The 144,179-nt window shown below is 39.7% G+C and overlaps 1 protein-coding gene across 11 annotated transcripts; it reads right to left on the minus strand.

Annotated features, from left to right (window-relative positions):
- Positions 1-3,887: 3,887 nt before the first annotated feature.
- Positions 3,888-95,187, minus strand: EFR3A (EFR3 homolog A). Of its 11 annotated transcripts, XM_054814952.1 has the most exons (27): positions 94,979-95,031; positions 93,957-94,178; positions 92,167-92,358; positions 89,624-89,677; positions 83,868-83,957; positions 70,741-70,817; positions 68,839-68,966; positions 66,977-67,127; positions 58,128-58,249; positions 54,339-54,488; positions 46,809-46,946; positions 41,710-41,788; positions 40,654-40,789; positions 38,376-38,540; positions 31,671-31,785; positions 29,497-29,548; positions 26,174-26,346; positions 24,603-24,678; positions 21,205-21,366; positions 19,857-19,988; positions 19,388-19,455; positions 18,060-18,187; positions 13,251-13,339; positions 9,760-9,808; positions 8,793-8,896; positions 8,122-8,171; positions 3,888-6,888 (listed from the first exon to the last, which is right to left on the minus strand). In XM_054814952.1, exons 5-27 carry the CDS (start codon positions 83,878-83,880, stop codon positions 6,783-6,785), a joined length of 2,463 nt encoding a protein of 820 aa, XP_054670927.1. In that variant the 5' UTR covers positions 83,881-83,957; positions 89,624-89,677; positions 92,167-92,358; positions 93,957-94,178; positions 94,979-95,031; the 3' UTR covers positions 3,888-6,782. The 11 variants fall into 11 exon arrangements, with proteins under 11 accessions (XP_054670927.1, XP_054670932.1, XP_054670934.1 ...); XM_054814957.1 differs by lacking the exons at positions 92,167-92,358; positions 93,957-94,178 and having other exon boundaries at positions 3,888-5,070; positions 6,794-6,888; positions 94,979-95,187; XM_054814959.1 differs by lacking the exons at positions 92,167-92,358; positions 93,957-94,178 and adding an exon at positions 83,094-83,160 and having other exon boundaries at positions 94,979-95,186.
- Between the last annotated feature and the right edge of the window lie 48,992 nt (positions 95,188-144,179).

The following is a 144,179-nucleotide window of genomic DNA, read 5'->3' on the forward strand; positions in this document are numbered from 1 at the left end:
TGAGAGACCACCTGGGTGGTCAAAGTCCCCCAGCAGGACAAGAGCCTGTGAGCACGATGCCTCCTGTAGCTGGGGTAAGAAGGCTTCGTCAGTAGGCTCCCCTTGATCAGGTGGCCTGCACCAAGCAACAGGTTCCCTTTGTTGCCTCAGCATCTAATTCTTACCCATAAGCTTTCAACCTGCTCATGGCTATTCTTCAGAAACACCTCTTCACACTCTATCCATTTCTTGACGTAGAGGGCAACCCGTCCACCCCTTCTTTCTCACCTGTCCCTTCTGAACAGCCTGTAGACATCAATGACAGTGGGACCGAGTGCACTCTCAGTAGATCTGCAGATGACACCAAGCTGACTGGTGTGGTTGACACACCAGAGGGATGGGATGCCATCCAGAGGGACCTGGACAAGCTGGAGAAGTGGACCAGCTGAACCTCGTGAGGTTCAACAAGGCCAAGTGCAAGGTCCTGCATATGGGTCAGGGCAATCCCAAGCACAACTACAGGCTGGGTGGAGAATGGATTGAAAGCAGCCCTGAGGAGAAGGACTTGGGGGTATTGGTGGATGAGAAGCTCAACGTGACCCGGCAATGTGTACTTGCAGCCCAGAAAGCCAACCGTGTTCTGGGCTGCATCAAAAGAGGCGTGACCAGCACGTTGAGGGAGGTGATCCTGCCCCTCTACTCTGCTTGTGTGAGACCCCACCTGGAGTACTGCGTCCAGCTCTGATCAGAGGGCTGGAGCACCTCTCCTATGAAGACAGACTGAGAGAGTTTGGGTTCAGCTTGGAGAAGACTCCAGGGAGACCTTATTGTGGCCTTCCAGTATGTGAAATGGGGCCTACAAGAAATCTGGAGAGGGACTGTTTATCAGGGAGCGTAGTGATAGGACAAGGGGTAATGGGTTTAACCTAAAAGAGTTCAGACTAGATGTAAGGAAGAATTATTTTAGGATGAGGGTGGTGAAACACTGGTGGTAGATGCCCCATCCCTAGAAACATTCAAGGTCAGGTTGAACAGGGCTCTGAGCAACCTGACCTAGTTGAAGATGTCCCTGCCCATGGCAGGGGGGTTGAACTAGATGACCTTAAAGGTCCCTTCCAACCCAAACCATTCTATGATTTTATGATTCACTAACATTTCTTAGAACAAAAAACGTTGCTACGAACTTACTAGTGATTCAGCTGCTCCGAAAGGAAGGTCTGGATTTCTTCTCTATAATCCTGTTCTACAGGGTTGAATTTTGTCACAAAAGTGTATCATTACATATACACATCCCAATGCTGGATACAGAAACGCTACCCATGTTCTTCCAAATCATGAAGTAGTCAACTAAACTGTATCGTTTGATCTCCTTGTGCAAACTGAACATTGTGAGAACAGCAGGTGAAAATGCCAGTGAATGTTCTTGGATGAGCAATTAATATTCTATAAACCTCTGGCTGGTTGTAATCCCCCTTTAGTATTTTTCCTACATTAAGATTCCAAAGGATTAGGGCAGTACAAAACCCAAACAAACCAACCAACCAACCAACCAACAAACCCAAACCAAAAACCAAAACCCAAACAAAAAACCCAAATCAAAACCAAACCCCAAAGGTATTCAGTCACATGAATCCCATTGCCTGCAGTGGCTACACCATTAGCACTAGTGAAGAAAATAGAACATAAAGACCTTTTCTTTAAAGGAAGGCCGAGAGGATAGCTAAGAGATGTGAGAAATTTCATCTGCATACAAGATTTTAATTAACTTTATCCCCCCCCCATTACACTGTATAGAAAGAGAGCATTTCGGTACTTAAGTAAAATGCTACAAATCTCCAAAATGCCCATTTTTGTCCAGTGCTGAGGACAAGATCTGCATTACGCTGACATGTTTACTTGTTTCAGAATTGGAAATTCTATCAGCCTTATATCATAGCGATGAAAAATAATTTTATATTTCACAGCATTTATAAATACAAACGATAATGAAAAGGTCAGATAGCTAATTAGCTGGAATGGAAAAAATTGGTCTTTAAACAAGTGAATTAAGTGTGTTGCTGCTTAATAATACCATGAGCTCATTTATCTGATGGATGGTAACTGCTGCTGCTCTGAAGCCTGCATTTAAAATACACACTTAAAAAAAAAAATCCCTTTCTGCTAATTATTAAAAACTAGTATTACATTCATCGCTATGCAAATAACGTATGCATATATTCACTCAGAGATATGCTGAATTTTCTGATTGCAGGGATAGAGATGGATCATCTGAATCAATCAAGTAACAGAGAAATTACAATATAAATAAGCTGTTATTCAGGCAATGTTTTCATTACTTCCTTCAGGCTTTTTTCCAGTATCTCTTATTTCAGAATGAATCTAACACCGAAGTTGTTCCATAATTACTACCATATGAATTGTGTTGATAAAGAATTCTTAATCTAGCAATGATTAGCTGTATTTATTCATTCTCAGAGATCAGTGCTAAAATAATGAAAAAAAATGATAAGCAGAACAAGATGAGACATTTAGCCTTTTTTTTCTTCTCTCATTCTCACAGAAGCTTTTATTTTTCAAAGATTTGAAGCATAGCTGGCCAAAATGTAGTTGTTTCCCCAAAGTGAACAACTAATCTATTAATTACTCATCTAAAACTATTTCCTCCTTCATGAGATACTGATTTATTTATTTTAACTTTTTAAGCACTTATTATTTGCCTGTAAACTGATAAAGTATTAAAGATTTGGGAACATGATTTCATAAACACCTTGAGGTAATTTAGGAAGAAATGAGCTCTGAAAACCAGCACTGTTCAGGTGTACTGGTCATCTTGATCACAGTATCGTTAAAACTGGGAGCAATGGATGACTTAAGTCTTGCAAACAACGGCAATACTGTGAAGAAGCAAAAACTTCCAGACAGAAACTCCCCCAGAACACAGAAAGTAGCTCTCAACAGGTCACCTTTGTTTTGTCTCACAACTGCAGTGGCTGCTGCTTTTGTCCCTCCTTGTCTGGTCTTATGTGGTAGGGTGACAGAACCTCTTATTCACCTCTCTGCCTTCTCTTTAGGTAAGATTTAAAATAATCTCCCAAGCGTGGCTACTATTTTCTCCTCGGATTGTTTTGAGCTATCCACCGTCAAAACCCTGCTCAGACCAACCTGAGCAACAGAAAACGCTGATGACCACACATCTTAGTAGCAGGTTCTGAGATCCACGATAAGGCATAGATTATAGAAAGAAGACACCTACCCTCTAAAACATCCTAAACGTACACAAAGTTTTAACATCTGCAAAAATTAGGAACAGAGGAGCAAGGGGGAAAAAAGGCGATGATACAATCCTTTATATATTAGGACATATCTCATGTGAGGCAGAGAGGGTTCCAACGTCCTCAAAATAAACAAAAAGAATTGTTCTTCCCGATTCTCTCAGGGTGTACTATGAAAACCATTTAAATAAATGAATGCTACCAAAAAAAGAGAGTAACAAACAGCCCCATTAGATGGCATCGCTGTTTGAAAGAAGCTACTCGTGGGTGAGCTGTATACAGATCTTCACACACACTGACAACTTTATTCTTTGAAATGGATACTACAAACCCAATATGTTCCTTAACCAGGCCAGCAGACCTGAAGAGCATCACTTATTTATCTTCCTGAAGCTTGTCTGCTATTAGGAAAGGGTTTTTATATCGTTGCATTCTCAGCTTTTGGTGGTCTTGGTAATAGTAAGGGTTTAATCATAAATAGAAGTAGTAGTTTAATAATGCTGCAATGCTATAACATTTGCAAAAAAAGAAGTTTTTACAATAAGGTCTATTTTAAATGCAAAAAAAATTATGGTATTGATTTTTAATTGTGAACAATAAAAATTAACTGACGCTTCAGAAGAGATTAATTTTAAATTTTGGTTTATTTTATTGCTTAAATATAGATTGCACAGTGTGTTCTTACATTTATTGAAACTGATTCATTACGTACAGTACAGAATATATGACCATCAGAATAACAGACAAATTAGCCCTACTCTGATTTTGGACAACAGGCTATTTCTACCTTTTAAAAATAACAAGGATTTAATTTACTTTAAAGTGACCACTACCAAAAGCTATACTTTTTCAAAATGACACAATGGGAAAGAAAACCCAAAGCAAAAAGCTGGAATACATTTAAACAGCTGGATACCAATTTATAAACATTGTGATAGTACTCAATGTGTTGCAGATAACACAGGGCCAGTATGCACATGGAGCTTTGAAGTTCTGCAACTTGTCTCAAAACCACAAAGAGATAAGTGAAACAAAGCAGCTTTATACTGTACAACAGCATTCTTAATTCATTTGGTTTCACTCACTAGCTACATATTACAATAGCTACCAAAACAAATCATTTTACAGTCACTCCCATCTCCCAGCTGTCCAGAAAGGCCAGAGTGAACCAATTACCAACTTACAGACTCCCTGAATTTCCAGAAAGGAAGAAATTAAGTATCATGTGAACACACAGAGTGTTACAAGCTCTTCACTCCCTGCACGATACCTGCACAACACCTGCATTTCCCAAACAAAGCTCATTTGAACACTGAAAACGTTCAAAATCATCAGCATAAATGAAAAATACTTCATAAACAGAACAGAAAATGAAATGCTGAATCTAGTTATTTTCACATGCAGCATTCATGCAACAGAATTCAATCACAGAAACAATCCTGTATTTACAGCACAGTCTCCATACTGCAAGAGTGCAAACAGAAGTACATTCTTTATTTCTTAGATTTCTTATTTTCTTTTTGTACAAAAGTGCACAGTGTTATTCTTAAAAAATGACAGAGTGGATAAGTGGTTTACATCGTATCCCTATGTTAGATTTACTATTTAAAAAATGCTGAAAAACTATTATGTCTTACCTTAAAAAAAAACCAAACCCAAAACCAAGTGAAAACTAAAAGCTAGAGTGATAACGAGTCCTATTTATGTGTAGACTGTGGTCTGATCAGGCTGATACGCTGCAGCAGTAAAAATCACAACGGAATGCTGTAGATAAGGGGCTGTTTCGTCATCCACTAACAGCTGTGATTGCACTGTTAAACTGAAAAGAAGGTCTCAATTACCTTTTGAGTTTTTTGAATGCTTTCTGAAAGTCTCAGCATGTTGTCTCATAGGTTTAAGTAGCTGATATTTCTCTGATGTTATGTCATATCAGGCTTTTAAAAGTAGTCCAGCAGAATACTGATCTACAGTTCAAAAAACTTAAAATCTGTTATACAGTGGCTTTGCAAATGCTCAACAGTCAGCAAACTAGCTGGCCTGATAACCATTCAGATCTTACAATTATGCAATCATAGATTAATTTAGATTGGGATTTCTGAAGGTCATCTAAATGAAGCTCCTGCTCAAAGCAAGGCAAATGGCAGTCAGATCACTTTGTTCATGGCCTGATCACTGTTTAAACTGCTGGGTAACTTAACGTCTTACATTTATTATAGATCTTTGAGAACACTCATTCATGTTTATGCTGCTTCAGTCAAATTCAGATAGATTAAGGGACTTCAAACTTACTATTCATGGCATCAATGAAAACTGGTTTTTCTTTTTGCCTGCAGAATTTAGTGAGTCATAAAGACGGTATTGACAATTATCATCAAAAGCTCAGTGATTTACTGTATCTGTTTTACTTTATTTACATTTGAATAGTATACTCAGATACATAAACCTATGAAAGTTACCACATTTTCCTTATTTCTAGAAAGGTTTGAGAAATGAAACAAAAATGAACACAGAGATGCATCTCTAAAAATGCTTTTGCTTGAAAATATATGTAATAAATTCTTGGTCTTTAAATGGTTTAATCCAGTTTTCTTTCAATTTCTAAAATATCATTAAAAAGCTGTAATAAACTACAGAGAAATACCTCATAGAATATATTTGTAATTTCTGTATTTATGATTTAAAATGCCCTCAGTTTATTTTCTGCTATACTAAATATATCTCTCATGTATTTATACTAAAGCAGACAGTAAAATACTACTGCATTTTCAAAAGTACAGTTTGTAAACCATACACCTTAAGACATGAAAAATATTGCACAGTTCCGTGCTTCAAGAGGGGGTTTCTCCTCTCTTACGCAAAGCAGTTAACTTTTAGCAAGAAACACAGGACATATACTGGGCATATATATCTAAAAAGCATGTTATGTGATGCATCAAAAAAATACTTAACAAGTGTCCATTAATTCATTTACTGTACTTGAACACATGTAAGGTATTGTTTTTTTCCGTATATTCCAAAATAAACAAGTTGGCTAGCTATGAGAGCATGAACAAAAGGGAGCGAAGGTAGCGCTCCTCTGGGTACAGTTATTAAGATGAAGCAAGCCAAAAGCATTCTATTTAGATATATAATTGAGGTGGAGGGAGAAAAAAGAAAAAGAAAAAAAATGCAAGCTTTAACACGTTCTTCAGTTACAATGTCTAAAATTAATGGAATTTACAGAAATACAAATTCCTAGCGTAACTGAAATATTCATCTGTACGGCAAGACAAGTTTTAAATTTGACTTTTACATGTATTCAAATATGAAAATGAAGAAACATGATATATGAAAAACCTAACTTCAAGTATATTACAGAAGAAAACAACTCAGGACAGTCTCATGAGTTTGGCTAGAGTAATCTGTATTTGGCTCATGTTCATCATTATTTTAAAGTTAGTTTAGATAAATAAACAATAAAATTTGAAAACTCATCTTGTTCTTTCTATTGTACTCTACTCTAAATAATGTCCAGCAGACTTCAGAAGACACTTAATACACACAAAGATCTGGAAACTTCATCTCATAGACCGGAACAGATTGGTAATGAGCATGTCCAGCAGTAATGGTCATCGTTCCTGAGGGGCTAGGTGGAGGACTGTGTGAGAAGAACAATCAATATATATAATTTATAATTATAAAGACTGCTTTTTTATAAGTTGATATACAAATAGCTGAGAAAGAAGAGTAAACTACCCTCCCCCCTCACAACCAGTATTTTATCCTATTTCTGAAATTCTAATGAAATTATCATGCCTTGTTTCTAGGTTGCTTTTTTTTTTTTGTACTCTGGTCTAAACCAACTTCACTGATGTTACAGAACTATGAAAATGTATTTTATTACTAACAAATACTATTCATACTGCACAATGGATATGCACAACATTCTATAATAATGTCATGTACTATTTTGGATGTTCATTTTCTTATTACTTTCTCAAACAGATACAGCAATGGGAAGACAGCAGCATTCTTCAATACTACTGATATACACAGAAATAATATAAGAATGTAAGTGTATTATGACACGGTCTCCACTATCTAGAAGTTTCAAACTGGTAACAAAAAAATCAAAGTGACTGTTTTAGATTAAGTCTACTCATTTTCAGTATACTGGTTGTGGCTGGCATAGAGTTAATTTTCTCCATAGTAGCTGGTAAGGGGCTATGTTTCGGATTTGTGCTGAGAACAGTGTTGATAACACAGGGATGTTTTAGTTACTGCTGAGCAGTGCTCACACAGAGCCAAGGCCTTTTCTGCTCCTCACCCCACCAGTGAGTAGGCTGGGGGTGCACAAGGAGTTGGGAGGGGACAGAGCCGGGACAGCTCACTCCAAGTGACCAAAGGGATATTCCATACCATATGACGTCATGATCAGCAATAATAGCTTTAGGGAAGATGGAAGAAGGGGGGTACTTTTGGAGTGATTGTGTTTGTCTTCCCAAGTCACCGTTAGGTGTGATGGAGCCCTGCTTTCCTGGAGATGGCTGAACACCTGCCTGCCAATGGGAAGCGGGGAATGAATTCCTTGTCTTGCTTTGCTTGTGTGCGTGGCTCTTGCTTTACCTGTTATACTGTCTTTATCTAAACCCACAAGTTTTCTCACTTTTACCCTTCCAATTCTCTCCCCCATCCCACTGAGGTGGAGTTAGCCAGCAGCTGTGTGGGGCTTAAATCCCTACCACATTTAAACTACAACATTCAGATAAGTAAATTATTTTCTGCCTACTACATGTGTTTAAGAACTTTATGACACGACCACCTGAAAGTAGTGACAATTACTCTATAACTCATCTTTCATTCATCGTATTCTTCTTGCATAAAGCCTTACCGAATGGTGAGTTCCAGTATCTGTGCAAGTCTATCGTGAAGCAAGTTTGCCTAGGAAAAAAATTAAAATTGAATTATTAACTACTATATATTGAACCGAGCTGAAACGAATGTGCCAGGCCATACTCAGTGAGTGTGTTTCACACCACGACATAGCAAATCGAGGAAGCATTTCCTATCTTATTTTCTTTTCTCACTGCTGCAAGGATTCTGAGCCCTGAAGAGGCATCTGGGATTGAGTGAGCCTGTCTTGGAGTGCAAAGAATTATATAGCAAATTTTGCTGTTGCAGATAGGAGTTTAACAAACCTGAAATATATTTAGTTATTCAAAATATATAATGGAGTAAATACTGCTCCACTTATCCCAGGATGAAACAGGAATGGACCTCAAATCTAGATTTCAAAGACAGTAAGGAAAACATTAAGATGAAGAGGGTATGAGATTTCCATTCCTTTTCAAATGGTCTGGGAACAATCAAAAGCACAATTTAAATAACTGGAATTTCCCAACACTGATAATAGTGGAGACAATAGGTGAAGACAAAGAACTGAACTTCTGTAGAAGTAACAGCAGCAGTAACATCATAACATAAATCACCTTCAGCCATCATATCCCCATTAATGCTTATACTAGTATCCTCAGTGCTGTAAAGTATTTTGCAGAAACTCACTTTGGTTTCACATTGTGCTGCGATTTCTTCAAATGGTGCTTTTTGGAACTTTTCAATCACAAGACGCCTTTTTTCTTTTTCCTGTTCTTCAAGTCCATTGTTATCTTAAAAAAAAAAAAGATGAATGTAATCTTTGTGTATCGAGTAAAAGGGATATAAACCTTCAAACATGCACTGCAGAAGCAAACAAGCACTGCAACTGCTCTGTCATTGCTTCTAAAGCAAAATGCAGATTTAATTTTAGGAAGCTGGTTTAAGGACCCCAATTTTGCCCCTTTCTTAGTATGTGCTTTAATTTTTAATCCAGGCTTCCTTTTGCTTTATTGTCTGGACTCAAGACTGCACTTACCACTCATTGCACACAAATTCAGCTTCAAGAGAAAAGAAGGGAGTGTCCTCCCTCCCAGTATCATGCAGACAGGTGGGCAGAACTTTCTATGAGAATTTGGGAAAAGCAAGTTCAACCTCCATAGGCTGAGTGAAACTATAACCAGCTGGAACTTTCCACCATCTAATGAATTTAAGTACCTCAGTGATTAGGCAGGTTTGGAAAACTGTCAGACTTAATTATTGTTTAAAATGTCAGTGTCTATTGTTTAAAACATTAATGTCTAATCCATACTTTTGACAGGATTTTGGTGGAATGGACAGCATTAATTAGTAATTATTATAGTGATATGAAATAAGGAAACTTTCCGTTATTTATAGCTTAGCCTATAAGGGCAAATTGAATAGATGACATGCATTTTCAGATGCTTTTCATTCAGTCACATCAGCCTCCAAAAAAGAATTCACTAAAATCATCAAGATACCATTTCAGAAATTTAGAACTAAATAACTGAAGTTTTAAATAAATTTACTACCTGAAGAGAAACAAATGTAATATTTTACTTATGTTATTCTGGCAGCATCTTTTTCTCTAGCAATTCCACAGTAATCTAAAATTATGCTGTATAATAAATCTTACCAATTGCTTTCTTCAAAGCTTCAAATGTGATTTCTTCAGTAGTATCAACCTGAACACAAATAAACAAAAAACACCTTAAACCTCACATATAACAAGCTTCTAAAAAAATAAGGAATGTAATAAATACAGAAGGCCAAAATGGCCACAGAACTTTTCTGCCTTACAAGTTTCTAATAGCTTTATCTGCAGTTTCTGGGACAGCTGACAGATCACTAAAACACGTTTTTAAGCCACTGCAATTAGTGAGGAATTTTTTATCAAATGAGATCAAAGAAAACTTTCCAAAGTCTGGTCAAGATGCTCTATGGCAATACTACTTCGGAAAAGGACTTGAATTCTGGCAGAACACTCCTTTGGGTCAGGAATATGCTGTGGTGTTTCTATACTGCTAAGCCTCAGTACTGGTTCTTAGACAGCGGTTGCAAATAATTACAACTGCTCCCTGAGACTAGCTGAGCTACCAGCAACATGATACGAAAATAAGAGATGGCAGTGGAGGGTAGAGTGGAAAATGGTTATTGCTTTAGGCTAACTTCATACCAGTATGGGCTCCAAATAATTTGCTGTTTATGTCATAAACGTGGGAGCTAAAGGGCTCTTTATAACAAGCTATGTCTGATGCACTGAGAAAATTTGTTCAGTTAGTTGCAGATGTACTTCATTAGGAATTGCTTGGGTCTGCAAAATTACCAAAGATGCATGAACATTTATTTCTCTGAAGAGCTCCAGCTCATGAATCTTTGTGTTTCAATTCTTTATAGACCTACAGTTTCTGTATCAGTAAGTATATTTACAGTGAAACCACTATGATAATATTAGGGGAGAATGCTTACATGGCAGAACAGCGTTCATGTGAATGCAACAACATGGTTGCTTGGCTTGGACTGCCTTATTTCAATCCTTCAAAACTAACTACATGCAAACAGGCAGCACTTTTATTTTTCCTTATAAACACTGATGTTTAGAATGGTCTAATGATTTAAGATAAAAGACCTGTAAGGTAGCAAAACGTTATTTCACTCATTCCAGAAGATTTTTAATTGTTTCAGTTATTTAATTAATTGACTTGACCTACTGTACATGGAAAAGCCAGAAGAAGTAGCTGTTTCCTTTTTACATCAGTGTTATTTCAGGAAATGGAGCTGTGATACTTGTCTAACAGACTTTACTACGTTAGCATTGTATTCTCTACCTCTAAATATATAAAAGGTTAATAAACAGCAAAACACCTTTTATGTCAAATATTTGTGGATATGGCTAGAGATAAAAAGTATTCAAGTTTTGAAATAATCACCTTTTATACGAGTCATAGTTGGTAAATATTACTTGTTTACAGCAGCCTTTCAGATTTCTAATTAACATCCATAGTAGTTGCTGATACTTAGCCAGCATTACATTTGGTTATTAATACCACAGAAGCACTAGCTGCTTTTACAAGTGCTTTCATCTTATAAATGGAGATAACTACGGAATAAACCATCTTCCTGAACAGGATTCACTAACAGACTTGCAACAACAAAAAACTTTGATTGTGCTGACAAAAGAATTGCATTTGTATTGTATAGAATAATAGATATTTTATGGAGAAACAGTCTTCCACCTCAGACAGTGTAGAAATGATACCATACATGATTAATCCTAAAACTTCCATTAATTAAGTAGCTTATTCTCTCAATCATAAAGCCTTAAGCTTTTCTTTCAGTTTAATTCTGCTGATAGTTATGGATCATGTTAGATTTACTAATCCATGTAGCAAGAGAACCAGATTTAATATCCTCATGGAATTCAGGGAAGTGGTTGAGTCACCATCCCTGGAGGTATTTAAAAGATGCATAGATGTGGAGCGTAGGGACATGGTTTAGTGGTAGACTTGGCAGTGCTGGGTTAATGGTTGGACTCTATGATCTTAAGGGTCTTTCCCAACCTAAATAATTCTATTATTCTATGAAAGCTTTTCAGTTGTTCATTATTTAGGTATCAAGACCAATTTGCAGTGATCAAATTGGAAATACTGGTTTTCCCTTTGCATTGTAAACAAACACTGTAAAGAAACTAAAGGAGCAATAGTTTGTTTCATGTGCTTCTGATCAATAAAAATTCTTGTTTTTAAGAGAGACAAACAGTAACTCATTATCCAAGACACTATACCAGATTATACTGAGAACCCATGCACATATTTTGATTTATCTACAACTGCTATATCCTGTTCAAAAAAGTCAATATATCAACGTTCAATGTAACATCAGCATAATGATTTGAAATCTGAAATGGAAACTTCTCTCCTTTAATTCTGCTTTCAAAAGATATGTTTAATCACATATAATATATAAGATTAAAAAATGATACTAATGGCAAACACCTCCATTCCTATTAGGAGCATTTACTTTCTTCAGAAAGCTAAAGATTATCACAATCTGGCTTATTTTTCAAACACTTCTCTCTCCTTTCTCCTAAACTTGTATCCAGTTTACCTGTATCTTTGTTAAAGCACAATAGCAAGAAGTGAACACAGAACATCATCTGAGGTATCATCAAGCACAAAGCAGAAGGGAATAACAGTAATGATGTAAAACATAAATAACTCCTGTCAGTAAATTCTAAAGTGAGGCTTGCTCCTTTGCAATGGCTTAATATTGCATTTTTAACTAACATTCAGTTCACACTGTCCCCACATTCTGTTTCACGTCCCTAGCCAGTTTGTGCTTTAAGGTGCTGAAGGTAGGATTCATTTGCATGTACAAACACCTCAATTTCTACAGCTGATCTCCATCGCAGTCAGCAGAAATCTGGGTAATAAAAATTACCAGAATCTTGGAAAAGATTCAGTAGAAATGGAAATTTATTTTAGGAAATACTTCAAATGAAGTGTCAAAAGATGTGGGATAATTTTAATTACAATGCAGTCTTCCTAAGGGATAATTAGTATCAGCTCCTGTACCCTCCATAAGAACTTTTTGTTGCTACCTTATTCTTCCTGTGTCCTTAAAGCACTGTGTGTCAAACTCTTCTGGAAGGGAAAAGTGATACTGTAACACCGTGGGTGTATGTAGCCTGCCTAGTCTTCACCTGCCCCTCTCCCACTAGTCAGGTATCTCTCAGCCCTGTGTTGATGAACAAGACTCTCAGATACTTCAAATGATGCAGGGATACAGATGCAGGATTTTTATTTGATCCCTCAAAATGCAAAGGAAATATTTTGGAATCTTTAATCATAAAATATTAGTTGTATATATGTATTGCTACCTCATATTCTGCAAAAACGTAAAAACTATAGTGACAAAATACATTTTTATACAGCAAGCTCAGTATCAGTGTCTTTGACAACACATTTCTACAAATACAGGAATTAAAAAAAAAAAATCAAAACCCTAAAGCGTGGAACATTTCTAGAACAATCAGATATTAGATTTTCTGGGAAAACTTCATTTGCATGCCCTTCTTGCTCCCCTCCCCCACAGATGCTGCTTTAAAATATTCTGTGATTTGCATACCTTATCCTCTGTGTGGTTGCCAGGCAGAATATCCACCTGAATAGATACCGTGTCCACAATACTCTTCCTCCTGGAGAGTCTGTCCTCATCTAGGAAAAAAACAACTTATCTCACTTTTTGTATAACAGTTGAAACATGAGCAATTAAATTTTACACAGCAGATGCAGATTTGTTTCTATATGCCTATTTATCACAAGATCATCTAGTTTATCATTTGAATTGTTGTGAAAAATGATCAGTTACTGCTCTAAACTAGAACAAAAATAACCTTTTTATTGTCCCTTCCCCCCCTCTTCCCAGATCTTGCCAACTTTCCCTTGAAAGCCCAGAATTTTAAAAAATGAGATGAGAACTTATTCAGATACATAATAAATAACATAGTGCATGATGATATATTGCTGCAGAATAATTTACAAAAGCCTGAATTTATTTTTTTGGTTGTGAAACTGAAATATTAAGGTCTTAATTTGAAGGCATTCTGAAACAGAAAAGGGTTTCTTGGAAGACGACTCATTGACAGAAGAAATAAAGATTTCTGAATGGAAATGAACAACAATACTTCCTTATTCTTGTTGCTACAAGTACCATATTCAGCGAGGCTAAAAATCTACTTGGTGAAAAAATTCTCTCAATTTCTAATTTCCTAGAAATATTTTAGCATGTCCAGCTGGCCTAAAAAGTTGTCAGAAGCCGACCAACTGTGCTGATACTAAAAGCAGCACAACAATTTCATTAATGCATGAGCAGATTATGATCAAATGATCCATCAGTTGATGGATTTTCTATTTGCAACTGCATTCCTGAGACAATACACCAATAATCTTTTCTCATTTTTGACACTTCATATATTAACATAAGATTAAAAAAAAAAAAGTGAAAATGCATTTACAGACATGTCATGAGGATCCTCTGACAAATGGAGACTTGAATAGCCTTGCTTCTATGTATCTCATTTACAAAACCACCAAATGCCACATAACATTTCAGATTTTAGCTGAGATCAAGCCATTTGGACCTGGATATAATTATTTGATGACTTGCACTGCACTTAGAAGCACCTACAGGCACTTCATACTAAGATAAGATCAACTGAGAAACTCCCCCACTACAAGGTAATTTATGCTGGTTCTGCAACCTTTGTTTAAACCACTTCTAGCAAAGTGCTTTTGCAGAGCAAATATTGAGCATGAACAAACAGAATTCATTCCAGCGGAGCTGAACATACTCAGCTTTTAAAAATCAAGAAATAACTTTCAGAAGTCATATAATGAAAGGCCATTTTAAGATCAAAAGTCAGTGAAAGAACAAGATTAGTGAAAAACGCCTGAATTCCAACTATCTTTGCCAGGTTCTCAGAGTCCCTGAGCATTTGAAGTGGCATTTTGAAGGATTTATGTAATTTTTAATCCCTGATGGCTCGCTGGTACAAGACCTAATACATACAGAGCCTGAGGAAAGGGCCTTAGTCCGCAAGAATAAACATGACAAAACTACATCTTTGCTGCCATCTTGCTGCTCTCTCTATAATTGACATGCAAACACCACAAGATACATTTTTGGGAGTACTTTGGGTAGAATTCATTTTTGTAATTGATGTCTCACTATAGTTGCCTAATAAAAATGTCCGTTCATCTCTAATTTCAACATATTAAGTGGGTAAAAAAATGTGAAAATTGCAATTTTTTCTGTTATATGATATAAAGCTCATCTCTACACACACACAAAGGAGCCCAGAGGCTTGAGGCCAGTGGTGGAGCCCCAATACCTGCTGCCCTAGTCCCTGCCAGGCCTGTCCCAGGAGTCTTGGTCCCACAGTCCGGGAGTGGCACCCACCCCATGGGAGAGGCGCCCACCCCATGGGAGCAGCTCTCTGGGTCACCTCCTGGACCGAGCCGGGATCAGTGACGGGGGTACAGGACACATTGTGGGATGCAGGGGAATAGCACCTTGGGATTGCACAAGGCATAGCATGGGACAGTTAGGGGAGGAATCAAGGGTGTCAAAAAGGACTGAGATGGTTTGAGAAGGAGCATGCAAGGAAAAATAGACGGATAAGGGGATAAAGGCATCAATCCTATGTAAACTTGTTGCTGATCTGTACGCAGATCTGGCCATGTCCTGAGCCTCATCAGTGCAGCCTGTCCTGTCTTCTCATTAAATTCCATTTTTATTCTCCTGGGTTAGGGACTCTATTATTTGTGCAGGTGTGTGCATGGGGGTCTGAGCTGAGCAACCAGAGTCAGACCACGAGTCAGAGGGCCAGTGTGTTTGGAGTGAGCAAAGGTGCACAGCATCAGTGCGTGATCGTGAGGGAGTATCGAGCTGGACCAGCAGACAAGTAGGGCAAGTGGCCTGCGAGCTGGGGGTGTCCGTGTGTGTCTGGCTCTCTGTGTGTCTCTCAAGGGGAGGGACCAGGAGGCCCAGGTCAACTGCCAGAAAGACCCTGGAGCCTGGGGGGTTGACCCATGTGTGCATGCACGTGTGCATTACTGTGCACAAGGGGGATCTGTACCAGCAGCTGGACTGGGGCCGTGGGCCTTGGGAATCACATGCCAGTGACTGGGGAGACTGGGAACCAGGACACAGCTGGTGGGTAGAGTGTCTAAGCCCAGCTACTGGTGGGATGTGCACAGAACATATGTATGCACGTATACGTGTCACTCTAATGGGCCTTGATCCTGAACAGTCAGTGAGTAAGATGAATCATTGTTCTGTGAACAGCTGTGAACTCCTTCCAACTTTCTACCAAGTTCTTGTAATTTCACTCAAAGAGGTAATTAGTACTATCACAAAAATGGTACCTATAGCCCTATTACCTGCTCAGGAAAAGGGAAAAGGAAGCTACCATAGTGTAGAATTCCAAATCAAGCGTAAACATAAAGGCAAACCTTGCAGCAGCTAACATTGCTACAGGTATATCAAGGAGATAAACAAAAAAAAAGCAGAAGGAAACACTAAGTAAAACAATTTCTGGCCTAAAGATCTAAAGGCCTGCTAAAAGCGTTTTGTTTGGTTTTTTTTTTTTCACTGTGCACATCCTATACACACACCACAGCTAGCAGGACAGCAGGCTGACCTACAACTCATTTTTACCTTTTGACTTGTGTCTGCATTTATGAGGTTTTTTGCCTGATGGAAATAGAGTTAAATTAAAAAAAAATAATATCTATAGACAAAAAAATGATTAAATGTACATTTAAATTACCAGCTTCCCTCCTATACCACAAATAAGGAATAGAACAAGGCACAAATATTTGCAAATATTAGTGTTTTTCAAATCGATAAGAAGTACCAAAAACTGAAACAGAGACATGGTGATGATTTTATGTCTATAAGTCTTTGTTAAGCATTACATTGTTAGTATTCAGAAATACTAAAAATAATTAGGATAAAATCTTTACTGGCTTTTTGTGTTCAACCTAACTTTCGTAGGAACATACAAAAAATGGATTCATCTTTTACAAAAATTATTGATATATTTTGAAAGACTATATTCTAGTATTATAATAGCAGAAATTAAACATTTAAGTTAAAATGAAAAGTTTTAGAATTCCAAAATATTAACTTTGGTCCTGATTTAGTTAAATGAAAAACTTGGAAGCTCAGTATCTCATAGGATCGGAGATTAACAATCCTAATCAGATATAACAACAGACATGAAACCAGTTTTGGTTACTACTCTTTGCAAAAGACTGCAACACAAAAAGCCCCCATTCATCTGATTCACATACTCTAAGATTGAGCATTAAATATGGTCGTTTCCCATCACCTGAAGAGGCAGTTAATCACATACTTGCAGTTAAACCCGCTTAACCTTGTCAGAACTTATGTATCTTCCTGTGTAGGAATGCAAGAAAACTCTAGCAAGGTCATTTGGGTATAAATACATCTCATTTTCTACAAGAGACTTAACATAAATTTCTTTCTATGTGTGAGCTGCAAAACACAGGAATCATATTTTCCTGCTAGGAACTTTTATTTCTCAAAAAGGTCATGCTTCAGACTGGAAAGTCCCATACTCTATAACAATAATAACCAGTTATGTACAGCCACAAAACATGCACTGGTAGTAAAACAAATGCTTCAAACTTTTTTTTTTTTCATAAATTGCTCAATTGGCTGTTGAAAATATATTAAAAGCAGAAAATACACAACATCACACACTAAGCTAGTCATTCACACACTATTCATACATCCTGGGTAGCATGAACTCCCACAAATCTTCTTCAGGCATACTTTATTTTCATTGTGTTACCTGACACTAAGCTAGAATAGGTATCTAATGGAGGAAAAAAAAAACATTCTTGACTAAATTAACAGCTGGTCACTGAAAATTTGACTAAAGCCAATAACTCAAGTCACTATAAGGCCAGATGGCAAAAGGATGGGAGATGTTCCATCCAGTGTTTACATAAAAAGGATAAAATATGCTGACTTGTGTAATCCTTCCTCACCTGCTAATTCAAACTAATACAGAAAAAACCATTAATAATCACCACTACTGATCTTAGGTATTCTTTTAAAAGCAAGACTTCCTTAAAAAGAGTTGAAGTGAGTTCAAGAACTTTCTGGCCCACCTCCTGAATTTAAGGAAAAGAAAAATCTTAAAAGGACACAAAGTTGAAACTCCTTTAGCAATACAGTAGCTAAAGAGAAAAAAACCACAAAAACATCTTGAGAAAACAAAATTATACCATGATTAAATTTTGTTGCCAAGTAGCCACATTACATTTAATTGGCGCAAAACACATCAAAAAAAGAATTCTTAGTAACTGGTATTTAGTAGTTTTGCCACTAATCACCACTTACCTGTTACCTGGGGTACATATGGAACCGACAATCTTTCCACACTGTATCCACTGCCTCCTAATGATTCTGCAATCTTGTTTGTCAGGAAAAATAAATTTTTTTCATGCTTCTCTAAGGATTTTGGAAGACTGTTAAAATATGTATTTGAAGTTATTATCTACCAACAGAGATTTGTTCATTAAGTAAAATATTTTTCCAATGCCTGCAAGCAACCAAAAAGGGTCAATGCTAATAATATGATGGAAATAAAACTTGCTTACTTTTTTTAGGAATGAATGTATACCCCAAAATGAGTCCATCGAATACCTCCTGCAATATTTTAAGTTACCTTAACACTTCTTGGTTATCTGAAATACGGTTCCTCACCTATTCTGCTACATCTTGAGAGAATATGGTCTCTGTTAGAAAAACACTGCAAAGTAACAGTATTTACCATTTGCCAGCAATGTGCCCTTGTGACAAAAAAGGCTAAGGGTATCCTGGGCTGCCTTAGGATGAGCACTGCCAGCAGGTGGAGAGAAGGGTGATCCTTCCCCTCTGCTAAGCACTGATAAGGCCACACCTGGAGTACTGTGCCAAGTGCTGGGCTCTCCAGGACAGGAGAGAGACAGACACACTGTACAGAGTCCAACAAAGGGCCACTAAGGTGGATTAAGGGACCGGAGCATCTCTCCAGTGAAGAAAGACTGAGAGAGCTGGACTGTTCAACATGGAGGAAAGAAGGTGGATCTTAACAATGCGTACAGCCACCTTAAGGGAGGGAGGGTGGAAAGACAATAGAGTCAGGCTCCTTTCAGTGGTGCCCAGTGACAGGACCAGAGGCAATGGGCACAAACTGACACACAAGAGGTTCCCTCTGAACATTAGGAACACTTTTTTTACTGTGAGGGTGACTGAGCACTGCCACAGGTTGCCCAGAGAGGTTGTGGAGTCTCCAAGCTTGGAGATATTCCAAAGCCATCTGGATGTGGTCCTGGACAGCCTGCTGTAGGTGACCCAGCTTGAGTAGGGAGGTTGGACCAGATGACCTCCAGAGGTCCCTTCCAACCTCAACTACTCTGTGATTCCGTGAAAATGCATTTTGCTGTGTTAGCACTTACACCAAGCATCATATTGTGCAGACGTGCCTCTGACTACAATAAAAAAAGTCTGAAAAACATGTTTTTTTCATATATGCTTTTAATGCTTAGTTTTCTTCTGCCTATCCTGTACACTATTAAACCTCTAAATTCTTTTTCACATACGCAACATATTTCAATGATGTGTGATTTTTTAACAGTAAAATAGGTACTTCACTGTTCATTAATTCACATTTTGTATCTACTTACTTGCTTTTGTCTTTGAAAATTGTTTCTGGTAGAAAATAAGATGCTTCCAGACTCCTGGTTTCGATAACCTGAAAAAAAACCCCAAGACAAATAGTACAAATGGAGTAATTCCATAGCTGTTTTCTCCAATGACTAAATTTCTTAAAGAGGTTCTACTATAGCAGATTACCAATCCTTCACTAACATCTACCTTTGCACAAATGAGGCCTTTAGAATTTCTTTTAACCAGAGAGATTAAACTCACCCTTTAGACTAAAAATCTGGTTCTCAAGGTCTTGAGAGAAGAATATTTTGTGCATAAGTTTAAGAGTCAGCAAGTAATGCCACCAGAGACCGAAGACTAAGAGCAGTATTGGTGGACAGAAACAGAGATGATCAAGACCACAAGCAATTAACTGAAGTTATTTACCCGTTTTACAGTAGAACGTGTACTGTCCTAAATGACTGAAATTACTTAATTCTGTGTTACCTTGCTGACATGCTGACAAAAGGCAGGAACCGCAATCATCTGACTCAGAAAGTTTAGATACGCTGCAACCAATGCCATGACACCACAACGATTAAACATTGGCAGATTATCCTCATTGATGATGGCAATATCCTGAAATATAAAGGATAGCATTATACTCTCCAAAGTTAACAGGCTGTTCCAAAGTCAAACTTATTAGTCGTAATGCTAGCTGACATGATGACGACTATCTGGTATTACTTAGCATTTAATACCTCTCATCTTAAAATCCTAGTCTTTTAGCTCACTCCTGAATTAGTTATATATTGATCTGAAGTTAGCTTGAAGGTTCAACCCTCGTGAAGAGAAATAAGTCTACTCAACTCAAACTTCCGTCTCTCAGAAAGAGAGGACAAATTACTGACTGGTAGTCTCTTGTCCTTACCACCTGCTGATCATAATTTTTTTTCAGGAAAGTTAGAAACAGTAGTTTAATAATAAAAAAATCACTCTTGTGAGTCACAGATACAGTACCATAAAGGGAATTATTTAATGCTTATTAGCATTTCTATGTTTATTTAGATTGTATTATTTTTGTTCTAGTAAAACACATAATGACATTTTCATCAAGTAAGGATTTGGTTCAGTGACATATTTTAAAATTAATGATGCACTCTGCATTTCAGAGGTTTCATAATGCAGGTGCAAATTAGGGAATAAGGCTAATGATAGAGAGTGAACTGGGAATACAGGACAGAATTTAATCAAATTTCCATGGCACATGCTAGCACTATTTTTTTTGAATGCTTAAAATTCAACACAGATAAACCTACTAAGTTACGCAGTTTCACTGAGGACTATATGCAAGTATGAAATAACGTTTGATCTTGTAAAGGAAATGTGAAGGAATAAAGCCTGTCAACACACTGACAGAATTTTAGTCTAAGGTAAGATTAAATAGCCTGGTTTGACAAATATTTCCAACCAACCAATTAACCATAAGCTTTCTTCCAATGTGAGGACAGTCCATATATTTTGTGCAGAACACTGATACAAGATCACAGGTTGTAAGAATACCTTGTCAATCTGCTAATAAATATATCAGTGATTCTAGGGAATGTTTCCACAAATTTCTACCTCTGCTATATTTCCTGAAGAAAACATACTGTAGAAGTTTGTAACAAATCTGATTAGCTGAAGCTTCCCTATTAATAAGTGTTATGTATATGGTGCACTTCCTTAATGGATCAATTGAATTAGGACTGAATGATGCAATTTCCAATTTGAAGATAAATATGGAAACAATTGTATCTCCAATTACAAATATAAATTGTCAATCAATGAACCCAACACTGATTCAGACTCATACCTGCAAAGCAATAGCTAACCGAATGAGATCAATAACCACTTCTTCATTGGCTAGTTCAATTGTGATAAGAGCTAGAGATGTAAACAGCAGTTCAAAGTTTTTTTGGACATTGTCTTCTTCTTTACAGCCTAAGTAGATGTGTCTGTATAACTGCTGACCATGCTAAAAAAGACATAAAAGGGACAATGAGTATTAAAATCACAGAATAATTTAGGTTAGAAAGGATATTCTAAGGTCCTCCAGTCCAACTCCCTACTCCAAGCAGAGCCAACTTCGATGTTAGATGATTTTAGATAGAGAATTACAAAAACCCAAACCACTAAGATACATGTACGCACATACATACACATAAACAAGTACATGATGAATCAAGACGACCATCAGTTTAATATTCTAACAGCAGCTTCTTTATGAGTATAGCACTGTTCTATTTTATGTAGAAGTGTATAGATATGGAAGATGATACAGAGAATTGCACATGAATACTGCGCTGTGTGTCAGAAACTGGCATTCATTTCCTATTGAAATATTCAGAAAAAAAATTGACCCTTTATGAAAAGGAGAAAATAAAAAGCAGATCTTGAAACATTCTCAACAATGTTCAAGTGACTGAGGAGCTTCAAGGGTTATCCTTGTGAAGACATCAAATTTGTTCATTAAGCAAGTCTCCTTGAATAGCAAACTGAGAAAAAATTCTTCTAGAGGGTGTTACAGCAGATGCGTTAGGGCTCATTTACTACCGTGCACAGGGAGGCTCTAGCTGTAGTGAAGAACATCGGTTATCTAATGAAAGACCCTCAACTTCAAAAGTGACTTTCCTTTCCTCAGAACTCTGTGTTTAACCAAATCTTTGTAAAGAAACTATTATTTCAACACACACACACACACAAAAAAAAAAAGACAGGAAGGCAAGTTAAGAAGCAGGTTTTCCAACACAGGACTCTGTATCACCCCAGCATTCTTAATCTGTAGAGGCTACAGGTCTGTATCAGTTGACACAGTTAATTTTCAAGATCTACGGACTAATGCTTTACCTCTGGAAGTAGTAGTTCAGCTTTAGAAGGAGAAATACAACTAAATTTTAACATCTGTTTTTCAAGCAGGACATATTCACTTAAATAAAAATGATAATGTTGGTCTTATTATAACTTTTAAAATTAAATATATAGTTGTTCAAATATATGTTTTATTTAGAAAAGAGGGAAGCAGACCTATTAGCAAAGCACAGAAGCTACTATGAAATAAGCACTGTAAAGGTTAGCTGTTTAAAGACACAGTACGTTTGGAAAATAAGTATATTTGGAAAATAAAAGTAATGAAATTATTCATCCCACTGATAAAGAACTGCAATTAAATATGAAAATAAATTATGTGCCTTTTCTTGACACGTAGTACCTTTCTAGAAGATTGCAAAATGCAAGAAGTTCAGTATTTCCCTTTCTTTAAAGGATAGAATAAACGTCCTGGCTTTGAGAAGGTAAACTAAGATGAAAAGAACCTTGTGTCTATGTCTGGTTTAATTCCACCTAATTTTAGGTGCTGAAATTCCCAAGTATGATAAACAATTGCCTTAGGATTCCCATCTAACATCAAACAAGTCTAGACAGTCATTCAGATCTTAATGGACTTCTGGAGGTGCTTCACCCCTCTGCTTTGAATACTGTAAGAATCTAGGAAGAGCAAGACGGCTAACATACACATCTAAACTAGGTGAGCAACATTAGGTTTACGATACACACCTGAAACAGTATCACATGCATAATTATTGAATGACTTCATTCCCCAGGGTTAACATAGTCTTTTAGAAGACTGTATAATCTTTTCTTGACTGGATAAGAGTCTCTTTTCCTCTCCTGCCCTCTTTTTCAGGTGAGAGTGTTAACAATTCATAGAACCATGGAATGGTTTGGTTTGGAAGGGACCTCAAAGATCATCTAGTTGCAACTCCCTGCCATGGGCAGGGACACCCTCCACTAGACCATGTTGACGAAAGCCCCATCCAACCTGGCCTTGAACACTTCCAGGGAGGGGGCATCCACAGCTTCTCTGGGCAACCTGTTCCAGTGCCTCACCACCCTCACAGGGAAGAATTTCTTCCTAATATCTAATCTAAGTCTACCCTCCTTCAGCTTAAGGCCATTACCCCTTGTCCTATCACTACACTCCCTGATAAACAGTCCCTCTCTAGCTTTCCTGTAGGCCTCTTCAGGTACTGGAAGGCTGCTCTAAGGTCTCCCTGGAGCCTTCTCTTCTCCAGGCTGAACAACCCCAAATCTCTCAGACTGTCTTCACAGGAGAGGTGCTCCAGCCCTCTGATTGTCTTCATGGCCCTCCTCTGGACTCACTCCAACAGCTCCACGTAATTCAAATATTTAGTCTGACAAAATTTTCATGTAGCAAGCTCAGTAAATACAACTTAATCAAATGGTTTTAAATCCTAGACATTGAATTGATGAATTAAAATTTAATTCACTTTGTAAAAAGACACTTTATTAATAATTGCCAATGTTGGAGCATACTTTATTTTTGTATTGTTCCAGTATTACTCAAAGCAGGTGCAAATATACCACAAGGAATATTAGCTGTACTAATTTAGCAAGAACATTTATCTTGCAATGCCACGTGAAAGCTGCATAACTGTATTTTGCATATTCTTATATATGTAGTATTTTTGCCTCTGGACAAGTTAAACTGCAATTTTTCTGATTTTTATAATTAGAATATTAAATTAAATCAGCACTCTGAAGATATAAATTTTTTTATTTCACAGCTAATAGGAAACAAAACAAAACAGTACGGGATAGCTGTGAGAAATGAATGTATTTTCTCAGGCAGATAACAGTGATAAATGTTCCAAAACCTGCTTAAGCTGACTTCAGTAATTTGTATTTTTTTGTTTACAAACATACCTACATAGATAAACTATAGTCAGGAATGACAGACCACACTAATAACTATATGCATTTTTTCCCCACATAGAAAATAAGGTGTTTATTGTAAAGAAGCAATTTCACTCCACATAAGCATCGTCTAAAAAAAAAATAATCTATTTTTCTTTAGAACCAAACATACTCACAAGTCAACTGTCACAATGTCCTATAAAAACAATCTTGTAAGGAGGTGCATTTTTCAGAATCATGGTTTAGATATACACTGTTCTAATTTCATGCATGCAAGGATTTTCACTGAAGACATAAATGAAAATTTTATTCCACAGAACCACCTCTCAAGTATCAAGAGCACATCAACATTGAAATCACTGTAATTTGAATTAAAATCACTCAATACTGATCTTTACAACTTGTTGCAAAAACACAGTTGTAGAAGAAAAGCAAAGCAACTGGTTCAGTTACTTTATCTACTTTCTAGACAGAAAATGTAACTTTTTCATCCATTACCTTTTTCATGAAGCTTACATCTTGCCTTGAAATTTTGTCTCGTTTTATCTTTAGATCAGAAACATCTGGTATTATTCTACAAAGGAAACAAAAATGTCATTTTAGCAAAAAGAAGTTGAAGGGGAAGAGAACGTGAAATATATGAATGTGTTGGGTTTGCGTGGCAAGGTTTTGGTTGCGGGGGGGCTACAGGGGTGGCTTCTGTGAGAAGCTGCTAGAAGCTCCCCCTGTGTCTGACAGAGCCAATGCCAGCCGGCTCTAAGACGGGCCCGCCGCTGGCCAAGGCCAAGCCAATCAGCGCCTCTGTGATAACATATTTAAGAAGAAGAAAAAACACTTAGAGAGAGAGCTTTTGCAGCCGGAGAGAGGAGTGAGAAGATGTAAGAAACTCTGCAGACACCAAGGTCAGTGCAGATGGAGGGGGAGGAGGAGCTCCAGGCGCCGGAGCAGAGATCCCCCTGCAGCCCGTGGTGAAGACCATGGTGAAGCAGGCTGTCCCCCTGCAGCCCATGGAGGAAGGATGAGGGGGTGTAGAGATTCCACCTGCAGCCCGTGGAGGACCCCACGCCGGAGCAGGTGGAGGCACCTGAAGGAGGCTGCGGCCCGTGGGAAGCCCACGCTGGAGCAAGTTCCAGGCAGGACCGGTGGACCCGTGAAGAGGGGAGCCCACGCCAGGGCAGGTTTGCTGGCAGGACTTGTGACCCCGTGGGGGACCCCACGCTGGAGCAGTTTGCTCCTGAAGGTCTGCACCCCGTGAGAGGGACTCCATGCTGGAGCAGGGGAACGATGAGAGGAGTCCTCCCCCTGAGGATGAAGAAGCGGCAGAAACACCGTGAGATGAACTGACCGTAACCCCCACTCCCCGTCCCCCTGTGCCGCTGAGGGGGGGAAGGTTGAAGCCGGGAGTGAAGTTGAGCCCGGGAAGATGGGAGGGGTGGGGGGAAGTGTTTTAAGAGTTGATTTTATTTTCTCATTCCTCTACTCTGTTTTGCCTAGTAATAAATTAGATGAATTCCCTCTCTAAGTTTCGTCTGTTTTGCTCGTGACAATAATTAGTGAGTGATCTCTCCCTGTCCTTATCTCGACCTGCAAGCATTTCGTTATGCCTTTTCTCCCCTGTTTAGTGAATGAGGGGAGTGAGAGAGCGGCTCTGGTGGGCACCTGGCCTCCAGCCAGGGTCAACCCACCACAATGAACTATTCAAACAAATCTTGAAGCAATTTCCATTTTAATTACATACATGTTTAACAACGACATTCAAATTTCAGCTGAAGAGGAAGAAGCATAAACAGAATTGTGACAACCACGTGTTTTTTTTTTTTCCTCTACATAAAATACCACATTCCGTCTTCTACAGTTAAACTAGCAGATATTTGGAATGGATTAAGGTATCACGCACTAAGGCTTACCTGTAAACCCTTGCCATCAATAAATGACACTGGGCACTGTGCATTTATCAAAACAATACATTAACACTTCGTATTAGGAAAAATATTTTACAATCAACAGTACTTATCATTCAAATATTACACTAGAATTTAAAGTAGGCCAAAGCAAACAAAAAGAATTACCGTATCCCTCTGAGCTTTGCTCTGTTGTCATGCCGATCAATGAGATTATGCAGTATTTCCAAGACCAGCTGCCTTAGCTCGGAGTCTTCCATGAGGGAAGGAGACAATAACGGGTCCAGAAACGGGGGAGGAAGTGCATTAGATATCGTTGTTGCTTTGTATCCTGAAGTCACCTGTTCGTTATTGGAAGTAAAATTAATGCATGTCATTATTTCATTGTAAGAATTACTTGCAGCTGTCACTCACTTTTTTAGTGGGCTTGCTTTGGCATCAGAAAGGTGGATTCAAATTGAGGTATTGAACTCATGTTCACATGAACTCCCTCATCTGTTTTAAAGTGGTATTTCTCAGGATCCTTTACCAACACACTCAAAAGAAAAAAAATAAAGGTATAATTTATGAATTTTTCTTGGAAATTGGCCTATGAAAAGTTGCAGGGTATAAAATGAAGATGGCAATAATTCCAATAGAGATATTTTCCATTTCAGGCTCTGAGCTGCTCATACATGGTACTGAGTATGCTCATGTGAAGAAAAAAAGAGAAATCAGGGCCTATATGTACATCTTAGACATTTATGGATACTACTTTATTGAAAAAAAGAAAGCAAGCAGCAAACATCACTTGCTTAGAAATCTGGTAACATGGTGGGTTTTTTTTCTCTTTTTAAAATTAATACAATGATGACTTGCCCCACTCCACTACTTTTATTTAAAGCAAGCTCTGTAAATACATAAGGAAAAGTTAACTTCTATCTGACAATTCAAATATTAATTACCTGAACATTTACAGCAGTCAGAAATGTTTAAAATTTACTGTCCCTTAAAATGGAAGTTACCAAAATATTACAATCTCAAAACCAAAACAGGTCTCAGAAACTGCCAAGCATAAGCTGTTGAGGATGAGGGGAGCAAAATTATCAAAAATTTAATTAAAATAAAAACAATCACATTTTTATTTAAGACTTTACATAATAATTATATCCTCATTATGCATATTCCATGCCATTACAGCTTTTACATGTGAACTGTGTTGTACTGGTTTTGACTGGGAGAGTAAATTTTTTTTTCATAGTAGAACATATGCTAGAAGTTTCCAACTGGTAACAAGAAAATCAAAGTGACTGTTTCAGATTAAGTCTACGCTTTTTCAGTATACAGGTTTTGGCTGGGACAGAGCTAATTTTCTTCATAGTAGCTGGTATGGGGCTGTGTTTTGGATTTGTGGGGAAAACAGTGTTGATAACACAGGGGTGTTTTTGTTCCTGCTGAGCAGTGCTCACACAGAGCCAAGGCCTTTTCTGCTTCTCACCCCACCCCACCAGCGAGTAGGCTGGAGGTGCACAAAGAGCTGGGAGGGGACACAGCTGGGACAGCTGATCCCAACTGACCAAAGGGATACTCCATACCATCATGCTCAGAATATAAAGCTCAGGGAGGAAGTTTGCCAGGGCTGCCGTTGCTTGGGGACTGACTGGGCATAAGTGCACTGGTAGTGAGCAATTGGGTTTTGCAGGGTTTTTTTTGTGGTTTGTTTCATTTATTGGTGGGGTGGTTTTTTTTGTTTTGGGGTGGGTTTTTTTAATCACTTGTTTTTCCTGATTTTGTTTTTCTCCGTTTCCTTTTTTTATTTAATCAACTGTCTTCATCTCAACCCGCTTTTCTCATTTGTACCCTTTCGATTCCCTCCCCAAACCCCCGGGGAAGACTGAGCAAGTGATTGGGTGGTACTTTGCTGCCTGCCAAGGTTAAACCACAACGTGTGAGCAAGCACTACTCCTACGGCGTAACTGAAGAAGTTGAAAGGAAACTGGTTGGCAGAGTAGCATGAGGGCACGTGAAGGTATCTAATCAATCATTTAAAAAATGGAAAATTACTAATATTACAAGAAGTAAGGCTGCAAACAGAAGTACATACTTTTAATGAAGTGCCAGATTTTAATTGCCTATACGACATTATCTGCCTGTGTGTATGCACAACAGACTAATTATTCTAGGAAGTATTATTCTTTTGTAAAGGACACATAATGTACAATGCTCACTCAGTTCAGTACACAGAAAAGGCAGAGTTCATCAGTTTCTAGTTCTTTATTATGTGCAGACTACACCTTATATACCACAATAAAAGCTTTGCTCTCAACACAAACTCCTTCCCTTATTTTTTTCCACAATATTTATCAATATCTGACTAATTCATTAAGCATCAAAACATTGACTTTTACATATTTGTGCCGTGATGGGATTTTACTTCCATATTCTAAAAGAGAATCCAAAACCATATTCAGTGTCAAAAATGTTAAATTCCTTCCACACGGCCAATTTGAATCCCTTAAAGCATACTTACAGGTTATGCAGCATCCCAAATAATTCGAACATTTCTCACCAACTTTGATGGAAATTTTTTAAACTGGTGAGATGAATATTGTCAAAAACAGTTTAGGCATAGCTGAGTCTATCTTTACCAAAGACAATGTGCAAAATGACCCCCTGAGGTCCTTTCTGACATGTTTTCTATCCTTAAATTGCAACTGTGAATGCTCAGCTCTTCTGCAAGCCAGAATCTAGGATTTCATATTCTGACAAGGAAAGAATTTTAAGGTTTAACTGATTTGCCTAACACCACACACAAATTTCAGGTCAAAGCAGTGACAGAAACTCATTTTCCAGGAAAGCATTCTACTGTTTTAAGTCATTCTCGTGCTATATCCCTTACTTCAATCACTAAACAGTTTTCAGCTTCTGCAACAAAACAAGCCAGTATTCTCCAGGCAAGAGCCTCCTTTACTATCCACTTCTGATTCTTACCATCAGTATGTATTTCCTGAAATACTCTTTACAGTTGAAAAACGTATTTGTGATAAAACAGATAATTATACCTTACAAGAAACTTGGGAAATACTAGGAAGGAAAGCACAATGATGCCTGAGGCATCCATTCCTAGTTTTAAAAATACAAGCTATTCTACTAATTACAGCTTTTCTGGTGTCAGAGACAAAAGTGATTTTACTTTCACACTGCCAGCACTTCTGGCAGAAATAGTCAACTCAACCTGCTCTATGATGTTCTTTTGGATCTAGAGATCCAATTATAACCGATATTCACTAAAGTGCTCTAAGAGATGGGGGAATATTTCTTCAGCTGCTTGTGACAGCATTTTCCCAGCTTACACTACAATTTTACCCAGTACAACTACAGATCTATGTAATAAGAAGATATGCTTCTTTTCATAATGCAGAGTTGTAATACTGTACTTACGTGTATAAATGTATACATAAAGTGAAATACTGTGTCCTTATAACATAATATACTGAACACAGAGGGCTTACCATAAGTAAAGATCTCAATAACATGATTTGAATCCTCCTAGTTCCCAAATCTCTACAATTGAAAAAAAAAAGTTGAAAATTAGTTTCTTTGCATATCTTCAAAATATTATAGAAACATAGAATGGGAAGATCATCTAGTTCCAACCCCCCTGCCATGGGCAGGAACACCCTCCGCTAGACCAGGTTGCTCAAAGCCCCAGTCAACCTGGTCTTAAACACTTCCAGGAACGGGGCATCCACAACTTCTCTGGGCAACCTGTGCCAATGCCTCACCACCCTCACCTCACCCTCTTCCTTATATCTAATCTAAATCTACCCTGTTTCAGTTTAAAATCACTACTCCTTGTCCTATCACTACACTCCCTGATAAACAGTCCCTCTCTAGCTTTCCTGTAGGCCCCTTCAGGTACTGGAAGGCTGCTATAGGGTCTCCCTGGAGCCTGCTCTTCTCCAGGCTGAACAATCCCAACTCTCTTGGCCTGTCTTCACAGGAGAGGTGCTCCAGCCCTCTCATCATCTTCATGTCCCTTCTCTGGACTTGCTCCAACAGCTCTATGTCCTTCTTATGTTGGGGACCCCAGAGCTGGATGCAGCAATTAGTTATTCTACTTCAGACATTATTCTAACAACTACGTTTTTGACAAGTGAATACAGTAATCTTGGGAGGGATGCTGGATGACCACAAATAAGGGGCAAATATCTCCAAATAAGGAGAACTTTGAAAATGAAATAAAGTTATCCGTAAAATCAGCAAGAAAAACTGAAAGAACCCTCACTTTTCAGATCACAGGAAGGTACACAGAACACTACTTAACTTGTTCTTCATCTGTTCTCATTTTCCATGTGCTGGTACTAAAAGAAGTTAAATACCTATTGGTATATAGTCACATCTGCACTGTTCTTGCAAGATCTTACAAGATAAAAGTGCACTTGGAATGAATTGTTCCATTCAAGGAGACTCTTTCAAGAAAGTAAAAAAGGTACAAATCCTTTTGTCCACCAAATAGCATTAGGAAAGAGCAAGCCTCTTCACAAAAGTTGCCCCCAACATAACAGTGGAAACTTCCACCTGGCTATATCCGTTGGCAATATCATTCAAATGTCTGGTGTAGCAGAGACCAGCTTTTCAGGTAAGTAATGCAAGACTATCAGCAGTGAAAGCCTGCTCTATTCAGAATGATATATGCACATCATACTAACATACTACTCAGTCCCATATTTACAAAAAATCCCATAAAGGAAAACTGTGTAATTAAAAACCAAAAGAACCCCCACACAAATTGGTAATTTAAGTACAGAATTCTAAATGGATCCGTATTTCAAATACCTTCTTAATGAGATGTAACTGCCTGGCACAGACATTTCTATCTTCCATGGAATAGTGTCCCATACTGCAGGGACACAATACTATATGAAAAACTACCAAGAAGCCAGGCAAATGACAGTTGACTTCCTACTTAAGGTCGCAGGTGATCAGACATATGTGGTACAAAGTATCCATGCATACCTTGAAAGAATAGCTGCAATCTTTTCAGTGATTTTCCCCATGCTGAGGAAAAGCAGTCCTTAAAGACAGTTATTCATGTTAGAGGGAAAAATATTACTTTAGCATATGGCAGCTTTTTAATTATGGGTTTATTACAGGAGTCTGCCCACCTGTAGCTTTTTCCTATTTCTAAATAAATAGGGAAAATGTAAACCAAAACAAATTCACTGGAATTTCTGTAGTTTATTTCTTAATCTGAAGCCAGCTTGTACAGAATGAAGAAAAAACAAAAACCTTTTGTAAATTATGCAGCTACTTGAAAAAAAAAAAAAAGTAGTCATAGTTCAACTTCCCTCATTCACAACACACACATATAAGAAGTTATGGAATTAACTAACCATCATTAAGTAGATAATTTCAGAAACGTTTGTACAGATGTGGAGAGCAGAAATATTTTTGTGCAAAATAAATTGCATTCCAATCAGATATTTTCTGTCAGTAATCTGTCTGGAGATTGATTTCACACTACTGACACTCTGCTTGCCTTGATTCTGCATGGCATTAAATACAGTCCCTAATGAGTGAGAATTTGCATTTCACTTTTCTTAATTTTTTTCACTTTGTAATTTATCAAGATTCTAGAATCTAAATTTTTAACTGGAAATTAAAAAATGTAGGATATACAAACCCAAGGTGACTGGTATCCAGCGATTGTGAAGTTGTCCCCAAAACAGGTACTTTTCCCATAATGAACATCATAATCTCTGATCTCTGGTAATCTGGGAGATTGCTTCCAAAAAATCCTAAATAAAAATGGAATGAAATCACAGAAGGAAAGAGATATAGGGCCCTTCTCTTTATAAGAAAAGCTTTATTAAATACAAGGAATACATTTACGAGGTCAAAATAGATGAAGAATAAAACTATGATCTGGTTTAGGGCATAATACTCACATGTTACTTTCTGATGAATGGCTTTAGAGTCTTTTCATGACACTCACTTTCTTCTTTGAATCCTAAAACTGTCTAATTTTATCCTCCTTAAAATATATCATTTAAAAATTAAATACGTGACATCTGTCAATTTGTAACTAGCAAGGAATTGGAAGTGTTTCTCATGGAACACAGTGTTGTTACTTTGGTCTGTTCTTAAGTCACCATGAAATATTACAGGTGTGCAAACAGAAATCTCAGAGATATACAAGTATTATTATTATTACTTTAATTCAAGAGTGCTGAGGCCAGCAGCTCCGGTGTGGCACAATCAGTAGCGGAGCGCTCCCAAAGGGTTTCCTGAACTGAGGAACCTCAGAGAAGCAGAAAGCACCAGCTGGCAGCTTCTGTGACAGCGGTTGAGGAGACCTGGACAGGGCCAGCAACGGCCAAGCCCCCAAACCTATAAAAACTGGAGAGCACCAGCGAACTGTGTATGGTGCAGGAGTTGGCACGCAGGAAGGGTGCTCTAGCTCTGTCAGCTCGACTGGGGAGCAATGGTACCTAACAGGCAGAAAGCCATGGCCCCTCTAAGCTCTGCACCCACCGTGACTGACGCAGCTTCCCAGACAGAGCTCGGATGGGAACATGCTGCCACCCAGATGTCAGGCTGCAGGCTGTGCCCTGCTCCAGTGAGCACACCTGTGGGAGGTGTGCCCAGGTAGGGGAACTCCACCGCTCAGTCACAGAGCTCCAGGAGGAGGTAAGTAGGTTGAGGAGTATCAGGGAGTGCAAGAGAGAGAAAGACTACCGGAACCGCACCCTACCTTCCCTGGGACAGACCTGTCAGGCAGACAGGACACATGATATGGAGGACTCCCTATCCTCTGTCCACCCAGAAGAACACAGTGACTTAAGGGATAGGTGGCAATGGCGAGAAGTTCCTGCCTGGTCCAGCAGGCGTGTCTCCTCCGTGACACCTCCACCTTGCCAGGTGCCCTTGTATAACAGGTATGAGGCTCTGCAAGTGGAACTGAACAATGACGAAGACGATGGTTCATCTACATTGAAGGTGTCACCAAGGTTAAGCCAGCCTATGTGCTGTGTCAAAACTACTTCCATAAAGAAAAAAAAGTCGGGTCATTGTCGTAAGGAGACTGTATCCTGAGGGGAACAGAAAGGCCAATATGCAGACTGGACCCTTCTTAGGGAAGTCTGCTGCCCTCCTGGGTTAAAAATGTGAAGAGAAAGCTTCCTACCCTGGTACAGGTCTCAGGTTTATTATCCATTATTGATTTTTCATGTAAGCAGTGATGAATCTGCAGTAAGAAGTCCAAGGGTGATCAAGAGAGACTTCAGGGCCTTGGGACAACTGGGTAAGGGATCAGGAGCACAAGTAGTGTTCTCCTCTATCCTTCCAGTTGCAAGGAATGATGAGGCAGGAAACAGGAAGAGACAGCGGATCAATACCTGGCTCCAAGCCTGGTCTCACGAGCAGGATTTTGAGTTTTTTATCACAGGTCAGTCTACGCAACACCAGGACTGCAGGCAATGGACGGGGTACACCTGTCTCAAAGTGGGAAAAGAATCGTTGTGCAGGAGTTAGCAGGGCTCACTGAAAGAGCTTTAAACTAGATTTGATGGGGGCAAGGGAGAAAAACAGGTTCACTAGAGATAAGCCAAGGGGAGGGCAAGCCAATGTTTGAGGGACATGTGCTAGCGAGGTCCTTCAGTCTGCACCACGATGTGCTGAGTACACTGCAGCACATTTGAAATGTCCCTGAACTAATGTGCACAGCAGGAGGAATAAGTAAGAGGAGCGAGAAGCTTTGGCCCGGTCCAGAGCTATGACATCACTGGCATAAGTGAAACCTGGTGAGATTAGCCCTGTGAGTGGTGTGCCGTGATGGATGGTTGGTAGGCTCTACAGGAGGGGCAGGCAGGACAGACGAGGCAGGGGGGTGTTGCTGTATGTAAGGGAGAGGTTGGACTTTCTGGTGCTTACAGTTGGCGACGACACAGTTGAGACCCTCAACTCATGGGTAGCATGCAGGCGAAAGCAAAAAAAGCGGATGTTCTTGCAGGAGTCTACTATCGACCACTCAGTCAGGATGACAACACTGATGAATTATTCCACAATGAATTAAGGGATATCTCTATATCAGCTGCCCTTGTCCTTAGGAGTAATTTTAACTTCCCAGACATCAATGGGGAATATCATACAGCAGATACAAACAGGTCCAGGAAATTTCTGAAGCTTGTTCAAGATAATTTCTTGGTGCAGGTACTAAGGGAGCCGACTGGAAAAGGTGTGTGTTGGGTTTGCGTGGCAAGGTTTTGGTAGCAGGGGGGCTACAGGGGTGGCTTCTGTGAGAAGCTGCTAGAAGCTCCCCCTGTGTCTGATAGAGCCAATGCCAGCCGGCTCTAAGACGGGCCCGCCGCTGGCCAATCAGCGCCTCTGTGATAACATATTTAAGAAGAAGAAAAACACTTAGAGAGAGAGCTTTTGCAGCCGGAGAGAGGAGTGAGAAGATGTAAGAAACTCTGCAGACACCAAGGTCAGTGCAGATGGAGGGGGAGGAGGAGCTCCAGGCGCCGGAGCAGAGATCCCCCTGCAGCCTGTGGTGAAGACCATGGTGAAGCAGGCTGTCCCCCTGCAGCCCATGGAGGAAGGATGAGGGGGTGTAGAGATTCCACCTGCAGCCCGTGGAGGACCCCACGCCGGAGCAGGTGGAGGCACCTGAAGGAGGCTGCGGCCCGTGGGAAGCCCATGCTGGAGCAAGTTCCAGGCAGGACCGGTGGACCCGTGAAGAGGGGAGCCCACGCCAGGGCAGGTTTGCTGGCAGGACTTGTGACCCCGTGGGGGACCCCACGCTGGAGCAGTTTGCTCCTGAAGGTCTGCACCCTGTGAGAGGGACTCCATGCTGGAGCAGGGGAACGGTGAGAGGAGTCCTCCCCCTGAGGATGAAGAAGCGGCAGAAACACCGTGAGATGAACTGACCGTAACCCCCACTCCCCGTCCCCCTGTGCCGCTGAGGGGGGGAAGGTTGAAGCCGGGAGTGAAGTTGAGCCCGGGAAGATGGGAGGGGTGGGGGGAGGTGTTTTAAGAGTTGATTTTATTTTCTCATTCCTCTACTCTGTTTTGCCTAGTAATAAATTAGATGAATTCCCTCTCTAAGTTTCGTCTGTTTTGCTCGTGACGATAATTAGTGAGTGATCTCTCCCTGTCCTTATCTCGACCTGCAAGCATTTCGTTATGCCTTTTCTCCCCTGTTTGGTGAATGAGGGGAGTGAGAGAGCGGCTCTGGTGGGCACCTGGCCTCCAGCCAGGGTCAACCCACCACAGGTGCCCTCCTAGATTTGTTGCTTGTAAACAGAGAGGGACTTGTGGGCAAGTGGTGATCGGTGGCTATCTTGGTCACAGTGACCACAAAGCAGTTGAGTTTCAAACTGTTGGTGACAGAAGAAAAACTGCCAGCAAAATTTTGACCCCACATATGGGGAGAGCAGACGTCAGGCTGCTGAAGGAACTAGTTAGTAAGGTCTCCCGGGAATCTGCTTTTGAAGGTATTGCGGTCCATGAATGCTGGTTGCTTTTTAAGAGCCATCTCTTAAGAGCACAGGAGCAGGCAATTAATTCCAAAGTGTCAGAAGTCAAGCTAGCAGGGCAGAAGGCCGCCTTGGCCGAGTAGGGATTTTCTGGGACTTAGGCAAAAAAGGAAAGTGTATGGACATTGGAAGCAAGGACAGGTGACACAGAAGGAATACAGAGATGCTGTTTGCCACTGTAGGTAGAAGATTCATGTATCCAAAGCTTGATTAGAAATCAAGCTGGCCAGCACTGTGAAGGACAACAGAAAGAGCTTTTTTAAACATGTTAACAGCAAAAGGAGGATGAGAGATAACATTGGTCCATTACTTGATGAGGTTGGTCGCCTCACAAATAGGGATGTACACAAAGTGGAGAGGTTTAATGCCTTCTCTGCCTCTGTCTTCAACACCGATGATGGGCCCTGGAACCCATGGAGCCCTGTGTTGGAAGACCATGACTGGGGAGATGATAAACTCCCAGCTGACATTGAACTTGTACGAGACCTGCTGCTCTGGCTGGGGCCCGACGGGATTTGTCCCAGGGTACTGAAAGAGCTGGTTGATGTCCTCGTGGGACCTCTCTCCATTATTTTTCAATGGTCTTGGGAGTCTGAAGTGGTCCCAGTCAACTGGAAGCCGGCAAATGTTGTCCCAATTTTCAAGAAGGGTAAGAAGGAACACCCTGGTAACTACCAGCCTGTCAGTCTCACTTCAGTGCCTGGTAAAATTATGGAGAAGGTTATCCTGAGAGTTACTGAAAAACACTTGAGAGTCAACGTAGTCATTGGTCACAGCCAGTACGTGTTCACAAGGGGAAATTCCTGCTTAATTTCCTTTTTTGACAAGGTCACTCAACCAATTGACCAAGGGAAGTCAATAGATGTGGTGGGTTTGGATTTTAGCAAGGCTTTTGATACTGTCTGTCATAGTATCCTTCTGGACAAAATGTCCAGCACACAGCTAGACAAGCCCACAATACCTTGGGTGGGCAAATGGCTGACAGGTCAGACTCAAAGAGTTATAGTAAATGGGGTTACATCAGGCTGGCTGCCGCTCACCAATGGGGTTCCCCAGGGCTCAATTTTAGAGACAGCGCTCTTTAGTGTTTTTATAAAGGATCTGGATACAGGAATGAAATGTATATTAAGTAAGTTTACTGATGATACTAAACTAGGAGGAGCTGTGGACTCCCTCGAGGGTAGAGAGGCTTTGCAGAGAGATCTGCATAGACTAAAGAGCCGGGCAATCACCAATCGTATGAAATTCAACAAGAACAAGTGCCGGATTCCGCATCTGGGACAGGGTAATCCTGGTTATACATACAAATTGGAGGATGAGAGGCTGGAGAGCAGCCCCATGGGAAGAGATCTGGGAATCTGGGTTGATGATAAGTTGAATATAAGTCACCAGTGTGCCCTGGCAGCAAAAAGGGCCAACCATGTCCTGGGATGCATCAAGGACAGCATCGCTAGCCAGTCGAGGGAGGTGATCGTCCCACTCTACACTGCACTGGTGAAGAGTCCTGCATGCAGTTTTGGGCACCTCCACATAAGAAGGACATCAAACTACTGGTGTCCAGAGGAGGGTGACCAAGATGGTGAAAGGTCTTGAGGGCAAGACTTATGAGGAGCAGCTGAGGTCACTTGGCTTGTTCACCTTGGAGAAGAGAAGGCTGAGGTATGACCTCATTGCAGTCTACAACTTCCTCAGGGGAGGCAGCAGAAGGGTAGGTGCTGATCTCCTCTCTCTGGTGACCAGTGACAGGCATGAGGAAATGGAATGAAGCTGCGTCAGGGGAAGTTCTCATTGGATATTAGGAAAAGTGAGAGGATGGTCTCTTCAGTGACAGGGTGGTCAGTCACTGGAACAGGCTCTCCAGGGAAGTCATCACAGCACCAAGCCTGTCAGAGTTCAAGGAGTGTCTGGACAATGCCCTTAGTCATATGGTTTCATTTCAGGTGGTCCTGCGAGGAGCAGGGAGTTGGACTCAATGATCCTTATGGTCCCTTCCAACTTGAGATATTCTATTCTATTCTATTGCTGTGCAATAGTATAAATGTAACTTTCATAGAAAGAAGTTTTACTTTAAAAAGTCGAGTTGTGGGGTTTTGGGGGGAAGATAACATTTTAACTTGGAGTTTTACTGTTACGGTGAGAAATAATCTACTATATATTTGCTACAGCTCTAGAAAGCTTCAAGGCATAAGCAAAGGCACAGATTAGTGAACAGTATTTAAGTTAAATTCCTCCTTGTTCTTTAAGTAAAGGAACAGACATCATAAATGGGCTGCAATATATATATTTACTACCATTAAAAAAACTTGGAAAAAAGGGAGAGGCTATTTTAATTAAATCATTTACAGTAACTGTTGCTCTCATTTTCAGTATTGTGCTTAAAAGTACTTCAGTTAAGCCACAGCAGCACAACTGGCCATTAGATGTCATTGTTGCCGCTAAGTTTAACATTGGCTTCTACAAATTTACAAGTAGCACCTACTAAAATATATTACTGTATATGTTTGCTTGCAATACGGTTTTCATAAAAGGACTAATATTAGTTCTGTACCAAAGGTACAGAATGATGTCTATATTTCAAGGTCCATACAATAATATAACCAACAAATTTATAATAAGTCCACTAGCATTTTTAATTTTCATTGTGTTTCTTGGCTATTTGCTCAGTTAACAATTAAAAGAATAGTCTTTCAGCAGTCAAATCCGTAAAGTGAGCCTGAGATTCAGAAGTACAATCAGAGATACCACACTTCCTATTATTCCTTTTTGATTCAAGCTGGTTTAATACCATCTCATTGAGGAAAGGGGAGAAGGGCAGGAATTTTTAGTGAGCCTGTGTTACTGTCATTACTCACCAATTGTTTGAATAATAGCATTCTGGACAATTCTCTCATCACTCTCCTTGGAGCTTGTGCTGAAAGTGGCACTTCCTGCTGAACTGCGCCTATCGCCCAGCTCAAAGTCAACACTGATGCGCAAGTGCTTCAACAAGGTATTAAAAACCTCCAGAACTGTTGGGCCTGGAAACAACACATAACAATTATTGCAGCTGTCAAGGGAAAGATGGCTTAAGAAAATGAAAGCTAACTGTTTCAATGCCTTTTCAGAAGAAATCACATTAAGCTGAAAAGAACAAGTGAAATACATTGTTTGAATGATATGGCCTAGGAATAAACTTTTGAAATATGCCTACACCCTGATATTTTAGAAATTATTTTGGAATCAGGAAATGCAGTCAGGTATATATGTGCAATCCATTACGACTATCGAGTTGTAAGGGGTATGGCTGGGATGGAGTTAACTTTCTCCTCAGCAGCCCGGCTGGTGCTGTGCTTTGGATTTGTGACTAAAATAGTGCTGACAACACACCAGTGTTTCAGCTGTTGCCGAACAGTGTTTACCAAGTGTCAAGGCTTTTTCTCTTTCCCACTCTGTCCCTACAGACTAGGCTGGGATGTGCAAAAAACTAGGAGGAGATGCAGACCGGGACAGCTGATCCAAACTGACCAGAGGGATATTCCATGCCATATAATGTCATGCTCAGCAATAAAAGCTCAAGGAAATGAGAAGAAAGGGGGGGATAGTTGTTTGCATGGCATTTCTCTTCCCAAGCAACTGTTACACATACTGAGGCCTTGCTTTCCAGGGAGCCGCTAAACACCTCCCTGTCAATGGGAGGAACTGTATAAATTCTTTCACTTTTGTTGCGCACGCAGCTTTTGCACCACCCATTAAACTGTCTTTACCTTGATCCATAAGACTTCTCACCTTCTTTCTACCTTCTCCCTATCCTGTAGGGAAGGGGAGTGAGCAAATGCCTGTTGGCCAGAGTCAACCCGCCATGCAAATTTTACACAGAAAATATGAGTGAATGCTGAAATTAAGCATCAACAATGGGTTAAACTGCAGGTATTTGCGCCTGAATTTCAGTTATTTTAGAACCTGATACTGAAATCCAGTTCTACATATTGGATCAAATAATGAGCTCTTTTCATAATATAGTAGAAGACTTCACAACTCTGTGCATGTAAAGGGGTCTTCTATAAAGAGAAAGGACAGGCTGAGACTCAAGCTAATGAAGCAAAGCAATAATGTCTCAGCAGGAGAACAAAGAAAAAGAACAGCAGGACATGCATGTACAGATCTTCATAACTACTCTTATTTCAAGGAACTATGGTACCTTAAATGACATAATTCACTTTATGTCATTATTCACTGTGTTCAGTTTTGGGCCCCTCACCACAAGAAAGACTTTGAGGTGCTGGAGCGTGTCCAAAGAAGGGCAACAAAGCTGGTGAAGGGTCTAGAGCACAAGTCTTATGAGGAGCGGCTGAGGGAACTGGGGTTGTTTAGCCTGGAGAAAAGGAGGCTGAGGGGAGACCTTATCGCTCTCTACAACTACCTGAAAGGAGGCTGTAGTGAGGTGGGGATTGGTCTCTTCTCCCAAGTAACAACTGATAGGACAAGAGGAAACGGCCTCAAGTTCCACCAGGAGAGATTGAGAGTGGATATTGGGAAAAATTTCTTATCAATCACTGGAACAGGCTGCCCAGGGAAATGGTTGAGTCACCATCCCTGAAGGTATTTAAAACATGTGTAGATGTGGGGCTTAGGGAAATGGTGTAGTGGTGGAGTTGGCAGTGCTAGGTTAGTGGTTGGACTTGATGATCTTAAGGGTCTTTTCCAACCTATACGATTCAATGATTATTTCAGCTGCTTCACAGTTACTAAGGTAACATTTCTCAGATTGTTCTATTCTTGACTCCCATATTACTGCTCATCTTACAGCCGCTGTATCACAAAGCAACAGTCCTTTTGACTTTTTGTAGTCACATACACGTCTCAAACTTTGTGACTTCTTACCAAACAGAAATTCCTGCCATTCACAAGGCTGTAAAAATACATCTACTCATTTTTCAATGCAAAGGATTATAAAACAGTCAAATAACCAAGTATGTATAAGTAATTGTAAACTGAGTATGATTTCAAGCATTTTATCAGTAAAAAGATTAAAAATTAATATAAAACTTCCTCAAAATATATGTTTTCATTTAGACTGAGAACAAAGCAAAAATGGGCACCATCTTTCAAGTCTATTCTTTGACCCGATGCTGTTAATTTAAGAAGACTTACCTATTGAACCTTTAGCTGCTATTGCAACTGCTTCCAGAAGAACCTGAATAATGCCAGCACGAACTCGTGGCGAGTCCCTTTTGCGAACATCAAGGTGTCCAAGAATTTCTTGTATTACATGATGGGAATATTGTGCCTATTAAAAACCAAGCAAACAGGAAAAAAAGCTTTCTTGTTACTAAAATCACAGATGAACTCCTACACCATTCAGCTATAGTCATGACCATGTTCCCATTCTGCAACGTTCTTACTCAAGTTTATCTAAATTTCAGTCAATTCATGGTTAAATATGGATTAAAAAAACCCTACCATGACAGATGAAGCTACAGAAGTCCCTGCAGCACAGTATACAAGAGCTTACAGTATTAAAATGTCCAGGAACATCTACAAGAACAGAGGAAGCATGAAGTGATACTTCATTCAGGTAACTGGAGTTCAAGGACTTCAGCTGGTCTTATAAAAAACCCCATTGATACAAAAGCTGAGAAAACTCAGCTTTTTTCCACAATCCTGGAATTTTCTGACTTTGTCTTCTCAATGTCTGTGCTTGATGCATCCAAGAATTAGACTGTGATCACATTTACAACAAATAATATAGGCTGCCCACTAATAAAAATGAATTAGCACAACACAGTTCCACATGAGGTTGGTTTCGTGGGTTGTAAAAGCAGTACAGCTGTATTGGCATGGAGAAATGACCAACGTAAGAGAGATTTCTCAAGCACAATGTCAGATCAGTATGGCTATCCTGCTCCTTGTTCTGGAGCTTGCTCAGGGACCTCTGCACTACCTTCCATCGAGAATCCCTTAATATCTTTTTTCTTCTGCAAGTGTACATTAATTGAAAGTAAATCAGATAACCTGTGATCATAAACCATAATTAAGTTGTTATATGAAAAGTTTAAAGAATGAGGCTAAGGAGTTATGGAAAGGGATCCTCTGGATTCTTTGACTTCATCTACTGTCTATCATTATCATGGTGAGCTGAGCATTTAACCCTGTCTCATGTGGTCGAAACATGTATGGAAGGAAAACAAACCCTGGAGAAAATCCTACCTGTATAGAATACATGATGATTTTGAAGCAGGAAACAGCAAATTCATTGGGATCCCATAGTCTATGATGGTCTAAATGCCTGTAACCAAAAATTAAGTGACCTGAAATAATGACATTCCACAAATATAATAAATGGCATCTTCCAGTTTTCTCAAAAATTCACCTCAAAGGGATTATTTCCTTACATAAAGCTTCTAAACAATGACTTATTAACTAGGTGAGAAAAACAAGACTTCAGAAAAAGCATTTGTTTTCAAGGCTTTGGATGTGATCACAAAACATTTGGCTGTAACAGAAATTCCTGATCTTGCAGTTACAGGAATTTAAGGAACCTAGTCATAACAAAGATATACAATTAAGAATATACCGTTTCCATACAAAGTGCATGCATAAAAATGGCTGTGGCATTATATACTTATTTACATGAAAGAGACACACTGAAGAGGATGGTTATAATACATTGACAAACTTCTACTCTAAATAAGAATTTGTTTTGAATCAGGAGCTACAAAATAATTATGGCTGAATGTTGCATCCAGAATAGAGACTCTAAGAACTATTTTCATTTTCACAGTGGTTTCATGAATAATATATATGGAAAACAAAAAAGAGCTACTCTTTGTGTATATACTCCTTTATCACTGAAGAATTTCAACACTGTCTGCAAGAAATATCAAAACAGAATCAGAACAATAAATGCATCATTTTCTCTTTAAATGGGATAGGATCCACTGAAGAAAAACTTCTGTCAGTTTCAAATGAAGACAAGAAACTCTGCTTAAAGCATTATGCTAGGAATAGGGCATGAGTCAAATTATCCAAAAAGGAGATCTGAGTACCTGGAAACACATGACAAAAATAAATGCATTTTTTAAATCTAAAAGATTGATATAAGTAATTTAGGATGCCTTTTAATTGGAATGATTTAGGTAAAAGCAAAAAAAAAAAAAAAACCCACCCCACCACCACAAAAAAACCTCACAAAAAACCAAAACAAACCCCAAACCCACAAAAAGCTTTTGTACAGAAACTGAATTTAGATAGTGTTTCTAAATAGGTATCTCACCTACAGAATCACTATTGGTCTGCCCTTTCCCAAAGAACCTAGTAAATATATAAAGATGCTTCAAATAACAAACTTGAATGCATACAGGTGAAAGAAGTCAGTACTCTGAACACAAGACTGACTGGATGCTTCAGCTTCCTTTGCCTAGAATCTGGAGGTCTCAATTACCTCACTGGCCAGCTGCTACCAACCTAGTGACCTAGCTGAGTACACCGGTCTCCTTCAAAGTTGATTAAACCAACCGGCATAAAACTATCCCCTCCTGTGCCCTAAATTATCTTGCAGTCCATTGCAGAGCTAAAAAACTGTACTGCTGTTTTGACACATTACATACCTTTAATAGAAATCCCTACAAGGAAGAATTTCAGGAATTTTAAAGGTGTTTGTCTGCCAAGATAACAGCATATTTGCATTACTAAGTATAAAACTGGGCTACCTGTTGGGGATAGCTGCCTGCCTTGTGCACGCTCTAAACACACAGGTATATTTAATCCTGCCTTGGGGCAGAAAGACAAACAAAATTACTTCTTTAAATCTGTCAAGGATTAGTGGCTTATAATATATTTATTCATGTCTTCTTTCTCCCTAATATCATTCCAGTACAGTCTATCATTTCTTGTACATGATAACTTGTTTTAGCTAACCTATTTTCTTTTTGTCTCATGAAATACAAAATCATACTCTCCACTATCCTGTCTTGGTTGGAACTGATCCTTTAATCTTTCAGGGCAGCATGTGTTCTCTGTCACCCTTGACAGTTCCACTTCACCTGCCCCAAAGATCCATTCAGGCAGATTATGGTCAACTACATCTTATATCAAGGTGTTTGGGGGTTTTTTTGTTTTGTTTTGTTTTTTAAACCTTTCCTCACAAAACAAGACATACAGTTTTCTTTTTCAAAAAAGGTAAAGTATTAGCTGCTTCAGGTAGCTGAACTAATGGGAAGACAGCAGGGGGAAGATGACAGCCTAGCTTAGTGTTTTGTGTAATAGTTCAGTGGGCTGCATACTTTGTATACTGGAATTTTCCTCCTAAGAAAAAGAATGGAGAGTACTGTAGGTGATATATTGTCATAAAGCAGGCAGTGCATTCAATGTAGTTTTGTTTCTGTAAAAGACAATAAATTGTATTTTCAGCATGGTGCATTTAGTTTAGTTACAATCGAGTCCTTTTTTTCATTTTCCTATTACATTTCTTTTAATAAAGAATATCTAAGTAAGATTGCAAAACATTTTATCGCTGGATTAACAAATGCCAAACTCTGCTTTCCATTAAGATCTGCTGCAAATATGGAGCAAATGTGTACAACTAGGTTTCTCAAATTAAAAGGAACAGCAGAACCAATGGTGCAAATCACTACTTTATGGAGTGAGAGCGACTAACAGTCCCTGAATTCATCATATTGTCACAAATGCAAGCAATTCTTACAGTACAAAATGATAAATTGATACTGATGATTAGAAAGCAGAACTGAGGTATGTATGGGAATATATAAAATAATCTCACACATCATGTTTGCTGAAAGAACATTAAACGCCAATCTTTTGATATTCAAAACCCTTGCACAGATGATGTGATAACTCAGAAGAACAGAAATACAGTGAGATGAATAGGGTGTAACTGGTTATACTTGGGAAGTTTATATTCACTAGATTTCTGTATCTCTCTGGATCTAATCTATTCACCATTGCAAATTCAAGCTAAGTAAGTCTAAAGACCTTGTGACCGTTGACACAAAATATAAACTTTTTTAATATCACATTAATACAAAATTTTTGACTTTCACTAAGCAGTTTGCCAGATTGATCTGTCAGATTTCATTAAAAATGAGAATTTGAGTGTTTCTAGCTACTAAATGTAGACACACTTATAACCATGGAGATTTTCTGCCAAAGGCAAGGAGAATTAAGGTCAGTCCAAACCCATACCAGGAGACCGACCAGATTCCAACTATTTTCATGACATTTAAATCCCTCAATCTTTGAATGTACTCAGCCTTATGATACAAGAAGCACTATTCTCTCAGATTTGCAAAGAAAAGATAGCATGTTGACTGACTGATATTGCAGTTGAAGCAAGCCTTCAAGTGGGGAACTGAACCTGGATCTTCAGTGTTAGCACTGTAACAAACGGCCTTATCTTTATTTCCAGAGCTGTGAAATTGTTAAAAACTGTTAGGAAAACCTGTTTTCTAATCAAGTATACACAAACTAAGTCAGGTTTTACCATCAGATAAAGTACAATGGAATCACTATCTCAAACTTCCGTTCTACCAGTTCTATTCGTTCATAGAGTGAAGTTGATTAGACAGAGCACTCCCTTTTCGTTTAGGAAAAGCAGCTTGGAAATTGCAAAATATTAAACCTTTACAGCAGCTATTTATAAAAAGATAAATTTATTTGGCAATTCTTCCTCAAGATGGAACACAAAAATGGTAACCACGAAGACTCTCTATTCATAGAAGAGAATATATTCTGAATAACTGGTCATTATCTACTGATTTCAGTGCACAAATGCAGCATGTGGCATGTAGAAATGCACAAAACCTCAAGTGGTTCCTTAGGATCATACTGAGTAAGAAAAGAAATTAAGTTGGAAATAACACTTTGAATACATTAAGCTTTGGATGTGCCACAGAAAATGCAGGTATGACACCTTCTCAGATCCCAAACCAAGTACTAACTCTAGTCTAGGGCATCAGGAATTATTTGTGGAAAACTTCCCTGATGATTCAAAAGACTGAAGTAACTGCACACGCTGATAAAATTTTGAGACAAGCCCATAAAAGGAACTTAAAAGCAGTAAGAAAGTAACTGCAATATAGTTCCAAATAGTCTGTCCAGACTGCTTAGTACCTAAACAGTCACTCTAGCAGCAGGTATTTTGGAGAAAGGAAAATATTAAATGTAGGAAAGGATGAAAATTTCTTAATAAAACACTCAACTTTGCAAGAGTTAAACTATCGGATTGGTATAATAGGTACACATGGAAAGGAAGATAATAGAACAGTTCTTTGCATTTAATGCTTTTGAGTGAAAAACAAGGGGCTACAAAAGTTTTCTGCCCTCAATACCTACCTACCCTATCTTCTTTTTGCATTTCTGTTCTTACTTAACAGTAGTAACTTGAAAATGGTTTTCGGTAGCTTGAAAGTCTTTCCATGCCTGAATGAAATACTTCGTCTTTGTGGGAAGAACTAGGCCATCTAAGAGAAGATATTCCCATAACAGGTGAGTACCTTAAAAATCTACAATAAGGAGCAAGCAGCTCTCTTCATCACCAGGAAAAGAGTGTTTGAAAGCGGTACCACCGAGTCTAGAGCTTCCTGCAAAGATTTCTCCTGAGAACATGCTTACTTTGTAGATGCTAACAGAGGTGAAAGAAACAGATTTAAGTTATCTCAATGCTTGTAGCTTTTTTCACATTGTATTTTTTAAGGAAGCAACTGTGGCAATGCAGAGAAATGAAAAATGCTGGACTTGATAATTAATACATCAGCTATCATTTGTACTGTGTGCATTTGTGCATAATGTGCATACTGTGTGCACATCTGCCATTCACTACTAAACGAGCTGTTAAAGATATTCCTCACAGAATATCAAAACAAGTCTTGGACCAAAATGGCAAGAAAGTAGAAATCTTAACTTTATGTATTAATCTGGGTACAGTATTCCTTTCTGCTACTTGTATTTTACTTGGCTTATCTCTTCACTGACTGCAACAGTCATCTATGGGACATTACAGTTTCATGTTCAGAACAAAGGCCAGCTGAGGCAACAACCCATCCAAATAATTATATTGCACTTCTAAAATCAGTAAAATGGGACAAACATTCTTCCATAATGAACTTCAAGTCAACAGATAGGCAGCAAAGAGGTGAGATTAAAAGAGGGGCAATTTTTGGAAGAAAAATCAGTAACTGTTAGTAGAATCCTTTGGGTTGAAAAGGTGAAAAGAATTTAATGCAACACAATTAGAGGATGAAATTAAAAACGTCTCTTAAGATAAGACCTTCCATGAGTTTTCAACTTACGCGAAAACTGGTCTGACTGCATTATTCATATTTCCATAGGTTGCTCGTCCTAGTAGTTCCCTGAAACAATTCTCAGCCAGCAGAGCAGGATTTTCCTCTTTCTCTCCTCCTGTAGGAGAGGATGGAGGGCCTATTCTGCTGAAATAAAAGTACATTGATTTTACTATTGATTAATGTTCATCTTCCTTACTGTACACACTCTTGGTTCTACAATATTCATGAGTCACACTCTTGATCTAGGCAAGAACTGTATTTCAAATATGCATCAAACCAGAATTCTGAATAAAATATTTTATTCTCTTAGAGCAGGACTACAGAACATCAGCTGTTCAACTCAGTACTGACCATTTTATCAGTAAATATTTGTATAACAAAACCAAGGGCTGTTAATACTGATTTGACTTGTTAACCACTGCATTTTGAGAAACTACTGCCCATTACTAAAAAGGGATGAGGGCCATAAAAACACGCAAAAAATTAGGCAAAATCTTAGCTGTTTTGTTCAGATCAATGATCTCATTCACCTGCCCACTACTGAATCCACACTGTGTGGGTGAGTGTTAAATAGAACTCCAATACTTCTGCAGAAACAGATGGCTTGCGAGTTGAAAAAAATTCTGACTGAACTAATCAGAACATTATCACCCACATAGTTACCTCTGACTAGATAGCGTACAACTTGGTCACCTTCTAACTGACTGTCCTCCAACACTGCTATGGAGAGGAGTGTGTGGGGTGTCAGTGCCCAGGCACTGTCAGGGGCTGCAGGGCGGCCTGTGTGGGGAGAGGCCGGGGCTGCCCCGTGCCGCACACAGCCGGTTCCAGCCGGTCCCAGCCGGCTCCAACGGCCCCAGCGCAGGACACAGCTGAGCCCCTCAGCCAAGCTGGGGGCCCCGGGGGGAAAACAGGTTTCAGCAAGGGCCAAAGGCAGCACAGGCAGAGGAGGAGGAAGCCAAGGAGGGAGCAGCAGCAGAGGGACCCCAAGGCCGGAGGAGGAGGAGGAGGAGGGCAGGAGGTGCTGCAGGCCCGGAGCAGGGATCCCCTGCAGCCCTGGAGAGACCCCGCTGGAGCAGAGACCCAGCCTGCAGCCCGGGGAGGGCCCCACGCCGCAGCAGGGGGGTATTTCCTGCAGGAGCTGCGGCCGTGGAGAGCCCAGGCGGGAGCAGGTTGTCCCTGAAGGACTGCAGCCCAGGGAAGGGCCCACACTGGAGCAGGGGGACGTGTGAGGAGGGAGGAGTAGCCGAGAGGGGCTGGGATGGACCGACCGCAACCCCCATCCCCACCCCTGCGCCCCTCGCGGGGAGAGAAGTCGGGATGAGGGGTGAAGCTGGGAATGGGGGAAAGAGGGTGGAAGAATGGTGGGTTTTTAATGGTTGTCTTTGTTTCTCACTGTTAGAATCTATTTTAATTGGCAATAAATGTTGTTAATTTCCCCAAGTCAAGTCTGTTTAGCCTGTGACAGTAACTGGTAAGTGATCTTTTCTTCATCTCAACCCATGAGCAGCTTCATCATATCTTCTTCCCCGTGCTGTTGAGGGTGGGGGGAGTGAAAGAACGGCTTGGTGGGAGTTTGGCTTTTAGCCAGAGCTAACCCACCACAAGGAAAGAAAAGATAAGCATAATATGTATTATAACATCTTCATCAGTAAGTACAAAGCTGTAATTTTTAACTTTTTAAAATACAATACTTTGTCAAGATGGTTTTTGCCACGTAGTTTTCTTCACCTCTATGATACCATTGGGCAACTGGACTCCCATATTTATCGCATAGTACGTTGCTAACAACTTGGAGGGGAGAGAAAAGCAACCAGACACCTGTCGCATTTGGAAACGTATTTTTAAGGTGTACATATTGATGTTAATTTCCCCATACTATATTTATAACAGTGGCCCTTGTTGAAGGAGGTTTCCTCTTTCCCCGAAAGCATTATTCCGAAAAAGAAACACAGCAACTGATTTCTTCAGTCAGAAGATAATGAAAAAATACAGACTGTGAAACTTTGCATCAGATAAATACACCATGAAGAGTGTTAAAATGCATAAGTTTTGCTGAGAAATTTGTCCTTTAGCAAGAAGATTATGGTAATTTCAATCTTAGAAATATACTACTGATAGTAAAGAACAATCAAAAATGATGACACAATGGGAGGGTGAGGAAAAAAGCAAATTTATTACTATTACAGCTACTATTTCTTCAGGTGCCAAAATACCCCAATGAATGACTTAATTCCTTCTTAATTTAAAATAATTTTTATTTTAGATTAAAATCAGCATTTAAATATCAACTTCATTTCATATGGAAATTTAAACTTCGGACTTAATAAATCTTGCAGTGCAAAGCAAGGCTTTAATGTTTTATACTAAAGACAGCAGCAGTGACTGGACTTTTGTAAAGTTCAAGTACTGTCATTTGCAATTATTTCTTTTCTCTTGGTGAGTGGGAATTAGGCTATTTAAAATCAACATGGTACAAAAAAGGAGTAAGAATACAGAATTAAAGACTGAATCCTGACACAAAAGAAGCAAAATTACAGAAACCTCACACTATTTTGGACAAACTAAAACCTACTGAGGCCTGAATTCTGCCAATGAGGAAGGGAATAGCCTGTCCTCACTTTGGAATAACTAAAATCGACACACGCACTGTAAACGGGGAAAGGTAGAGCCTTTCCAGAAAAGTCTCCAATTTCCGACTTCTCATTTTTGATGCAGGCCTTAGTAATGTTTTCTGGTTCATTTTGTGGGTTGTGGATTTTGTTTCTCTTTTTTCTGTTTCCCCAAAGTCACCTCCTTTTCAGTACAGAGACCTGAATTACTACAGCAAATTAAAGGCATTTGAAATGTATTTCTTAATTAAAAGTGCTTCATACATCATACCATTAAGCTGTTACTAATATTTCATTTAACTTGAGCAGTTGAGAGATGGGAGACTGAGGAAAAAATAAAACAGTTCCCCTTAAGGTGGGAGAACTCAGTATTACTGATTGAGAAGTACTGTACCTACAGGGACAAGTATTTTTTTTTTTTTCCCACAAAACACGTTATAGAAGCTTAAGTGAGGATTCATCCACGTACATTAACATTATGCATTTATGCATTAGGATATTTATTTTAGACTGCAGAAATCAGTATACTAACACGTTAAACACTTTCGGTTCTGCAGTACAAGCTTCTGTGTTAAATGTTTAAAAGTGTTCACTAAGAGCATCAGCTTTAGTTAATGTTCACTCTTCAGCATTATAAAACCACAGCTTTAGAGCATCATAAAAGTTGAATGCTGAAATGCCACTAATCAAATGAACACATAACATCATAGTTGTAGTATCTTCTGACAGCAAAAGATCTTCTAGTGTTTCAAGACTACTGCAGTCTAAAAGTTGCAATATAAAAATCCTGTTGCCTCTGGTAACAGCAGTGTTTCAAAAGTTACCATAACATTGCTAGCTTAGATTTTAATTAAAAAAAAAAAAAAAAAAAAAAAAAAAAGCCCCAGGCACCCTGTTAGATAAGTAAGGAGAAATAGTTTTACAAGTGGATAGCGATTAGAATTTTAAAAGCCATGACAATTTGTATATAAGCCACCATGAACATCATTACACTGCAGCTTTATCTAACTACTGTGCCCCTCTATCTCCCTATTTGTTTTTCCTAGACTCTGATCTTAGAATCTGATCCTAGACTGATTTTTTTTCTGCCTAGACTCTGATCTAGAGAGTGCAGGGAAGGTACAAACCACAGTGCAGGACTGTCATTCCCATTGCTGTTTTGACACAGATTCCCTAGAACGCAGCAGCATTGCAAAGGCAGGTGTGGGGGGGTGGTAGGAAAGACAGCAGGCTGCAGAACGTGCACACAGAGCTAGTCTATCTGGAAGAATTCTAGTTAAAGTGCAGTAAAAATAAGTTATCTTTTACGTATTTGTATATACAATCCTACAGAAGGTGACTTCTCAGCATTGCATGGAGTCTTAATTTATAACTCGTTAAAGGAGTAAATTGCAATCCAGTCTTCATAGTCTAAAACATTAGTCAGACTGATCAGAATGTTCAAAATTATCTCCCATTTTCTGTAGGAATCACATTTTTGTTTTGAACTTAACAGCACCTACCCTCTACATATTTCTCACTAAGTGTTTCTTAGCATTATCAGATGAAAGATAATGAATATAAAACTATTGTTTTAACTTTTATTTTTAAAGGTAAGCTTTGTACAGCCTCTCAAGTTTCTAAATTCAAATGATCAGAGGGCTGGAGCACCCCTCCTATGAGGACAGGCTGAGAGAGTTGGGGTTGTTCAGCCTGGAGAAGGGAAGGTTCTGGGGAGATCTAATTTGAGCCTTCCAGTACCTGAAGGGGTACAGTAAAGATGGGGAGTGTAGTGACAGGACAAGGGGTAATGGGGTTAAGCTACAAGAGGATAGATTTAGATTAGATAGAAGAAAGAAATTCTTTACTGTTAGAGTGGTGAGGTACTGGAACAGGTTGCCCAGAGAGGTTGTGGAGGCCCCATCCCTGGAAGTGTTCCAGGCCAGGTTGGATGAGGCTTTGGTCAACCTGGTCTAGTGGAGGGTGTCCCTGCCCATGGCAGGGGGGCTGGAACTAGATGATCTTTGAGGTCCCTTCCAACCCAAACCATTCTATAATTCTATGATAACTCACACTCATTTGGTTTCACTGACTTGTTTTTTAAACAAAGATCAGAAAAACCTCTGACAAATCCACTGCAACACTTTAAAAAAAAATTACTATTATGCCTCTGCATCCAGACTTTCTCTACTACCACAAGTTCAGAAGAATGAAACATGAAATGCACTTTGCAATGAAATGGGCTAGAACTACTCCCTTTAACTGGTCTCCCAGCTTTCTTGTGGGTAATTGCTATCAGAAAAGGTGGCAACAAGGAACTGGAAGGAGGGACATTTTGAAGTACAGCAGTTTCCATAGCAAACATCTAATCACAGGCTTAAACTGGCTCAGAGCAACTCAGCATCTCATGCCTGAGGCTCTTTAATACCACAAAACCCAGGATTGGCCAATGTAATGGGACGTGGGAAGTAAGACTTAACCACTACTTTTGAGCAGAGCAGCTACAGAAATGTTTGACTATGATTCACTAACCCCGAGAAAGAAATACTTTCTAATCTACCTGTAAAACAGATTTTATATGAACATTACAGATAGTTTAGAAGGGATTTTAAGTCAAGTCTTCAACAAATGCTAGAGTCCTGCCTTAAATAAGGCTGGCACTTTTAGCTCTGCAGTTATCATGAAGATATATGGTACAAACTAAGTGAAAACACCATTTTGATATCCAATTTCATACATCCCTTCCCCATTTTAGAGATGCATATAAATTGACATACATGACTGACTCTTCTGAATTTTCTTCAGGAAAACTTGAAGGAGGGAGGGCAAGTCTTTCAAGCAATGCCTTATACTATACTGAAGTATGCATGGCAATTATTTTGTAATACAGAATTGCAGTGAAGTACAACTCAGAAAAAACCCAATCTGATTTCTGAATATGTTACACTTGCAAATTTGTCTAATCACATAACTACAATGTGCCTTCAGATATACAGACAAATAATGACATCCACAAACACAAGTACCTTTTTAAAATGTTGTTTAAATATTAATTTCTTAGCTCCAAAAAGTGTCTCATCTGACATGTACTCAGAAGAATCTTAAAATTAAGCCATTAAGGTTCCACAAGTAAAAATTACACTGATCTTTAAAGGTAAGCTTTACCTATGTGTGCTTCAGCTTTAACCAAAAATGGTTATTTTCTATGGACTTAAGTTCGGAGTATTTTCTGGAATTTCTGCTCTTTCCTCAAATAATGCTTTGATTCCATCTGCCAGAACAATATGCTTCTTACTCCTACTCTTCAAGATGCCTCTGTTTGTACTCCACAAATATGAAGTCACATATAAAACAAGATGAGAAATTCTCTGTAGCATCATTTAAGGCCAGCAGATCAACAATTTACAAATATTGTTTTCAGCTTTTCTGTCATAATGTACATCATACAAGGCCACTACTTGCCACTTGAAAAATCATTAGTCTTTTTTTCTGTTGAATGTGCATTACAGAAAAAGTTTCAAGCAGCCAGTTCAGAAATTTAATTAACAGTTGTTTTTTGACAGATTTGTTTTTCTACCACCACTACTGCATTGCTCAACAAACGATAAAAATTAGTCCTGCGGTACATATAAACTGATCTGCTTTAAGTGATCGATCCAAATCCTATTTCAGTCAGTTTTTCCATCAATAGTTTAATTTTGCTATATAAAGGAAAGTATACGCTTGAGGGCACTGTGAAGAGTAACAAAGGAAAGGGCCCACCTGCATCTAGAAGCCCTATAAGAATGAGTAAAGGCTAACTAGGCTCTCCATGTTGAAACAGCAGTTTCAGAAACCTTTGTCTCTTACTGAGATCACTCTTCAGATGTAAAATACAAGTGGATATTTCTGTATATACTGTGTGGGCCCTCGGTTATATGCAGTAAATAGATAAAGCATGGACAGACAATTACTGATTTTAGTCATTTAATCTGAAAATTTGCTTTATAGAAGAGACAGGTACTGACAGTTAGAAATAAGAGAAGAAAAATAAGGCTGAGGAATGGAGGAAAAAATACTCAAAAAACCCTCTAAAAAAAAACAAAACCAAAAAACCCCACAAACAAACAAAAGAAGAGAAACCTTACAGATTTAGCAAGCTGAGTGTCATGTGAAAGTATGAAAAGTGTGTTGTTATAGGAAGGCTGTTAAACCTACTTACCAAGCAAATTTTGAAGCAGCTAGGGTTAGACATGAAATAAACATTTAAGCTTGTTTGCACAGCTGAAGTTGGTTTTATGGAAATTTCCCAGTCCTAGTAATAAACACGTTTTACAACTACATAGTGCTTAGCGCAAATACAGACATGGACCAAAAAAGTGACTTTTCAATTTTAAGGTGACTGGCATATCCTCAACATCAGTTATCACAGAGATCTTTTTTAAGGCATACCTGGCAGAAAATATGCCTAGGAGCCACTGAAAGCAAAAAAAGAGAAAGGTGTCTATACATAAAGACATTTTAAATCCTCACTTTAAGTACAATTGCAGATGGGACAGACAGTTATTACTAATGGCTAAATAAGAATTAAAATCTCAATTTATAACAAATACAACTAGTAAAATCATTTGAGTCACCTACAAACCTGTACTTACTAATCTCTCTATCTGACATTACAAAACAAAGAGTTTAGAGTTTTTAAGAAGTCTGAAAATGGATATACAATTTCTGGAGCAATTTTTAGTCTGATAGAATCTAGAACAAATGAAATGCAGGCAGTTAAAAAGACTTTAAGAAAAGAAATATTAAGAGCAGTTAAGCAGAGCTGTGCTATCAGTTTTGAGAAGCCTCAGCTAGTAACAGTGAGCAGTTATTTCCAATAAAAAGAAAATAAAAAGTTATCTATCATAAAAAACTAAGACCAAAGATTGCCTAAAAACACGCTAGTGACCAGGAACAAAAATACCTGTCAATGTCTTCTATTTTCTGCATATTAAACAGCAATGATGGTACGATCTTGTCCATGTGCTGAGGTTCCCATATAGTCGCTCGAAGTTCATCATTAACTGTTTTTCGAACCACTCCCTGAATGCCCCTGATTCCAGCAATTCTGATCCTAAGGAAGGAAAAAAGGAATTACTGAAAAGCACCTCCCAGTACAGCTGTTTACCTGTTAGACAGTAGTAATTATGTAGTGTGGAATTCCATTAGGTTCTCACAAGCAGTAATTTGGAAGTTTGGCCAATTCATTGAGGTTGCCCATATTGCCTTTAAAGGCCTTTAAAGCTCATAAGGAAGCTGACAAAATAAACAATGGAACAGAAGATGATCTGTAAGGGTAATGCTGACGTTGACTGGTGAATACTGAAATTCTGTATACCACCTCCACCAGAAGTCACATGGGTAAAAACCCACTGACTCTACACAATTTACTAACCATCAGTTGAAACTGTGTAATCTCAACCAACTCCAGTGCTGAAGAAAAATGTTGTGAAGTTACCACAGCACAGCTGAAGCAATGTCTGGCATAGTCATGTGATCATGTCCTTAAAAGTTGTAATTAAGGCTGAGGATTAATCATAACAAACCTTTAACGATTTGTGCAAGATTCACAAGATGGAAAGCAGAGGATAATGCTGTTAACTCAAACCTGATGCACAAAAGGAACCATCGCTTTTATTCCTAAAACCATTTGAACGAAATTAACTGAGAACTGATCAACAACAATAAAAAGAAAAAAATAAGTTCTAAAAAGGACTTAGTCTAGCTGTTGTTTTTGTTTAACAAAATAATGAAAATAGCCAAGTTTGCAGGAGAATCTGTGCAATGAAATGAATGGCAAAATGTTATTTTTTGAAGTGGTACTAGCAAATTAGCCATTATAATAAGTGGTAGGAATAGAATTTTACTTACTGAAAACAAGGAGAAGAAAGGGCAGTACAGCCATCAAGTGAAATAAGCACAAGCTTCGCTAAAATTTGAAATTATTTTTATTAAAATCCATCCCTCATTTTTTAAATCTTAATTTCAGTATGGACAACATATAACTAGCCTTTGTTCAGTCAAATTCACTGAATTAAAACATGCTAGATGAACTACAGAGCTAACCAAACTCTATACTTAATATTTTTGTTTCGATTTCAATTTGTAAATACTTAAATCTGTAGCCTCCTGTTTTTCAGCTATTTCTGAACAAAGCCATGCACATTCAACATGGATCCAATACCATTCTAGACCTTTCAAGACAGTTTTAATAGGGTTACATACAAAACAAGGAAGAAGAGAGATGCACAAAGAGCTAGAAAAGCACTTGCTATTGTTGTACTACAACTACAGTGCAGTATCCAATATCAAGTTTTCAATATTAAGGATCTAAGATTGACATTTAAGACACAGAGGTTCCAAAATTCCATCACTGAAACATTTTTTGCTTTTAAATTATTAGTTCTTAAGGTAATCAAGCTTTGCTGATACTGTGGCTTTAAATACATAAAATACCAGCACTAACCTCCCCTGCTGAAAGGGAAATCTCACTTACCAGGTGAGATTCAGTTTCAGGCTCAGAAGCCTACACGACCCGACTACATGAATGGGAGCCTGGACATCATCTGTACAAGCCAGCCAGTTCAGTGGAACCTCAAGCCATGCAGGTGAACAGCCACTCCAGATGTCTGGTTTAGGATGAGCTGAATCACTCTCTAGTCGTCATCAACAGTATCCACTACTTGTGATATCTGCATTTAGAACTGTAATCTGCAGCCATAGCTCATCTGTTTTGTTGAATTACCTCAATACCTACAGCAAATCTGGTACGCCAACTCCAAGAATGATTGCTTTTCATGAAGATCTCTTTCAAAAGAGATACATTCAAACTGGCTAGGATGATGTGGAAAAAGTCATATTGTTATACATTCGATTAACCTGAGTAAAAAATTGATTCACACGGGGGGAAAAAGGCCACGCTTTTGTGTATTGGAGTGCCACTAGCACTAATTTCATGTTTGTACTGTTGCACAAGAAGTTGAAAAAATGAGGGTCAAAGTACTGAGGAAGGTTCCACATCAAATTTCACCACATACAGGAAAGGATTCATTCCTCCTTAGAAGGCTCAGATAGGTATTGAAGCAGAGATTACATTCAAGTCAAAGTCATGTACAGTGTTGTCACTAGGATGAAATTCCTCTCTAAGCATAGATCAACACTGCAAACTGAAGCACAGATAACAGTGCAGGCTGACAATTTGAAGAGCAAAGGACTAGCACAGTTCTTCCACTCCTACAACAATCACAGCTTTGGGGTATCCTTATGAGTGGTAGATTATACCTGATAGATAAATCAGGGATGTACTAGTCTCTTAATTCCATGTTCTAGTTCTTTACTAATATTACCTCTCATTTGCAAGGGGCAAATGAACGTGAAAGTAGTACTAAAAATCATGAGCTGAGCTTCATATCCTAACCTCTTATGAAATGTATTACAGTAAGTAGTTTAACATTTCTGGTTTAGTTTCACTAAAATGGCAAAATCTCAAAAAACTCATTAAAACACTTATGAATACTATTTGCAAGCAGCAGCTTCAGGCAAATATACTGCACCTGCCAGGAACCTAAGTTATGAGGTAGTTGCATGACACGCTGGCCTCACTAGTGACACCTGCTTAAGAAGTTTCCATCTCCTTTCCCCTTCGGTCCCTGAGTAGCATTTACCAACCCTTTAGTTCCTCCCCAAACAATACCCGGGGTCATCCTGTAAAACCATTCACTGGAATCATCTTCCTAAAGAGAAAGGGGTGGGGGCAGAGGGAAGAGTACAGAAGAAGCAGACAGATTTAATCCTAACCCTTTTAGAGACAAGGTTTACAGTAGAACCCTAGAAGATGGCATTAAATTCCAAAAAATGAGGAGGAATGAACCAGAAGACTAAAGGAGGAATGAATTTTCTGGTTTTTTGGGTTTTGTTTGGTTGGCTTTTTACCCAACAGTACACAGTATTCATTCTTTTTGAAAATACAGTTCACAGATTGTTGAAACTGCAAACTTTAAGAAAAATCCTTATGCATTGCAGCTAACAGAACAAACAGTATACCCAAAAGGTTGAATAAATGTTCAGCACATGGATTTTTCATAGTTGGCCAAACAATTTAATGCAGGGAAATAGAAAAGATGAGTACAACAGAGATACAAATCGTATAATCTGAAAAGCTTTTTCTAAAAGGGCCTTTTTCTACCATGCTCAGGAGTTAAATACTGATTACCAATTCATATAAAGAACACATCGCTAGGGGGAGCTGAAGTAAAAAACATTGTGGTGCTTATGTAATAACGTAAAAATTTGTAATACTAATTCATGAAGGCATTTCACTTTCACACACAGTATCATACTGCAGACATCTAAGAAAACTCAATTTTAATGAGTAATTCTCAAATAGCAGACTCAAAATAATGCTTTTGCATTTCATGTAAGTAGCCCCATTAATTTCTCAAATGAGTTATGCAACTCACACACATTTACAGTAATGCCTTTCTGGAGACAATCCATGCAATTTGGCAAGCATTATTCAGGTAAAATTCTGCTTAAATATTCTAGGAGTTCTCGCCATTAAGATTTGTGCTATTTGGTGCTATTTAAAAAGTCAGACTTTCATTTTCTTCCTATGGAATGAACTGTTCCACTAAATATCATGACAAAAGCTGTATTACAGACTTTATTAACATGGTAAGACAGTTTTCTGTTATACATACAGAATAGCACTTACTCGGTTTGTATTTCTGGATCGTGGTCACATGAATGACACATGGCACTGAATCGAGACACAAAGAAGTCATAGCGTCTGTGATAGGAAGGTGTGTCTTCCTCAATGTTGGCAAATTTGACAAACTGGAAAATACATTAAAAAAGCTCTTGATATCAATTTCCCAAAAGAAAACAATGAATACTAATCTTCATTTAAGAAGAAACATAAAACACTGCATTAGGAAAAGAATCCAGATTTGACAATACTTAAATGTTTAACTTCAGAGAAGAAAAAGTTAAATTGGAGAGTTTTGTTTTTAAAGACTTTCCACTAGAACTTCATTTAGATCATTATGAAAGGGTGCAGCTGCATGAAATACAACATACCATGCAATATGGAAACATCTAACAATTGAATAGTGAGTGTCATCAACTCATAGCATCATAGAATCATTTAGTTTGGAAAAGACCCTTAAGAACATCGAATCCAACTGTAAACCTAACACTGCCAAGGCCACCACTAAACCATGTCCCTAAGCACCACATCTACGCATCTTTTAAATACCTCCAGGGATAGTGACTCAACCACTTCCCTAGGCAGCCAGTTCCAATGATTGACAAACCTTTCAGTGAAGAATTTTTTCCTAATATTCAGGTTAAACCTCCCCTGGCACAACTTGAGGCCATTTCCCCTTGTCTTCGTTACTTGGGAGAAGAGATCATCCCTCACCTGGCTACAACCTCTCTTCAGGTAGCTGTAGAGAGCAGTCCGAGAAATCAAATGGTACAGTGTCACTGGCAAGTTAACTAGCAACATTCTGACTTATCAAAATTCAAGGGAAAGAAACTCGGAGGAATTCTGTCAATTCTGTCTATCTTTACAAAATGGAAAAAGGAAGAGTCAAGGAACTATAACGCAGTCAATTTTAATTCCACTCACAGAAAGACACTCTGGAAAAAAATAATTCCAATTTGCAAACATCTACAAAGTAACGAAGGGGTAAGTAACAATCAACATGGATTTGTCAAGAACAAATCACATCAACACAGTCTAAATTATTCCTATGACAAGGAAATAGATTTTGTGAATCCAGATGAAGCAGCATCTGTCATATCTTAACTGCAGTGATGCCACTGACAAAAAAATACACAAAATTCTCAAAAGGAAGCTAGAAAAACACTGTCAAAAGAACACTCCCTGCAAGATAGATGCAAAAGGGTTTGGAAATACATAGAAACACTTGTAAACTACAATAATGTATTGAGTGAACTTCTGAAGGGGCCTGTCTGGACTACAGTAGTATTCGATTTTCACTAGAGACTTAAATTACAGAGTGGGCTTGTCAAATTTGCAAAGAACACTAAGCTGGCCAGAGCTGCAAGCACAGTTGATGCCTGGTTCTTGACAAACTGGAAATAGGACCTGAAAATCCAAGGAAGCAATTTAGGAATGACAAATGCAAAATACCATTTTAAGACAGCTGTACAAATACAAGCCAAGACACAGCTGAATGCAGAAAAGAAACTTAGGGTTATAGCAAACTGCACATTCAACAAAAGTCAATGCCATTATAATGGCATGAAAAAGGAAGTAATATATTGTGATACATCCGTATTACCCATGACACCTATGAAGAAATTTTTGCCATCTAATTGGCACTAATAAGCCCTTAGATGAAGTACTGCATCCAGTTGAAGCATCACTGCTGAAGACGGTGATTAACTGCTACGGTCCTTCAATTATTCAAGGGAGGAACAAAGCTTTAGATAAACACCTGTTAAAAAAGACTGAAAGACATTAAGTTATCTAGTCTGGAACTGCCTGAAAGATATTAGTCTTACAAGGTACAGAAGACATCTATAAAAAGAAAAGAAATAAGTGGTTTTCTTTGTCCAATGGTAATAGGAAAAGCAATAATGGGCTTACGCTGAAGGAAAGGCTACCGAAGTTAAACACTAAAAACCCCCCTCCTAAAGCAAGCCAACTACCTAAAGACGTTTTGGGTTCTCCACCACTGACAGTTTTAAGAACAGACTAAAGAGGGAAGAAAAAAGGGAAAGGAAAGGTTGTCAGGAAAGGTTTAACACAGTGCTGGCTCTGCCCTGAAGCAGAGACATGTCTCATTAAGATCCCTCTGCTTTTCCCCTCGCAGAATTCTTACCGATTGCTAAGCACAGGCTAAGGCACGTCTTGTATACTTTCAGAGATGCAGAACCTGCTCTTCTCAGCGCATTACCCATATACATCTAGACAAGCCCAAAGCACTTTAGCGTAATGTACAGCGTACTGATTTGTGGAGGTTTTGAGGTAGTTTTCAAGCTGGAAGAGAAAGCTGTGTATTTCAGAAAATACCCCCCCACACTTTTTCTACTTTTATTTTAGTCTTTTTTCTGTTTTATCTAGAACACTTATCCCTTTCAAATGCACTACCAGTTCACTCACTGAAAGCTGCCGGTGCAGCTGAAAATGATACAGTTTTTAAAACTGTATTCTCAGCCATTACTGGAAATGGAGCAAAATTGTGTAATACTAGTCCGTTTTACATGTCCTTCTGTAGAGAATATTCTGTACAGTCTGGTGATAACAAAGTGATATACACACAAAAAACAATTCTGTATAGTCTACTGCCAGTTTGAAAGACAATCCACAAACAGCAACCATACCTTTTGTTCAATACTGTTATAAAAATGATCATTTTCTTCCCAATAGACCCTGGAAAATGCTTTAAATGCCTTACGTCTCACTGGTTTGTGTCATGGGAATTGTTAATTACAAATTAGAACTTAATTTTCTAAAGTTTTTTGAAGACAGGAACCTAATTAGTCCCTACAATTTAACAACGCATAAAGTCCAGGGGTTAAAAAAAACCCCAAACAATACGATCGTAATATTTTCCAGACATTCAAGTGTTCAAGCCTGCAATTGATTCACTCGAACTTCCATAAAAGCATGTAAAAGAATGAAAGCAAAAAGTTTAAAGAACACAAAACACTATGGGAGTACCTGTGAGAATATTAACTCATCTAGCATTTAATATTAGCATATTATCTAAAATGCAAAATTATTTGATTGACAGGATCTTCCAACATGAAAACTTGATTTAACTCTAACCGTTCTTCTTTGCTAGAAGAAAGAGTTATTGTACCAAGAAATTACTTTGTAAGGATAAATGATGAATTTAGGACAAGAAAATGTCAGGGATTCTCCAGCTCTGGACATTTCTCCTACATCACGATGCAGCTGTGTAGCAGGGAAGCAAGTACCCAGAAGTTATACCTCTCAAAGTGGCACGCACAGCAAAATGTCCAGAAAGATCAAAATTTTTTTATTTCCTCGCATGTATAACAAAACAATTTCACCCACTGAACATGAAGCATTTCTGAAGCATATTCCAGGTTTAGCATTCAGATAACTGAACATTTAGGCCACAGGAAAGCTAACTGTGATAACACTGTTTTGAGTTGCACTGTCATTCAGTAGAGTATACAATTCCATTTCATTATAGAACTGTTGAGTAGCAGTGGTACTCTTAAGCTGTTATTGTTGTTAAATAAAGAATATTTTACTTCTAAGCACCTAACATGTTTCCAAGCATACTTCAAATATAAAAATTATTCAACCTAAAAAAGGACATCCAAACACTTGTCTGGGATATACTTACAAAGCTTTTATGGATGTAAACATGTCATTCAGTCATAGTAAATGCTTGCAATCACCCACTGGTAATTTATGGAAGTTTTAGCAGTACAAACTTCTTCTGTATTTGTAGAATACAGAAGGTACAAAAAGGAACTTATATTGGTAAGATCTTATTTCTGTTAATTTTCAAACCAATAAAATTCAATCAGTATAAAAAAAAATAGAACTATCATGAAATAAAGCAGGAACATATTATCTATTCAGAAGATACTTGTTCCAGACTGAGTGAAGAAAGTTTGATCATATTACCAGGGAGAGAGAGATTACACAAGTCCTGTAAGTAAATCATGCAAGTTCTCAAATTAAATTCCTAAGGACAATTTCTTATATACATCTATGCTGTCTTACCGCTTTTATGTACCCAGTACCGTAGGAGAAAAATCATAACTTTTGATGAAACTCTGGATGTCTTTAAAGAAGGTCAGGTTTTTGCAGAAACTCAAGAACAGACAGCACGCATCGTATTTAAATGTGAGTTATGTTATTTAAACTATCTCCCTGTAGAAACTGTAGGCTGAATCTGAGCAATATTTATTTTTAATTTGAGCTCCCCAGTCTGTCTTCTACAGTCTGCAATTTTCTCATGTTTCAGATGGGGGAAAGGGGGTGCTGATACTGATAGTTTCCATTTTTTATAGACAAAGCTACTATATTTCATTATTAGGAAGCTATCATATAGGAAGACAAGATATCCTACAAACATAAGACTCAAACTACACAGTACAGCACTGATAAGAACTGTGTGAATGTATGTATGCAGTTCATCACACAAATGCAAAAAGGACAAACACGTCAACTTTTCTAAATAGTAAAGGTTCAAACACTGGATTCATACAATAACTTCACAAACAGTATTAAAATGATCACAATAAAAAACAAGATAAGGTATTCAGCAACAGAAATTGGTGATTTAGTTAGTAATAGTTAAGGTCACCTGACACTTCTCATTTTGAGTTTTATTGGTATGGGATGGTTAGCTTCACACTCTATTTTACTTCATGCCACTTGGATGAAAATTATCCTGAATGCCACATTGTGTAACAAAGTCAGTAATGGTACATTGGCTTACAGGGTCACGTTAGTGTGGCTATGAAACTGCAAGACCAGAGGGCACGAGCATGAGGTGGGAGAAGCAATACTTATCTGTGAATCACCCTAAAAGAACTGCAGAAAGTGATTTACCTAGCATCACTCAAATTCTAGTAGATGTAGACACAGAATTTAGAAGTTAATTTAATAACCTACGGGATGAGAAAGAGTGCTTTGTGTAATTCTGCCTCTCTGTATCTTTAAATCCTATAAAAGATAGACCAGGGACCCTAGAGATTAAATACTTCATTGTATATTAAATCACTACTAGCACATAATTCCGTATTGGTACATGGAATGAAAGAAGCATCTTGTAATAAAGTTTCCATCACATACTTCCAGATTATCATGCTGCAGATAAGCAAGACAAACAAATGAGTACTCTACTGGGAATATTAATTCTGACATTCCTTAATTTCAGTCTTGACATTTTATACTATTTTTCTATTTGTCAGAATTGAAATGCATGTATAAACAACTGCTTTTATAAGCCAACACTAACAGATACAAAAATCTTGTTATATCAGGCACTGCCTGGTCACTTTTCTACTTGGGATATTGCTTGTCTGCTTTTAAATAACAAATAATGACAACCAGCGATAACAGTCACCTTTTCATGCAGAAGAAGCCCAACACTGTCACTGACAGTATCATTATTTCACTGCTCCGAAGAAGAAACTGCCCTTCTAAAATAAAGCTCCCTATCAACTAAAGAAAGCATTTGTAGTAAATAATTTAAAATGTGGTAATACTGTGTTCTACATATATCTGCCATTTTTCAGATGAAAAAACAATGTTTTACTATCAATATACAAAGAAGAATTCACCCCATCAACATTCCCAACTAGCTTAGAATGTGTTGTATTCAGCTGAGTTTTGTCAACATAGTTTAAGATGAAAGTTTTACTTACTGTTCACTAAAGAAATTTTCTGGACTCTCTCTCAAAAAAAATGTCAGAAAATTAAAAATATTTTTAAAAATTATCTCTTGTCCCCAAAAAATTTTGACCAGAAGTTCAAAGATTTTAAAGCTGTTCACCCCTAGACAGGAAGAACAAGTATAATTCATTCATTCAATCTTAGTAATATAACCACTATGGATCTAAGCAATACATTTAATTATTTGTACATGAGAGAGAGATGTTTTACATGTTCGATTCTATGATTTTATGATATTCAGTTACTGAAATTCTGCAAAATGGTCAGAGAGAGAAATTTAATATTGCCTTAAGTTTCTAAGTAAAAGCTTATTGCAATCAGCCTCCAGATTCTGTCATACTTAAGCCAAGGAAATCTCACTTTTTCCCACCACATTTTTTCAGTTTCCTCACCAGCATATGCTATCCTAGCACATGGTTAATAAAAATATCTTCCATGATAGAAAAAGACGTTCTGAACTTCATAGACACTGCCAATTTGAAATCTGGTCTACTTCAAAAAGAGTACAATTCAACATATCCACTATCGAATTCCACTTGTTTTCAAGTATCCGCATATATAAGTAGATTTACAGTTACGTTATTAAAAAAAAACCCAAACCAACACATTACTGCTGTAGAACATAAGCTAACATTATTTACGAATGTAACATATAAAAAGTCATTGGAATTAATTATATGTAACCTGAAGATCAGGCATAAAAGTATATAAATGAAAAACAAACAATTGTTTTTCTAAAACAGTAACCTTCAGGTTTGCTTTTTAGAAGTAAATCAACTTAAAAATTGAAATTTAACCTCAAAAAATATTTTAAGTCAAACAGCTGAATGAAACTTTTGTATTTTTTTAGGATAGGGCACCAAGTAGAGTAAGTTCTGCATCCAAAACCAGGTATTTGGAAGTCAAGGGAAAAACCTTGGAAGACAGTGGGAGCTTCCATATCCTTCCAAGACTTTAAACTACTTGGAGTACACACATCTGTTTCATTTGAAACTCTGACTTCTGTGCCATCACAAGAGCTGAAGCAAAATCTGCTTGTGAGACTGAGAAAAAAAAATACAATTCAAGACAGACAGTTGAATCTTACTTGAAAGACATCACTGTCTTTGTGTCCCAGCGAAGCTTTGAAAGTCAGCTTTGGGATGGAAAATAATCAAGATCTACTTATAGCCACAATCATACCCCGTATCTTTTTAAGTGTAAGCAGACTATACGTTTGTATTGCCTGAAATTGAGTTTAACCTAAAAATATTACGGCAACTTTTCCACAGGTTGCCTGACTTTTCATCAGTTCAAAGACATTTAATTCATATGCAATTCATTCTTCTCTTCCAGAAAATACGTGTTTTCACTCCAAATTGGTATATTAGAATAAATAAAGCACAGGAAAGATTATTCAGTCACTCTACCATTTCTACTCCTTTGGGGGGTTTTTTGTTTGTTTGTTTATTTATTTCCTTCAGGAAGAGAGGAAAAACTGAAAAAGGCTAAACGTGATGGTAAACTTTCTCCTTGTCTGACAAAATTTATTTAAGAACACAGTAGGTCAGTGACCTCAGTAACAGACAAGCTGTCAGTGCCAATACACTTTGCTCCTCTTGAGTCAACGCAAAAAGACTCTATCTTTTCTCTCCATTAACTATAGACGGTGCCTAGGGAAATTAGCATAATTAGGCTAAAATTAGCCTTTGGAATACTGTTGAAAAGCCATATAGATTTCACTTTCCTCACAGAATTTGACATCTTATTTAGGAAAATTTAATTGGTTTTGGTTATTGAGTTCTACAACAGACAAACACAAATTACATCCTAATTTAGGAAGCCCGTTAACCTGCTTTGCTTATAAAAGCCTTCATTGGGAACTGACAGGGATATCAAACAGATTGCCATAAGGTGGAGTTCTGTTCAATAACATTTGTTGGGAAATGACGTGTGCCTTGAAAATCAAAGTGGATGTTGGCAGTAGCTGTTTGCCACCAAGGATTTTAGGCAACTGGAAAGTGATGTACATCTTACCATTTGGCAGCCCAGGAAATAAGTTCCAAAGCTATCTCCCTAAGAGGCCTTGCCCAGGCATTATTATACAAACAAACAAAAGAAGCAGGACAGTCTGGCTCAAAGATATTAAAATAAAAAAATAAATATCTCATTACCCTCAGTCAAGCTGCCCTGTTAGTTTGGGGCACAAGGGGACACTCCTTCCCTACATCATAGCAAGAACTCTCTGCATTCCACTATAATAAGAAATTCTACTCCAGAATAGCATCACTCTGCTACACTCTCCTGCTTCCCTGAACTGCAAATCCATTTAATTCCACCAACTGGGAATCATACCCAAAGGAAAGCTCAAAAGTTTTACAGAATCCACAAAAAACCCCCACGCTGCTAACAATGGCAGTGTACACAAAATGCAAGCATTACTTCTTTACTCGTGTAAAAGCAATCACTGTAAGTGAAAACAGTCCACATCACAATCCTGGAATTTATGAGATTCCTATTGTACCAACTGGGAAATACAATGGTTAAACAGGACGTATAACAGAACTATAATACTGATTGAACCCATCACTCTATTTGGAAAACCAGATCTCCAAATCTTCATTTTGACACTTTTAGTTATGTCCTTCAAGCCTGGATCTGAATCTTGAAATATTTAAGCTAATAATGTGGTGAGGTTGTAGTACTAAAGCTTTTGCCTCCTAGCTACTTTTCAGCTAACATGAATCTTTCTGTGTAGTGTCAGTGCTGTGGAGAAGGATGTTATTTCCTCCTTCTCACATCATCGCTCTCATTGCTGGAGAGCAAGAAAACAATGTCTTACCTATAGAATGACTCCAGGAGGTCTATTTAAAGATTCAAAATATGAACTCACAAAACAGCTTTTCTGTTCCTTCCAGAAGGAGTTATTTCTGCAGGGGATGAGCCCAGGCATCAAAAAGAATTTTAGAGACTGAAAGGAAACAGTTTTTCTGCCTCCAGCTGCTATCTGCTCTGTGTTTAGGCCCAAATGGTATACCCTGCCACATAAAGAATGTTCTCGATTCATGTTAACTGGCAGATACTTTGTGACTGCTGAAACTACTTTCCCATAGTAAATAAGCAAAGATTTATTCTGATTTGATTTAGCATTTGAGTTTACTCACAGAATTAGTTCCAAGAACTTGCAGCTCTGGTTCGCCTGATTCTAGAAGCTTGGCCACCATACGAAGGAAACTTTCCACAAACGGTTTTATGCTTTGAGAATGGCAAGCCATTAGAAGTTGGTCCAATGCCTCCATGGCAATTAAAACATACCTGAGAATTAGAGACATAAAGCACATAAAGACATGCTACATTTATCATTACCTCAATTTGTTCAATTTACTTCATTATTAAAACAAAAATTAGAAAAGAAAGCATGGAAGGCACATATTTCCCATTGTCTAAAAATGGAAGCTATTGGTATTTCCTACATTTTATTATTTTTTTAGGGTAGGCAGGAAATTGAGTGTTTTCAGAAGGGATGTCATAAGACTTACTAACAGAGTGAATATAGTTCAATTTTCTTTCCTATCACATTTTCTTTTCAATTGTAAAACCCCGTTTTCTAGTATACAGATCTTCTGTCTTTCCAAATTCCAGTATGGAAAGCCAGCAACTTATCCATACTCCTGCACAGTCAGACAACATTCTAAGTAAATGAAAAAAGAGTAAAGACAGCAGTGACCAAAGTTAATTACCCTAAAGAATGGCCATTCACCCATTCTATAAAGTTATAAAAATATCTTTTGATATCATGAAGGCCAAAAGTGATGGCCTGTGATGGATGTTGCCTTTCTTTTCCAACTCCTGACACTATTTAGGCTCAATATTTTCCTACTCTATTTCCACACTCTTTAAAATCTTCTCCCTCTTTAAATAATGCAGAGCCAAAAATTTCCAGCTCAAATAGGATTTAGAGTGTGACAGAGTTTTAAAAAGTTCCCATTTAAATACAATTTAGTCAAAAGGGCTGAAAAGAAAGATATCCCCACTTCCCAATACCCTGAATGACATTCAAGGGCATATTGGGTTTACACGGTAAGATTTTGGTGCCACAGGGGCCACAGGGGTGGCTTCTGTGAGAAGCCATCAGGAGCTGCCTCCATGTCAGACACAGCCAGCTCCAGATGGCTCCAAGATGGACCCACCACTTCCCAAAGCTGAGCCCCTCATTGACACTGGTAGAGCCCATGGAGGACCACAGGGGAGCAGATATCCACACTGCAGACTATGGACGACCCCATGCTGGAGCAGGTGGCTCTGCCCTGAAGGAATCTGCAGCCCATGGAAAGGCCCCGCTGGAGCTGACAGAAGCTGTGGGCCCAGGGACAGGAGCCCACGCAGGAGCAGCTATTCTGGCAGGACCTGTGATTGTTGGGAACCCACACTGGAGCAGTCCATTCCTGAAGGACTGCACCCTGTGGAAAGGACTCATGCTGGAGCAGTTCTTGAAGGACTGTCTCCTGTGGGAGGGACCCAACACTGGAGCAGGGGAAGAGCGTGAGGAGGAAGGAGCGGCAGAAACAAGATGTTATGAGCTGACAGCAACCCCCATTCCCCATCTCCCTGCACTCCTCGTGGGGAGGAAGTAGATGAGTCAGGAGCGAAGTTGAACCTGGGAAGGAGGAGGGCTGGAAGGAAAGTGGTTTTAGCTTTGTTTTTATTTCTCACTATCCTACTCTGTTATTACTTGGCAATAAATTAAATTAATCTTCCCCAAGTTGAGTCTTTTTTGCCCACGATGGTAATTGCTGAGTGATCTCCCTGTCCTTAGATTAACTCATGAGCTTTTCATCTTATTTTCTCCCCCATCTGGCTGAGGAGGAGTGAGAGAGCGGCTGGGTGGGTACCTGGCAGCCAGACAAGTTTAACTCACCACAAAGGGAGTGGGTCTGTCTTGCTTCCTAAACTTGATCAGAACAAGCATGATGAAATGCCAGTACATGCTGGCATCTATTTTTAATGCTGTGACTTATTTCCTTACCCATAGCGATGCCTGACAACATCTCTGCTCAGTCTCTCTGCTAGGTAAGCACCAATTCGATCCAGCTTTTCTGGTGCAGAAACAGCATAGAAAGTCAGCTTCTCCATGTCAGCTTTAACAAGACCATCCTAAAAACAGACATACAAAATATAAAAGTTCACAGAAAATATAAAGCTTTTGAAGTGTTTTCTCCTTTTGTCTACTCAAGATTTAAAGATCTGAGCAATATAGATGGGAATAAGCTACCAGGGAAAAAAAAGCAACAACAAAACCCAAACAAATAAACTTCTGAGCAAAATTGTCATTAGCTTAGCTGCAAAAATTAGCAACATAAAAATTAAGTAAAATATTTTTAAAAGAAACAAAACAACTATCTTCCCCCATCTTATTTTTGGTGGGGGGGAACAGGTATTCCAAAAGAAGCTATTTAGTGAGATATGTCACCAGTTCTGAGATACACTTTTTGCATACTGGTACAATGTAATTTTTTTCTATGCAGTTTAAATATTTTGGATTGCAGTTTAAATATTTTATTTCTTCAGTGTCACATGTTGGAGAAGGCTGACATACGGGGTACCTGAAGGGTAATTGTTAGAACAAGATCAAAGATTAATGTATCAGTTCCAACATAAACTGTGATACAGCTCTCCTCAGGTGAGGTTATAATTATAACTATCAGGTAAGAAGGATAAAGCTTTTTCTCTTTTTTTTTCTAGAAGTTCACAAAAACATTATCTTTTTCAAATAAATGACTTTGAAGCTTTTAACACACTCATTATTAATTCATTCATTCTATCAAGCAAGTCTTCTCATACTTTAGAGAAGGCCTGTAGCTCAGTGAAACATCATGGACTGGTTTGTGTCCTGCACTGAGCCAATGAGTATTAACAAAAGCAGAGACTCAGGAGTGCCAACACAGAGCTACTGAGTGAGATTAAAGCTATAAGACTACAACTGTAGCAATTCTGGGTGTTTCTACACCTGTATGAAACAAATAGATTAAAACAAATAAATTTACAAAACCATATTGTTCCATGCTTTCAGTACACTGTATACAGAGAAAACATTTCCTTTGAAGCCAGTAACATACACTTATATAGTAACTAGCACTTACTAACTAGACATTTTAAAGAAAAGCCCACATAATTTATAAGATATAAGCCAAATGTTATACAAACGCTAACTGTTCTGCTTACTTCCGCTATAACACAAGATAACAAAATCTGGTAACACATTTAAAAAAAATACAGCAGCAGAAACATAAGCTCTTGATCAGTCTGAACCATCACATGATTATGTATAGATATAGGCATTACTAAATGGTAACACAGAAGTTATTTATTGTCACTGAGAGTAAGAGCTAGGCTTTAATATAGCTCCAAGACTGTTCCAGTGAAATGAAAAAACTGTGTATGAATAACTGGAGAAATTAACAACAACAAAACCCCTTTTTCGATCACAACAGCCTACCAGAACTATAAAAACTTAGAGAGTTAATACGTCAAGAGTTACAAAATCTTGTAGAAAAACAGAAAATGTTCACAACTGCAACCATAAGAGAACAAATCTTTGTGGTTCTACATAGTTATGAAGTGCTACCTCTGCTGCAGAATACCCTGTTCAATTAAATCTTTATTTCTCTGAACAAATCATACTAATTTTACTCTTCTACATACACAGCCCTGCTTTGAAAAAGGAATTAGACCAGACGATCTGCAGAGGTCCCTTTCCAGCTAAATTATTCTGCTAACCTTTATTAAAATTATGAAGCACTAAGGAAGAATTTACTGTAACATGTGAAAATAGACAAGAAAAAAACATTCTTCAAAAATGCTAAAGCACTAGTTACTAACACAAAATTTTCAAATGCCAATCCTTTAAAATTTTAAAGCCATCACTCACTTTTGGATCTTCAGGAAATATGTTATCTACTAGACGCTTGTAGCGAGGTCGCAAAGCAGCACAGCAACAGCACACTCCTGCAGAGAGATTTACCCAACAGAATTTAGAATTAAGTTTTAGGAACTCCGGTATTTTCATTTGAAGTGACTAGCTGACAAGCAAGGATGAGAAAGACACAGTGAATTCAGCTGCTTCTTTCTGTCAGCAGTAAAGCAAAATTATGGTAATTGAAAATGACTGAGAAGTCAAATAAGCAATACTACTATTGTAGTGTAATACATGAGAAAATATGCAAGCATCTTGGGTACTAGAAATGCACCTGTCATCCAGCCATGCTTAAAAACATGCAGAAAAATTAAAAAAAAAAATCGAAATCTAGTAATAATAAAACCAAGGCTACTTAATTTTCTGTTTTATCTTATTCTGAATGATCATTTCTAAACATATCTAAACATGCATTATGTTCCGTCTTTTAAAGAACAACTACAAAATCTTCTGCTTTCAGGCAATCATATAAAGCAATATAAAGCACAACATACAAAACAAGCTCTACCTTCATTGTCCTACTATTTCACCAGGCATCGGACAAAAGACAGTCACTTGCAGTGAATAGAAGGTATTTTTCTGATCTCATTTCTACTCTACTACTAATACTGTACTCATATAAAGACAACCAGGACAATATATGTAACACAGTAATTTAAAGAGTCATACTGCCTGCTCTAACAAGATAGAAACCTACAAAGTATGGTTTGTTTTTTCTAGAATTCAGGACTACTAGAACTTTGGAATAATTCAAGTTTACTTGAAGTAAAAACTTAGCACAAAAAAATCCTGAAAAAATGTTTCTAGATATCTGTCCAATTGTTTTATCAGTGCAGATTTATTCCCAAGGAATTGAAATGTTTTGACAAATCAGGTTTGAAATGTTGCGGTGGACATATAAAAGTAACTCACTGGTCAGGCCTCAGATTAACATTAAAGCAGCTTTGATGCATAAGAGCTGCTAAATTGGAAATAATATACTGAACAACAATATAGTAAGTATGCATGCAGATCAGTGGCTGTCTGGTCTTTCAAATCTCAGTACCTATAAAACATTCAGAGTAGCTAAATATTTTACAAATACCTTATTAAAGATAGCCATTTATGTACTCCAAAAGTTATAAAACACTTTGCTAAAAATAGTAAAAGCTGCAAAAGCTTTTACCGCAAATCAAAAAAGGGAAATCAAAAAAGGGATATCTTGGCAGTAACTTTGATGATTATAACTTATCTGCAAATTTTTCAGGATATGAAGAAATATTAGACAAACACATCAGGATTTGGATATCTTAAGTAAAGAAGTACAAGTTACCTCAGTTGTTTTTAACCATATTTATCAGCACACCTGGGTGATTAATGACACAGACTTCCCTTGCTGTACTTGTTTTTATTATAAGACTCTACATGAGTAGATATTGTCCCTCTATTCTACCTGTTTTCTGATACTACTTGTCTTTTGGACAAAAAACTGAATTGTGCTCATAGTCTGACAACTTTATTCTTGCAATTTATTTTATCAGAAACAATTAGTAAAGGTAGGTCCATGATTTTAAAAGCATGCTTTAACTCAAAGTCCTCCTCAGTGGTCTTTTAACTCAATTCATCAGTTATTGAGTCATGTATCACCAGTAAGATGAACACAGATTCACAACTTCAATATATAACTATGAAAACAAAAAACAAGCAAAGAATAAACAACAGGAATATTGAGAATTTTTGTGTGAAATAGTACTTTGTTACTACTGTTAATTTCTTCATATGACTCCTTTTGTTGACATCTCCTACTCACAGAAGTCTAACCAACATAAAAATCTACATTTCCATAAAAGCTGATGCCACTGGAAAATGCAGGTATCAGAAGAGGTTAAAAACCTACTGGAATTAACCCAGAAATAATTCAGACATTTGTACAAATATATTCTATTGACAGCAATGTTGTGTAACATTATAAAAGTAAATAAAATCATAAGAAAGCAGTACCTCATTAGTGTCTAGGATAATACTCAGTATTCAGAAATTCAAGTAACACTATCAAAATCCACCAAAACCTATCATTGTTAAATGTTTCTTGAGTTAGGTATGCAGCTCTGCACCTGGCTCACTCCTGGTCATTGTGTGTCCCTACTTGATGTTCTACCTTATGGACCACTAACATTGGTCCAGAGTAAACATTAAGTTTGATTACTGCTAAGTATAACAAAATATTCTTACAATAACTACACTAAATATTTTGCTTCAGCTATCTAAAACATAGTAAGAACAGAGAATCATAAAATATTGTATGCAAGACAGGGAAAATTAAAAATTATTCTGGAGATAGTTTCTCCCTCTAAGTGACAGGAGAGAAAATCCTTGCAAAGAACCACAATTTACGTTTTCAAACAGTGTTTTAGAAATGTGGCAATTACATAAATTGAACATAAAACCTGGATACAGTCACTCCTTTGAGAAGGATGAAATATCAGCTAACAGTACCAACTCATTCTGACAGCCTTGCCAGGTGGTTTCAGTTAATGGAAACTCAATAGTCTTCAAAGACTGCTCTTCAAATTTATGGCACAGAGTGAATTTTGACATTTAAAAATAGACCTAACAATAAGTATATTACATAAGATTTGAAAATTTTTTCTTCTCTCCATCCTGGATTTTCAGTGGTATATTTACATTGCTATATATTTAATTATAGCACAGTTTACATGAAAAACAAAACAAAACACCATCTTTTCAAACCATTCTCTATCATCAAAACATAAAACTAAAATTAATATGAATTTTAACATCATTAAAATAATTTTCTAAATTAAAGAGAACATTCTAGTATTAGAAAGCTGTAGTTAATCTATCAAAGCTTTCAGCCTCCAAAAATATTTTGAGTAAAGAAATCTAAGCAGAACGCTATCAGAAAAAAAATTAAGTGACAAAGAACACAGGAAAAAAGAAAACCAAAAGCAAAACCCAAAACAATTAAGTCATGAGACACACTTTGTGGGAAAATTACTTATCATTGCTCTGTGTTTTGATATAACCAGGAAAGATTAATAAAAAAAACATAGGAATAGGTTTTGAAAAAAAAAAAGAATATATAAAAAAATAAAACACAAAAATCAAGCCTTAACAACATACATTAAAAATAGATTGAACTTAAAAGAATAAAACAAAATCTAGGAACATTTCACTACATAGACCAGAAAAGATGAATGTTTTAGAAGATGGAGAGAAGCTGAGCAATTAAAAACAGATTCTCTACTTCTTGGATACAAATTTAACCCAGACAGAAGTTGATCCAAATAAACAGATTAATTTTGCAAAAATAAACTGGTTTGTAAGTCTACAGAATGCAGCCACTAAGCAGGTAAAAAGAACCCTTTTCATTTTATGCAGGTCTATCGCTGAAAAATCCTATGACAATTCCCTTTCAGTGTCAGAAAAAAAATCAGCATTTTAATGGTCTACCCCCTTGAAGACATCTTTACGTCATTTTATACAAGTAAATATAAAGGTTAAAGTGGTATCTAAAGAGATGTTCACACTGTTACATGATAGTCAACGTAAAAGGTTTAAACAATACTTATTATTTACTTCTGCAATACTGGGATTTTCCAAGTTTAAACATGCATGTTCTCTTCTGCTAAAGGAATCCTGTAATCTACATTTTACACATTAAGACTGTACGTATTTCCCAGCTGCACAGGTACTTCTTTTTACACACATTTATTCTACACAACAACAGTAAGAAGAAACAGCCCACGTTATCAGAAAATGGTAATTTCACCTACCCAAACACATACATGGTCTTGGTTCAAAAGCAGAATTATAATCATAGGCTTTTTCTTGCTCAACAGTTGGAACTTGAACATACTGCCTCATCCTGGATATGATTTCACTCCCCGGGTACTCTCTCCTTTTTCAGAAATTTGCGCTCTCACACTAGCATTGAAGCAGTTACTTCATGAGAGGGCTCTGCAATACTGTAAGCTTATCTGATTAGCTCTGTGACATCTACATAAAGGCACCAAACACCTGAAAAAACCTCAGTATCAAATTCTGTGAACAAGGCCAGGCAAAAGAACAGAGAAAAGAATAAAAGATACATTGTCAATGTGTGATTCCCAGCTCATCGAATGAAATTGCTCAGAGCCAGTTTTGTTACTTCAACTTCTCCAGAACATGCACTTCGTTATTTCTGTGACTAGGAACAAAAAAATCAGTATAGTTACAGAAAAAAAGTTTGTTTAGTCAGCAGTCACATATTGCTGTGGAGTGATAAATATTTTGGCAAAACATACTTGCTTGATCTTGCTGAAGAATGGTCAGAAAAAAATTAAAGGCAGACTGCTGACCAAAAAAGTCTTTTTAAACAGAAGGGTTTATCTTTAAGATTACAGAAGCACTTTAAAAATTAATAGGTTAATGAAATTAACATTATCTCTAATACTACCTCAGAATTTAAGAAGCAAGGATTACAAATTTAAATCCTTGGCATCCTTACTCACAAAGATTCTGATACATCAGGAAGAAAATGAATTTTGACTTAAGCAATTTTGAAGTTAACTTCTGGCTTCCCATTACTTTCCATCATTTTATCATTTTACTTCCTGCATTACATCCACTTGGGTAACACAAATACAGGATTTTCATATAGGTATTTTATGCCCTCTAGAAATTATAATATACTGGTTTTAATTAAATCACAACTAATAATTTCCACTAAATAGCAATTTCATACCGATTTGAGACTTAAGACTAGTGCTAATAAACTAGTGTTTACTGCAAGTAAATTCAGATAAAAAAACTGAGCTGCACAGAAACTGTCACCACATAGTTTACTAAAGAAACCTTACACTGTGAATTAGAAAAATACATTACAAGAAAGTTTTATTTCAAATGAGTTTGTCTGAATATTCACTACTACATCTTACTCATACAAAATTACAGAAAAACAAAACCTTTAAGCTGGCTTTAAACATAAACAACCGAGTTCTGCCCATCAAGTTTAAATCTGCCAGATTATTCTCCTCTTTATTAAAACAAAACAGAAAACAAATGGATTGTATTATTTATCTAATGCTAGAATTTCTTCCAAAAATTTTTAATACTGCCCAGTATTGCTCCCTACTGTTTGCAGAACAACCTGAACCAATATTTCCTGTTCATTCACTGAATATTTTTATTATGCCCCAAGCTTGGATATAGTCACCCTTATCTTTATTGTCTATCTTCCAAGATTTATTAAAAATAAATCTTATTCTATAAAAAATAGCATAATTAACATAAAAGTTTGAATCTACAAATGAGTGCTTTGCTACTATCAAGAAAGAAACTGAGCAATATTAGAATTACATTTAGTTGTTCAAAGTACTTAAATATAACTATGTAAAAATCAAGCACTACATTTCTATACATGAAACTTTCTCTGAGATTAGAAATATAAACAAAAAGACATTTGTTTCAACTATCCAGATAAAAGTGCATATAATAACAATTCAACCACTATCCTAACTATACCTGGTTGGTTTTCAACTGTTAGTATCAGTTGCTGTGCTTAATTCAGAACTAAAACTATTTTCAAGGGCATTCCCCTTCCACTGTATTAAAAAAAAAAAAAAAAAGAACAAAAAAAAGAACACACACAAAAAAAAAACCAGACAAAAAACAAAAAAACAAAGCCAGATCAAGTATTTTGGAACAAGAAAATTATTCTGGCCAGGGAGTTAATTAAAAATATTCTTCAACCTGCTATAAAAAGAACAACTGCTGTAAGGACGTGCTCATCAAACATTGCAGTGTCCCTATGATGCGCTCCCAGAGAGAACAGAGGACTCATCATCGGGACAGTAAGAAGTCCCATCCCCCAGATAAGCCTCTCTTCTCCGCCACCTCTCATCCCAGTGCTGTTTGACTTCTAAACAGCTGGTTTCTAGCCTCTCGCCACCAAAAAGCAGTAAAGAAAATACACAACATGCATGTCTTAAGAACGCGATCTTCATTTTGGTGTCAACTTCTGACCCTCATGAAAGCAAAACTGCAGTAACAGCCAATGTGGAAAATTCCATCCATTATCTAGGTTTAGTAATTTTACATTTATTTTTAAAAGTATTTTGGTGCTCAGTTAATTTGAAACAAATGAAAAAGCCCAACTGTCTCCCTAGAATTTATTCTTACAGTAAAGCTAATTATAAAGCTAATTCTGGTGTGATATAACTACAAGGTGTGTTCCTCTGTACTTGAATCAACACTGAGAGATGCTCAGTATGCTACAGTGAAAAGCATGCAAAAAATAATTAGAATATAAGATTTTTGTGAAAATGAAGAATGACAATGTATGTCAAACTACTAGTAAGTAGAAAAAAAACCTCCAACCTAGTCAAATAAGGCTTACCACTAAGCTTCTTCAATGAAGTATTCTTTTCAGAACCATTAGCAATTAAAACAAATCCCCAGGGAAGATACTATCTTTGGGACGGTGCCTTTTAAAGAATTCTTATCCATTAAAAGGAAGTTTTCCATTACATCAAGTTCTCTGGTTGCATTCTTTTTCACAAGTTCCACTGCCTGCAGTGTTTCCATACTGTCTCTTCTTTCTCCCACCTTTGTTGTTTTCACATAGTAACTTTGTTTTACTTGCTCATTTCTGTTCTATTCAACACCGCCTCCTCCTTTCATACTCTCAGATAGTACCAGCACTCTCTATTTTTAATACAGTATTAAGTATCTAAAATTAATCTGGTTCCAGTGAAAGAAGAATTACGGCTTATTATGAATTTTGCTTCTTAGTTCTTGTCCTTACTTATCTTCCTATTAAGCTGGCCATAACAAGGTCATTTACTGCTCATCACTAAAGCAATACAAAAAGGAAATCTTGTCACTCTGACTTCAGAAGGCACTCGGAAAGACACAACTACATAAATCTCCTTGACCCCTCTCCATCACAGTTGAACCTGATAACCTGTCCATGGTAAAACAATTAGGTGAAACTTAACTTTCATTCCTGCTTTCAATATTGGGTTCGCAGTCAGAAAATGAGTTCTAGGTGATAAACCCAGAGAAGGAAAAAAAAAAAAAAAAGAGGTTTTGTGTCATGATACTCCTATTTCTTAAAAAATACTGATTTCATAGCAAGGTGTTTCATAAATCAGTGAGAAATGGGGATATAAGCAAACTACTGGAGTAAAGGAGAGGGGGAGGGAAAAGGAGGCTCACAGTGCTTTGTGTACTCTCTGAAGCACATGAACTGGCATTATTCCTCCATCCAGACAAGTAGCAGAGCGTGGAGCAGACTCCTAACACTGACAAATACCCACTGTATGTGAAGGCCTCATCCAGTAACACACTGAGCCAGCAGGATATTCTTCACCTACTATTTAATTCGGAATAAAAAAGTAAAGAAGGATTGACATTAACAGCAGCTTCCTTCTACTCTCACTACTTAACACGAATACTTTGATCTGTCTCTCCATCTCAAATGCCTGGCTCCTCCTAAGACCAGTTGGTACAGGACAATGGCATCTCCCCAGCACGGCGATGGTCCTGGCATCAAAGTAAGCTCCCAGTATCAGACAGACTATCCTGTTCAAAGCCCGGCTTCACCTTCACCCTAACCTATTCTCTAACTCAGATGAGCAATTTTCAGAATACTGCATCCTTGCACGCTGCACAGCTGCCGAGGATAGCTGCAGGTAACACAACAGTGTGCTGTAACCTTTGTAGGCACTCAAAGGCCAACAAACCTGGTTTACACTCCTCCGTGGGTTCCACTGAGGAGGGAGGCTGCAAAACCTGCAACTCTCCTACCACCTTGTTCCCATCTTGTTGGAGGTAGGGAGCAACATCTAACACTGAAGACCATTCCACAGAAGGTGGTGCAGCACCTCAGGATTGAGATGGACACTGTGCTTGAAGGAAAGACACTATGGAAGGCTTGGTTGAAAGGTAACAAGACAAGCAGAAACACTTAGGACATGGTGTGTTTATAGTCTATTAAGTAGGGGTTAAAGCAAAGCCAACCATCTAGCAGTGACACTGCAAACTACACAAGCTTCCATTGTAAGTGTGGTAGTCACAATTAATGGTACATTTAAAGTCTCAGGCTTATGGCAGTAGCACATATGGATTACTTAGCATCTCTTCGAGCACAAATGGTCACCCAAATGCCATGAGCAGTTCTGCCTTTCAGCAGATGTCCTAATTCCAAGGTCAGTCACAAAAGAAAATGGAACGATTCCTGACACAAGGGAAAGTTACCAAAATGTCTCGCTGTAATCTGTACTACACAGTAGCCTCTTCTGGTTTTGAAGCTGTGGCTTCCCTACATCAAGCAACCAACAGAACAGTGTCAAACACTCCCTCCTTTTGGAAGGTCATGAAGATTTTGTCAATACTACACATTTGCACTATTTGAAGAGAGCTTGAAGGATGGCAGAAGTAAACTTTGACCATCACCTGCCCTACAGAAGACAAGCTCACTTCAAACCAGTAGTAACTGGTCAGCAAGTGCCCAAGGTTGCAGGTTTCATCAGGGTGATAAGCATCTCAAACTTCGTGCATTGAAAAATCTGACATAGAGAAGCGCGAAGAAGTTTCCTGACTTTTTCCATTTTCTTAGGACAATGCAGATTGTTTTCTTGATCCAATTCATGGGGGAGGAACACAGCTGCAGTAGAAAGAATTCTCAGTATCTTACGCTGCTGCTCATCTTTTTCTTCAGACAAAAGGATGATGAGAACAGTTGTGTCACTTCTTTATCACAGGTATCCTATGACTGCAGTATCTAGGCTGGGAGGACTAAATTCTCCACTCCTGCCCAATGGTGCCTTGCAGCACACACTGCCCAAATGCACAGTGCTGAAATAGGTCAGAGAGTAGGTACTACATTGTCACCTGAATTGCATCAGGAAGAAAAATAAGGCATGAGAAGACTTCTACAAGTGAAAAGTAGCATGTACGTCATGATTAAAAGTCATGATGATGAGGGAGTAAAGGTTCACAGGCCTTCTTTCCGGAAGCCTCAAAGCTAATGGGAAGGTTTACCCCACAGAACTAGATTTTAACCAGCTCAGAGTAAACCACTAAACTGTATATAGGACATGTAAGAGTGTCTTGATTTATAAATCCTTCTTTCTATCAAAACACCCCAAATGCCAACATAACCAAGGCCAGAACTTCAAAAACAAGTTTTACCTTGATTTGAGCATACTTAGCTATAGACCTCAGGACATAAACACACACTTTGCCAAACATTTCCTAATTAAAAAGAAAACTTCCTGCATGTAAGTAGTTCAATGCCATATTACATAATTTTGATTTCACACACACACACTCTATACATAGAAAGCAACATAAGAAAGAGAATGGATGAAAACTTTTCTGTGAACGTAGAACCACGCTGCAGTATCTACACTGAAAAAGCTGGGTATAGCCATCCTTCTGAGGCACACAGACAGGGCTCAAAACATGACAAAACATCTATTCCTGTTCAGTAGCAAAGTGTTTAAATTGTACTGATATTATTGAAAAATAAAATGCTAAATAAAAATATGGTAACGTTATTTTGAAAAACAGAGGCACAGAAGATACATAAGCTTAAGAACTCAAGTTCTTGTTCAAGTCTCACCAATCTTCAATTAAGTGCCCTGTTTGTGTCTATACCTACCCACTTGATTTTCCCAGAAAGTTCTGACCAAATGGGATACTGCAATTTGGACATGTGAACATACATATAGAAGAACATTAAAATAATTCAGAATCAAAAATTAGAAAAAATGTCTTTACGTATTATCAAGAACAGGTCCTCAGAGCCGCCCATACACTCCATTTTACACATTTTCTTTTCACTGCAGACAGCCCTACGTAGTTCATCCTGCCCTCACAGAAGAGCAGCTTTGTGCTACAACTAATAAGTAGAAGTTTATGCAACAACTTCTCAATACTAACAGTTTTGAACACAGACATGAAAGACAGAAGTTACACTAAAAAAACCAAACGCCTAGGTTAATCTGAATTATAAAATATCTTTGTGGTTGTTATTTTTCCCATTAGTTTTAAAAAGCGCTCCAGCTTGGGTTCAGGTTTCCCAGAATAATTGAAAAGCAACTGTTACAAAATTCTGAATTGTTTTCTCTCCAAACCAGTGAGATTTAAGGATAGAACACATGCCTATCTAGAACCATGTATCCCAGCTAATTAAAAAGCAGTTTTCCCCCCAATTCTGTAATTTCTAATCAGAGTGCACAAGGAGCACACATGCAGCTAATTGCTCTTCTGTGCATCTTCAGTACCTAAAGGCTACGTCCCTTTGCTACCGCTACTCTATTTCCCACCAAACTGTTCAGTCTAGAAGACTGACAGCTTTATATTTATACACAAAGAAGTAGTTTATATATATACATATTGTTAATCAGCAAGTCTTGGGTGTCTCAGCTGTCTGTAGAAACCAGACAGGACATCTGTGGGCACAGAGATTCATTGGTTTTTACAGCAGTCCAAGCATTCTTCCCCACAAGCAGCACTTCTTACCATGCTGTAATCCCAACATCAGATTCCATTTGCAAAAATGATGTTCTGGCAGTTCTAAAGAACTTTAAGCTCATGTCTAAATTAATGCTAATAACAGACCACAAACTCATTTTTAAAAAAAATGAAAAACCCCACATGCATATAGAAAGTCTTGGATTCAGTTTGCACTGCATTTATTACTAGACAAGAGAGCTCTGCTAGCTTAATCATATCAGACACAGTTCAATTATAATTTAATAACTATTCATATTTTATTATATAAGAAGTTTAAAAGTAGGGTATCAGCATCTTGAAGTCCTTTTCTAATCATTAAACAGTTAGGTTCTAGTTTACTGAAAATAACAGAATCTGTTTTAATCATATAAAAGATACTATATTCATTGGAACTACAGAAGGAGACCAAGAAAATATCTGTGAAGATTTATTTTCACGTTTCCTTACATACTAACAGCTTTATAAAGTACCAGGAAGGAGTACCGATTTAGTATAATGATATAGCTAAGTGTAAGGTTGAAATTCCTTACTCATTCTGTTACTAAGGAATGAGTAAGCATTCTCTAGCCACAATTAAAGACTCTGGGTGCCCATTTCAAGGCAAAGTACAGAATTTAATCAGCAAAATACCATAACATGTCCAAGTACAATTTAGGATCGTAATTGTGCTCCTCTTGAAAAACAAAAGGACCATGATCTTTAACAGATCTCAAGTTGGACAGGAAAAGGAAGCCTGAGTTATGCAGGCGCCAACAATTTTTTAAAATCTTGGGGTCTAGAATTCTACTCAGACTTTATATGGTATATTTTTTTTTAAAGCCACTGAATTTAAAAAGAACTAAAATGTGGGGGTTTTAAATCAAATATTTACCTTTTCTCACATAATTGCTGGTGAATTTGCACATCTTTACAAAGATTAATTCTTACTGCCATGTTTCTAGTTTAGAGAAACAATTCAATATTTAAAAGATGACAAAGGTCTTAAACATAAAATACCAGTACTTCTGTAGCATTCATTTCATGAGCTGTTATTTGCACATGTAAATTACTAAAGGCTAGACAGTTCTTTAACTGGAATGAAACCTTTTTGCTCTGAATTAAGAGCATGCAAGTCAGACTACTGCAATATTCACGCTACACAAATATATTTACTGATTTAAACTTCTGTTCAAGAAAACAGCAAGTACTCCATAAACAGATTTAACTACTTTGCTTTTTATATTTTGTACTTAGGCAAATTAAGACGTTTCCTAGTATACAAATGACTTGCTAATCTTAAGATTCTTAAATATACCTGTGCAAGACAAGGATTCTATAATTGTTTTAACTTTTGAAATGTAAACAATTAAGATACATCCCTTAAATTAGGAAATTTCATACTGGCCTCTACATGCGTATCAAAAAGCTTGTATTCTTTGAGCCAGCTGGGTTACCAGTAAAAGTCATAGGTCATTCCCTTGAACACATCAGCCACTCTATTGGGTCTGGCTGAGAAGGAGTTAATTTTCCCCACAGCAGCCCCCATAGTGCTGTGCTCTGTATCTGTAGCCACCAAACTGTTGATAACACACGGGTGTTTTGGCTACTGCTGAGCAGTGCTGGCACAGCATCAAAGCTGTCTCTCCGACATTTCTGCCCCCCTCAGCAGTAAGCTAGGGGTAGGCGAGATCTTGGGAGGTGATGCAGCCAGGACAGCTGACCCGAACTGACCAAAAGGATATTCCATACCATATGACATCTGCTCAGCAATAAAAGCTGAGAGAAAGGAGGAGAAAGGGGGAGTGGGGGCATTCGTTATTTACATTTGTATTCCGGAGCAGCCACTACGCGTACTGAAGCTCTGCTTCCTGGGAAGTGGCCGGACATCACCTGCTGATGGGAAGTAGAGAATAAATCTTTTGTTTTACTTTGCTTCCATGCATGGCCTTTTGCTTTTGCTTTATTAAACTACCTTTATCTCGACCCATGAGTGCTTTTCCATCTTTTTTTCTCCCCTCTAGTCCTGCTGAGGAGGGGAGTGATAGAGCAGCTTGGTGGGCACCTGGCTTCCAGCCAAGGTCAACCCACCATAGCTACAAACAGAATTTGCTAGCATACTTCACAGACACAAACTCCAGAATCAAAATCTGGAACTGTTCACCTTTGGACCTTCATTAGTGGAAATCCCCAAGTTAGTAGATAAAGAAGAGTCTCATTTATCTACTTACCCCAACTTTCTACTCATTCCTGTATGAATTAATCTTGAATGATGTAACTTTCTAGAAATGAAACAGTACTCTCTGAAAGCCAAGAGTCATGTACACAGTTAACTTCCACCTTCAGCAATTCACAAAGTACCTGATTCTCTAGAGAGCCACTGGGGATCCTAGCAGTTGACGATGGGAAAGAAAGTCCATATACTGTGTAAAGCAAAGGCCAAAATATTTTTAAAAGCAGTTTACCCTGGTCTTTCCACAGAGACATGCATTTAATCACATAGTGGAAAACTTACCCCTCCTCCCAAAAATCAGTTTTTCTTTGTTGTCATGCATAAAAAATAGAACACTTGCATGCACAATCAGCATGAGCCTTCTTACCCTTTCGTCCCATGACTCAGAAATCAATAGCAAACAATGCTGCACATGAAGGTTAATCGACTGATAGGAAAACCAGTTGCAAAGTGATTTCTGTAAATAACAATGACAACCGTATTTTAATAAAACCTGAAAAAACTGTGAAGCTACATTTTAGCATTCGATGAACTGTCCATGTATAGTTCAAAAGCACATAAAGGCTTTGATGTGGACAGAATTAAGTTCATCTCTAAAGCCATCTGATTTCCTATGTTATATGCCCAGATTGTGCACACATAAATGACAACAGCTGAAAAAATAAATTCTTCAGGTATTGACAAGGAATGGATGAGACAAAATTGTTTATTTCTTGCTATACTGAAGTGTGTTTCAAAACAAATGGAAGGAATGAAAGGAGGAACAACGTTAATGATGTTACTAGACATTAATTGCAATGTGTTAATATAAGTGATTTTCACTTTCTATGGAACCACATTAACTTTCCTAAATGGGGTTAGGATGATGTGTACGTAGAGAGAAGTAACAGCTAACAGAAAACAACAAAACGAACACTTGTTCAAAATTAACAAGTCTTAAAGAAATCCATGTGGATTCATTAAAGAATATGGAAGCAAACACCCCACTGGCATGCAAAGTTGCTTAGGGTATCATGAGTGAAATAAACGGATGTACAAAAAGCTACAGTTTTCCAGCTACAAGTTCCCAGGGTTTTTTTTTTTCCTTAACTTAATCAAAAGATACATTAAGTGAAGCTATTACTTTTTCTTTTCAGCGTAGAGGAGACAATCACCTAAAATTTATATTAAAAAAATGTATGTAAGCATTTATATATCGAAAAAAATTTATTGTATATTACTAGGTAAAGAATCCATTATATATTTCGTGACCATAGTATTATAATTAGTTACAGATATTCTGAAATCATTATTTTCCTTTACTGGCTAATGTCTAGCAAATGGTAAACTGCCAAAGGAAGCCCAAACCATGACATTCCCTTGGCAGCTGTTTTTCAAGTTCCTGTGTTGGTGAGGTTAGTAGTTGAAAGATGGACTTGACACAGGGCTGCTCGTGTTCATCCTCTGAGGTACCAGAATCAAGCAGCAGACAATGATTTGAGATACTTTCCCATGTAACTCTTCTGTAATAGTCGAAATAGGAAAGTTTTATAGGATTATAATCTATTTATTTTAACACTATTCTAAGTAGTCAACAATACTGTCAGAAAACGGATAGGGTTTCTACTGCATATAAAATAAATCAAAGCAATTATGAAAAATGTTTCATGAAGTGGAAGGTCCCATTTAGGGTTTTAAAGTATCAAGGATACGTGAGAAATATACTCCAGATGAGGAAAAAAGTATGATAGATAGAAAGAGTGGAGGAAGTTATTAATTAGAACTATGGCTGAATTTTCACTAAAAACATTAGAATGCTTAGCCATGAAATATTTATATAGACAGATTTAAGAATACATCTCTCAAGCCACCATGGGTATTTTAGAAATGTATTTCACAGGGAAATAAATCTTCCTGTCTCATTAGTAATCTTGTTATTACTTATTATATACAGAATAAAAACTAGAATTGCAAAAAGACAAATAAATTAATTTCCCAAAATTGTTGTGAGGGAAGAAACCCAAAATGAGATTATCTGCCTCTCAAAATGTGTTAAGAACATTAAATACGAGCTAAGAATTCCCTCATTCCAAATTCCATTTCAAGCGCTGTTTTCCTTCCTACACTTGGCAAAGAAGCTCTATTCAAAAAGAAAATTATAATTTTAAAAGTTTGTTGGGGGGGCGCAGGGGGGGAGAGGGGGTTTGTTTGTTTAAAGACCATGAAGCAACTTAACTGAAAGCAGTAACATCCAAGAACAAAGAAAAAAAGACAATCACTATTCAACTCTTCTATTTACTGTCATCTGACACAAACTAGGGAAGCCACAGTACACACCAACTGCAGACTAGTCGTCTCTGCAAAGACAACTGGCAAAAAGCCACATGGTATCTAGAAAGCTGAGGAAACAAAATATTACATAGTTTAACGAGAAGCAAGCAAAGCATTGAGCATCCTTGGAGAAGCTTTCTGAAGTTACCAAAACAGTCACTTCACTGTAACCAAGAACAGGCCAAATCATGGAAGATTTTCCATATAACTGATACCTGTATCTCTTAAATCAGAGCAGTCTTTTTCTATCTGACAAATATTTGACGGAATAGCATAGAGGAAGTTCATATTGCTAAATTTCACAGGAGTAATTCAAGGGAAGAATGTGGGAAAATTACATGTGTCAAAAATCCTTATTTTTATTTATTTGCTCTCTTAATTTGCATGTTACAGTCAGTCATGCAAGTACCTGCTAATCAGCAGCTAAAATACATTTAACGTGACAATCATTATTAACAAAGCCTTGAAAAGCAAAGACACAATTAAGGATGTCAACGGCAGAAGAACAAGAGAAAAAAAAAAATCACAGAGCTACCACAAGTAAAATACATTCTTATAGTCAGCAGGTGTTCTCACCTGTATCACACATATTTTTTCCAGTCGAAGCAATTTCTAGTATTAAATCTGCCTTTAAGTTAAATAGTTAATTGAAGGCAGGGAATATAGCCAGTAAGTAGGTTAGCTGTTTCTGAAAAAACTCATTATCTACCAAATTATGTTTCAAGCATCTGATTAAGTGTGAATATCTGGAACATAACGTCCAAAAAGAAGAGAGTCTTAAAAGTTTTGATATATGATTTAGCTATGTTTTTTTTTTCCTTAACAGAAGCATTTGTAACATTTCAATTCAAATGCAGCCAACAAAATAACCTACCAAAACCACCTGTGCTCCATAACAGAAGTACGTTAAATGAAATTATATGCACAAACTATTAAATAGGGAAATTGACAGGACACTTTTGACAAATGAAAAACATATACTTCCTATACTTCAAAGGTTATCTGGTTACAGGTTCTTTGGTTTTGTTTTTTAATAAAAAGGCTAATTAATGTCTTAATCCATGGTTTCTTTGTGATAAGGCACAGCTAAATCAGTTAATAAAATAGCTGTGGCTCAAGTTGATCTACTCCTACTGTATTATAATAGCAGTGAAAAAATATATTTGCTTTCTCAGAACTTGTATTCTAACTTCAGATGAAGACACCATGTTTGTAAGCATATCTTGCAGCAATTGCACAAGAGGAGCTACACATAAAGTTATAGATACAAAGACTATAGGGAAAAGCAATGCTTTGGGAAGGCTGCTACAAGTGCTGCAGCAATTACATAGCATTACACCTCCACTACGGACTAGATATCAATAACAATGCCATGGCTAGTCAAAACCAAGCACTTGCATTTTAAGATTAAAAAAGTAAATTGAGAATGTTCTATTTATGAGCTATTACTGTATTGAGACTAAAATGTTAATGTTATTTCATTAAGGCCTCGATGCAGCACTATATCCCTATATTCTTAAATGGGATCACTAAACAGCAACATCAATAGAAAATTTGATAATTCAGTATGTAACAAACAAGTACTGCAGAGACCAGCAGACATGACTGAGAAGAGGTTAAATGAGAAGTACATTACTTTGGGTTATCTGTCGATGTTTATCTCTCTCCCTCTCAATACCACATTCCAGTTCTGACTACATGCCTACTATTTTGACAATTAATATTGAGATAAAAAGTATATTGTCCTGTTAACATTCATGTACAATAACCTCAAGACTGTCTTCTAAAGTGTCTCTATAAACAGCTCAAGTCCCCAGAAAGACTAATTAAGTCTCCTTGTCCAGTCTTTCCATAATACCAGTGTCTTGGCCTCTCCTGACCTTCCAAATGACTACTTTTAGACCTAAACATTCCCTAACTACTGCACTGCAAAAAAGGGGTAAAAATATTACCAGGAACTGATATGAGACTCAGGAAAGCAAGCGGGACAACACTGGAAGGGAGAGTTGGTCAGCATGACCTGAGAACTCCATCAAACTTCCCTTTTAACTAGATATTATTATTCTACTTTGTTTATAAAAAAAAACCTTGTTCTAGTATGACAGAAAATGGGTTTGGAAAATATTTTACTTTAACAGCCTTTTCCACATTTTATTCCAAAAGATGCTCAACGCATTTGTTGATGTGTGGGATGAGAGAACTCCATGTGAAAAAAAAAAAATCCCAGCCTTTACAAACAACTAAGCTTTTCAGATTTCAAGGACAAATACTTTAAGATTTCAAAGTAACACTAAATAGTAGTGACCTGTTTCATCAATATGCTCTGAAAAGAATCATGTGGAATATCTAAAGAAACCTAAATTACCAGGCAAAAGCTTTCCCTTTTACATGCAACAAAGCTGAAGTCTCAAAGGCTGTTTCTATGCACATTGATAAAAAGTACAACTAGCCATAAAGTGATGCTTGCTTGCATTAAAATCTAATCTTAGTTCTTCATCACCACAATATTTGGAAGGAAGATATTAAGAAAGTACTGTTATTTCCTAGGAATTGCAATACACATGCATCTGTTAGGTTACCTTCCCTTTACACACACACCTTAAAAACTCATCAAATACACACAGAAGAGAAATAAATGCCTGCATAGTTCTGAGTGTCTCACTACAGATAAATATTGCAACCAGTTGTTTTTGTCTCCTTTAAGTTCCATCTGACTCTGCAGTAATGCAGATTCTACTTGCATTAATGTAAACAGTCTTAATAATGACCCTGAACATAAGCATACCTGGTTATGAAAAAAAAAATCTTACTTTTCCAGTTTAATTGTTTAAAAAGACCACACATTCCTTCACAGCAAAAGTGAGTACCTTGATAGAGGCCTTAACAGTACTAAACTCTGCAATCGAAACACAGCAGCAGTTCACTGGATTACAAAAGTTGAACCACAGAACAGGTTGAACAATTTATGCCAGCTGATTCTCATGTAAATATACAATATAATACATACACATTTATCACTATTTTGTTACAGAAACTCATGTCTCTGTAGAGAAATAATTTCAGCTGTTTACCACAAAAGCAGGAGACACCTAAATACTTACAGTAAGGTGTTTTATATGACAGTGGTTCAAACAACACAACACAGAATTACTGCAAGACATTTTTAGTACGCAATAGTCACAGCTTATTACAAATCTTAATTCACTGCAAAGAAAATAAAATAAATGCTCGAACATTTCCTCATGAAATTAAAAATTTATGAAATTAATTTAAAAAAATTAGTTGGAATTAATACTATTATAACACATTTCATAACTTGAGTCTTTGTGTTAGGGAAATTTGGTACTCTTCAAGGTAAGTAATAATTTGATTCTTAGAAAAATCTACCTCAAAAATCTCATTTAACTTTGAATGTTACAAATTTTAAGTCTTATCACTTTATATCCTAAGTAGTAATTCTATCTTCTATGAACAGTATTTGTAATTTTCCACAGATAGGATTATGGCTATATGAGAATATCTTTTTATTTTCTGAATAGAACTATTTCAGAGAATACTTTAAATCACAAAATTCATCAACGTTAAACTGTGAATTTCTTAATGAAAAGGAAAATGCAGAGCCCATACTAGATTTACAAAGGCATAATAAGGATAATATTGAGATCTTAAATATCTTAAAAATGACAGCAGTATCATAATTTGGGGGTTTTTTTTAATTTTAATTTTGCTAGAATTTTTAACCCACAAAGAAAATATTGTAATAGTAAACATCCCTAAATACTGTTTTAACATACTTAAGGTAACAATACTTACTGCCAGGCATTGTTAACCAGGAATCTGCCTTCAATTTTGAAAAAATATGATAAGCTATAAAGAAAACAAAAAATTAAGTCAAAACAATAGCTTTAGACAATTTTCATCCAAATATGCATAGAAACTTATGCAGAATGAGCCAAAGTCACATTTTTCAGCTCCAATACCAAAGAGGCTGTTACCACAGAAACCCAGATATCATTTTATCTGACCAGACTACATGTAGGTTTTGCCAGTTCTTGAAATTTAGACATTCTGTTCTTACATTCGATGTCTGAGTAAACGTTTTTCTCTGTATTTATTGGGATGACCTTTCCAACTGCCACTGTTTAGCATGTTAAATGGTGTACAGCCTTACAGGATACTTCCACTTCAAATGTAAATCACAGCACTTCGTTAAAATGCCTGTGAAAGGCTGCTGTTCTATACAAATTATAACGATGCTGATAAATCTGTGTGGCACCTTCTAGGGCATTTTTCTCCCCCTATCAAAAAAGACAGATTTTAGATCAGAGGGTAAACTACTATAAACAATAGCTGCTCAAAGGATTTGTGAAGCAATTAAATATCTTCATACAATTATCTCAACTGGAGTTACAACAATCTATTTTGGGGACAAAAATAGCCTAATCTACTGTTTAATTAATTAGCATTAAAATGCAAATCATTTGAAGATTTTTCTATATTAAAGCAGTGCATTTGGTTTTATTAACTGTCACATGCAATCTCCCCGCAAATGTACCTTTTCACAAATAAATAAAAAAAAAAATCACTTAAAGAGATTGAGTGTTGCTGTTTTCAAAGATAAAATAAAAAAAGACATTCAGCTAACAGTTGTTTATATAGGCACAACAAACAACTGTAATTCCAGACACTGATAATGTGGGAATAAACATTTTATTTAGTCACAAAATATGTTTGAATGACCACACACTAAATTAATATTACGTTGCTAAAAATAAACATTTTTTCTCATTGTACACGTATTTCAATCAAAGGTTGCAATTTGCTGATAGCAACTGTGATTAAAAATAGTGCTTCAAAGTAATTTATTTAAAATATCCTATCATATTAGAAGGCTGCATGTCCCTCTCCAAGGACAGAGGTAGAGGCAGCATAATTTTATAAAAGGAAACATGCGCTGTGGATTGTGATGTTCAACAGACACATAGAAAAGTGAACTCTCTAACTTAGAGTGTAGTTAAGAACTTAGCTGAGAGATTACAGTAGACAGATTTACTGACATATTAGCACACAAAAATGCGAAGAGCTCAATGAAAGGTTCTAGGGACTCAAGTCCCAGAGACTCAGAGTGTTTTACTGACCATCACTAGCAATCAGGAATTGAATACATTTTGCTAGAATATTATCCATGCTGTTGCTAGCAGCCAAATAACTTTAGAAGATATTAATACAGAAATTACTAGAAAAGTTATATCAACAACTAAGACAAGTGTTCAAATTGAAGGGTTTTGGTTCTGGTTTAAATAATTCACTGGGTTTTTATTCATTTTATGATCTGTAACAGGACCAAAAATTCAATATGGAGGTGGCCTGGCTTCTACATGCAAAATAGACTACACAATTTCCTCTCCATAAAGTGTTCAATCACTGACTTGTTAGGTCTAGGGCAAAGATGCTGCTATCTGTTACAGGGGAACAGAACTAAAAATAAGAAGCTTCCCACCATAAGTCTGCTCTGCTGTCTGTCACTGAATTAAATTTTATGTATCAAGAGAGGGAAAAGAAAACCAATCAGAATTTGATGAAGTAGAACTCTGCTACAACTAAAAGAGAGATATGGCAAATCATGAGATATAATTTAGTTTCCTAAATAATCTAACACTTATTGTTTAACATACTCCATGTCATTTTATGACATTTGACAGATCACCAGAAGCAAGTAAAGGATGTTATGTACCTATACAATGTCTCCTGCATCAAAGCAACTGACTCCTGGATATTAAAGAGGTAAATAAGAGTCATGTCTACTTTTCTGTGGAGGACTAAAAGTTATTTTGTTTTCCTAAGGATATAATTACAATTCTAAACACAATTATAATCAAAGTGCAATGCTAGTAAATGTAACTTAAAAGGCAGATCAACACTTGTGTGACACATAAGAGGTATTTTTCTTAACAAAAACTTTCAGTTTAGTTTTAAGGATGTTCTACACAATTTGGCTAGGATAAGAGAATCTGGGGTCAATTAATTGTTCTATCATATTCAAGCAGCACTACCATAGGAATAAAAATACATTTTGCTTCATTTACTGGTTCTGATCATCATCTTCCTCTAGTTATACGCTTACATGTGATTTTTTTTTTCATTACTTCAACTAATCTACAATCTGAAATTATAGGATAGTTTATAAGCAGAAGCTCTTTCTTATTATCACAAGATTCCATAAATGGCATTGAAAGCCAAACAGAAGAGCAGACATCTTTTTCCTGTCTGCCCTAAAACAGATCTCTGTAAAAGATCTAAAATGGAAAAATGTATATATCCTTGTGCTACAGGTAAAGAAATAGAAGTCAGCATACCTGAGGTTTTGTATTTTCTTTTAGTAAGTCCACCATTATGTTATTCTATTATGTAATGCTATAAATTATTAACTTGATTTTGAGTATGATATTGCCAGCTGGGCACCTATCCATTCCTCCAAATTAAGCTAAAGAAGAGTACAGGTTTAAGCATCTCTGACAGTCAGGCAACCCAGGTTGGGCAGGTTTGACCTGAAAAATTAAAAATACACTGCACATTAACTTTTTACATCACTTGGTTCCCCACTCATATTTTCTATTTGAAAAATTAATCAATGCCTTTGATTTTGGAAGGTAGGCAAATGGCCAGTGCAATGCAAGATTAATGTGTCACACACTCATTGCTAGATATAGACTGGTTCCAACTACAATTCCCAGAATCAAAAAATGCAGTACAAGATGGATTTACAGCACAGCGCAATTCTGTGAAAGTACTTGACTTTATTTTGAATCAGCTTTCTGAGGTAGAGACGCAATGCCACAAGTGAGCCTGGCTGTATTAATAAGACTACCCTATTCTCCCACCCAAGAGAGTTCAGCTAAACAGGCACTTCTAGAAGGACATTTGTCCTGCCTCACCTTAGACAATTCAGTCTTGAGCAGATAGTTTTAGGACAAGAAAAACCCTGTACATTAAGTGTTCCTTAGCAACCCTTCCCATCATCTCAAAGGCTAGTTTAACCCAATATCCCTTTCACTGGCAAAATTAAAAGCGATATTCCTATGCCTAGATGCATATGTTGCCAGTGGTGGTTTAAAAATCCATCAGATAAATAGTTTTGGCTCTATTCCAACTATAGAAAATGTGATTTGCTTATACTTAAAAAAATAATTTGAAGACATCTTTAAAGTTGTTTAAAAATAACAGTCATTTTACAAGTAATTTTACTTCATTACAGAGTTAGGCTGGACAGTTAAAAGTCACTGATACCAACCAAAGCTGTTTCTAACCCGTACATTTTACAATTTTGACTTCATAATTAGAAGTGCAATCCCCTTTCATTATACTTGAAGTTCAATTGCCAAGTCTCATTAGTATTCTAATGTCTCCTTCCACTTGCATGTAATATAAAATTTGTTTACTCTTTTCTCAAGTTTGGATCAGAAAGAGAGACAAGTTACTGTTCATCCTTAATTGCAAACGTTTTTGTAACAGGATGCGAAACTTAAATATTTAATTTTAAAACAGCTGTTTAATTCTTTAAAAGAAATTCTTTACTGTTAGAGTGGTGGGGTACTGGAACAGGTTGCCCAGAGAGGTTGTAGATGCCCCGTCCCTGGAAGTGTTTAAGAACAGGCTGGATGAGGCTTTGGGCAACGTGGTCTAGTGGAGGGTGTCCCTGCCCATGGCAGGGGGGTTGGAACTAGATGATCTTTAAGGTCCCTTCCAATGCAAACCATTCTATGATTCTATGATTATAAACTGTATTCTAATTCCCATTTTTGTGAGATATTTTCCTGAATCAGAAATTAATCCCATTCTAGCAACAATATTTTTTTGACAAATATTAAAAATATTATTAAAAGGCTTAAACAAAACTTATGCGTAAGCCTTTACATGTATCAGGGCACTACAATCAAGATTTCAATCCCAAACCACCAATTTCTCAGGGAAATTTTACCATGTTTAAGAGCATCCATACACTGAGTCTTCCAGTGAGATGCCCTGAATACTGAAGTTACTCAAGTTAACATTTCAAATTATTTTGAATGCGTTATAAAGGCTTCAGAAAGTAGAAGACTACCTATATCTTCCCAAAGCCTTCCCTGTTACTCTGGTTTTAGCTTACCAACTCGATTTGCACAGTGAACATGTGACGTAGTTTTACAAAGTATAACATCCGGGTTAGCGAACTTTGTTTTGATTTTGGAATTAAAACTCTGGTTCTAAGTTACAGGCTTTTCCACAAGTTCTCCAACAAAGCACAGAGATCTCTCAATCCACACCAGGATCTTCACTTCCAAGTATCTGAGCCCAAAGTACCACGGGATAGCTTCCTAGATGTAGTCAGCTTAACGAAAGAGAAGTTGCACTATAATTAGTTCTCAGTAACAGGATTTGTGAACCTACACCTCAATTATCTGAACTATGGCCCGGTGCTGCACAATTAACTTTAAAGTAAAAGAGGAAGCTCACAGTGTAGTCCTTTTGTAAATTTGCATTGTGGTCGGTTACCGCTTAGCAAGACCTCGCTGCATTATGGTCCATTTGAAGAAAATCAGCCTAGGGAAATCCCAAAGCCACAGTCCTCCACTGCTTCGCTGCTTTCAGACTGACGCCACGGGGACGTCCGACTGCATCAGACACGACCGACCACTGACATCAACGTTTTGACTTATGATCGCTTCATGGAAGGCCTCTACCTCCGGAGAGGCGTCATGTAGGCACCACTCAATGGTGACAGGACTTCAAGCCCTCTCCTGGGAAAGGCAAGGGGGGTCCCACTCGCTACTGTTGCTCCCGGGACAGTTCTTGCGGTGAGGAGCCTGCCCGCCGGGACCCGCGCTCAGCAGCGCCCACCGGGGCACCTCGAGCTGACAGCGTGCGGGGCGCCGGGTTACGGGCTGAGGCGATGTCCTGCGGCTCCTTCTCCCACCTCCCTCCGCCAGCCGCCCCCGCCGCCCCGAGGGGTCCCGCTGCAGCGAGTCGGCCCGAGCCTCCCGCTGCCCCCCCTCAGCGCCCGCCCATCTGGCGCGTCCTCCTCGCTCCCAAATGTGGACAGCGGGGAAGGGAGCGGAAGAACGGGAAAAGGAGACGGCTGTGAAGGTGAAGACAAGCAAAGGCACGGATTCCTGGCTGCCCCAGACTCACCTCAGCCACCACTCCGACCCGGTTTAGCAGCCGCCATCTTCCCCCCACCCCCCCTTAACTTGCCCAGGGCGCAGTGCACGCCGGGAGCTGTAGTTCTGCGAGGAGCCGTGCCGCGTCCTTTCTCCGCCCATCCCTCCCCACACACAAGCAACGACAAGGGGTCACGGCGGAACGGAAGAAGCAGCACCCCTGACACGGCGCAGCAGCCCTGGGGCAAGCGGCCGCCTAGGCAGGGCGGAGCGCGGTCGGCGAGGGCGAAGGGCGCCGCGGGCGGACACAACTCCCAGCACCCTTTGCGACGCAGACTCGTCTGGCGGCTGAGGGGCGGGGGCAACTCGCCCCGCCCCGTGGGCACCCCCCCCGAGGTGCTCTCCCACTCTCCCTTGGTCACGTGCCGGTGGCCCTCTGCCTCAGCGTGGCGGTGGCCGTGACGGGAGCGCGCGTGGGAATGGCGGCACCGGACTCTGCGCGCTGCCGAGCGGCGTCCGCGGCTCCGGGAGGCCCGAACCCGCTCTGGTTGGCCCAGGAGCTGAGGCCGTGGTGGGGAGGGTCTGTCTGAGGGAGAATCGGGTGTGCAGCCGCCAAAACCCCCTCCATGTTCCCGTGGTGGCAGCCCTGGCGGGTGATGTGCGTGAGGAAAGGTGGTGGTGAGTTCTGTGAAGGACAGTAGGATGCCAGAGAGGGAGAAGGCGTTTCTTTCTTTAGACAATGCAAAGTCAAAGTCGCACGCTAAACCAGCGTGTTGGCGCAAGGTCTTTTTGCTGCGTGTTTCTGCCGTTAGTCAGAAGTGGGCAGCGGGAAGGAGCTGGGTTGTGCTGGGCCCCAGTTACCCAGGGATGGAGAACGGGCCAGGCTGGAGAGCTGTGCGTGGTGGCTCAGCTGAGACCAGTGTTCAGACGCACCTGCACAGGCAGCGATGCATAACCCAAATGGAAATCACATGAAACAGCTGCTGATCGAAGGCAGCATAATCTCTTAATCCCTTCTCCTTGAAATAATATTACCAGCTTCAAAACCTGGTGTCTTTGGTGCCTGATTTTCTAAACAGGCAAGGGGAAATCTGAAGTTTGTTTCCTGTTGTAGATAGTTCCTTCTGAATAAAGACATGCCAGTCCAACTGTCAAGTTAGGTGGATGAGTCTAAGGTGTTCTCCACATTTGAATCATAGAGTCATAGAATGGTTTGGGTTGGAAGGGACCTTAAAGATCATCTAGTTCCAACCCCCCTGCCATGGGCAGGGATACCCTCCACTAGACCACGTTGCCCAAAGCCCCATCCCACCTGGCCTTTGAGTTGATGTATTTCATGGACTTCAAGTCTGTTTATGTTACATCAGGTGTAAAACTAGCATTTCATTTTCTTTCTTGCTTTTTTAATCTATTTTTCTTCCTTTCACCAACAGTAGAAACAAGATCAGTGTTTCTGACTTGTTTTCCTTAAAAATAATCCTAAAAATGTGAAACTGGGGAGGTGAGATGTCTCCATGTCTTGCAGTTTTCAGCAGTATCCAAAACATATGTTAATTTGGGAAAATTGGCAAGACTATCACATGTGGGTGCAACTGGAGGAGTTAAAAGAGTAAAGTTCTTCTTATTTGTTTATATGATTTCTGAAATGCAGCCTATGGTTTTGAACTCTTGGGGCCAAATGCAATGAAAGTAATAACAAAAAGTGAACAGTCTGTCCTCCATAGATACACATATTCAGTCACTGCCTGTAAAGCATAACCTGTTGGGATTAGAGTGCAATTTATTAATGTTTCAGCCAACAAAAGTCAGCACTGAGACATTCCGTATAGCTACATTTGCCCTTTGTCCTTTAAGTATACCAGCTGATAATAATCCTCCTAGTTCTTTTCTGAAACCTAGAAGAAAGTTTTAATAAATTTTTCATCAGCTAAAAATACAAATGAATTATCATGGTCTCAACTCATGTCAGAGGCAGCTTTAGTTCAAAGATAATTCTTCTGACCACCAGCTATAGGCAGCCTGCTCTCTTCATTGAAGTGTTTCATTCAAGCTCTTTGTCTTATTTTTGTATTAGCTCTGCATAAGGGCGTGCAGGCTCCAGCGTACTTGCCATGCCATATGGTTTCAGGAAAATGGTGGCAAATAGTGCAGCTACTAGTTCTTTATTGTTGTCTGAATGAGACGAGCAGCAAGCCAGGTTGGTGTTCAGTCAGCCACTACTCACAGATGTAAATGTAACACCATGAGTAACATTTCTCTGTTTTTCTTTTGGTTTAAGAAACATTAAAGCAGTTTCAAACCAAAGTTTCAGTTGTCAGACATTACAGGTCCTCTGTCTGTGATGAAAACCTTTTATTCTCTGAGGGGTTTTAAAATGTTTTCCTCCATTTTTATCGTGTTATAAATATCTGTGAATATAGAGTAGTCTTACAAAGCTCAAATCATAGAATAAATAGTGTTGGGACTGAGGTTTGTTTGAAGAGAGCTGATACGTTTTAAAGCAGGCATCTTTTATGACATTATGACATAAACCATGTGGTATCTAATATTCAATAAAAGTCAGTAAAGCCTTTAGCATAATTGTAGTGATGTTGTTTAAAACAACTGTTTTCCTAATTCAATTTCAAAACAGAGCAAACAGCTGTGGTCTGAGAATATGTATGTGTTCATCTCTTTGAGCTTCCCTATGTGTTATGTAATGGGTACCAAATAAGGTGTGGAATACAAGAATTTTTCGGTTTAGTGAGGATAGCAGAAGAGTATCCTGCCACCTTTCTGTCCAACACCAATTTTTCATTTACTGTCAATGAAAGATGGACCTGATCCTTTGACCACATCCAGGGTGACAATCAAACTACCAAGTAAGATTAAGAAAAGGTTTAATTACACACATATGAAATTGCTGCTTGGCTAATTTGCAGCCAAACTGTCTGGTTTTACGTCCCCTCATCCCAAGCCCATCTAAGTGGACTGGCCAGTTTTGCTTCAACATCTCCTAAATCTTTGAGAGCAACAGTTCATACATGTGTTGATCCACACATGCACAGAACTCTGTGTCCCATGCAGCCTGCCTTTATTTATTTTTTTTTTTAAAGTGATAATCATTACACAGGCACAGCTTTTAGAGCTTTCACTCTAGAAATATCTAAGGTGTAAGACAGAAATGACCTGTTCTGTGACCAATAACAAAATGTGAATTGCATTAGTAATTTGGCAGTAGCAGTTCTATGTTTTCTAATTAGATTACTAATTCACATAAAAGTACAATTGAATGTTCAGTGTCTGCAACAAGCAGCAAAAAGTACCTTAGTTTGAAATGCTTGTGGAGGTTCAAAAGGGTAACAGGAATGACTAGTTGGCCTTAGATGGTCTAAGAGTTGAGCTCTTCAAGGAGTTTTAAAGAAAAAGGGGAAAAAAAAGGAAAAAATCCCAAAGGAATTAATGTGCCCCAACTAGAGTATAATGCAGGAATAACAGAAAGCTCATGTTACTTTTATACCTGTTAAGTTTATATACATATAACATATATACATATAACATATATACAAGTTTATATATACAGTTAAGTTTAAAATGTTGTAGATAGAGACAAATAGATAAGGAAATGTACAGTGCTCATCCACAGAAACTAGTGAAGGCTGGATTGGTGAGTGATTTACATCTGTTCACCACTGCACTGTAAAAATCCATTATAGCAATTAATGTTGGTTTTCAATAGTGAGAAAACAGTACTTTTCATAGCAATGACTCCTTGGCTTGCTCAGCCCCCAGTAAAGAAAACCATTCACAGGCATTTCATTGAAATATTTTTGTCTTTATAATCAGTTGCCAACTAAGTAATCTTTTTGTTAATATTATTTGGTGATATATTTTTTCAGCCTTATGGAATCATAGCATCATAGAATGGTTTGGGTTGGAAGGGACCTCAAAGATCATCTAGTTGCAACCCCCCTGCCATGGGCAGGGACACCCTCCACTAGACCAGGTTGCCCAGAGCCCCATCCAGCCTGGCCTTGAACACTTCCAGGGAGGGGGCATCCACAGCTTCTCTGGGAAACCTGTTCCAGTGCCTCGCCACCCTCACTGTAAAAAGTGTCTTCTTTATATCTAATCTGAATCTACCCTCTTTCAGTTTAAAACTATTATCCCTTGTCCTATTGCTGCAGGCCCTACTGAAAAGTCTATCCTCATCTTTCTTATAAGTCCCTTTTAAGTACTGGAAGGCTGCTATAAGGTCTCCCTGGAGCCTTCTCTTCTCCAAGCTGAACAACCCCAACTCTCTCAGCCTGTCCTCATAGGAGATGTGCTCCAGCCCTCTGATCAACTTTGTGGCCCTCCTCTGGACTCTCTCCAACAGCTCCATGTCTCTCCTGTACTGGGGCCCCCAGAGCTGGATGCAGTACTCCAGGTGGGGTCTCACAAGAGTGGAGCAGAGGGGCAGGATCACCTCCCTTGACCTGCTGGTCACGCTGCTTTTGATGCAGCCCAGGATATGGTTGGCTTTCTGGGCTGTAAGCACGCATTGCCAGCTCATGTTGACCTTCTCCTCCACCAACACCCCCAAGTCCTTCTTCTCAGGGCTGCTTTCAATCCATTCTCTGCCCAGCCTGTAGTTGTGCTTGGGATTGTGCCGACCCACGTGCAGGACCTTGCACTTGGCCTTGTTGAACTGCATGCGGTTCACATGGGCCCACCTCTCCAGCCTGTCAAGGTCCCTCTGGATGGCATCCCTTCCCTCCAGCGTGTCGACCACACCACACAGCTTGGTGTCATCGACAAACTTGCTGAGGGTGCACCTGATCCCACTGTCCATGTCACTGACAAAGATGTTAAACAGCGCCAGTCCCAATACCGACCCCTGAGGAACGCCACTCATCACTGGTCTCCACTGGGACATTGAGCCATTGACTGCAACTCTTTGAGTGCGACCATCCAGCCAATTCCTTATCCACCGCGTGGTCCATCCATCAAATCCATGTCTCTCCAAGTTAGACACAAGGATTCCTTATCCACCGCGTGGTCCATCCATCAAATCCATGTCTCTCCAAGTTAGACACAAGGATTCCTTATCCACCAAGTGGTCCATCCATCAAATCCATGTCTCTCCAAGTTAGACACAAGGATGTTGTGTGGGACAGTGTCAGATGTCAACCTCATATGTATATGGTTGATTCTATAAACATTATTTTATGAACATCCAAATGCAGTTAATAGAAGATGTTTCTACCAAATGTAGTTAGACTGCAGAGATCAGATTCTCAGGGTCTTGGTTAAGAGTTTTACTCCGTCATTGTTCATTTTGGCAGGAGGCATAGTAGATGCAAACTGTCGATATTCACCAGCCCTGAAAGCAGAGCAGAGATTTCATGCCAATTCCGCCCCCCAAACCATCCAGTAGTTCCTGGTAGATCTCTTTTTTTTCCCAGTCTCTTCTCAAGTGAGAGTACTCAGTGACAGCTATGCTCACGAGGAAGACAGCTGTCAGGGGGACAGCAAAAATAGATTGGAATGATTACATTTGGGTTTTTTAGAAATTCTCAGAAAGTGCTGAGCAGCCGCTGTCAGAAAAGTTAGTGTCTTGCAGATGTCTCAGAGCAAGAATCTTAAAGTTGCATCCAAAATGCCCAAATACTTTTCAAAACTATGGCCATATGTACTTGGAGAATAAATTCCACATCAAAATTAAAGATGTCAGTGTTCTAGAATCCTCAAGCGTGTAAGAAAAGTTCTCATATGATGTATATATACACTCATGTATGTATTTGATAACAATAGTTTATGATTCACAGGTGCTTTATTCTTAAGTCATTAATTGTCCTAAAGTCAAAGAGACTTTACAACAAGTTTATTCAAAGAGAAACGGAGATATTCTTATTCCATTGGATTACATACTTTTCATCCTTTCTTCTGGCATCAGGAGTGTCTCCAGTTATAATTTTTGTGGCAGATTGGAGCAATTTTGATAGATTTTATTTTTAGGGTTGGTAGTGTTTCTATAAAGTAAACGGGTTTATAATACCATATTTAAATGAGGTCTTTGTTATTAAAATTTAACTTACTTGTCCAACTGGAGGCAGAAGGGGAAGGAAGTACAGAACTTTCACCAGTACAGAGTGGGTGGCAATGTGATATCTCAAATAGTGTATGTGAAACTCTGATTTCCTGAAGTGTTACCTGAGAAGAGACCTAGCTATGTGTATGGGTCCCAACTGATCACACTGCAGGTTTTCATACTCCAAATCAGTGACATTACATAGTAGTCAAGTTCCCAATCCATTCCATGAGCTGCTGAAGCACCTCAGCGTATTCTGTACATCTTCACTTGAAGCGTTCTCTTCCTTCTATCAAAATTTTTGATTACCATAACATCCAAAAATAGAATTTAATTATTCCCTTCTATTTTCAGTTTCAGCTAGATTTTTTGTGAGAATCTATTAAAACCCTCTAGAAAAGAATGAATGTGCTCCAGTTTTGCTGCAAAGAATATTTATTCTGTGTCATTTAAAGTACTGATAAAAAATAATGCACATTATGTTCCATGCAATTTATTTTTGTTTCTTTTTCTTTGGTTTCTAAGGTTTTTTCAATGCCACTGGTCAGTCCCTAATAACTTGGGAACCAACAGGCCAGTTTCAGCCACGGATGGACACAAATCGAAGTCTCACAGGTAAAATAGTTCTGGAGGTTTTGTGAAAATCTGTAAAAGGTTAGGCAAAGCAAACTGAATTAGTGACCTCACCGAGAGAAAAAGGCATCACATCAACTCAACAGTTTTTTAAGCTGCTCAGGCATGCTGTGCATACGAGCTACAGATACAACCAACAGGCAGCACAGATACAACACCAAGCCAGGCCTCACATGTACTTCTTTCTTCCTAGATTGCAGTGAGGGAATGTGGAGGGGCTACTAAAAGCATTAGGGAATGAATGAGGTCATGATGAAAATAAGAGAGGAGTTGGGATTATTGCTGTGGAGGTACAGGTACGTGGGATGCAAGCCCATGGGAAATCAGGTTTCACTACTTCCACTAACCACAGAAAAAAAATTATTTATGTTTTTCCTGTTCATAACTTTTGGAGAAAGACATGTGACATCCATTAAAATAACCAAATAAGCTTCTAAAAGGCCTGTGGGTGAGAGCCTCTGCTGAGAAAAAAAAGACTTAATTTCCTATCACAGTGGGCCAGATTCTCAGCTTGTGTGAACTGGCAGGATTAATCTGAAATGAATTGAGTTGTGCTGACTTAATGCCAGTTGGACCACTGTTTTAGGATGTTAAAAATACTTCCAAGCAAATACAGAAAATAAACAAAAAATCAGGCAGGAATATGTTTAGGGAAAATAGGCATAAAGTTACAATATGAAAATCTGTTACATTGTAATAGGAAATGGTAGGGAGGTAAATTATTAAGTATTTTAAATACTGGCGATAGAGGAGCTAACAAATTACTTGGATTAGCTCACATACTTTCACTTCTTTTAAGAAAAATTAATTCCTTCCCCTCTGATTTCAGGTAAATCCAAATTTTTTTTTGTTCAGCTGGTTTGTAATGTTATAACCCATTCTGTCTTTTTAGATCAATATTGAAATGATACTATATGGAGCAAAACCTCGGGTAGATTTCATTTTGAAAATAACAACATAGATGCAACATTTTTTTTCTATTTTTTCCAGTCATAATTATTTGGCATATATGTCAGATCTGCGCTTTTCTGCAAATTTACAATGTGGGAAATACATAAATAAAGCGCTGAGTTCTATTTAAGAAATACCAGGAGGTGGCGTATGCCTACTTAATTTGTTCCCTCAGATTCAAGCACAGAGTTTTACAGTGCAGGTACCTGATCATGTGCATTTCCTTTCACTTGGACTTCTGCCACATTTTAGGTACATACCAATTAGCATTTACCAAATGAGGAACTATTCGCTAATTTGTTTGCTCATCGCTGTTCAATGTGTGTCCCAGTGTGTTACCTCTTCAGATTTTGCTTTTGAAACTTAATTTCTTTGTGGACTTTTGCCTTAATGTTCATCGATACTTATCTGAGTTCCTCACAAAATGTAATGTGTTAATTTGCTTTACATAGCACCTTTCTGAGATAAGTAGATGAGACACTTTTACCTCATTTGAACCGAGGCACAGAGATTAAGGCTTGGGATATACAGTTTGCACTGCAGAAAACTTGTTTTTTTCTGGAGTATTTGACTAGAAGGGCAATTGCTACTGCTATACGAAATGGCTCCTTGCAGAAACAGTCACTGCCAATACCTATCCACTCACTCACTTCCAGTATCTCCAGTGGTTTCCCAGTCCAGTCCTGTCTCCTAGGTCTAAAGTCCATCTTTTCCTTTTTCATCCCTCTGCAGCAACATGGGTGGAGAAGAGTGGATGTTGTTGCTTCTTTCCTGGAAAAAGGTGAAAAAATGTAAGTAGTTGCTAAGGGGAAGATAGGGTTTGTGGGTTATGGGAGGGGTGGGGAGTCCTGTAGTTCAGGGGAACTAAGCAAGAGAAGGGAGAGTAAGTATGGGAGATGGTGGGAGAGGAGGAGGGTAAGTGGAGGCAAATGTCCTGTGCCCTTCTCTATCAGATTCTTCCAGCACCATGCTGCCATCACTCAGTATCCCTCACCAAAAGCCCACCCAAATTCACTTGCTTTCCTCACAGCCCCTTGGTCTTCCCAGCCCCTGCATGTATTCTCATGTTTTTCTTCAGACATCTCCTCTTTCCTCTTAACCCTTTGCCACCCACACTGCCACTGCCACCAAGCTGAATTTTGCCTACAGAGCTGAAAAGCTGGAAAAAAGCCACCATCACCAGAGACATACATTAGAGAGTATTTCCCAACTTTAGCATCATTTTTTTTTTCCCTTCCCAAAGCTAGGTTACTGCTGTCAGTAAAGTAGCCTGATGCTACTCTTTCATACTCATTCATACTCTTTTTTTCTTTAGGCACTGGAAGTTATTAATTTTGCCCAAAGTAATCTAGAACTCGCACAGCCAAGTGCCATGTCCTGCCACGTACGTCTTAATCCGCTGAACCTTATATCTGCTCTCTGCGAGCAGGTGGGATTCTCAAATTCATCTGACTTTTCCAAGGTAATCGGGATGCCCAATGAGAGAGTGAAGGAGTGAGCATGTATTTAAATAGTATGGAATCTGACTAAAAAAACCCCAAAACACACACAAAATATAAAGAGAACAGAGTGTTAAAATGCAGGGGTTTGATATTTCTGACTGCTAAAACCACTTCAAGAAGTGCTATTCAGAAGATCACTGTCAGGGCCCATTTCTGACGTCACCTTGCCTTATGGAAGTTCACTGAAGTAAGCAGGATTGTATACATGTGAATGAATAAAGTTTAGCTCAGAGTCATTCATCTGCTGTGGCTGCTACGTAGAAAATATTGTCTGTTGCTCGACCATATTTTGTCCTTTATCTTGGTACGATTTTGACAGAAGAACAGATATAACATTTATACTGTGTTTAGCACATCTGAGGAAACTCTTTAAAGTTTTAAATAGAAAAATATCTGTAGCCCTTTCTGGTCAATCCTGTCTCTACTGAATAGGTAATTACTGAGATTAAACAAGTGTCTCTAAATTGCTTATGTATTCCAATTGCTTCTATTTTATGCTGGCTTTATGAAAGTCCTTCTAAAGAAAGAGTGAAAGAGATATTTGCTTTATTTTTTTGAAATAGCCTGCAGAAGAGATGACTTTCATGACAACAACAACAAGTTGTTTCTGAGGAATAAAAACTTTATTTTGCATTACATGAACTGCTTTCCACTTCAAAGTTTCTGAAGCAAGAAAGCTTGCATGTATTTTTAATCTTCTAAATTCAAATCCTCATAGTATTGCAGAAAATAAAACATACAAACAATTCTAGTTGAGTTAAAATAATAATATGCCTCCTTTCTCCCAGCAAAAAGTCATTGATGAAAGGAATTGCTGTGCCTGATCCTCAAACCTAGTTCCCAACTCCTGCAGCAATAACAGCAGTTAATTTTTTAAATCCTTGCTATTTTAGTTTTGGAGATGCTCTTCCTGTAATCTAAGACTGTAAATAGGAAGAAATCATGATCCTGCTGAAAGATATTCCTTTGACTTTAGCAGAACGATTTCATTCACAAGATGTTGCAGCGCAGATGTAGACAGGACTAAGCACAGACTTTAGGTTTGCTAATTTCCGTTTCTTGCTGAGTTTTCCAAGAGGAAATAATTAACTTTCTTCCTGGCCTTTCATTCACAAACAACAAAAAAGATGCAGAAGTTGTTATATGGTATTGGTAGTACTCATGCATAAATTGTGAGTACCATGTTTAATGCCTTTTATGCAAAGTAGCTGGATAGATTTTACAAGTATAGACTGCAGGAATCTCTTCCCAACTACTTGCCTTCCAGTCATTCCAAGGCTGCCCTGCACATGGTTATATAGTTATTTAAATTGTAAATGGATCAGTGAGTAAAAGGTAGTTGCATCATGCTCTTAAAGTACCTGAATCTTTTGTTGCCTTGTTTAGAAGTTATTGTGGTGTTTTCGCATGGAGAACAGAAAAGGAGAAACAACTCATTGTTTCCTCTACAGTGTTGTTTACAACCTGCTGGTATATGGAGAGGAAAGCAAATAGGTGTAGCAGTGGGAAGCACCTTGTTTGTCACATGAACGGGTTTTGAATGCAGGTTTTTATTTTTAAGTATAGACTTTAATCTATATGTAATGTTTTGAATCTTCAGAAGAACGGAACCAAGTAAGTGAAAATCTCTACTTTTATCTCCAAGGACTCCTAGAAGCAGTATATCCTGTTGTAACTATTGCAATATCATGTGGTTTCCTTACTTTTAATTTATGGAAGGATAACTAGGTTACTCTAATAGCAGTCATCTATTTCCTCCCACTAAAATGGTTTTATTGTTCAGATAATTGGATAGAATTGGCTGATGAAAATCGTGTCTATCTGGGAAATCATTAACTGTGTGCTGTATTTGTACTACAAGTGTGCAATGTTTTGTATGCATCATTAAAATGTGTCGTTCCAAGACAAAATAGACTTTAATACCAAACATACAATGTGTCAAAATTCTGTGAAGAAAAATGCAGGTCATCTGGAGCTAGAGGTTCTTCTTCAGGACCTTATTAAAATCTTTCACAATGTTATAAAAAGGCCTCTTTCAAATGCTTCTGTGGCATTGTGGTGGGTTGACCCTGGCTGGAGGCCAGGTGCCACCACAGCTGCTCTGTCATTGCCCTTCTCAACTGGACAGGGGAGAGAAAATGTAACAAAAGACTTGTGGGTCGAGATAAGGACAGGGAGAGGTTGTTTACCAATTACAGTCACAGGCAAAACAGACTCAACTTAGAAAAAAATTAATCTAATTTATTACCAAGCAAAACAGAGCAGAGCAATAAGAAATAAAACCAAATCTTAAAAGACCTCACCTTACCTCTCCCTTCCTCCTGGGCACAACTTCACTCCTGATTTCTCTCCCTCCTCCCCCCCAGCAGCACAAGGGGACAGGGAATGGGGGTTGTGGTCAGTTCATCACACGTTGTCTCTGCTGCTCCTTCCTCCTCAGGGGGAGGACTCCTCACACTCTGCCCCTGCTCCGGTGTGGGGTCCCTCCCACAGCAGACAGTCCTCCACAAACTTCTCCAACATGAGTCCTTCCCACGGGCTGTAGTTCACGCACTACTCCAGTGTGGGTCTCTCCCATGGAGTGCAGACTGTCAGGACCAGACTGCTCCAGCGTGGGTCCCCCACAGGGTCACAAGTCCTGCCAGCAAACCTGCTCTGGCATGGGCTCCTCTCTCCACGGGGCCACAGATCCTGCCAGGAGCTTGCTCCAGCATGGGCTTCTCATGGGGTCACAGCCTTCTTTGGGTGCATCCACCTGCTCCGGCATGGAGTTGTCCACGGGCTGCAGGTGGAATCTCTACACCCCCTCATCCTTCCTCCATGGGCTGCAGGGGGACAGCCTGCCTCACCATGGTCTTCTCCAGTGACTGCAGGGGGATCTCTGCTCTGGCACCTGGAGCACCTCCTCCCCCTCTTTCTGCACTGACCTTGGTGTCTGCGGAGTTTCCCACATCTTCTCACTCCTCTCTCTGGCTGCAAAAGCTGCCTCTAGGTTTTTGTGGGGTTTTTTCCTTCTTTACTATGTTACCCCAGAGGCGCTACCACCGTTGCTGATGGAGTCGGCCTTGGCCAGTGGTGGGTCTGTCTTGGAGCCGGCTGGCATTGGCTCTGTCAGACACAGGGGAAGCTTCTGGCAGCTTCTCACAGAAGCCACCCCTGTAGCCCCCCTGCAACCAAAACCTTGCTACGCAAACCCAAAAGAGGCATCAAGATGCTGGAGTGGGATTCTAATTTACCCCATAATCACTCCCCTGTTGATTGCGCATAATAAAGCCAAAGTGCGATGCATCTGATTTTTTGTTTGTTTTCCTTTTACAAATGCTAATCAAATCTTCAGAACTGCTAATCAGTTCTGTAGGCAGATCTGTCAGATTCACCTCTTTCCCTCCCTCATTCCTTCTCTCCTTGCCTTCTCTGTGTATCAGGATAGCTTCTCCGGAAGCTGTGATGACATTCACTCTGCAATTGGAAAATAATTCCATCATATGTTGCGTCAGTATGACTAATCGTGGATGACAGTACTATCTGCTTATGGTTTTTCAAAACAGAAAAGCTGATTTCACAAGGAATAAGGCTTGACAGAATGGAAGCTCTGTCTTGCACTCGTCTGGCCTTTCATATTATGGTTAATGGATCTTGTTATCTATATTCTAGTGGAAAAGGAAAGAAATTACTAATAGGAAATGTTTCTTACTTTGGCCTAATATTACAATTTGCTTTGCTTATACTATGCAAATAATAATCTTACAATATCAGCCATTTAAAACAAACCACAACTATTAACGTGTACTGTAGAGAAACCCATGGCTACAACCAAAAAATACTGTGCCGTGATGTAATTCAGACCCATTTTGGTCATTTTCTGACCATCTTCAGATGTCTTGCAGCTATAGATACACTTGCAAATAAGTCAGTCCAGGTTTAGCCTCTACAGGCATAGGATCAAGTGGTTGGTCATTACTGCTCATAGTTGATGTGTATTACACACCAGATTTATTACCACAGCATTTACAGTTTAAGCCATCTTCAGTATGATTTACACTGGCAATACTATTACCTCCAAATGCAGGAGCTCATTTTGGATAGTCTCCAAAGAATGCATTGCTTTCAAAGTCTGATCTGACTTCTGTCAGGGAATCTAAATGCGTTCCAATCCCACACGAGTGAGCTGTGGTCTCAGGCATCATCCTTCTATGGCCTCAGCATGGCTCTTTTTATTTACAAAAACTGAAGAGAGAGAACAGTCCTTAGTTTACAACGGCTACTTGCATACCTGATTGTTAAGTGAAAGGCAACTGTGCAAAACACATTTTTATTATATTAAAAATCATTAATGGCAAGATTAAAGGCAAACTATATACATTTTTTCCAGTATTATTTGAAATGCAAAACTTTAACCCGGTCTGCATCTTCTCCTATTACCTTTAGACAGTTTTTTGTCATTGATTACAAACTTCTGATGTGATTACTCTGTCACTTCCATGTTGCATCTACTTATTATTGGCTAGATGTTTCAATATTCCCTGTATTGTTGTACACTCTTTCAAAGTGCTGTCACATAATCAAACCTATCCTGAAGGAAAGACTTTTTGTCATTTGACCTTTTTAGAGGAACAGGTTTGATTAAACCTCTCTCCACCAGCTATGGGGCAGAACGAGAGACATACTGTGTCCTACCTCATCAGTCCTGTTCCAAAGAGAAGTGGTCCATAAAATTATACTTTTCCACTTGGCTTGCAACAGATTATCTTTTCGCTTTCTTGCATAGGACAAAACTTCTTAAAGCAAAAGGAGGAATGAAAATAAATGCACAGGTTTTTTCCAGGAACTCTGTATAGTGACAAGAAGCAACTCTGCTTACAAGTCAGAATAATGACAGGCAGTAACCTGTATTTGAAGCAAGCTGAAATTGAGAAAAAAACCAACTGTTGTTTGACAATTATCTTGATTTCATCCTTAATTTTACTTCTCCTCAGAGAAGACTGAGAAACTGAAGGACTCCATCCGCCTCTCACCTTCAGCCTCCTGGGCTTGTGTTAGGGAGTTTCAAAATGGCTCTCCAAAGCAGCTGTAAATGGTGGGTTTTCATGGTTTTTTCATATGAGGTTGCTTTTACTCTCCCATAGCATTCATTAGGAATGGATTTATGTGATTGCATGTCTGACTTGAGCTTGAAAAGTATTTGCCCAGAACTGTCCTTGTCTTTGAAACGCTCAATAGATTCTGATCAGAATAGCTTGAAAAAGTGCTTTCTTTAATTCTGAGAATAGACGAGCATGATATCATGAACTAAATTTCGGCTGGGTGAAGTTATGGCAGGGACAAGGTAGGGGACAGGAGATGTGGTAAAGGTTGCTGGAAAACTTCAGGACTAGGAATAATTTCTCAGTGCTGCTCTCTCAATGTTTTCTCAGCCCCAGCACCTCCTCCCAGCTGTGTCCCCAGCTGTGATGGCAAGGTAACATACTCACTTTCCCATCCCATGCCTTGCTGAGGAAGAACACCCAACAGATCAGGAGACTCCCATAAGAATTTAAAATCTAAGCTGAACAGTCACACCGTTTAGTTGATGTGACAGTCTATTTCCTGTGGCTATCAGTGTAGCGAGGAAAGAATTGAGGCCCGTAAATGTCGTCACCCAGGCTGCTATACTGTGACTTCGACTTCAAAATGATGAACAGCTCAAAAAGGTGACCTATTATACAACTTTTCCCCTAATGTATGAAGTCTCCTTAAGGTTCAAGCAGATTCAGCGTCATGAGGGATGTGCTAAAAAATCCTGTGTTATAGAACTGTATGTTTATAAAATAAATTGTCGTAGACCCATTGTTACATCTGCTGAAGTGAATGGGACATTTCATTATAGAGGCTAAGCGGTACATGATTCCTCATTTGTAATACACTAACTTGCAGTTCTATGTTACGTGAAGTATTCTGGCACTGTGTAAGATTCCAGTAACTTCTGCCTCTGGAGAGAACCCAAGTAAGATGAAGCTGAAGTGAGAGGAACATAAAGGATGAAGGGAATGTTAGTACCATTCTTCTATTACCCACTTCTACTGATCCTGCAAAAGCCTCTCCTTATCTCCATCAGCAGATTTCAGGCACCAGGGAGTCTGCAAGGCCATTCTCCATGGAACTTCTCCCACCCTTCAGGGACTGCCATTTGATGGGAGTAAGGGAAGTGCAGGAAGGGACAGGCAGGAGACTGTGCCCGCAAGCTGTGAGGTACATTTAGAACTGGGAGACAAAAAGCAAGAAAGAGTTGCTGGTCTTCGAATATTTGCATTTCACAGAATGAATCCCTAGTGTTTTGCACACAAGGAAGAAAACTGAAATTTCAAAAATGATTGAGGGATAACAGTCGCCCTCTCCCTGACGTAGATTCTGCCTTTGGTAGGGCTGACCCAGTTCTGCTTTTCCTGTAGCGAGACAGTATCTCACTAGAATAAAAAAATGGTTCAGTTCATACACAATGTCCCTTGCCATTGCTAAGATTCAGAATATAATTCAGATATAAATATAGCTATTAATTTCAGGATCTCTAGGGATATGCTGAGACAATGATGCCTAGCTCCTACAGTCAGATGCAGAAACATTTTTATACATTCTCCAGTTCTGATTAATACATGTGTCTGCAGGAAATAAAGTTTGTATCAGAAAATTCTGCTGCAAATTTATCTTTCCTGTTAAACTTCTTGGCTGGCTAAAAAATATAGTTTGCGTAAACTGCTCTTGTCATAAACAAATGCATTGTCCATGAGCTGGGACTCAGGACTCGGACTCTGCCCTTGCCCTACTGTGTGCTTAGGAGCAAGACGCTTCATCTGTTCTCCTGTTCCCCATATTTGAAATGGGATCAATAATTGTTACATCCTCTATAAAGAACATTCACTCCCACTGATGCAAAGCACTTGTACTGGAGCAAGATGTTCTGATAATATTGCAAACTGGCCATCCTCCCTCCTGCTATCTTGTTCTGTTACGGCACACACAGTATCAGCAATCCAAGCAGTAAAAATGTACTAATCTGCTCCGCTTCTCTTCCTGCTTCTCCCAAACCATGAGGCTGGCTTAACTATCAGAAGATTTAAGCAATAATAGCAAGAATTACATTCTTCTTATTTATGTCAGATGTTTAAGACTTGCGGTTACACTTGTGTCTTATTTCAGGCTTTTATTTATGGCAATCAGAGACTTAGCTTCTTATGTGAAACTTTATTTCTAAAATCCAGCAGTAAGAAAGAGTTTTGCCACGCAAATAAAATGCCATGAGTTGCCTCAAATCACAGCACTTGGTGCGCAGCCTGCTTTTCACCACAGTGTAATTTTACATTACAGTATTTCTAGTTTCATATTTTAGGTGAAATTTTAGTTCCTGGAGGTCCGCTCCTCCTCGCTTCAGTTGAATTCTGATATTCTGGATTGCTGTGTTCCCTTTGCAAACTGAGTTCAGTCCTGCTCGAGAGGACAGGGCAGTGAGAGAGCGGGTGGGCACCAGCCAAGGGCAGATCCCACACAACTGAAGACATTTTGCTTCTTAGAATTTGGTCCCGAACATTTATCTTGATACCTAGAAGAATTCACATATTAATTGTGGCAGCTCAGTCAGGCTTAATAGAGCAAAACAACCCCCTTTTCCAGAAACGGCATGTATTGTGAAACTAAGGAAGCCACAAACTGCAGAAAACATATTTTGTAGCACAAAATGCACGCTGCTTCATTTTGCCCCCAATGGAATACTTTAATAAACCAATTAAAGTACTTTTTGAAATAGCATACTAATGAAATCATAATCACATCTATAAACGTTCTGAGTAGACACTAATCTTAAAGTAGGCACAGAGGAAAAGTGTTATATGCATGTCCTTTGGAGACTAATCTGATCTGAAAATAATTCATGTGAAACCACACATTAAGTCAGCTTCTTTCTGCAGATGACCTGCAGTCCATTCCATTTAACTTCATACACTGCTGGCAAGTTTAACGTGTTTCTTGGTATCTGATTAAGAAGTGGGGTGAAGGAAGCATCTTGTTCCTTATTTTCCTTTTGGCAACCTACATGCATTATAAATCTTCCTGCCAGTGGCAGTCAGTGGAAGTTCAGGTTTTATAAATTCTTGGGCTTTGACTTAAATGTTGAACAATCTCAATGATTTAGAATATATTTGCATTTGTGCAGGGAAAAGAGGATAAATGTGTGTGGTACTGCATTGGGTGTCAGTGCCCAGGCACTGTCAGGGGCTGCAGGGTGGCCTGTGTGGGGAGAGGCCGGGGCTGCCCCGTGCCGCACACAGCCGGTTCCAGCCGGTCCCAGCCGGCTCCAACGGCCCCAGCGCAGGACACAGCTGAGCCCCTCAGCCAAGCTGGGGGCCCCGGGGGGAAAACAGGTTTCAGCAAGGGCCAAAGGCAGCACAGGCAGAGGAGGAGGAAGCCAAGGAGGGAGCAGCAGCAGAGGGACCCCGAGGCCGAGGAGGAGGAGGAGGAGGAGGGCAGGAGGTGCTGCAGGCCCGGAGCAGGGATCCCCTGCAGCCCTGGAGAGACCCCGCTGGAGCAGAGACCCAGCCTGCAGCCCGGGGAGGGCCCCACGCCGCAGCAGGGGGGTATTTCCTGCAGGAGCTGCGGCCGTGGAGAGCCCAGGTGGGAGCAGGTTTCAGCAAGGGCCAAAGGCAGCACAGGCAGAGGAGGAGGAAGCCAAGGAGGGAGCAGCAGCAGAGGGACCCCGAGACCAAAGGAGGAGGAGGGCAGGAGGTGCTGCAGGCCCGGAGCAGGGATCCCCTGCAGCCCTGGAGAGACCCCACTGGAGCAGAGGGAGAGGATTACCTCCTCAATCAACCTCAGTAGCTCTCCTCTCAAAGCAGCCCAGGAGACTGTTGATTTTATTTGCCATGAGGGCTCCTTCTGGGTCATGGTCAACTTGGCATTCGCCAAGATCCCCAGGGCCTTTCTTGCCAAGCTGCTTTCCAGCCAGTTGGCTCCCAGCCTGTACTGATGCATGGGGTTATTCCTCCCCAAGTGCAGGACTTTCCATTTTCCTTTCTTCATGAGATTCCTGTCAGCCCATTTCTGCAGCCTGACGAAGACCCTCTGAATAGCAGCACACATATCTCACCTATCAACCACTTCTCCAGTTTTGTATCATCTGCATACTTGCTGAGGGTGCTGTCTGTCCCATCATCCAGATCATCAATGGAGGTGTTAAACAGTGTTGCCCCTTGGGATACACCCCTGGTGACTTGCCTCCAGCCATACTTCATGCTGGTGATGACAAAACTTTGAGCCCAGCAGTTCAGCTAGTTTTCATTCCACTTGACTGTTCATTATATAGTCAATATTTTATCTTTCTGTCAATGAAGAGATGATGTCAAAAGCATTGCTGAAGTCAAGATAAACAATAGCCGCTGCTTTCACCTTGTCCCCCAAGCTAGTCATGTTGTCCTAGAAAGCCATCAGGTTGGCCAGGCATGATTTCATGAATCCATGCTGACTATTCCCAGTCACCTCATCCTTCATATGTCTAGAGATGGTTTTGAGCATTATTTACTCCATCCCTTTCCCAGGGACTGAGGTGTGGCTGACCGGCCTGTAGCTCCCAGTTCTTCTTGATCTTTCCAAACTACTTAATGTTTTTGCCAGTCCTAGGACCCTGTCTTCAGCAAAATAAGAAGCAAATCTACTGCTCAGTATCACAGTCAAGACATTGGTTCAAACAAGGGCAAATGACATATCTGTTACATTTTAAGAATCACTTCCAGTTTTCATGTGTAATATAGGGACTTAAATCCCTAAAGACAACCTTCTCTCTGTAAGTTTTGTAGTATAACAGCTACCTATAATGCTTGACTGAGCCAAGATGCTTATGGAATATCATTTCAGTAACAGAGGTTCAATTTTTGCATCACTGACAGTAAAAACATCTGCCACTAAAGCTGTAGAACACTTCAATTGAAAAGAAGGGTTCAGAGGTCACCTTGAATTTATAACCACAACTGATGTGACGTACAAGTGAAAATCAGCTGATGCACACTTTATACTGCATAAATCTCTCTGTGAGATGGATATAAGTTCTGTCGGCAGCAGTAGGGCAAAACATATTGCAATAGTCTTGTAAAGAAGTCAATGGTTTGATTGTTAACAACCCTGTTGTAGCACTTGCTCCCCACCCCTCTTTCCTAACCAGCACTGAGTATCAGATAAAACTTAACTCTAAAATGAACATACAGCACCACCTCTCGATGGGATTGCTTTCTGCAATTTGATGCTTGCAAAGTTCCTTTCCTCCCTCCTCCCCACCCCCTTGAGAAATGTAATGAGAATTTGGACAAGTAACACAGTATTGTGGTATTATGAATCTGTAAAAGTACAACTATTCTGCCATCCCTGAAGGCTGCAGGATCAATCTGCTCGCACATGTTCTGTAAAGTGTTGCCATTTACAACCCTCAGGTTAGATCTGTCCACTTTGGGCAAACTGCCTGCTGGAGACCTCCACGTGTCAACATCCCAGGAGTACTCCAGTGAGCATGCCAGATAAGTCAGGACATCACCAGATATGTCAGGACATCTGTTGAGGTTTAACCCCAGCTGGCAGCTAAGTCCCATGCAGTGACACGCTCACTCGTCACCAGTGGGATGGGGGAGAGAATCAGAAGAGTAAAAGTGAGAAGACTCACAAGTTGAGGTAAAGACAGTTTAACAGGTAAAGCAAAAGCTGCACACACAAGCAAAGCAAAACAACAAATTAATTCCCCACTTCCCATGGGCAGGCAGGTGTTCAGCCATCTCCAGGAAAGCAGGGCTCCATCATGCCTAACGGTGACTTGGGAAGACAAACGCCATCACTCCAAACATCCCCCCCTTTCCTTCTTCCCCCAGCTTTATATGCTGAGCATGACATCATACGGTATGGCATATCCCTTTGGTCAGTTGAAGTCAGCTGTCCTGGCTTGGTCCCCTCTCAACTTGTTGTGCACCACCAGTGGTGTGAGAAGCAGAAAAGGCGTTAATGCTGTGTAAGCACTGCTCACAAGTAAATAAGCTCACTGCTGACTGCTGTTCCGTAAGAACTAAAACATCCCTGTGTCATCAACACTGTTTTGGTCACAAATCCAAGCCACAGCACCATACGAGCAGTAACCCCATCCCAGCCAAAACCAGTACAGCATCTTAGATAAACCTAGGATCGGGCAACTGAGGCAGTTCCTCTATTGATAGGGAGGAACACGCATTTAGATGGATCCATGGCAATTCAGACAGCTACAAATATAAATAACCTAAAAAGCCTAGAAACATTCAGAAGTTTATAGAGACTATATGAGAATCTCTTACAACTATTGTCTATTTTTGTGTAATTTTGTCAAGGACTGGTTCTCTTTTAGCAGCAAAGGTTAACAGGTGTCATCACAGACTGACTGGCATAAATAGATATTTTCAGTCAATTCACTGCTCACACACACTTTCAAATTAGTTAGCCATCTTGAACAAAATAAAAAAAAAAAACACAAAACACCAATGATAAGGCAGTATCTATAAATAATAAAAAATGTACAGATTCAGAAGAAAATTGATTCATGTATGCCTCGTTTCTTTCACAAAGAAACATGAGTGCAGAACTTTTGAGGATCTGATGCTTAAACTAATCAACCTGCTGGCTGACTTGATCCTCATAATAACATTATTTTTCTGAGAAAGTCCTAGTGGCAACAGATTTTTTAGAGTACTGAATTCTATGCTGACTTTCAGTTAAGGAATAGAATAAAAGAATATTTTGTCAGTACAGAGCTTGGGGAAAACATAATGCATGCTTTTAGTTAACATGAAATCTATGGTATAATCATAATTTTATTCTGTTACCAAAACATATGACACTGCAGGAATTCAAAATTCCTTGCATATTATCCATCACATTACGGTCTTGTGCAGATAACATAATAGAGTGCCACAGGCTGATTTATGCTTGAAAGTTAAACAGTGGTTTAGAGTATATGTACCAAAGTTTTGGTCATTGTCTCAGAAAAATAAATCACTTTATCATTTTTATTTTATAGGCTATTAAAAAAATGTGACAGCTAATTAGAATGAAAAAATGTAGCTTCATTATTCGTTGAATTGAGCTGTATAACAATGTACTATCAAAAGGATCTGGAGAAGAAAAGATGCATTAAATTAGTAACACCAAACTTGAAAGTTTCTAAAAAGTGCACATAAATAATTAATCTCAAAGAGGAATATAAAAAATTAAAAGTAACTCAAATCTTGTGAAGATGTGCAGTCCTTATGCAATCAAAACTCCCACAGAAACAAGAAGTTTGCCTATGAAAGAAGAGAAGACTTCAGGGCTTAGGAGATGAGATCAGCTGAAGGAAGAATGAGTGTTTTATTAAAAATGATCCAATCTGAAAACTGTTTCTTGAATTGAAGCAGTAGTGTAATCCTTCCTAATAGACACAATTATTTTCTAATCCTGTTTTTTCCACCTTATCCTTTGAAATAAATACAAGAATAGTGATTTACAAAGGAAGATGATGCCATAAAATCTTGCTATTTTTACTCCTGTAAGTTCACTTGACTCTTAAAATGGATCCACGCCCATAACTTTAACTATAATATTTATTTCTTTGTTTTGTTTGCATAAAGCAAAGAGGTGGGATGGAAGTATGAACAGTTAGGTGGTTTTCCTTCTGCTGCCCAGCTCCAGGGAATAGAGAAACGCATGGCTGTCCAAAGGTGATGGGCTAAGTCAGTGCTCACCATGTGTGTTTTGGGAGGCAGCTAACTGCACACAGCTTATGTGCTCTTGAGGGACAACACAGATCTCTACTACTAACTTGCTTCTAGCTGTTCTCCCTTTCTGCTCTAGTACATGTTTCTACACTTAAATTTCAGCCATCTTCCATTTTCCCAGAACAGCTCCAGCAAGCCCAGCAGAAGACAAAAGTCAATTGAAGGAAGAAAGCTTAAAGTGCTGAAGATGAACCTAGTTAGCAGGGAGTGAGGACTACAAGACCTGTGATGCTCTCCATCAACAGTAGCTTGCAACCAGGCTTGAAACAGAGAAATCTGTCAACAGCTGCTACGTGAACTTCCTACAACTGTTGAAGTCTTCAGCTCCTCTTGAATCCCCTGCCACTGCTGTACTCTTCCTCAGTCTCAGAGGAAAAAAAAAAGTGTTTTTTCTGTTTATTTATGGTCTTGAAAATTTCCTGGTGGCCCTTTTGCTGAAAGGCCCATGCCCTAAAAGATTCTGTCAGCTCTGCTCTCTCCGTTGTTCTCCGTCAGGTGAGGAAATTGCCATCCTCTGGAGAAACCAGGTCCAAATCAGTCACTAGAAAACTCGAATGAATGAATTTTTCAAAAAAACCCCACTCTCATACATACATAGGACTCTATTAACAGAAAGTATAGTTTTTAATGGTATTATTACATGCTCATTGCCTTAGCAAAAAAAAATCCCTGATCATGTTGAGTTGTTGCAGGCCTACGTGCTCACCTTTACTGACAGTTTGCCGAGATGAGCAGGAAGATGGAGTAACTGATTCGTAACAAGTTCATGCTCAAATGTGCATACAGGAGAAATTCTTACTCCCATTGCCACATTTTAATTAGGCTCCTGTGCCCCTCGTTTTTCTCTTGGACTCTTTGCAGCATGCTTTCCATTCGTTTGCTGTGCGGGTAGATGAGCACATGCTCATTGACTCTTCAGAAATCCTCCAGGTCTGATTTACTGAAGGCAGGAGCACCTGGATGCACAAAAGAAACCTAAGTAAAGTTCAGTTTAAGTAAAAATCACAAGCATTTTAAAAGAGGAATACTAAAATTATTTCTTTTTATTGTTTTAGGTGCTAGGATAGAAATCTATACAGCCTTAAATATCAGTAGAAGAGCCACCTGGTTACAGCATCATAAAACATTCTGTTCTTCATTAGTGCTTGAGTTTTTAGAAAACCTGCAAAGACTTTTGTGTTTGGAAGTGCAAAGTAAATTGAATTGTACAGAGTGTCAGCAGTCTTAGGCAAAATGAAGCTTTCATGGAGGCATAATGGCAGAGAACATAATGGTATTTAAATTACTGGGCCATAAAGGATGGAACTATCAACAAGTGAACAAAAAACAAAACCCATGAAGAAAACTCCTAGAGCAAAGTACAGTTATTTCATCCCATTAAGGGATTCAACTTCTTTTCTAATTTTTGAAACAGATGGCATGACAAGATTGGCAATGCTTTACAGCATGAGCATAATCTAACTCATTCAAAGCTGAGCTGAAAATAACAAAATGAAACTCAGCATGGAAAAAGGCTCAAGCTAACACATGCGTGGGGAAAGAAATTCAAAACAAAGCGATGCCAATGGAAGAAGAAACCTGGAAAGCAAGTGTGCTAAAGGGGGGCAAGAAAAGGATGGCACACAGACGATGTCCACTTAACCAGGAGAGGGTTTTAGCTATGCAGACTTTAATTATCCAAATTGGAATATGTCTGGGATGTTGGGACTTCCACTTCTATGCTTAGATAATAGATCAGTGATTACATGGCTTTTAATGATGAGAAGTCACTGGAGCTTGAGTTTCCATGCTTTTTCTAAAATTTTCCATACCTTCCTGACCTTCTTCATGGCAGACCTGATGCACCATATTTTATGGTTCAGAAAATTTGTAATTCTTGTTGTCAGAGTTGCAGATTGCTCTTTTTCCTCAGGCCCCCCCGGGGAAGATCTGATTCAGCTCCACAGTGCCACCCTCTGAAACACCCGCACGGAGTGCTGCGTATTTGGATGTTTGTCATGCACAAACAAATTTTCACCAGGTCCATCTGTGTGCAGTAAGATCAGACAAAGTGACAGAACAACCTTCCCTGACCAAAGTGTTTTGGGGGGGGATCTGTGTCTATCCAGATTCCTTTTTTTTTTATTTATAGCAATACTTAAGCACATACCATACATTACATTTCTACAATATGTTCCTTTGTAACTGGTTATGTATAATAGCTCAACATATCCTTCATTTATTTTCATATTGGTAATAAATGAAGTTAGTTATAGCTTATTCAGAGATTTGATGGCTGTGAGCAATTTCAATTTATAAGTTTCAGGATCTGTGGGTTTTGTCCTTTTATTGTTTTCTTCTGTAACACCTTCAATACTATTTATAGAATCATAGAATAGTTTGGGTTGAAAGGGACTTCAAAGATCATCTAGTTCCAACCCTTGTGATATGGGCAGGGACACCCTCCACTAGACCAGGTTGCCCAAAGGCCCATCCAACCTGGTCTTGAACACTTCTTCATAGGAGAGGTGCTCCAGCCCTCTGATCAACTTTGTGGCCCTCCTCTGGACTCTCTCCAACAGCTCAATGTCTTTCTTGTACTGGGGCCCCCAGAGCTGGATGCAGTACTCCAGGTGGGGTCTCAGACAAGTGGAGTAAAAGGGCAGAATCACCTCCCTCAACCTGCTGGTCACGCTGCTTTTGATGCAGCCCAGGACACAGTTGGCTTTCTGGGCTGCAAGTGCACATTGCCAGCTCATGTTGAGCTTCTCCTCCACCAACACCCCCAAATCCTTCTCCTTAGGGCTGCTCTCAATGATTTTCTTGGGCCAGGGTTTATATTTTCCATTAAACCAGCAGTTACCAAGGAAAAGTTTTGCATTAGATTTGTAAAAAATCATTACATGAGCAACAGATATTTGATATTTCCTGAATAATATCTCACATTTCGAAATAGAAGTAGGCTTTTACAGAAAGTATCTTCTTCTGACTAGATTTTAAGTTGTTACAATGACTCATTAAAATATATTGTTTCTGAAAATTTGCTAAGGCAAGAAATGAAATGTCACACAGACAGATCATCATCAGTAAGGCACTGCTTTGCAATTAGTATGACTTTTGTAACACAACTGTGCTTTTTTTTTTTTTAACTGACAATGTGTCCTGAACGTCATTTTTTTTACAGCATTACAGGCAGCTTTGAAGTGCTGGGAAGATGATCAGAGGTCTGGAACACCTCTCCTATGAAGACAAACTGAGACAGTTGGGGTTGTTCAGCCTGGAGAAGAGAAGGTTCTGGGGAGACCTTATCGCAGCCTTCTAGTACCTGAAGGGGCCTACAGGAAAGCTGGAGAGGGACTGTTTATCAGGGCATGGAGTGATAGGACAAGGGGTAATGGCTTTAAACTGAAGGAGGGTAGATTTAGATTAGATATTAGGAAAAAAATCTTCCCTGTGAGGGTGGTGAGACACTGGAACAGGTTGCCCAGAGAGGTTGTGGATGCCCCATCCCTGGAAGTGTTCAAGACCAGGTTGGATGGGGCTTTGGTCAACCTGGTCTAGTGGAGGGTGTCCCTGCCCATGGCAGGGGGGTTGGAACTAGATGATCTCTGAGGTCCCTTCCAAACCAAACCGTTCTATGATTCTATGAATCACTTTGGGTATGTACAGAGAGGGATGATCATAGGCATACTTGCCGTTGCTGCCTCTCAGGATGTAAATACTGCATGTCTGCACTTTTAAGTGCAAAGGTTCACCATGGGACTTTGTGTATACAAATGTAAGAAATTGTTTACAAACCCTCATGGTGAATTTAACATAACTGTAGCATATGTAACACACTGGCTGACTGCACAGATCCTTGATGGGGTAAATGGACTGTGCTGAGGGGAAGGGCCCAGGCAAAGACATCAGAAGGTTGCAACAGTGTAAGCACTAGCAATAGAGAATGGAGAGAAAGATCAGGTTCAATTTTACCCAGCACTTGGGGGAACATTGGTCTGTTTGTAGTCCACTCAGGACTTTCTACCTACCTAGAAATGCTGGAATCTTTCATTGTCTCCTGTTCATGCTTTTAAATACTCATTATATCTCTTGACATAGATCTAGGTTAGAATCCCAACCACAGTCATGGGGGACTATTTCATATAGTGCAAAGTATAAAAAGGTCAAACTGAAATCCTGCTAAATGAGAATATTAGGAGTATTTACTACAACCAAACATTTTGCCTGATAGAGCCAAAACTGCTCAAATCCCTCTATCATGCCCATTGTTTTATTAAGAAGAAAGAGATGGGTTTGGTTTTCCTAATTGACATGCTTTCCTGATCTGTTTATTCAGCTCATAAGCTGCGATATCTGATGGGGAATTCAGCAGGGATGAATCAAGCAGTCAGTGCTGAGGATGGGACCTCCAGATGCTCTGAACTGCCCTCTGGGAATGCTGCTTTCCCCGCTGCCTCTGTACCCAGCCTGGGGAAATCAGCCTGCTGGTGCAGGGCTCAACGCAGGCAGGGTAGTGGGGTCCATGCAGCCTTCCCTTGCTACAGGGTCATGCCCTGGTGGGGCTGGGATCCCTAAGGAACTAAATAATGCCTCTAACTAGGGAAATAATGCATTGATGCTTTGCTCAGGCACATATAATCTCGTGTCATATTAATAGCTGGGCTGTCTGAAGCACTGCTAGCGCTATTACTCCTCTGCTTGCAGAAGGGGGCTTGTTTCTGGGAGGTATGCTGGACTGACTAAGAAGTTAATTGCTTGAATTTTTTACCCCTGCTGCTTTGAAAATATGTATGCTGTGACATCATTACCAAGCAGTGATGCAATACCCTCAGTAAACATGATAGTGTCAGGACAGAAGGGATTTCACATCATGGTGGTGGGACTGAAGTAGTCTGCTTTCCCCTTCTTGCTAACTGCTGGGCTGCTTTCTTCCTCCTCCCTCCTTCCCTCTCACTCCGTGTCGCGGATGGAGTGATGTACTTCATTCGTAAGAGAGAAGCAACAACATACTTTATTCATATAAAACAGTGAATTAACGAAGTTCAACAGTAAACGTGACAGCAGTTTAACAAGATTTAATGGCAAGGTACGCTTGATTATTTACTGCATAGAGGACAGGGTCAGACAAAACTGTCAGGGAGACCCTCCTGTTGAGTTACATGGTTCAGAAAGGACCCCCTTGCTTTCTAAACTCCTACTCAGAGAGGACTCTCAGTGTGCCTGGATCCAGTCCAAGTCCCAGACTTGATCAACGGTTTATGTCTAAAGGATTATATATGCGCAATTAATCATTTATATCGCTTAGCTAAGATTTCAGAGTTTAGCATACTATTAATCACTTACCGAGGATCTGTTGCAGCAAGGAATCTCTCAACCTTGAGGAGTAACCTTGAGAGGTGTCCCTACTGAAGAGGAGATCCTGGTGTGCAGCCCGCTGCCATGCAGGAGATCTCAAAGTGTTCTTGGGCTGCTCACTGTTTATGGGGGTAAGATGGTTGACTCATATTTGCATACCGATCACAGATGTTAGTAATTTTTCCAAATTTGGTTTGAGTAGGACATGGACCAGCACTGTGTTTAGGTGGGCACATTAGCCCTTGGTGATTGTGTTATCTGTATCCCCTCAATCCACTTTGAGGCGGGTGCAGCCACGACCAGACGCACCCATTACAACCACCACTGGTGGTTATTGCTTGAGCAGTGTTATGGGAAATAAAGCTCAGGTCAGGGCGAGGTGGGAGCAAGACGTCACACTCCACAACTCTCTCTCCTTCCCTCCTTTCCCTTATGAAAGGATAAACGTTCCCTTTCAAATTCTTTTTAAACTAATGGGAGGTATTGCATCTCCCAGTTCCATTTAGTTCTTTGGCTCTAATTTAACCAGAACACACCCAAGGAGGGGTTTATCATGCTCTGGAGATCTTTATGTGACTCTAGGGACTAATAATGAATATTCAGCAGCTCAATTATATACTATGGAAACAGAGATGGATAACCCAAGGGAAAGAGAAATAAAAGGCTTAATCAAAGGAAAGAGATAACTACAAGATAAAATGTGATAGATCCATGAACCAGAGAAATACAAAAGGCTCTGCAAGATTGCAAAGGTTGTGGAAGAGAAAGCTTTTCCCTGTAAAAGATAAAACACTGTGAAGAAGAGTCACTGAGGTCAGGAAAAAATATTCCTGCTGTCATAGTTATGGCCCTCAGATTAAATAATATCTTTACTTGACATTTGTCCCATTAAGATGGAGAGGTCCAGCTGCTGACTTGCTGTCTAGATCTCGCTCGTCCATCGAACCTAGAGCGGCTGTTTAGGCAGCAAGAGCTACCCTAACCCCTGAGTGCTTCCTTTCACCCAGGGTGTCCCTGTACGGAGCATGTCATGAGCTGGTCCTGCCTCTGCTGCCCAGAGAGGGTAAAACAAGGAGCAGACATCTGCTTGCACAAACAGTCAAGTCTCTTTTAGCTGAAATGACTGGTGCTGTTACATCCCTGTAACCTGCAAGGAAAAGGAATACACCCTCCCCCCCAAAATGTTTTCCCCACAAATAACATATTTGTCCCACTTTTTAAAGCTGTCAAGCTAGATTAAATGGATTGTCCATAATGATCAACAATGAGTAAAAAACCTTCCCAGCTGGAAAACAGATCTGTTAATTCCCTTTCAGTTCTCTTTGCTGTTCTGTAAGGTGTCTGATTTTAATTCTATTTCCTTAACACATTAATAACAGGATACAGCCCCACGTAATTACTCTTCGCTGCTGGAAATGAAACTGGAAGTATTTTAGCCTCCTGTGCCTGTGAAAGGTTTACTTGCTGGGTCATGGGGGACTGCACTGAAATTACTTTGCAGGTTTTTCTTCCTTGGTTTGGAATTTGTGAATGATCAGCAAGTGTTTTTCTGCAATCAATCAGGAGCTGTACTTTATCTGAATTATTTAGATGAGAGACCCAAATTCTGGTCTCGATTTCTCTTAAGCAAAAACTGTAAAGGTAAAAGCTGCTTTCAAACTGAAATACGATGTTTCATGTTTTGGGACTGAACCTGAGGGGCCTTGCAACCCACATTCCCCAATCAGCGACACATCTGGGGAGCATTGCCCCATAGAACCTCTCTGAATTTAGGAATTAAAAAGCAGAATCTGTTTACTCAAGTCCCCAAGCAAAGCAGTTTGGACTTTGATTTCTTGTCACATCTTTTGGCTGATTTATGCTATGATTAAAATTTTTGTTGCTGATGATGCATTATGCATGCAATATCTGATGAAGTAAGATCACAGTGAAATCTAAAAATAGAGTCATTCAAGTATCCTTAAAAGAAAACCTGACATGAATACTAGCTCACACATCAATGAAACTGAGCTGCAAAGGCACACTCCTCTTATCTGCACTTCATGCAGAATTTAAAGCATAGACAGATCCCTGTTGTGCACATTTCTACCATCTAGACCTCAGAGGTGATTTCATTTAATTTAGTTTAATTTAATGAAACAAGAAGACTGGCAAGGTGTACACTGAGTTTTTCCATATAGCAGGGGTTGATAGTTTTGCCCATTTTGCCCTACCCAGTGAATGTGTTGCAGCTGACTGGTCATGACTACTCCTGAGCAGACCAGTGGGTGCCACCGCAACTCCGGGGTAGTGTTTCAAAACAGCTTTCATTTTCTTTCAAATAAAAGAATGAACCAACTCAACCTTATCAACAGCAACAGAGGAAAACATCTTTCTCTCTTTCAAACTAAGTAGACACAGCCTAAACATCTGCTCTCTGCCTGAATCATTTATTCTCTCCTTGATTTGAAAATGTGCTCAGGAGGGTTCAGGGCTTAAGGCTGATTACACAAAATGCTTTGCACAAGTCCAGGTAGATGACATCAGTTGCTCTTCCCTTATCCACCAATGTTGTAAGCCTGTTGTAGAAGGCCACCAAATTTGATAGGTGTGATTTGCTGTTAGTGAAGACATGTTGGCTGTCACCAATCACTTCCTCATTTTCCATGTGCCTGAGCATAGTTTCCAGGAGGATCTGCTCCATGATCTTGCTGGGCATGGAGGTGAGACTGACCAGCCTGTAGTTCCCCAGGTCTTCCTTTTCTCCCTTTTTAAAAATAGGAATTATGTTTCCCCTTTTCCAGTCAGTGGGAACTTCACCAGACTGCCACAACTTCTCAAATATGATGGAGAGTGGCTTAGCAACTTCATCCACCAGTTCCCTCAGGAACCACAGATGCATCTCATCAGGTCCCATGGACTTGTGCACCTTCAGGTTCCTTAGATATTCTCGAACCTGATCTTCTCCTACAGTGGGTGGTTCTTCATTCTCCCAGTCCCTGCCTTTGCCTTCTGAGGCTTGCATGGTGTGGCTCGAGCACTTGCCGGTAAAGACTGAGGGAAAAAAGTCACTGAGTACCTCAGCCTTCTCCATATCCTGGGTAACCAGGTCTCCTGTATTATTCCGGAGAGGGCCCATATTTTCCCTAGTCTTCCTTTTATCACCAATGTACCTATAGAAGCTTTTCTTGTTGCCCTTGATGTCCCTGGCCAGATTTAGTTCTACTGGGGCTTTAGCTTTCCTAACCTGATCCCTGGCTGCTTGGACAGTTTCTCTGTATTCCTTCCAGGCTACCTGCCCTTGCTTCCACCCTCTGGAGGCTTCCTTTTTTTGTTTGAGTTTGTCCAGGAGCTCCTTGTTCATCCACGCAGGCCTCTCAGAGTTTATGCCAGACTTCCTCTTGGTTGGGATGCATCACTCCTGAGCTTGGGGGAGGTGATCCTTGAATACTAACCAGCTGTCTTGGGCCCCTCTTCCTTCAAGGGCTTTGTCCCATGGTACTCTACCAAACAGGTCCCTGAAGAGGCCAAAGTCTGTTCTGCTGAAGTCCAGGGTAGTGAGCTTGCTGTGTGCCCTCCTTGCTGCCCTGAGGATCTTGAACTCCACCATTTCATGGCCACTGCAGCCAAGGCTGCCCTTGAGCTTCACATTCCCTGCCAGCCCCTCCTTGTTGGTGAGAACAAGGTCCAGCATGGCACCTCTCCTCACTGGCTCCTCTGTCACTTGGAGTTGTTCAGGTACAGAAGAATAGTACAATGAAAGGTACAGAAAACATGAATAAGAACTAGAGAAACAAGTATTGTTTGAAAAGAGTGATGGAAAAAGAAGTGTGACTTCTGGACTCTTCCCCTCCCAGAGCCCAAGTGATCTTCCAAGCTTCACCAGAGTGTGTTTTAATGTTCACCTCCATGCTGACATCACTTTCCTCTTCTCTGGAGTTAACCCTGAAGAATACAGGTCTCCCTTTGAAGACTGCTTGGTGCAATTTATTATTTTGGTTTCAGCGTGTGTTGGGTTTGCGTGGCAGGGTTTTGGTAGCGGGGGGGGCTACAGGGGTGGCTTCTGTGAGAAGCTGCTAGAAGCTCCCCCTGTGTCTGATAGAGCCAATGCCAGCCGGCTCTAAGACAGGCCCGCCGCTGGCCAAGGCCAAGCCAATCAGCGCCTCTGTGATAACATATTTAAGAAGTAGAAAAACACTTGGAGGGAGAGAGCTTTTGCAGCCGGAGAGAGGAGTGAGAAGATGTAAGAAACTCTGCAGACACCAAGGTCAGTGCAGATGGAGGGGGAGGAGGAGCTCCAGGCGCCGGAGCAGAGATCCCCCTGCAGCCCGTGGTGAAGGCCATGGTGAAGCAGGCTGTCCCCCTGCAGCCCATGGAGGAAGGATGAGGGGGTGTAGCGATTCCACCTGCAGCCCGTGGAGGACCCCACGCCGGAGCAGGTGGAGGCACCTGAAGGAGGCTGCGGCCCGTGGGAAGCCCACGCTGGAGCAAGTTCCTGGCCGGACCGGTGGACCCGTGAAGAGGGGAGCCCACGCCAGGGCAGGTTTGCTGGCAGGACTTGTGACCCCGTGGGGGACCCCACGCTGGAGCAGTTTGCTCCTGAAGGTCTGCACCCCGTGAGAGGGACTCCATGCTGGAGCAGGGGAACGATGAGAGGAGTCCTCCCCCTGAGGATGAAGAAGCGGCAGAAACACCGTGAGATGAACTGACCGTAACCCCCACTCCCCGTCCCCCTGTGCCGCTGAGGGGGGGAAGGTTGAAGCCGGGAGTGAAGTTGAGCCCGGGAAGATGGGAGGGGTGGGGGGAAGTGTTTTAAGAGTTGATTTTATTTTCTCATTCCTCTACTCTGTTTTTGCCTAGTAATAAATTAGATGAATTCCCTCTCTAAGTTTGGTCTGTTTTGCTCATGACAACAATTAGTGAGTGATCTCTCCCTGTCCTTATCTCGACCCACAAGCATTTCGTTATGCCTTTTCTCCCCTGTTTAGTGAATGAGGGGAGTGAGAGAGCGGCTCTGGTGGGCACCTGGCCCCAGTCAGGCTCAACCCACCACAGTCTTTTTGGCGCCCAACGTGGGGCATGAGAAAATCGAGATAAGGACAGTAATTGGAGGAGGTAACGGGCAAAACATTGACTGAACTTAGCTTGAGAGCAAAATATTGGTGAAGGGACGAGAGGTGGATTCTGTGTGTATTGTCTACTCTTGTTTAGTGTTGTGATAGTGTTGCTTTGATTCTGGTGGGGGGAATTCTTTTTTCTTTTTCCTTGTAGATGTGATTTGTGTGTGTGTAGTTTTTCTGTTGAATGTATGTTTTAATAATTCTTAAATATGTGATTCACAGAGGCGAGGGGTGGAATGTGTTGGGTTTGCGTGGCAGGGTTTTGGTAGCGGGGGGGCTACAGGGGTGGCTTCTGTGAGAAGCTGCTAGAAGCTCCCCCTGTGTCTGATAGAGCCAATGCCAGCCGGCTCTAAGACGGGCCCGCCGCTGGCCAAGGCCAAGCCAATCAGCGCCTCTGTGATAACATATTTAAGAAGTAGAAAAACACTTAGAGAGAGAGAGCTTTTGCAGCCGGAGAGAGGAGTGAGAAGATGTAAGAAACTCTGCAGACACCAAGGTCAGTGCAGATGGAGGGGGAGGAGGAGCTCCAGGCGCCGGAGCAGAGATCCCCCTGCAGCCCGTGGTGAAGGCCATGGTGAAGCAGGCTGTCCCCCTGCAGCCCATGGAGGAAGGATGAGGGGGTGTAGCGATTCCACCTGCAGCCCGTGGAGGACCCCACGCCGGAGCAGGTGGAGGCACCTGAAGGAGGCTGCGGCCCGTGGGAAGCCCACGCTGGAGCAAGTTCCTGGCCGGACCGGTGGACCCGTGAAGAGGGGAGCCCACGCCAGGGCAGGTTTGCTGGCAGGACTTGTGACCCCGTGGGGGACCCCACGCTGGAGCAGTTTGCTCCTGAAGGTCTGCACCCCGTGAGAGGGACTCCATGCTGGAGCAGGGGAACGATGAGAGGAGTCCTCCCCCTGAGGATGAAGAAGCGGCAGAAACACCGTGAGATGAACTGACCGTAACCCCCACTCCCCGTCCCCCTGTGCCGCTGAGGGGGGGAAGGTTGAAGCCGGGAGTGAAGTTGAGCCCGGGAAGATGGGAGGGGTGGGGGGAAGTGTTTTAAGAGTTGATTTTATTTTCTCATTCCTCTACTCTGTTTTGCCTAGTAATAAATTAGATGAATTCCCTCTCTAAGTTTGGTCTGTTTTGCTCGTGACAACAATTAGTGAGTGATCTCTCCCTGTCCTTATCTCGACCTACAAGCATTTCGTTATGCCTTTTCTCCCCTGTTTAGTGAATGAGGGGAGTGAGAGAGCGGCTCTGGTGGGCACCTGGCCCCAGTCAGGCTCAACCCACCACACAGCGTGATAGTATCTGCTGTCAGCACATGGGAATCAACAGCAGGCTTTGGTTTTGAGCACAGCAGTTATAGAGACCTGCCTGTAGAGAGCATGGACTTGACCTTGCAAACATTATGTACAATATTGACGTCGGCCTGCTCCTTAGTGAATGGATTTATTTGTTTTACCTCTGTATCTTCAGCAGTGGAAGGCTCTGACAGAATATCAATGCAATGGGTTATTTGTCAGGCATTTCAAGACAGCCTTCCCCTGAAATCGAGATTGCATCACTTTGACACTTGAGAAAAAAGCATTTTTTTGCTTTTCCCACTGCAGCATGTAGTGTCTCTAGCTGGAGCATCTGAGGCACATTTGCAGTATTTGAGTAAGCATTCACTACTTTACACACAAAAAAGATACAGGTTTTTGGTAAGTGAATGTAGAACAATTAGCCTCTTAACATTCAGCAAAAGAGAGATGACTTCAATTATTTCATTTGCAATTGCCACTTCTAGTCTGGTTTGTTTTGAATAGCACAGCTATGGTAGTTAATGACTGTAGCGCAGCCAAAGAAATCAACAGTGAGGTAGACGTGCTTGCAAGCAAAGCTACCTGCAACCTGTCTTCATGCCATGCTTGATTCTTACCCTCTAAAATTGATCAAATGAGGGCTCTACGTTGTCTGCTAGCCCCTCCATATTCAATATTATAAACAGTGTTTAATGCATGCAAATTTGCCCTCCCTACCGTGAGTAACACTGCCTATAGCAGCCTGTTACTTAATAGTATGTGACAGAATTGCTGCTTTTGCTCAGATTGTGTGGATTTGTACTTTCAGAGCCAAAAGCTCCAGGTTTGTTCCCAGTTAATGACAGTAGCACTAGTGCCTGCGCACATGCATTATTTACATAGAAACAAAATTAAAACTTTGACAGAGGAGAATATTTTAAGTAGATTGTTTCTGCTTTCATGAAGCAGTGGGAAGCAGTGATGCCATAACTGAGAGAATAACACAGTTAGATCCATCTTTGATACACCCAGAAGTGACAATGCAGTTTTGCCAAGGGTCAAAGTATTCTAGACCCATTCCTAACTAATGAACTAGTGATCCACCTCCCCATCAAATAAGGTATTTCCACACCATGTAATTCTGAAGATTACATTAAATCCATACAGCATAATGGCAACCTGAGAATTCTTTTTAAATTATTCAAATCTATAAGAAAGATAAATCCAGCAGCCGGAATGTAATTTATTTTTCTGCGAATCTGACAATCTAGATAGTATGCAGTTGAAACTGCAGTAAGTTGGATTGCTTGCTGGTTTTGCCCTAAATTTATAAAAGTCAGATGAAAGCTCCTTTCTATCCACAAAAAAATCCAGTTCTTCTCTTGATCTACATTCTTAAACATGGAAGAAAATATTTCATTTTAGCCAGCCAAAGAATATCAAATATCTATTGGGAAAATAAATAGTTTTGGCTCCTGAAATGTTAATAGAAATATGAATCCTTCTAGTATCAAACTCAAATAACATTTTCAATAGTTTTAGAAGTAAAACTTATGAGCATGCTTACTGAAAAGTCTAGTCTATTATTGTGAAGGTAAAAAATTATTTTATTTATCCATGGTCACACACTCTGCAGATTTGTTTTTATATTTAGAATAGATTCTTAAATTATAGTTGCTTATGAAGGTTTAAGGTGAAACTCCCTTTCTGCTCCACTTCCTTTTCCCCCTTCCCAGAAAATGGATTTTTCAAAACAAGTATTTTTTTTTAAAACGAGGTATTTCAGGAAAGATGGAATTTCCACTCAGTTACATGAGACCAGTTCTGCACAGTCCTCAGGGATATGACAACCTAAATATTATTCTTAAACATATCTGATTCTTACTACTGCTCTATGCTCTGAATACATTTCACAGATTCACAGATTGGTAGGGGTGGGACGGGACCTGTAGAGATCATCTAGTCCAACCTCCCTGCTAGAGCAGGATTACCTAGAACATGATGCACAGGATGGCATCCAGGCAGGTTTTGAGTATCTCCACAGAAGAAGACTCCATAACCTCTCTGGGCAGCCTGTTCCAGTGCTCTGTCACCCTCAAAGTAAAGAAGTTTTTCCTCATGTTCAGATGGAACTTCCTGTGTTCCAGTTTGTGCCCATTGCCCCTTGTCCTGTCACCGGGCACCACTGAGAAGAGTCTGGCCCCTTCCTCTAGACATCCACCCTTTAGATATTTATAAGTATTGATGAGATCCCCTCTCAGTCTTCTCTTCTCCAGGCTAAACAGACCCAGCTCTCTCAGCCTTTCCTCATACGAGAGATGCTGCAGTCCCCTCATCATCTTTGTAGCCCATTTCTGTTGTTTCTCCCCTTCTTCATTCCTTGGAAAAATCTTGGCTTTATTATGAGATGAATTAATAGAGTTCTTCAATTTCTAACATGAAACATTTTAAATCCATTTTGATTTTACAGATTAAATTCTGAACAACCCAGGTCAGCCATAATTTTGCTATACTTTTAAAATACATCCTACAGCTCAGTAACTTAATGGCAGACATATAATTTGTGCTCCAGTTCCATTTGAGGTGTTAAGCTTGTGCTCCATCCTCATTCCACTTATATGATCCTTGTCATGAATACTCCAACAATTTTGACTATCTGAGAAGAAAAGGAGAGGCACAATTTGCTGTTAAAAGGCAAAATATTCGGACTATTGGGGACACACATGGTGAGTGCCTTCTGACGCCAGCCGGTCCCCAAGGGAGAGCAGTGTCCTCTTTGACTCTTTCCATAGGAGCCCAGTATCTGCACCCCTGAGGATCTCAGCTCTGGCAGGAGGACATGCAGGGTAAGACAGTCCCTTAGTGGGTTTTAATACATTGGGTGTTTAAACATCAAATCCAACACTTCATATCTCAACCTGCAAATCCTTGGCAGGCAGGTCGCAGAACCATGGCTTGGTATGGCCCTGGTTAGACTCTTTACCAAGCTTTTAGCGTTTGATGTAGCTCTAATAATATGATGTGAGATGCACAGAGGAAGAGAATGGAAACCCCTGTCCTGCATTAGGGCCTGAAGTATTTACCTACAATCAGCCTGAAATTAGCCTGAGCCTGTGAGGTGTTTTATCACTGCGGAAACACAGTTCTCCTGCTAGAATAGAACAGAAGGGAACGTTCTCAAAGCTGATCTGGCCTAGAAGGTGAAGATCACCTGGGTACGGACATATTTAGCTATTTCCAGCTCAGGAAAGCACCTGCGTGTGTGATTACACAATACCAGGTGCTTGAGTGTTGCCCTAAATAGGGACAATGCTGCAGATCCAAGGTCTCTATGGGCAACCAGGCTCTGACACGTTGCTTACCTCGGTGTTTATGAACAAAAAAGCAATCAGATATGACAAAGAGTAACAAATTATGTTTGTAAAGGAAAAGGAGAGAAATTCACCTTTTATCAAACCCTCCTTCAGTTTTACCGGGTGCTCAGCACAAATGAGAATTACACTGGAGGGCAGAAGTCTGCTGCTGCTGGATCAACAAAGCTGCTCGTAAGTTTGATAGCTCAATAATTAAGAAAGACAGTGCTTCCATCAATCCTCTCTTAACCATGAATTGCTTCGGTGCTATATTTACAGCTGTTACATAATCTTAAAGGTTGCTTATGATATAATGAAGAAACCCAGCAGATTGCCAGCTGAAATAATATTTCATGTGTGTGTTAAAATGAGTTATCCATCCCTATTCATTTATGTCATTACAGTCCTGGGACTTAGGCAATCTTCATTTTGGTTTATTTACAGTATTATAATAAATTTTGCTGCAGTATGGAGCTAAATTATTTTTTTAAAATAATGATGCAGATTGGATTATTACTCAAAAGTAGAACCAAAAATCAACAGATGTAACAGATATATTTAAACTAATTACCAACACATCACGGCAGAAACAGGCACATGGCGCGTGGATTCTTTTTCCTGTGCCATCTGATCCATGCCTGTGATCATTAATTTAGCACATGCTGAATTGTATTTTCAAATACATCTGAAAAAGAATCAACATGTTCTCCAGTTTTCAAATTCCAATCATTCTGTTGTGGACACCCTTCATTTAAAGTCTATCTGGACCTTGATAGCCAACAGCATTGTTTATCAAATAAAGCTCTAATGGCCCAGTTCTGCAGATGTTGAAATTATTGCATGATGGTTGCCTCTTAGCAGCAATCACTGAATACCTGGAGTGAAATTTATCAGCTGCCACAAACTGAATTCAAACTAAAATTTTATGTTAAGGGGTAGGTGTGGGGGCAAAGAAGGGAAGGAGGGTCGGAGCACACCCTTGCCAATGGGTTTGGAGAACAGTAGCTTATGAGGTGTCTTTGAATCTCCTACCAGTTGGACTTCTAGCAAGTCCCCAGTGAAATGATAACAAATGCAAATTGAACCGGGACTTGCACATATAAAAGCTGTGCTAGAGCTTCAGTTTAAAACGTGTAATTCTGAAGAACTAGACAATAACAACTCCTAAACAATGTGAAACAGAACAAGTAAAATATGAAGAAATGCACTTCCGTGAGCTGTCCACTTCACATTAGTGAGATGGCTGTCATGAATCAAGTTACTTGCATCCACAAGATGCTGCACTTTGCATCCTTTGTTAGAAAGAAAAACTCTCTCACACACAGAGAAATTACATCTTTTTGCAGTTCTTCAAAGTCCTTGCAGAGGAGGTTTCTGAGTCATGCAGCTTTTTATTTCATTAGCAACAATATTACCACAATGAGTGATATTATATCTACACGAAGAACAGCACAAATATTTGAAACATTAGCATTGGCAGGAAAGATAGCAAACCTGTCGCTGCCTAATGCCTGTTCTAGAGCCTGAAAACATAGACTGGGTGGCTGTTGCTGAGGGAGACACTGACATTTATATAGAGAGGTTAGTAGTTAGTGCTGTGTGGGAAAGATGGACCTTTCTAGCAATAGTAGATTCTATCCTGTCTCTAAAACTTCTCTAGTGGTCTAAACTTGGATCTTGAATGAAACCCAGCTCTTTGTTATCTTCATTTCTTTTGCCACCACTCAGCTTCTGAGATGGTGGCAAAAGAATGGGACAAAATTTGGTATCACGGAGACCAGTGAGATTTTCTAAAGGTTCCTAGTGCAGCTGTAGTCAGTGGCATCATTGATAGCTGAAAGGCAAAGTAAAATCCGTACTAACCCAAACACATATGATTGATCTGTCTCTCTCTGGTTTCTAGTATCTATATTATAGACTATAGTACTGTAGATCCCAACAACTTAGACATTAACAGTTGATCTTCATAAGGAAGGAAGGAAGGAAGAAATAATTATTCCTGCTTTATATATGGAAAATGGAGATATATAAAGATTATATTGGAAATCTCCAAAAAAGCAGGGAATAAAAAACAGATGACAAGAGGCTCAGGCTGTAGTACAGAGCTGGGGAGATCTTTACACTGGTACTGTCTTATTGCCCAGCAGAAATGCGGCTTCTCCCCTTCCCGTCTGACTACTGCCCAAAGAGGCACCTGCCCAATAGACAGAGCCATGCACTCCAACTTGAGTGGCTCTCTGGAAGGTCTTGGAAATGAGAAGGATCTGTGTGCTTGTCAACAAAGTTGGGAATTATTGCTCAAAAGGCACCATGTTTTGAGAACAGCAGGCAGGGAGGTGGGTGGTAGCTAGGGGGAAGATTAAGAAATAGCAAGCTGAGGTGGTAAGAACAGTAAGAGGCAAGTGTGAGGTCTTTGATATTTTAAAGTACAGTTCACAAGGCACCTACAAAATCATAGTTTCTCAGGCAGATGCAACACACTATAGTCTTCTACAAATACTCTAGCCCTTCTGCAACCAAGAGATAATTTAGAAGGAAGGTATATTAAATGTCCCAGCATTGCTTTTTTAACAGCTGTGAAAGCCTCTTTGCATCTCTTCAAAGAAGAGCTTCTTATATGGGAAACGTGAATAAGCTGCCTTTTGTTTTCAAGCGAGCTCTACAGGGGAGAGGCTCTGGAGGATCAATCTGTGAGGCAAACAACAAACACCACTTCCACATGGCTAGGCTACAAACCTGCTAATATGTTAGTATAACCATCTCTTCAAAATTCTGTGATATCTGGCAGGATAAAGGCTACAATCTCCTCGCCTGTAGACTGTTAGGATGTGACACCTAAGAACTGTTACGTTTGTCAGTGTCACAGTCAGCAACTTTCCACTAACAGCCCTAAACGTAAAGATCCCTTCCCTTCCTTGCATGCCATGGCCAGGTCTCATCCCACTGCACAGTGGACTCTAGCTCCAGGCACCAAGAACTTGCCTCAGTTTTCAGAGAAAGTATAACAGGAGAAGGAAATGAATAACAAGCAGTAGTGGAAAGGTCTGATGTAACAAGAGTAATGGCAAGCATTAACACAAGTTGACTTTGCTCTTAGTTCCCAGTCAGCAGGTTTGGTGGCAATGCACAGCAGTTCAGCTGGTTTCACGTGGCAGCTGCTGCTTTAAGCCAAAGTAGGTTCTGAGGTGAGGCTGAGGTGCAGACAAATTGACGGGCTTACGACTTTTAAAATTATGTTTATCTCACACAAGAAAAATGGCAGAAAGGAACTTAGGGCAGGGAGGAGGGTTTAAATCAACAATCCAGCAAACCAAAAAGCAAAGGAAGGAGCCAGCCAACCTAACTGCTAACTGGTAAGGACAGGTAGGGCAGAAGTAACTGAAGACCTCTGAAGATTAGGAGGATAAACTAGTATTTACTCTAGGGAAGGAGGATGTGAGAATTGGCAGACCCAGAGTACCAAAACAGGATGGTAATTGCAGCAGCAATTATACTTAAGACAATACTGCAGATATCACAAGATGGAGACAAAAAGTAGCAGGTCCACGGCAAATTGTCAGCCATGCACAGCTCCCCACTTGCTGTTCCCACTCACACAATTCTTCACATTGCTGTCGCCAGTGCTGCAGCCAGAGCTGGCAATGTCCTGCTCGTGCGCTTGGACCCAGTACAGTATCAACACAAACTGCATCTGCTGCTGAAAGCCCATTCTAAACAAAATAAACCATCTCAAAATGCCGAGACAGAACTGAGTCACTGGTCTACTCATCTCTTCCTCCTGCACTTCTGGTTTGACATAGGGCTGTGCTTTTAGAAGCAGGCTGCAGACAGCTTCCAACCAGATTCTGCTAAGGTAAGTGCTGTGTCTAAAGTAAGAGTAAATCATTTAATAAAGCTTCTTCCAGAACTTGCATAAAAAAAGGCTCTATGGAATTGTTAGTTTAGCACTTAAGGGACTTTTTGTCCATCCCCCCCCCCCCCCAACCTCTTCTCTTAACAACCTCTGATACTCTCATTTGTTATTAGATAATTAAATTCTGAGTTCATTGAGGCTTTTGGGTTGGTTTTTTTAGTTGTTTGGGTTGGGGTTTTTTTTGGTTTTTGTTGTCTTTTTTTCTCCTGGTGAGGACAGAGAGCAGTATGTTCTGTATAAAAGAAAGGAAAACAGATGCACTTCTTAACCATACAGGAAAAAGGAGAATGTCCCTGCTGCAGCACTCCCTTGATAAGGGAGCAGATAGCTGATGCTGGGAGGTAATACTGCTGATTCATTTTCAGGGTTGTTTTACTGGTGTGGGAGTTATACAAGAAAGAATAAACTAAAAAATGCTTGTTTTGCTGTTTACTCTTGGAGACTTTGCACATCGCACTGTTTTTCTTGCTTATATGGACAGCGATTCTACCTTCTCCCCATTTTAAAGAATAAACTCTTTAAAGGTGCTCTGTGTAATGTATTAAGTAACACTATGTTTCAGGCAGGTGTCTTTGAGTCTATCTACTTACTACTGGGTTTACTGAGAAAAGACTAATAGCTCCTTTCAGACCTCGAAACCACGTAATTTCAGCAGTGTAACTTAATGGCTTATTAAGAGGAAACTGTATAGTCGTTCTGGGAATGAGTAAAAGTCCCTCAGCCCATCAAGGTTTGTCCAGCCCTCATACTCCACTTCCCCTAGGGCAATCTCTAATCTGTTTTCAATGATCTCAATATTTTTTGCCTCTATCACCTTGCTTTGGAAGCAATGTGCACATTTATGGGTCTGTTTACCAGCCTCAGACTGGAGCTTGTTTTCCTTTGTTTTATTTGCCTTTCTCTTCGAAAGAAAAGCCCAGGGAAAAACCCTTGCTACAAAGCACACTCTGAGCTCTCAGGGTGATCTTTGTCTTTCCTTGTACTGGCAGGTCTTTAACTCATGCAGAGTCATCAGATACCTCTCTTGCATTCTTGAATCCTTTATTATTTTTATTTTCCTTCCAGAAAAAAAAAAAAAAGGAGGAAACAAGTTACATGTTTCTTCTGTTTTCTCTCTCTTGTATCACTATATGTTATCCTCATCTATTGGAACTCTTATGGCACTGAGACCTAAGCCAGTACCCAAGGTCAGAACTGGGTGATGAACATGTGTCACCACAGGGTAGATTTTAAAAAAACCACTAATATTGAGCTCTGAAGGGGTAAAATTAATTTTTGTTCTGGGATTTGCTATTGCCTGAAATAAGTCATTTTACACTGAGCTGTTTTCTTCTTTACCTCGTGGCTTCTTTTAGGGGGCAAATTTTCCTAGAAACACTTTAAGAAACAAGTAGAAACCAAAGTCTCATTTTCTTGAATATGGCACGTAGTCTGATAAAACCCAGACCTCTTACAAGACATGAGAGCCCTGGCAGTCTCTGTCTCCCAGAGGCTTTAATGAGGTCTCCAATTGTCTCTTGCACCAAAACACATCCCATCTCATCTCCTTCAGGCCCGACAACTTTACTGGGGTCCAGGTTGTTTTGGATTCAAAATACTCACCTGAGAAGCTTCCTTCAGTTTAAAAACTATTCAAAGCTGCTTCTCCCATGACAGAGCATAATCCACAGCTAAGGAGCAACCAGACCGGCTGGGGCAAAGAAACAAAAACCCTGATCATAATTAAGATCAAGAATCTCCAATTATATCAGGTGTGGTTTGGTTTTTTTATTTGTCTGTTTTGGGTTTGTATGGATGCTGTATAACTGTTACTGAGAAAATTATCCCATTCAATAGAACCTTTCAAGGATGGAGTCGTACTGTTTACCTTATTTTGACCTATGTTTAAATGCTTTTAGCATGATTGCTGAAGAAAGAAAAAAGTGAGTTTCACATTCCTTTAATGTCACAGTGCAATGTCCAAGGGAAGGACAGAAGCAATTTCTCAGGCTGGAAGCGTCCAAAGCATTTTAACCAGGAGCTGGGAAGGAGGAGGGTGTAGCTCCACAGTGTGTCCATAATGTGGTGCAGAGCATGTGCCCCAGGTGAAGTCAATGGGAAAGGCTACAACTTCCTTACGTGCTTCTGTCAACCCATTCTCTTTATGGTTTCAGAGGTTAGAACAAATTAAACTTCACTTAGAAAGTGAATGCAGCCCATGTTTATCACAGAAAGGCACTGCCGGACACTTACATTCAGGTACAACATACCTGGCTGCCATGTTTAGCATAAATTCAAACCTTTTCCTTCTGCGAAGTTCTCACTCTGCAGTGCAGAACAGTTGTGCACAGACCTGCTGACCAAACTGTGCAAATATAACAAACTTCTCACTGTTTTTTCCTTTACCCATTTATGAGGCTGGTTTATAGGCTCTCACTTCTGCTGGTGTCCATTCATGAATCAGTCCGTGAACACTGCTGTTTTGCCCTGTGTCCATTTACAGCCTTAGCCCGAGCTGCGGTAATTAGGAATGGTATTTTGTACGGCATTGCTGTTTTCACCTTTAGCTTTGGGAGTACTTGGAGCAAAGCTAATGGATTAAAACTGGCTATATAAAATTAGCAGTATTTGTATAAACAGCTGTTTATAGAAAAATGAGAACAGCAGAAATGTTTTCATTAGAAAAGGAAAAAGGTGACAGATCATATTTTCCAAATTTGGACCACATTTGCACTGGGTGTATCTCCACGAAAAAACATTGGACTTACATCAGCGAGTTTAATTGTGCCTTTACCATGGCCCAGTATGTTTCTCTTTTGTCCTTTCTTGATTATTCCCTTGTTCAACATGATTGCTAGTTTTCAATCTGCAGCACCCCAGTTGAGCTATTTGCATCCATTAACCTTTCAACCTGCATGTTGGATTTCAGTTTGACTTTTCAGATTTGGTTTTACTCTTTCTTTTCTCTTTCTCTGTGTGTTGGGTTTGCGTGGCAAGGTTTTGGTGGCGGGGGGGCTACAGGGGTGGCTTCTGTGAGAAGCTGCTAGAAGCTCCCCCTGTGTCTGATAGAGCCAATGCCAGCCGGCTCTAAGACGGACCCGCCGCTGGCCAAGGCCAAGCCAATCAGCGCCTCTGTGATAACATATTTAAGAAGTAGAAAAACACTTGGAGGGAGAGAGCTTTTGCAGCCGGAGAGAGGAGTGAGAAGATGTAAGAAACTCTGCAGACACCAAGGTCAGTGCAGATGGAGGGGGAGGAGGCGCTCCAGGCGCCGGAGCAGAGATCCCCCTGCAGCCTGTGGTGAAGACCATGGTGAAGCAGGCTGTCCCCCTGCAGCCCATGGAGGAAGGATGAGGGGGTGTAGCGATTCCACCTGCAGCCCGTGGAGGACCCCACGCCAGAGCAGGTGGAGGCACCTGAAGGCGGCTGCGGCCCGTGGGAAGCCCACGCTGGAGCAAGTTCCAGGCCGGACCGGTGGACCCGTGAAGAGGGGAGCCCACGCCAGGGCAGGTTTGCTGGCAGGACTTGTGACCCCGTGGGGGACCCCACGCTGGAGCAGTTTGCTCCTGAAGGTCTGCACCCCATGAGAGGGACTCCATGCTGGAGCAGGGGAACGATGAGAGGAGTCCTCCCCCTGAGGATGAAGAAGCGGCAGAAACACCGTGAGATGAACTGACCGTAACCCCCACTCCCCGTCCCCCTGTGCCGCTGAGGGGGGGAACGTTGAAGCCGGGAGTGAAGTTGAGCCCGGGAAGATGGGAGGGGTGGGGGGAAGTGTTTTAAGAGTTGATTTTATTTTCTCATTCCTCTACTCTGTTTTGCCTAGTAATAAATTAGATGAATTCCCTCTCTAAGTTTGGTCTGTTTTGCTCGTGCCGATAATTAGTGAGTGATCTCTCCCTGTCCTTATCTCGACCTGCAAGCATTTCATTATGCCTTTTCTCCCCTGTTTAGTGAATGAGGGGAGTGAGAGAGCGGCTCTGGTGGGCACCTGGCCCCCAGCCAGGCTCAACCCACCACAGTCTTTTTGGCGCCCAACGTGGGGCAGGAGAAAATCGAGATAAGGACAGTAATTGGAAGAGGTAACGAGCAAAACATTGACTGAACGTAGATTGAGAGTGAAATAGCGGTGAAGGGACGGGAGGTGGATTCTGTGTGTATTGTCTACTCTTGTTTAGTGTTGTGATAGTGTTGCTTTGATTCTGGTGGGGGGAATTTTTTTTTTCTTTTTCCTTGTTGATGTGATTAGTGTGTGTAGCTTTTGTGTTGAATGTATATTTTAGTGATAATTCTTAAATATGTGATTCACAGAGGCGAGGGGTGGAATGTGTTGGGTTTGCGTGGCAAGGTTTTGGTGGCGGGGGGGCTACAGGGGTGGCTTCTGTGAGAAGCTGCTAGAAGCTCCCCCTGTGTCTGACAGAGCCAATGCCAGCCGGCTCCAAGACGGACCCGCCGCTGGCCAAGGCCAAGCCAATCAGCGCCTCTGTGATAACATATTTAAGAAGTAGAAAAACACTTGGAGGGAGAGAGCTTTTGCAGCCGGAGAGAGGAGTGAGAAGATGTAAGAAACTCTGCAGACACCAAGGTCAGTGCAGATGGAGGGGGAGGAGGAGCTCCAGGCGCCGGAGCAGAGATCCCCCTGCAGCCCGTGGTGAAGGCCATGGTGAAGCAGGCTGTCCCCCTGCAGCCCATGGAGGAAGGATGAGGGGGTGTAGCGATTCCACTTGCAGCCCATGGAGGACCCCACACCGGAGCAGGTGGAGGCACCTGAAGGAGGCTGCGGCCCGTGGGAAGCCCACGCTGGAGCAAGTTCCAGGCCGGACCGGTGGACCCGTGAAGAGGGGAGCCCACGCCAGGGCAGGTTTGCTGGCAGGACTTGTGACCCTGTGGGGGACCCCACGCTGGAGCAGTTTGCTCCTGAAGGTCTGCACCCCGTGAGAGGGACTCCATGCTGGAGCAGGGGAACGATGAGAGGAGTCCTCCCCCTGAGGATGAAGAAGCGGCAGGAACACCGTGAGATGAACTGACCGTAACCCCCACTCCCCGTCCCCCTGTGCCGCTGAGGGGGGGAAGGTTGAAGCCGGGAGTGAAGTTGAGCCCGGGAAGATGGGAGGGGTGGGGGGAAGTGTTTTAAGAGTTGATTTTATTTTCTCATTCCTCTACTCTGTTTTGCCTAGTAATAAATTAGATGAATTCCCTCTCTAAGTTTGGTCTGTTTTGCTCGTGCCGATAATTAGTGAGTGATCTCTCCCTGTCCTTATCTCGACCTGCAAGCATTTCATTATGCCTTTTCTCCCCTGTTTAGTGAATGAGGGGAGTGAGAGAGCGGCTCTGGTGGGCACCTGGCCCCCAGCCAGGCTCAACCCACCACACTCTGCTAGATTCCTTCCCTCCCCCCCCACCCCCCCAACTTCTTCCCGAACTAACGAGAGTCAGAGATACGCTTTGGCTAAAAGGAGCACAAGTTTTAAAAAGTAATTCTGTGCAAATGAGCCCTCCAGACAAACATACTAGTGTTTTTCAGTTAATTTATTTCTTGGATGTTGTCAAGCAATTCTTTGCACTATTGCACCTTCCCTCAGGGCTTCCCTTTGCAATGCTCCCATATTTTTCTTTTCCCACTGATCCCATATTTAACTACCGACTGCAGAAAACAGCCTGATTTTTATACCACTGCAGGGTTCTTCAGACCAATACAAAATGATGCCTCTAATTGTAGCTTGGACCTAATCTTTCAGTCTTGTTTTGTCCTCCAGTAGTTGCTATCAGCTCTATTTGTTCACTTCAAGAAAGTTCTTGCTGTCTAGTCAAATGGCTCACATCAATCATAGCTGCAGGGACATAATTGTCCTTGCCATCCTGTTTGACTTTGAATGCTTCATTGGCAATGGGAAAAATCCACTAAGATTGCATTTGGACTTCTTGCAGATACTGAACGGTGCCCATGACCTGGTCCTCCCCGTTGTACCCCTCTTCCCATTCACACTGCACAGTCAGATTTTCTTCCTTCTGAAGTGTTTCTTACTACTTATGTTCAGATGAAGTCTCAATCATCTTTGTTGTAGTTGCTCTTCTGACAAAGGACTTGATGCAAATCTCAGCTCAGTGGAGGGGTCCTAACTTATGTATTTAGGATAAATCTGTCTCAGAGCTGATAACAGGTAATGCATGAAGCAGCCACACTAGTTCTGGCAGCTGAGCTAGTTCAGGACACCTCTCCCCTGCAAGGCACTGTGCCATGAGGAAGTGCCATGGGCTAACCCCAGGTGAGTAACTCCATTGAGCAAATTATCTCATTCCTCTAAAACATTCCACCAAACATCTGAGTTTTCTCCTGTTTTGCACTGTTTTCCTGTGTCCCCTGATGTACAAGGTAAAGGTGCTGAGAATATTGATATGGATATGGATATGGATGCCTGTGATGACTTCTCTCTGGATTGTTTCTTATAGATGGGGAAGAAGAGGGTTTGTGTGGGCAGGAGAGGAAAAGAAGATGGGTCATGAGAGCGTATCTGTTAAAATCTAGTTTTTACTTTGAAAAAAAAAATGCACAAACAAGAAAAACCCACAAAGACCCTTTGCAAACCTGAAGGAGGAGATGTGAAGATCAAGCAGTATTGACTGATTTCAAGTTTTCAATCTGGAGAAACGCATTCATACTCCATTAGTCATTTCTGCACTGTAATTTCCCTCTGGCTGGCTTAGCTCGGTTGCAGAAGCCCTTCCTTGATCCTTCTGAGCTCACGGTTCAGTTTTTCTTCTCTTCTAACCAATCATGTCTCTTTCAGAAGAAAAGATGGTCTTTTTTCCTGCTGTCCTGTAACAATCCTCGTATCACCTCCTGTGTGCCCTTCGCTGTTGAAGTTTGCATTTGCTGTACTGCATTATGTCATTCGCAAGTCAATGGTAGGTATTTGCACATGGAAACTTGGCACTCACTCCTCTGAGCAAAATGTTACCCTTGGAGTAAAATTCAAAGCCAGAGCAAGTGTTGAGGGATATATGTTAAACAGGGATAGAAAAAATGGTTACCCTGGCTTATGTTTTCATTAAAAAGACCTTTTCAAATTGTCTTCAGTGGTGATAACATAAGAGGGTATGACCCTAGCTCCAGTACATCTGGATTACGGGATTAATTCCTGTTGCACACACGATCACAAGAAAACTGAAAACTTTTTGGTGTACAGTAACAGGTAGTTTCCTTATGTGGAAAATCACCTCCTCCAGAAAATGGCATGGCACAGGAAACCTGTATCAGAACTAGGCAGTGTCCCCGTTGTTTCCTTTTAGCAGTGAAGAACACAAAAATGAGGAAGCTGAAGGTTCAAACAAGCCTCAGAAGTGCAAAATTTCTCACCCAAGGAGGAGGAAACCAATTTAAGATAAGGAGACTTTTTTTTTTTAATTTTGCAAATGAAGAAACTTATTTTTAACAGGTACTTAAATTATCACCTAATCACACAGAGCCTGCATTTTAGAAAGAATGATTTAAGTAGCAGGAAGCTGAGAATAGGACTCTGGGTGTCATCACCATGATACGGTCAGACCGTTGCGGTGGCCAGGGCCAGGACAGAATTACAAGAACAGACTAGCCCTATCGCTGCTGTTTGAACATTGAGCCATTCTGCCTCTTTGCTTCTTGGTTTTCTCTTACTCCTGGAGAAGATGGTACCTACTGCCTGGCTTTCAGCAGTTCCCAAAGCATGCTCTGGGCCTCCTGAGCTCTTCTCACCTTGAGAGTATTTATTGTCTAGTAAGAGAGGTTGTAGGGAGATAAATTCTCTGAATAACCAAGGATAAAGAAGGAAATAAATCACATTTCAGACTTCTGTTATAGGTTTCTCAGAACAGGAACTGTGTGGCCTGTTATCCACAGACCTGAGCAGAGGATGTTACAGATGAGCAACTTTTGGAGATTTTTTGGAGTTAGGTAAAATGAGCAAACTCCTCCTCCTGAGTTACTTTGGATGAGGATTTTTGGGGGTTTTTTGGTGGGTTTTTTTTTAGAGAGAAGCACAATCTTTTTAAACTAAAAGAAGATTTGCCTTTCTGCCTGAGGGTGTCAGCAGATATTTGGAATTCTCCTGGAAAAAAAAGAGGCGGTGAGTCTGTCTTAAAAACAATCTGCAATTTCTGCAGTCTTCTGAAAAAATAAACATTTCTGCACCGTCAGTTTCTTTAAAATATTTGGCTGGGAGACCTGAAGGAACATAAGGTTTCCTGAAGGCTTGTACCACCTTGACCTGCATTTTCTGACTACCAGTGGTTCCCACTTGACTTAAATCCTTGCATACTAACTTCACTGATAGCTTGTACATGGTTTTTGCCATCAGTGGTAGTCTCCAGCAGCCCAAGTTGTA

This window comes from Grus americana, chromosome 2, assembly GCF_028858705.1.
Source record: "Grus americana isolate bGruAme1 chromosome 2, bGruAme1.mat, whole genome shotgun sequence".
In the NCBI taxonomy this organism is placed as follows: domain Eukaryota; kingdom Metazoa; phylum Chordata; class Aves; order Gruiformes; family Gruidae; genus Grus; species Grus americana.

Bases quoted from the DNA above. Each gene is read 5' to 3' on its own strand.
- EFR3A (XM_054814949.1), bottom strand. The intron at 67,128-68,838 runs GTAAGGAAATAA...TCTAATTCTCAG, and splicing joins GTTGTCAGGCATCGCTATGG to GTATGTTTTAATTGCCATGG. The intron at 26,347-29,496 runs GTAAGCCCTCTG...AATAACGAACAG, and splicing joins TATTGAGATCTTTACTTATG to GTGACTTCAGGATACAAAGC.